General features: G+C 46.1%; 2 protein-coding genes across 4 annotated transcripts; both read left to right on the forward strand.

The window, feature by feature from the left end:
• Positions 1-250: 250 nt before the first annotated feature.
• Positions 251-33703, forward strand: LOC137384212 (E3 ubiquitin-protein ligase TRIM16-like). Of its 2 annotated transcripts, XM_068057889.1 has the most exons (6): positions 255-945; positions 14942-15037; positions 15125-15358; positions 19711-19876; positions 26505-26600; positions 31670-33703. In XM_068057889.1, the coding sequence occupies exons 1-6, from the start codon at positions 361-363 to the stop codon at positions 32200-32202; spliced, it is 1710 nt and encodes a 569-aa protein (XP_067913990.1). In that variant the 5' UTR covers positions 255-360; the 3' UTR covers positions 32203-33703. The 2 variants fall into 2 exon arrangements, with proteins under 2 accessions (XP_067913991.1, XP_067913990.1); XM_068057890.1 differs by lacking the exon at positions 26505-26600 and having other exon boundaries at positions 251-945.
• A 4884-nt stretch (positions 33704-38587) lies between these two features.
• LOC137384213 (E3 ubiquitin/ISG15 ligase TRIM25-like) lies at positions 38588-85020 on the forward strand. 2 transcript variants are annotated; one of them, XM_068057891.1, is made up of 7 exons: positions 38588-39287; positions 47558-47653; positions 51137-51370; positions 56966-57137; positions 66726-66815; positions 77772-77847; positions 82793-85020. In XM_068057891.1, exons 1-7 carry the CDS (start codon positions 38694-38696, stop codon positions 82812-82814), a joined length of 1284 nt encoding a protein of 427 aa, XP_067913992.1. In that variant the 5' UTR covers positions 38588-38693; the 3' UTR covers positions 82815-85020. The 2 variants fall into 2 exon arrangements, with proteins under 2 accessions (XP_067913992.1, XP_067913993.1); XM_068057892.1 differs by having other exon boundaries at positions 38589-39287; positions 77787-77847.
• The last annotated feature ends 59159 nt before the right edge of the window (positions 85021-144179 follow it).

The raw sequence follows: 144179 nt of genomic DNA on the forward strand, positions 1-144179 counted from the left end.
GTGCCCCTTTAAGCTGTTACTGTACAGCTAACAGACAAGCACAGATGTCATTCCAATAAAACCCTACAGGAATGTCGGTAGCTGGCTTGTTAAACTGGATGTTAAGTATGGGTGGAGTTCCTGATTATGTTGAAACAAAAACGTTTTTTAAAAAAAGGTTCAACGCAGAAAATAAAAGAGAAACTATTGCTATTGAGAAATATCTTGAGTTACTGAATCAATCCACTGTATTTGCTTTGAGATAGATCGTTGTGGATCATTAACGTAACTTCTAGGACTGATTCCAAGTTTCTCTTTCCGTTCTCTGCTTGCCCAGACTTGGTGAGGGTTGGGTTTATTTTCTCTCTCTTTCTCTGAGGAATGGCGGTGTCTAAAGTCTCCATCTCTGAAGCCAAGCTAGCCTGCGCCATCTGCCTAGACCTCCTGAAGTCTCCTGCCACTATCCCCTGTGGGCACAATTTTTGCATGGAGTGTATCAGGAGATGTTGGCACCAGGAGGGGAGTTCAGAGACATTCAAGTGCCCTCAGTGCCGGGAAACATTTAGCTCCAGGCCTTCACTCTCCAAGAACACCATCCTCTGTGAGATTGTGGAGGACTTCTCCAACTCTGACCCAACCTCTGCCTCGAAGGATGCTGCGGGTCCTCAGGACGTCCTCTGTGACTTCTGCGGTGACCAGAAGCTGGAAGCCGTCAAGTCATGCGTGGTCTGCATGGCATCGTACTGCGAGGTCCACCTGCAGCCCCATGGCAGCAACCCGGTCTTCAGGGATCACCAACTCATTGATCCGGTCAAGAATATCGAGAGGAGGAAGTGCCCAAACCATCGCAAACCTCTGGAGGTCTTCTGCCGGACCGATCAAATATGTGTCTGCTGCCTGTGTGCTATCAACGAACACAGGCAACATGAGACTGTGTCCTTGGAGGAGCAAGTGAGCGAATTGAAGGTACAAGCATTAAAAACATACTTTGTAAAACGTACTGTGTACAAGCATGTACAGCAGGGCAGGCACAGTCTCGAAAGAAAGAAGGCAGGTTAACCTTTTGTGACTATTAAGTTGAAATTGTCCTTTATAGTGTTAGTAATGAAAGTACTGCCCGTTCTTGTTGTGTGTGAAGGAGTTAAACTCTATCGGGAAAGGAATTTGATACAAATCTGTTCGTCATTAGAACCAAACTGGTTGGGTTATACCCAAAGGATCCCCAGCTGAGCTATTGCCTGCTTTTTTTCATTTGCTGACTGACCTGCTGTGTATTTCCAGTCCCTGCGGTTTTTGTTTCAGATTTTGGGCATGTGAGATTTTCCCTTTAAAAAGGCTCTTTGTTCTCAGTTTTTACTGATTGGCATCCATTTAAATCAATGTGTTTTCATGCGATCCCTGATCAGAGTCAAATCTGGAAACAGATTTCCAGGCTCCAGTATAGCCCAACTCCCTGGTTTAATTTTTGTCATTCTATTCTGCATTTGTCTCTGCTTCAATAAGCACTCAGAGACAGCTGCTTTGCTACTGATTTATATATAGAGTAACTGATACCCGGGAGTGAGTTACAGGATGGAATCTGATTGAGAAGTTCAGATGGTATACATATAAAATAATAGACACTGAAAAGTGAGTTACAGGCTATAATTTAATCGAGGGGTTTGGGCGCTTTATATATACAGTAACAGATACCCGGGAGTGAGCCACAGGCTGGAATCTAACCAACGGGTTAGGATGGTTTATATTTAGAGGAACGGATTCCTGGGAATGGGTTACAGGCTGGAAGCTGATCGAGGGGTTAAGGTGGTTTATATATAGAGTAACTGATACCCGGGAATGAGGTACAGGCTAGAATTTAATCGAGAAATTCGGGTGGTTTATATCTGGAATAACAGACACTCAGGAGTGAGTTACAGGCTGGAATTTAATGATGGGGTTCAGGCGTTTTATATATAGAATAATGGATATTTGTGAATGAGTTACAGGCTGGATTCTAATCGAGGGGTTTAGAACAAAGAAAAAGAACAGTACAGCACAGGAACAGGCCATTTGGCCCTCCAAGCCTGCGCCGATCTTGATGCCTGTCTGAACTAAAACCTTCTGCACTTCTGGGGTCCGTATCCCTCTATTCCCATCCTATTCACGTATTTGTCAAGATGCCTCTTAAACGTCGCTATCGTACCTGCTTCCACCACTTACCCCGGCAGCAAGTTCCAGGCACTCACCACCCTCTGTGTAAAGAACTTGCCTTGCACATCCCCTCTAAACTGTGCCCCTCGCACCTTAAACCTATGTCCCCTAGTAACTAACTCTTCCAACCTGGGAAAAAGCTTCTGACTATCCACTCTGTCCATGCCGCTCATAACTTTGTAAATCTCTATCATGTCGTCCCTCCACCTCCGTCGTTCCAGTGAAAACAATCCGAGTTTATCCAACCTCTCCTCATAGCTAATGCCCTCCAGACCAGGCAACATCCTGGTAAACCTCTTCTGTACCCTCTCCAAAGCCTCCACGTCCTTCTGGTAGTGTGGCGACCAGAATTGCACGCAATATTCTAAGTATGGCCTAACTAAAGTTCTGTACAGCTGCAGCATGACTTGCCAATTTTTATACTCTATGCCCTGACCGATGAAGGCAAGCATGCCGTGTGCCTTCTTGACTACCTTATCCACCTGCGTTGCCACTTTCAGTGACCTGTGGACCTGTACGCCCAGATCTCTCTGCCTGTCAATACTCCTAAGGGTTCTGCCATTTACTGTATACTTCCCACCTGTAATGGATATTCCAAAATGCATTACCTCACATTTGTCAGGATTAAACTCCATTTGCCATTTCTCCGCCCAAGTCTCCAACCGATCTATATCCTGCTGTATCCTCTGACAATCCTCATCACTATCCGCAACTCCACCAACCTTTGTGTTGTCCGCAAACTTACTAATCAGACCAGCTACATTTTCCTCCAAATCATTTATATATACTACAGACAGCAAAGGTCCCAGCACTGATCCCTGCGGAACATCACTAGTCACAGCCCTCCATTCAGAAAAGCACCCTTCCACTGTTACCCTCTGTCTTCTATGACGGAGCCAGTTCTGTATCCATCTTGCCAGCTCACCTCTGATCCCGTGTGACTTCACCTTTTGTACCAGTCTGCCATGAGGGACCTTGTCAAAGGCTTTACTGAAGTCCATATAGACAACATCCACTGCCCTTCCTTCATCAATCATCTTTGTCACTTCCTCGAAAAACTCAATCAGGGAGGTGAGACACGACCTCTCCTTCACAAAACCATGCTGCCTCTCGCTAATAAGTTCATTTGTTTCCAAATGGGAGTAAATCCTGTCCCGAAGAATCCTCTCTAATAATTTCCCTACCACTGACGTAAGGCTCACCGGCCTTTAATTTCCTGGATTATCCTTGCTACCCTTCTTAAACAAGGGTTTGGGTGGTTTATATAGAGAATAATGGATATCTGGAAGTGAGTTGCAGACTGGAATTTAATCAAGGGATTTGAGAATGGGTGATGCTTTATAGAATAACAGATACCTGGGAGTGGGTTACAGGCGAGAATCTAATCGAGCGGCTCTATGGATTTATATATTGGATCATAGATACCCAGGAATGAGTTATGGGCTGGAATCTAATCAAGCAGCTCGGTGGGTTTATATATAAAATAATGGATGCCCAGGAGTGAGTTACAGGCTGGAATCGATTTGAGGGACCCGGTGGGCTCATAGGTAGAGTAACAGATACCCGGGGGTGAGTTGCAGGCTGGAATCTAATCGAGGGGCTTGGTGGGCGTATTTATAGAATAACAGATAAGTCTGGTTGCAACGACCACACCTGTAGGTATTTCAGAATTGGTCAGTGATGATCAGAGAAATTGTGTTACTCTGAGAGTCTTCGCAGCTATTTTGGAATAGGTAACTAGGGGAAGATCAGTCAGGAAAAGAAATCAAAAATCAGATAGACAACAATCAGCATTCAGGCATGACAAAGTTCAGCCTAACACTTAAATAGGAGAACCTTTGCTCTCTAGCGAGCTGTACTTTACCTGCCAAGGTGTTCTGTTAAGGTATTGACACTGTCATTAACACAGTCCATATTGATGATTAACAAGTCATTTGCCCTTCAGAGGTTGGTTGCTGTAAATGTTGCAGAGTTTTGGTCATGTTTATACATGAATATATATTTTACCATATATCTGGCACACAGCACCATGTGACCATGCTGCCTGCTAATGGCCCCGCTTCGGGTGAGCAATAGGGCCCCTCCTGCCTGTTTGATCTATGGTGTTTGGAGGCAATCAGACATGAAAATATGTCAATAATGAAGGTGAATTCCAGTGATAATCAAAAACCACACAAACAAGTAAATGGCTGCAATGCAAGTCATTGTTATCCTTACACTTAACAACCTCACTTACAATTAATGTAACTCACCATCTACTGGATCCATTGTGGAGCTCTTTGTTGTAATGTTTATAGAAAACAATGGATACCTGAGAGTGAGTTACAGGCTGGAATCTAATCGAGGGGTTTGGTGATTTATGTATAGAATAACAGATATCCAGAAGTGAGTTACAGGCAAGAATTGTCTCATCGAGGTGTTTGGTGATTTATGTATAGAATCAGAGAATGGTTACAGCACCAAAAGGAAGCCATTCAGCCCATCATGTCTGTTCCAGTTCTCTGCAGTAGCAACTCACCTAGTCCCACTTCCCTGCCCTTTCGACATAGTCCTGCAAATGTTTTCTCTTCAGATAATTATCCAGTTCTCTTTTGAAGGCCTCGATTGAATCGGCCTCCACCGCACTCTCAGGCAGTGCATTCTAGAACCTGACCACTCGCTGCGTTTAAAAAAGTTTTTCCGCATGTCGCTGTCGCTTCTTTTGCCAATCACCTTAAGTCAGTGTCTTCTGGTGCTGGATCTTTCGGCCAATGGGAGCAGTTTCTCCCTATCTACTCTGTCCAGATCCCTCATGACTTTGAACACCTCTAACAAATCTCCTCTTAATCTTCTCTTCTCCAAGGAGAACAGCCCCAGCTTCTCCAATCTATCCACGTAACTGAAGTTCCTCATCCCTGGAACCATTCTTGTGAATCTTTTCTGCATCCTCTCTAATGCCTTAACATCCTTCCTAAAATGTGATGCCCAGAACTGGACGCAATACTCCAGTTGAGGCCAAACCAGTGTTTTATGCAGGTTTATAATAATTTCCTTGTTTTGGTACTCTATGCCCCTATCTACAAAGCCCAGGACCCATATTAACCTATTAACTACTTTCTCAACCTGACATGCAATCTTCAATGATTTGTGCACATATACCCCCAGGTCCCTCTGCTCCTGCATCTCCTTCAGAACTGTACCCTTTATTTTATATTGCCTCTCCTCATTCTTGAATGAATCACTTCACACTTTTCTGCATTAAATTTCATCTGCCACTTGTCTGCCCATTCCACCAGACTGTCTGTGTCCTCTTGTAGTCTATCACTATCCTCCGCACAGTTCACTATACTTCCAAGTTTTGTGCCATCTGCAAATTTTGAAATTGTGCCCTGTACACCCAAGTCTAGGTCATTAATAGATATCAAGAAAAGCAGGGGTCCCAACACAACAGCTGGGGAGCCCCACTCTATACCTTCCTCCAGTCCAACAAACAAGTGTTTACAACTACCGTCCATTTCCTGTCACTCAGCCAATTTCATATCCATGCTGCTACTGTCCTGTTTACTCAATGGGTTCTAACTTTGCTGACAAGTCTGTAATGTGGCACTTTATTAAATGCCTTTTGGAAGTCCATATACCCCACATCAACCACATTGCTCTCATCAACCCTCTCTTTTACCTCATCAAAAAACTCAAGCAAGTTAGTTAAACATGATTTGCCCTTAACAAATCCATGTTGGCTTTCCTTAATTAATCCACATTTGTCCAAGTGAGTATTAATTTTGTCCCGAATTATCATTTCCAAAAGCTTTCCCACCATTGAGGCCTGTACTGGTTGGCCTTGTCCTTACACACTTCTTAAACTAGGGTGTAACATTTGCAATTCTCCAGTCCTCTGGCACCACACCTGTATCTAAGGAGGATTGAAAGATTGTGGCCAGATCCTCTGCAATTTCCACCCTTACTTCCCTAAGTATCCTTGGATGTATCTCAACTAGTCCTGGTGACTTATTATCTTGAATTACAGTCAGCCTATCTAATATCGCCTCTTTGTCAATTTTTAGCCCATCCAGTATCTCAACTACCTCCTCTTTCACCATGACTTGGGCAGCATCTTCTTCCTTGATAAAGACAGATGCAAAGTACTCGTTTTGTACCTCAGCCATGCCCTCTGGCTCCATGCGTAAAACCCCTTTTAGGTCCCTAATTGGCCCCACTCCTTCTTTTACCACCTTTAACTATGTATATACCTATAGAAGACTTTTAGATTCCCTTTTATATTAGCTGCCAGTCTCTTCTCATACTCTCTCTTTGCTTCTCTTATTTGCTTTTTCACTTCCCCTCTGAACCTTCTATATTCAGCCTGGTTCTCAATTGTATTATCAACCTGACATCTGTCATATGCACCCTTTATCTGCTTCATTTTACTCTCGATCTCTTCTGTCATCCAGGGATTTCTGGATCTGTTTGCCTTACCTTTCCCCTCGTGGGAGTGTACCTCAACTGTACCCGAGCTATCTCCTCTTTAAAAGCAGCCCATTGTTCAGTTACAGTTTTGCCTACCAATCTTTGGTTCCAATTTACTTGAGCCAGATCCGTTCTCACTCCATTGAGGTTGGCTCTCCCCCAGTTAATTATCTTTAGTCTGGATTGCTCCTCGTCCTTTTCCATTGCTAACCTAAACCTTTAAGTACCCCATTATAACTACTCTATAATTCTTGCACCTCTCTGTAATTCCCTTGCAAATTTGTTACTCTATATCCTTCCCAATAGCTGTTGGCCTATAGAATACAACCAGCAATATAATGGTACCTATATCGTTTCTTAGCTCTAACCAAATAGATTCTGTCCTTGACCTCTCTTGGACATCCTCTCTCTCCAGCACTGTGATGTTCCCCTTAATCAATGCAGCTACCCCTCCTCCCTTCCTTCCTTCCCTATCTTTCCTGGACACCTTGCATCCAGGAATATTCAGTACCTAGTCCTGGCCTTTTTTGAGCCAGGTCTCCATTATCACCATGACATCATATTTCCATGTGGCTATCTGTACCTACAGCTCACCAACCTTATTTGCCACACTCCACGCATTCACATATATGCACATTAAACCTAATTTAGACCTTATTGCATTCCCTCTTATGCTGATCCCACCTAATGCTTTACTATTTTCTACTCTAGTTCTATCTGTCTCTCCCAATTCTCTGTGCACCTTGGTTTTCCTCTCTTAATTTACCTCATGGTTCCCACACCCCTGCCAAAGTAGTTTAAATCCTCCCAGTGGCACTAGCAAATTGCCCCGCATGGACATTGGTCCCAGTTCTGTTCAGGTGCAGCCTGTTCGGCTTGTACAGGTCCCATCTCCCCCAGAACTGATCCCAATGTCCCAGCCCTTCCTCCTGCGCCATTTCTCTAACCACACATTCATCTGCTCTATCGTCCTATTTCTATACTCAGGTGCGCGTGGTACTAGGAGTAATCCAGAGATTACTACTTTTGAGGTACTTCTTGCTGGTTTCTTTCCTAGTTCCCTAAACTCTGTCTGCAGGACCTCATCCCACTTTCTACCTATGTCATCAGTACCGATATAGACCACAACCTTTGGCTGCTCACCCTCCCCCCTCAGAGTGCTCTGCAGCTGCTCCATAACATCCTTGCCTCTGGCACCAGAGAGGCACATACCATCCTGGATTCACATCTGTAGCCACAGAAAAGCCTGTATATTCCCCTAACTATTGAATCCCCTATCACTATTGCTTTTCCAATCTTCCTCCTGCCCTCATGTACAGCTGAAGCAGCCATGGTGCTGTGGTCTAGGCTCTGGCTGCACTCCCCAGAGGAGCAATTATTCTCACCAGTATTCAGAACAGAATACTGCTTGGCGAGTGAGATGAACTCAGGGGACTCCTACACTACCTGCCTAGCCCTTCTTGACTGCCTGGCTGTCATGCATTCCCTCTCTGCCTGCATACGCTTAAGGTGCGGGGTGACCACATCTATAAACATACTATATACGAAGCTCTCAGCCTTGCAGATGCACTGCAATGACACCTGCTGCTGTTCAAATTCCGAAACCCGGAGCTCAAGCAGCTGACGACACTTCCTGCACATATGGCTGTCCAGGACATGGGAAGTGTCCTGGAGTTCCCACATGGATCAGGATGTGCACTGCACTGGTCTGAGCTGCCCGGCCATGCCTCAATTTATTAACGTGCTGCTCCCGGTCTGCTTCACGCTGTTCCGAGCCTGTTTCATGTGCTCCTGGCCTGCTTCATACTGTTCCAGGATGTTTCATAGTGATCTCGATCTGCTTTACAATGCTCCCAGTTTGCTTCACACTGCTCCAATCCTGGTCTGCTTCACAGTGATCCTGACCTGATTAAGCTGTATACAATAACAAATACTCGGGAGTGACTTACAGTCTGGAATCTACTCAAGGGGTTTGGTGATTATATCATAGAGTCATTTATGGCACAGAAGGAGACCATTCAGTCCATCAAATTCCATGCTGGTTCTCCGCGGAACAATCCAGTCAATCTCCCCCACCCACGCTATCCCCGTAGACTTGCGAGTTTATTTCTTTTAAGTGCCCATCCAATTTCCTTTTGAAGTTATTGATTGTTTCCACTTCCACCACCCTCATGGGCAATGAGTTCCAGCTCATTACCACTCGTGGTTTATATATAGACTAACATATACCTGAGGGTGAAGAGCTCCCTCAGTGAGTGGAGAGGGGTGTTGGGGAGATGCAGATTTTCCATCAGTGAGTGCATTGGGGTGTTAGAGAGATGCAGGCCACAGAGCTCCCCTCAAAAAAATACTAAACTGGTAACAGTAATAAGTGTCAGCTTAGTTGAAACACAAAATCATTATAGTGCAGAAGGAGGCCATTCAGCCCATCATGTCTGCACTGGCTCTCCGAATGAGCAATTCCCTCAATTCCATTCCCCTGCCTTCTCCCCATAACCCTGCACATTTGTCCTTTTCATATAACTGTTTAATTCCCTTTTGAATGCTTCAATTGAACCTGCCTCTGCCATGTTCTCAGGCAGCGCATTCCAGACCTTAACCACTTGCTGCGTGAAAAAGTATTCCTCATGTTGTGCCCTCTCGCTCTCGATCCTTTCATGAGTGGGAACAGTTTCTCTCCATCTACTCTGTCCAGACCCCTCATGATTTTGAATACCTTTATCAAATCACCTCTCAGCCTTCTCTTCTCCAAGGAAAACATTCCTAATGTCTCCAATCTATCTTCATAATTGAAATTCCTCATCGCTGGAACCATTCTCGTGAATCTTTTCTGGACTCTCTCCAATGCCCTCACGTCTTCCTAAAGTGCGGTGCTCAGAACTGGACGCAATACTCCAGCTGAGGCCGAACTAGTGTCTTATACAAGTTCAACATAACTTCCTTGTTTTTGTACTCTAGGCCCCTATTAATAAAGCCCAGGATACTGTATGCTTTATTAACCGCTCTCTCAACCTGTCCTGCCACCTTCAATGACTTATGCACATATACACCTTGGTCCCTCTGCTCCTGCACCCCCTTTAGAATTGTACCCTTTATTCTGTATTGTCTCTCCATGTTCTTCCTACCAAAATGAATCACTTCACATTTCTCAATGTTGTCTTATCTCTGAGATCGAAATTGTGGCTTCAAGCCACACTGCAGCACTTTTACACATAATCTAGGCTAACACTGGTACTGAGGGAGTGCTGCACTGTCAGACGTTGGGAATCATTAGACAGCGATAAAGGATCGGGGATACTTTGATGCGTATAGTTAAACTGAAGTCTACTAAATTCTTTACATAATTTGTAACTGGAGTTGGGGGGTGGAGTCGTGACATGGGAGGGGGGCACAGATTCAGATCAGAAGATGGAGATGAATAGATAGTTTAGTTATTACTCTGCTACGTAGAGGGTTCTGAACGTGTGTAACAAACTGCCCAGGGAGACAGTGAGTTCAGCAGTCTCAGCAAATTAAAGAGTGAGGTGGATAGATTTTTGACCAAAGAAGAAGCTAAAGGGTGTTTGGGGTAGTGGTAACTGATTATGACATCAAAAAATGCTCAACATGTCTGACTGCCATTCTCTGGTCGGCTATTTGAAAACTGGCATTAACCTGCCTATTGTAGGTGACTTAATGGTCCTACTCAAATAGTGAATAGAAAAAAAATCATGTAAATTGGCCACAGTAATCTATTGGTTACAGTTTGAGAAACAAAGGACTTGCATGTTCAGTGTGTTCAGGAGAATTTTCTACATCAGTATGTTCCCAACCCATTAAGGAAGAAGGCATTGCTGGATCTGGTTCTGGGGAATGAAGTCTGTCAAGTAGATCAAGGGGCAGTAGGAGAACATTTAGGGTACAGAGATCACAGTATCATAAGGTTTAGGTTAGCTATGGAAAAGGACAAGGAGCAATCCAGAGCAAAAATAATAACTGGGATAGGGCCAATTTCAATGTAGTGAGATCTGGCCCACATAACTTGGAATCAAAGATTGGAAGGCAAAACTGTAATGGAACAATGGGCTGCCTTTCAAGAGGAGATAGTTCAGGTACAGTTGAGAGATGAAGCAGAAAAAGGGTCCATATGACAAATGTCAGGTTGATAATACAATTGAGAATCAGGCTAAATATAGGAAGTTCAGTGGGGAAGTGAAAAAAGAAATAAGAGAGGCAATGAGAGAGCATAAGAAGAGACTGGCAGCTAACATAAAAGGGAATCTAGAAGTCTTCTATAGGCTTATAAATAGTAAAAGAGTAGTAAGTGGAGGGGTAGGGCCAATTAGGGACCTAAAAGGGGATTTACACATGCAGGCAGGGAGAAGGCTAAGGTACTAAATGAATACTTTACATCTGTCTTTACCGCGGAAGAAGATGCTGCCCAAGTCATAGTGCAAGAGGAGGTAGTTGAGACACTGCATGGGCTAAAAATTGATAAAAGTGGAGCTATTAAAAAGGATGGCAGTACGTAAAATGGATAAGTCATCAGGACCAGATGTACAGGCCGGTCAGTTTAACTTTGGTGGTGGAAACGATTTTTAGAATTGATCATCCGGGACAAAATTAACAATCACTTGGACAAATGTGGATTAATTAAGGAAATCCAGCACAGATTTGTTAAGGGCAAATCATGTTTAACTAACTTGATTGAGTTTTTTGATGAGGTAACAATGTGTTGTTGAGGGTAATGTGGTTGATGTGGTGTATATTGACTTCCAAAAGACATTTGATAAAGTGCCACATAACAGGCTTGTCAGCAAAGTTAAAGCCCATGGAATAAAAGGGACAGTAGCAGCATGGATATGAAGTTGGCTGAGTGACAGGAAGCAGAGTAGTGGTGAACGGTTGTTTCTTAGACTGGAGTAAGGTATATAGTGTGGTTCCCCAGGGGTCGGTATTAGGGTTGATTATATACCATTAATGACATAGACTTGGGTGTACAGGGCACAATTTCAAAATTTCTGGATGATCCAAAACTTGGAAGTATTGTGGACTGTGAAGAAGATAGTGGTAGACTTCAAGAAGACTTGGACAGACTGGTGAAAAGGGTAGACATGTGGCAGATGAAAATTAATGCAGAAAACTGTGAAGTGATTCATTCTGGTAGGAAGAACGAGGAGAGGCAATAAAAAATAAAGGGCACAATTCGAAAGTGGGGGCAGGAGCAGAGGGACCTGGGGGTATATGTGCACAAATCATTAAAGGTGGCAGGGCAGGTTGAGAAAGCAGTTAATAAGGCATACAGGATCCTGGGCTTTACAAGGAAGTTATGATGAACCATAATAAAACACTGGTCCGGCCTCAACAGGAGTCTTGTGCCCAATTCTGGGCACCACACTTTAGGACGTGAAGGCATTAGAAAGGGCACAGAAAAGATTTACAAAAATGGTTCCAGGGATGTTACGTGGATAGATTGGAGAAGCTGGGGCTGTTCTCCTTGGACAAGAGAAGGTTGAGAGGAGATTTCATAATTCCAAACTCATGAGGGGACTAGACAGAGTAGATAGAGAGAAACTGTATCCATTGGCGGGAGGATCGAGAATCATAGGAAAAAGATTTAAGGTCAATGTCAAAAGAACAAAAGGTAACATGAGGAAAAACAGTTTATGTAGCGAGTGGTTAGGATCTGGAATGCACTGCCTGAGAGTGTGGTGGAGGCAGATTCAAACATGGCTTTTAAAAGAGAATTGGATAGTTATCCAAAGAGGAAAAACTTGCAGAGGTTTGTGGCAAAGGTGGGCGAGTGGGATTAGCTGAGTTGTTGTTACAGAGAGCCAGCAGGGACACAACAGGGTGAATGGCCTCCTTCTGTGCTGTAACGATTGTACGATTCTATGATTATATTCTATGATTTATATCATGCCTTTCACGACCATGGGACGTGAGGATGAGAACTTTAAAATGAAGGCATTGTCGGACCAGGAGGCAATATAGATCAGCGAGCACAGGAGTGATGGTTAATGGGACTTGGTGAGTGTTAGGGTACGAGCAGCAGAGGGTGGAAGATGGAAGGCCAACCAGAAGAACATTGGAAATAGTCGAGGCTGAAAGTAACAAAGGCATGGAAGAGAATTTTAACAACAGATGAGCTCAACAAACTTGAGCCTTTAATAACAGCTAACAGTGAATTAATTAAAACATTCCTGTATCATGTTTCCAGTCTGTCAGATTTCAAGAACAGGAGTTCCAGTGGAAACAATAGGCATGTCAGACAACCAAATGATATTAAATGAGACCAAGGCTTATGCTGCATCATCTTCTGAAGCAACTGTAGCGTTTGGATTTGTCAGCTTATGGGTTTCAGTCTGTATTTAAATGAAGGGATTGAGTAGAATGGGCCTATCCCATCTCAGAAGAATGAGAGATGGTCTCATTGAAACGTACAAAACTCTTCGAGGGCTTGACAGGGTAGAAGCTGTTTTTGCCGCCTGGAGAGTTTAGAACTGGTAGTCAGTCTCAAGATAAGGGGTCAGCCATTTCAGACTGAGGTGAGAAATTTCTTCACTCAGAGAGTTCTGAATCTTTGGAATTCTCTACTTCAGTGGCTGTGGATGCTTTGTCGATCAATATATTCAAGACTGAGAGGGATAGATCTTTGGGCATGAAGGGAATCGCGGTGTATGGGGATGAGGTAGGAAAGATGAGCTGATGTGGAAGTTCAGCCATGATTTTATTGAATGGTGGAGCAGGCTTGAGGGGCCGAATGGCCAACTCCTGCTCCTATTTCTTACGTTCTTATGCAGATTTGGATACAATGCACAACGGACTATAGATGTGAAAAAGAAATGGAAACAATTCTACAGCTGCTGACATATTACCTGAATGAAAAACATTAACACAGATGCAGAGATCCAGCGTTTGCTATAAGGGAGACAGACATTCGAATCTTGTACATGCACTTTATATCAACAACAACAACTTACATTGATATAGTGCCTTAAACATAGTCACGGGGCACTTTCAAACAAAAATTTGACACCAAGCCACTGAAGGAGTTGGTTAAAAGCTTGGACAAACAGGTAGGTTTTAATGAGTGACTGACAGGAGCAGAGAGAGATGAAGCGGCAGAGAGGTTTAGAGAGGGAATTCCAGAGTTTAGGGTCTTGGCAACTGAAGGCATGGCCACCAATGGTGGAACAATGGAAATAAGAGATGTGTAAACGCGAGAATCACTGCAGCTGCCTTCTTTAGAGAGCTTTTAAATCACCGAAGTGTTGGAATTGTTACTGGCCCAAACTCTTGTGGGCAACTTGTTCTGTTGCTTGACCCTTTGGTCCAGTGGCTCAACACAACAACAACTTACATTTGCATAGTGCCTTTACCATGGAAAACCATCCTGAGGCACTTCACAGTGGTCATAACGGAGGGGTAAAGGAACGGGAGAAGAGGCCAGAGCCAGAGAAAGAGAGAGTTTTGAGGGGATTGTAGGCTAGAGATAGTTACAGACAGGGGGCTAGCGAGGGGCAAGGCTATGAAGTGATCTAAAGACCAGGTTGAGACTTTTAAATTGGAGGTGTTTGTGAAGTAGGTCCAGTGTAGGTCAGCGAACAGAGGGGTGATGGGTGAATGGGACTTGGTGCGAGTTAGGACACAAGCAACAGAGCTTTAGATGAGCTGAAGTTTACACAGGGTGCAAGGTGGGAGACCAGCCAGGAGAGCATTTAAATAGTCATGTCTGGAGGTCAAAGGCATAGATGAAGGTTTCGGCAGCAAATGGGCTGAGGCAGTGGCAGAGACAGGTGATTTTATTGAGGCAGTCTGAAGGTGGAAAAGGAGGTGGTTACTTATTTAAGGTTTGGGGAAACTCACATTTTCTTTCAGCATTTTGATTGGTTTTGTGGTCGTCATATTGCTTTTTGGGTATATTTTAATTATTGGTGTATTTGTTAAATTGAGAGATAGAAGCAAGATATTTCATGTTGGCGATTGCACAATCTTGTATCAAATCCCTTTCTGGAAGAGTGTCCACACCCCCATACCCTAAAATTGGCCTCAGCATTGTCAGTACAACTTGTCCCAGCTCGTAATCCAGTGCCATGGTACACCTCAGAACCCAGGGAGAGCAGCACATGGTATTTAGACTTTAGGACAGGCCCAGATGATGCACAGTGATGTCTTCTAGCCTGGTGTGTTGTTGTCTTCCTATGCAAAGAAAGACTGAGGGAAGTAAGGAGTTCCATGATATTGAGGCCAGGGGAACAGATATGAGTAAGAGATGATACGATGAATATCCGTCCATTACACATTAGGATCACTGACGGAATTGTTGAATGCTGTGATTTTTCAGAAAGAACTCCAGGAGCGACAGGCTGAAGTGGACAAACAGATGCAGGAGACAACAGGCGAAATTGGAAAGTTGCAGCGAAACATTGACTCCATTAAGGTACGAGGCGCCATCACGCTTAAGCTGGATGGTGGCAGAGCTGTGATTAACACGCAGAGTCATGTATTTGTGGGGTTTTTTTTTTAGGGCACAGTGCTGCAGGTAAAACACCATGCCAGGAACAAGTGTGCTGAGCTGGTGAAAACCGTCGAGAGGGCGCAGAAGGGGGTGTTGCGATTTCTGGAAGGTGAGGAGGAAGCTGTGGTGAGCCCGGCGGAGGACTCCATGAGGCAACTGCAGCAGAACCTTGTTGGACTGCAGGACAGCAAGCTGCAGCTGGAGGCTGCCCTGAAGAGTGATGACAGCCTGCTCGTATTACAGGTAAAGGCCCCTTGGCCAGGTGAAGCGGGCAGCGTGGCGCCAAGTGTCTGCCATCACTGAGCTTATATGTGATACCAGTCCCCCAACAAGTGGTTGACTTTTAACTGCCTAGGAAGGCACTCTGTTTGATTCAAACAGAAGTCAGCTCATCACCACCACCACCTTCTCAAACCTTGCCCAGATCCTGAACATGAATTAAAATAAGGCGTGTCCAACACCGAGGTATTGAGAAATCCACATAGGTAGAATTTCTGGTTGCCCAATGTGACGTGCACACTTTCTTTCCAAAGGTACACACCCAACATACTAAGTCCAGATAGTACAGGAGGGGGTTGATTAAGCCAAGGCTCTGATAATGCTTGGCTGATTGAGGAAGGCAGTGCTTTTACACTGACTCAGGGTGGGGCAGAAATATGGGACGTATAGCAATGATGACGGTGGCAACATGACGGGTGACGCTGGGTTGCGAGAAGGTGGTACCAGAACAGGGCAACAGGTTGGCAAAATTGTTGGAGCTGAAAGACATTCATGGGGCAGGGTGGAGGGAGCTTTCCTCTGCTTCTGATTATACTGAACCTGAGCTGAAAGCTTGATTCCGCAATGTGACGGCCTGTTAACTCTGTGTCTAAGTGGTGCTACATCTGACCTAGACAACCATAGAGCGATAGGCGTCTGCAGTCCATTCACCCCATCGTGCCTGTGCTAGCTGTTTGCTAGATCATTCCAAAACTAATACTACTGCCCCTCTCTCACTCCCCATAGCCCTGTATCGTCCTCTGCTTCAATTATTTATCCAATTTGCTCTCAAAGATACCTGTGACAAATCATTCCATGCTCCAGCAACCCAGGGTGTAAAGAAATTTCTCCTAACCTCTATACTTTCCCTCAGAGCAATTTTAACTTCTTGTGCCTTGTCACTGACTCCCTAACTAGAATATATAGTCTTTCCCCACTTAACCTTTCAAAATGCTTCATACTTTAAAAAATCTTTTAAATCTTCTCAGCCTTTTTTACTTCAGTGGAAATGGTCTCAGTATCTCAAGTCTCATAACTCTAGTTTCCCCATTCCCACAAAATCAGTGATGCCATTGATTCTCTAGCCAGTGGAAAAGCCCCTGGAAAGGATGGCATTACCCCTGAAATAATCAAGAGTGCCAAGCCTGGTATACTCTCAGCACTCCATGAACTGCTTTGCCTGTGCTGGGATGAGGGAGCAGTACCACAGGACATGCGCGATGCCAATATCATCGCCCTCGATAAGAACAAGGGTGACCGCGGTGTCTGCAACAACTACCATGGAATCTCCCTGCTCAGCATAGTGGGGAAAGTCTTCGTTCGAGTCGTTTTAAACAGACTCCAGAAGCTGGCTGAGTGTGTCTACCCTGAGGCACAATGCGGCTTTCGAGCAGAGATCCACCATTGACATGCTGTCCTCCCTTTGCCAGCTACAGGAGAAATGCCGCGAACAACAGATGCCCCTCTACATTGCTTTCATAGATCTCACCAGAGCCTTTGACCTCGTCAGCAGACATGGTCTCTTCGGACTATGAGAAAAGATCGGATGTCCACCAAAGCTACTAAATATCATCATCTCATTCCATGACCATATGAAAGGCACAATTCAGCATAGTGGCGCCTCATCAGACCCCTTTCCTATCCTGAGTGGTGTGAAACAGGGCTGTTTTCTCGCACCTACACTGTTTGGGATCTTCTTCTCCCTGCTGCTCTCACATGCGTTCAAGTCTTCAGAAGAAGGAATTTTCCTCCACACAAGATCAGGGGGCAGGTTGTTCAACCTTGCCCGTCTTAGAGCGAAGACCAAAGTACGGAGAGTCCTCATCAGGGAACTCCTCTTTGTTGACGATGCTGCATTAACATCTCACACTGAAGAGTGTCTGCAGAGTCTCATCGACAGGTTTGCGGCTGCCTGCAACGAATTTGGCCTAACCATCAGCCTCAAGAAATCGAACATCATGGGACAGGACGTCAGAAATGCTCCATCCATCAAAATCGGTGACCACGCTCTGGAAGTGGTTCAAGAGTTCACCTACCTAGGCTCAACTATCACCAGTAACCTGTCTCTCGATGCAGAAATCAACAAGCGCATGGGAAAGGCTTCCACTGCTATGTCCAGACTGGCCAAGAGAGTGTGGGAAAATGGCGCACTGACACAGAACACAAAAGTCCGAGTGTATCAAGCCTGCGTCCTCAGTACCTTGCTCTACGGCAGCGAGGCCAGGACAACGTATGTCAGCCAAGAGCGATGTCTCAATTCATTCCATCTTCGCTACCTCCGGAGAATCCTTGGCATCAGGTGGCAGGACCGTATCTCCAACACAGAAGTCCTCGAGACGGCCAACATCCCCAGCATATACACCCTACTGAGCCAGCGGCACTTGAGATGGCTTGGCCATGTGAGCCGCATGGAAGATGGCAGGATCCCCAAGGACACATTGTACAGCGAGCTCGTCACTGGTATCAGACCCACCGGCCGTCCATGTCTCTGCTTTAAAGACGTCTGCAAACGCGACATGAAGTCCTGTGACATTGATCACAAGTCGTGGGAGTCAGTTGCTAGTGATCGCCAGAGCTGGTGGACAGCCATAAAGGCGGGGCTAAAGAGTAGCGAGTCGAAGAGACTTAGCAGTTGGCAGGAAAAAAGACAGAAGTGCAAGGAGAGAGCCAACGGTGTAACAGCCCCAACAAACAATTTTATCTGCAGCGCCTGTGAAAGAGTCTGTCACTCTAGAATTGGCCTTTATAGCCACTCCAGGCGCTGCTCCATAAACCACTGACCACCTCCAGGCGCTTACCCATTATCTCTCGAGACAAGGAGGCCAAAGAAAGAAGAAAGGTATCAACTTGGAGAATCTATGGTTGAGCTTTCTAAAATAGGGAACCCAAAACTGCAAACTGTACTCTAACTGTGGCCTAATTAGTATTTTGTACAATTGGCTTATCATTCCATCTTTACTTTGATACTCTGTGCCCATATTTATAACACCCAAAATGCTGTTAGCCTTCCTGTGGCTTCATTTTCCTGCACTCAAACATGCATAGATTTAAACTCCCTGGATCTCCCTTCAACATCTTTTCATTGGATGTGCACCCTCACTCCTTGTTTTTCCTCACAAAATGTACAAACTTACACTCTTCCACACTAAACTGCATCTGTCACCTGTCTGCTCATTCCACTAACCTGTCCATGACATCCTGAAATCTTTTACAGCCCTGTTTTTGTTTTGCCAGTTTTTGCTTTCATGTTTCCAGCAATCTTTGAGATTGCGCTGCCTGTGCCCAAGTCCACGTCATCCCTTTATACAGAGAAAAATAAAATACCTGGTCCTGAACATGACAAGCAATCTCACACAGTTTAAGAGTTTCTGCACTAATTGGAATAAACTTTATAAAGTGAGATATCTCAGCCTCATTGATCTCCAGGGAGAAACACAGGCCCAGGCTCAAGCCCCCATCCAAACCTAGACTCAGGCCCAGCTCCGCAAACTCCCCATCCCTCCCTGCTCCCTGCAAAGCTCTACATAATGCGGGGGCTATGTAAACAGGACTGGAGATCCAGCAAAACAGGTTCTGACTTTTGCACCTGGGAATGGCTGCTCCCTTGGGGCAAAGGTCAAGAAAGCCAATCCTAAGTTTAAAAAAAAAATCAGTTAGGGTTTCCTTCTCCTTAAATTAAATTTGACTGCACAAAGCTATGCCAGCAGTATTCGGCATTGGTTAATGTGGGTAGTGATTGAGCTGTGTTTTGTGGAGGCTATTTTCTATTGGAATGGAAGCTGTTAACATGATGGTTTTGAGTAGATTTTCAAAGTTGCTGCCTCGGCAGTAACTCGAATGACAATCAGGTGGATTTTACAATGAACAGGTGACCCATTCCGTCAGGTCATTGCTCAGGCAACGAAGGTGAAGATTACTCCATTGACTCTCCCTCTCTCTCTCTCCCACTATATAAGTTTACTAATTGGCTGCTATAGATTACCAACATTAACTTTGGCACCATCTGAAGAAAAGCATTGTCCTGGCCAACATTTCTCTTTCAGCCAACTTCACCAATAAACACATTAACTGGCCATTAATCTCAGCTGGCTGTGGGATCTTGCTTTGAGGAAAATGGCTGCCGTGTTTGCCTACCCAACAGACGCTGCACTTCAACTGTAATTCATTGTATGTGAAGAGCCTTGGGGCAGATAACACACTATTAAAATGCAAATTCTTACTTATCTTTCAATTAACTTGCTTTCTATGTGTAGATTTGCACATGTTAATATAAATTACAGGTATGTTGGGGATTTTTACCTCATAGTTCCTTGACTGTAATTCCTTTAATATTCCAGGAACATCGGAGGTTAAACAAACCTGTGGAGGCTCTGCCTTTCCCGCATTGCAAGGTTGATGTCAAATTTTCTGCCGTGGAAAGCACCATGACTGAACTGTCCAAGCATATCACAGAGCAACTGCACAGCTGCTTCGATCCACATCTGGTGGCAGAAGTGTCCAAAGGTCAGTAGCTTCATCTCACTGCCAGAGAGTGGTAGTGAGCCTACTAGTGTTGGGAGAGGGTGGGTTTCGTTCCCCTTCTACACCCCACACCTTCACCCCACCAAACTTGGTACCTGCCGGGTAGGGGCAATGGGAGAGATGGAAGTCAGTGATTGGGAGCGGAGTGGAGGGGAGGGGATAGGGAAATAGGCCGAGGATCTCCTGCCTGAGTGATTTTTCACACCTCACAGTGGCCAATGTTGGCACTGTCAGTGGTCTGGGACCAGGCTGCTCGGTTATGGGAGTCATCTTGCTTTGCTAAAATATCAGGTATGTTTAAAATTGGTCATCTTTTTAATAAGCTCATCACACAGTCTTCATCTTCCTCCTCTGACCCTCACATTCCCTCCCTTTCCATAGAGATAGGGTGTGGGGGGTGATTCTTGCCAAGATTCATAAGAGCAAGCTGCTCATGCAGCCAATGTCCTGGACACCAGTTATCCCCAACATTACTTGTACAGATGATCTGGTCAATTATTTCATTCCTATTCATGGGCCCTTGCTGTGCGCATATTGACTCCCCTAATTCCCTATATTACAACAGTGACGACTCTTCAAAATGTAATTCAATGCATAAGAAGCAGTTCAAGACGTCGGAAGGTTGTGAAAGGCGCTATAGAAATGCAGGCCCTTTCCTTTCCTTTGCATTCTTAATACATGATCCCAGAGAATGGGTGACGGAAGGATATTCCATTGTGGATGGCTTCACAACCAAACCCTGTCCATACAGGCATATGTTTGATAGAAACACCGAGTGGCAGAGTGGGATTGCACGCCGTCCCTTCACATCCGGGACTTGTGCTCCAACCCAAGCCCAGCTGATGGGTTTGAAAGGCCCCTCACTCTCTGCTAGTTGTGAGATTTCTTAGTGAAATGAGTTCATGGCTGTCTCAGTACAGTTTTCAGTGGACATTAAACTGCGGCTAGCTTGGCATTCTTGCTCTGAGAAGTCAGTAGAAGCCTTTGCCGGGCAATGGGAGATTTCACACTGGCGTATTATAGGATATGGGGCTCAGTTTGGATGTTCAGCGCATCTGTTGGGGTTTTACTCTGTTGAAAGAAAACGGCAAGCACTGAAAACCTGAACTAAAGCCAAAACATGTCTTTTAATCTTATTGTGTTAAACTTCATGAGACAGAATACAAGGATTAATGTAATAGAACAGCGACTTTAATTTATTTATTGATACAGCACTGAAACAGGCCCTTTGGCCCACCGAGTCTGTGCTGACCAACAACCACCCATTTATACTAATCCTACATTAACCCCATATTCCCTACCACATTCCCATCATTCTCCTACCACCTACCTACATTAGGGGCAATTTACAATGGCCAATTTACCTATCAACCTGCAAGTCTTTGGCTGTGGGAGGAAACCGGAGCACTTGGCGGAAACCGGGTGAACTTCACAGGGAGAACTTGCAAACTCCGCACAGGCAGTACCCAGAACTGAACCCGGGTCCCTGGAGCTGTGAGACTGCGGTGCTAACCACTGCGTCACTGTACCGCCCAAAATTAATGCGATGGGAGAGTAGTCTGAATTGGGTTATGAGATTTCTGACCTCATCTCACCCATTGAGCTCACTATGCCAGCCAGAAGCCATTCCCACTCCAAGCAGTAACTGCATCCACAGTCCTAGAACTGCTTCTCCTGCTCTTTGTTACTGCCTGAACCATATTCCTGGTAACTTCCTTACCTGCATCAGGTAATACCCTGCAGGAACAGTGATTGGCTCTTATCTCAGACCTTCCCCAAAGTATTAACAATGAGTAATTTACACTCAGCATGTGACCTCTACGGTGAGCTTCCCACCAGATTTCCAGCATTTTCTTCGCCTGCATCTAACCCAGTTTTTATAAGAGGGAGCTTGACCCTGTATCTAACCCCCTTTTTTTTGTAAGTGGCCTTTACACCCCAGGCCCCTTTTATATTTGTCAAGGGCCCCTTCATTCCTCATGCCCCCTTTATATGTATTTTAAATCAATAACTTTAATGAAAACAGATAAATAAAACAAACTGAAATTAAAATATCACTCTCAGCGTCCATGATGCACTCCAGCCCCTCAGAGGGAGCCCTGCGTAGAGAGACCTCCACCAGGGTTTCCCCTTGCCGCCAGATGGCAACACAGGCTGCCACAGCTTGTCCAGGTGGCAGACGAGGGCAGGGAAGTAGAGAGTGTGCAGGAGTGGCCCGTACAGGAAATCTTGCCGCGCGGTGTGGAAAGGCATGGAGGGCATTTCCGAGAGGTGGCTCAGATTGTGTGAGACTGGCTCCCGAGGAGAATTTTGGGGCTTGGGTCCGATGAGCAGTTCTGTTGTAATATAGGACATTCCAGAACGCGCTGAGAAACTTCACGGTCAACCCATCCAGCCCCTCGAGAGCCGGTGGAGGGTGCCAGTCAACACCAGCAACGTGAGTGGAGCCTCCAATCCTTTGGCGCACTCCTGGCTGACCTTCAGCAGGCATCCCACAAAATTCTGCAAGCGTCCTCGTTGGATCCAGAGAGAACAACATGCTGGAATTGGTACAGAACAAGAGGCCCATTCCCTCTGGATCCGTGATGAATGAACCATCGTCGGCCAGCAGCTCGACGAACTGCTTACGGACCCCCTGCCATTTTTCCAGCGAGTAGAAGAAGGGTGAGGCGCGGTCCAAATCGGAATCCTACAAGCTGCAGGTCCCTCAGTGCGCCATTCTTCTCTTTGTACGCCTGCCACAGGGCCGGGTCCGCGACGGCATGACCGAGGCGGGACTCCAAGTCGAGCACCTCCCTCTCTAGGCACCCGATCTCGGCTTCCTGCCTTTTGATCTCCCCCTTCGCGTACTCCTGACAGAAGACACGGATGTGAGTCTTGCTCACATCCCACCATAGCCTCAAGGAGGGGAAGCCCCCCCACTTCTTACTCCAGTCAACCCAGAATCGACGGAACATGTCTTGGAATCGCTCGTCCTCCAGCAGCCGGTTGTTTAAGTGCCAGTATGTGGACCCCACCCACGTGCGGAGCGCAGTGAGCATGGATGTCGCTGAGACGCGGGAGACGTACGCCTGTGAAATGTAGAGGCAGTCGATTCGGGACCATCCTCCTCCAGACCTCCACGTGAAGGCGCTGGAGTCAGGATGGAGATTCCACCAGACGTCCACCAAGTCGAGGGAGCTGATCAGGTTCTCCACCAACGCTTGGCCGCGCTGAGGACCATAGCGAGCCCTCACCTCGAGGGTACAGTTAAAATTCCACCCCCACCCCCCCACCCCGAGGATGATGCACTCACCGCTATCGATAGAGTCAAGAGAGTGGAGACTGCTTTAAAGAAACGTGCTTGCAACGCGCCGGGCCTGGGCACGTACACGTTCACAAAGTGGAGCGGCATGCTACCCAGGTGAACGGCGAGGTGGAGCAAGTGGCCCTGCACAAACTCCCTGACCCTCTCTGGCTGAAAGGTTGGGGCCAACAAGGTACCCACCCCACTAGAAATAGGGGTGAGGTGACTCATGTCGACCCCACCCTGCCACTCCAGGAGCCAGGTGGTTTCGTCTCCCGGAACGGTGTGGGTTTTCTCCAGAAAGCTCAATGCATATCTCCCTTCCCTGAGGACTGAGAGATTGTGAAATCTGCGGAGAGACCCTGTGCTGCTGTTGATGTTGAGGCCAGATATGGCTATCTTCATGTCAAAAGTGTTTTGATCCCGTCACCATCACCTCACTGTGAGGAGGGAGCAGAAGTGCAACCCAGAGAGGAACGCATTGAACTGGCGTCTCACGACCAATTTCGCGCCCGCACCCTTACCCCCTTCTTGAGGCACGGACGGACTGGATGATCAGCACCAGATTCGACCACTGGCCAAGGGCCATCTGAAATTTATTGCAGCAATCCCTGCAGGCAGCAAGGAAGTTCCGGAGTTCTGCAATGGGGATGAGAGGAGACTTGGTAGGAGGCACTAGGGAGTCCACCGCCTCACTGGCGATGGATTCAATATCGTCCTCCGTGCCTCACACCGAATCCCTATCCTCCTTCGGGTACTCACTGCCAGCAGCCGACATGCCCATCACACACTGTGGGGTGGACATCATGGCCGCGCCAGCTGGTCCCGCCTCCATCACGATCTCACCCCCAGGATCAATGACGGAGGAGTCCTCTCTGGGTTCCTCTGGGGAACATGAGCTTATAGGTGCCAACGGTTCAGGACCTCCCTCCACCTCCGACCCTGGGCTAGTGAGTAGCTCAGGGGAGATGGTTGAACCCAACTCTGGAAATGCAGCCGGAGCTGGAACTGGAGTTGGAGAGAGGAGGCCATCTCCTGCCCTTCTAGCGCCCACAGGCAAATCGACCTCTGAGTCGGGTACATCCCGGGTGGCAGTAACAGGTGTTTGGGAGGGTTGACCCTCACAGGTCTCACCCCCACCCAGGACACCCGACCCAGTGGCAGATGGAGTGTCTTTTCCCGGTGGGTCCACAGGCTCCCTCACCTCAGGCAGGCCCCCCCCTTCAGGAATTACCATATTTACAGGGACATCTCTCGCCACTCCATCCCGAGGGATAGACGGTTCCCTCCCAGGGCTCGAAACCCTGATCCTGCTGGTGATGGGGGGAGCCTAAGGGCCCGCGGCAGGAGATGGATCCTGTAATTCAGGGTCTTCTTCAGAGGAGGGGTGCCTCCTCCTCTTGTTCCAGGGAGGATGCTGAGACTCAAAGACCTCCATCGCTGTAGCGGTTTCCGTCTCAACCCCCACACACCTGATGTCTCGGGCCCAAGCTCAGCCACGGGGCAGGTAGGCTCCCCGGGATCAGGCTCTGGGGTGAGCTCAGGCCTAGGTTGTTCCTAGGGAACGCACCTTTGTTTTACGTCGTACCTTCCTTCCTTTCGGACGGGCCCTCCCCGCCACTCCCCCTCCCCACACACCAATGCCGTGAAAACCACAACCTCTGGAACCGACTGAGCGGTGTTTGTTGCAGGTGTAGGGGGAGTAGGGGAAGGTGCAGTGGCGCCACCCTGGGCTGCCAAGATGGAGTTGCAGGCATGGCACCGTGCCCCGTCCGAGGTCCAGAATTCACAGTCGGCCGCCCTCTGGAACCCGACATCAAAGTGGCCCTCAGACCTCCTCCCGCGCTAGCTGCATAAATAACTGGCGGCGGAAGGAGTAGACATGTCGGAGGCTGCTTTCCCAAAGACCGAGCGGGACTAGGGTGAACCCTGACCTCACCTTCCCCAGATGGTGCAGGTGGGGCGGGGGGGGTGGGGGGGAAGGAGCTCATCGGGAAAAAAGGGCTGAACGTTTGATGGAATCACACGCTGTGTGGTAGTCCCCACTGGCAGGAAAGCCCCACCCACGGTGAGCCCCTTGCTCAGGGCCAGGGACACCGCCCGCTCAGTCTTCAGGAAAAACACAGCCTTCCCGTACATCTTCAAGGCTGCGACAACGGCCGAGGGGCCGACAACCTCAACCATTGCCTTTACACAAGCCTCAATAGACTTTGTTTGGTGGCCGTAACTCTTCGCCCCATGCTTTGCTGTTAGGATTTTGAATGGTGACGGGGCCACAGGAGTGGCTGCAGCAGCTACTAGAGAATAGGAAGGTCCCGCTGCCAGAGAGGATTGTGAAGCCATGGGGCAGAAGAGTCACACCCACCATTTGTTGAATAAAATAGAGTTGAAGAAAAATAATAATTTGTCCCACAAATACTTTGGTGGGGGTTATGGAAAGGGGACAAAGGCTGAAGGAGAGGAAGGCCAGGAGGAATCAGTCTCTTTGCAGATGTTAAAATAAAAACAGTCTTTCTGCTGGTCTTCCAGTTGGGGGCTGGGGGAGATGTCTTTACTTGGGACAGCTGGGGAAGGAACTCCCCATTCAATGGTGTTAAACACAGGAGCTCCCTGTTGAACAAAGCAGCCCCCCACCACTCCCAAGGTCTTCTAGTCTCTTCCTTCTCTCCCACCCCCCAACAATCAATCAAGTAAGGAATTTAAACCCCAAACTCACAAAGGAGCTTACAATTCTTATGGCCTCCTGTTTTCTTTCTTTGTAAACAGGATAGATGGAAAAAACCTTCCTTTCAGTCTCACTCTTTCTCCTTGCAGCAGTTACACGGACTCCAGCCTCAGCACACAACCCTCAGTCAGCTGAACCTTGCTGTCCACTCAGCAACTCCAATCAAGCAACAGCCAACCCAGTGCTGTACCTGCCCTCTAACCCAGAGAGTTGTGGAGGCTAGATCACTGAAAGTATTTAAAGAGGAGGTAGATAGGTTTTTGAAATATCGGGGAGTTGAGGGCTACGAGGAGCTGGCACGAAAGAGGAGTTGAGGCCTGGGGCAGATCAACCATGATCTTATTGAATGGCGAGGCAGGTTTGAGGGGCCGAATGGCCTACTCCTGCTCCTATTTCTTATGTTCTAATGTTCTTATGCCCTGGGAGAGTTTGATGGGACAGTGTAGAGAGAGCTTTACTCTGTATCTAACCCCGTGCTGTACCTACCGAGGGACAGTGCTCCATTCCCCAGTATCAACTTCAATTAACCCCCCAAAAATATAAAAGAGCAGACAGGCACAAGTGAATGTGTTTTGAATTGATTTCTGTCCTGTCCACAGAGACTGAGGGATCGATCTCCTCCAGCCCACCAGTTATATGCCCCGTGGAAAAAAAGCTAGACCTCAGCAGCAAGAAGAAAGCAGATTATTTACATTGTACGTATTCCTCTCTGATCCCTCCACATCTGAGTAAGTGTTGTATGTTGGGAAATAATCACACTGGAATTCAACCACACACAGCAGGAATGTCCCTGCTTTGATCATAAGTCTGTGCAGAGTTAGCTGGTCTCAGTTACTGTACCATCTAGGGCGCTCCAGTTTGCCTCAGTGTCTTTGGGCTTGCCAGTGGAGCAGGGGCTTACACTCCTGAGTGCTGTCCAGTATCTCCCCTCTGCTGGAAGGGACTCAGTGTGGTGCTAGGGAAATTAATGGGGTTAAAGGCTGACAAATCCCCAGGGCCTGATAATCTACATCCCAGAGTACTAAAGGAAGTGGCCCTGGAAATAGTGGATGCATTGGTGATCATCTTCCAAAATCCTATCGACTCTGGAGCAGTTCCTACAGATTCCCCACTATTTAAAAAAGGAAGGAGAGAAAAAACAGGGAATTACAGATCAGTGAGCCTTACATCAGTAGTGGGGAAAATGCTAGAGTCTATTATAAAGGATGTGATAGCAGAACACCTGGGAAGCATAAACGGGATTGGACAAAGTCAGCATGGGTTTACAAAAGAGAAATCATACTTAACAAATCTACTGGAGTTTTTTGAGGATGTAACTAATAGAATAGATAAGGGAGAACCAATGGATGTGGTGTATTTGGATTTTCAGAAGGCTTTTGATAAGGTCCCACATAAGAGGTTACTGTGCAAAATGAAAGCACATGGGATTGGGGGTAATATACAGGCATGGATTGAGAATTGGTTGACACACAGGAAACAGAGAGTAGGAAAAAACAGGTCTTCTTCCGGGTGGTAGGCAGTGACTAGTGGGGTACCGCAGGGATCAGTGCTGGGCCCCAGCTATTCCCAAATACATTAATGACTTCGGTGAGGGAACTAAATGTAACATTTCCAGGTTTGCAGATGACACAAAGCTAGGGGGGAAGGTGAGCTGTGAGGGGGATGCAAAGAGGCTCCAATGTGATTTGGACAAGTTGGGTGAGCGGGCAAATGCATGGCAGTTGCAGTATAACATGGATAAATGTGAGGTTATCCACTTTGGTTGTATAAACAGTAAGGCAGATTATTACCTGAATGGTGATAGATTGGGAAAGGGGGAGGTGCAATGAGACCTGGGTGTCCTTGTACACCAGTCGCTAAAAGCAAGCATTCAGGCGCAGCAAGCAGTTAGGAAGACAAATGGTATGTTGGCCTTCATTGCAAGAGGATTTGAGTACAGGAGCAAGGATGCCTTACTGCAGTTATACAGGGCCTTAGTGAGACCACATCTGGAGTATTGCGTGCAATTTTGGTCTCCTTATCTGAGGAAGAATATTCTTGCCATGGAGGGAGTGCAAAGAAGGTTTTTAAGCTGATTCCTGGGATGGCAGGATTGACCTATGAGGAGAGATTGGGTCGACTATGCCTATATTCAGTAGAGTTCTGAAGAATGAGAAAGCATCTCATAGAAACCTATAAAATTCTAACAGGACTAGACAGGCTAGATACAGGGAGGATGTTTCCGATGGCTGGGAAGCCCAGAACCAGGGGTCACAGTCTCAGGATACGGGGTATGCCATTTAGAACCGAGATGAGAAGAAATTTCTTCACTCAGAGGGTGGTGAACCTGTGGAATTCTCTGCCACAGAAGGCTGTGGAGGCCAAGTCATTAAATATATTCAAGAAGGAGATAGATATAGTTCTTAATGCCAAAGGGATCAAGGGATATGGGAAGTAAGCGGGAACAGGGTACTGAATTAGATGATCAGCCATGATCTTTTTTGAATGGCGGAGCAGACCCGAAGGGCCGAATGGCCTACTCCTGCTCCTATTTTCTATGCTTCTATGTACCTCCCTCCCTGCTGGAAGGAACATAGTGTCTCCCTCTACTGGAAGGGACACAGTGTCTCCTCTCTGCTGGAAGAAAAGTGTCACCCCTGCTGGAAGGGGCTCAGTGTCTCCCTCTGCTGGAAGAAAAGTGTCACCCATGCTGGAAGGGGCTCAGTGTCACCCCTGCTGGAAGGGGCTCAGTGTCTCCTCTCTGCTGGAAGAAAAGTGTTACCCCTGCTGGAAGGGTCTGAGTGTCTTTCTCTGCTGGAAGGGTCTCACTGTCTCCTCTCTACCGGAAGAAAAGTGTCACCCCTGCTGGAAGGGACTCAGTGTCTTTCTCTGCTGGAAGGGTCTCACTGTCTCCTCTCTACCGGAAGAAAAGTGTCACCCCTGCTGGAAGGGACTCAGTGTCTTTCTCTGCTGGAAGAAAAGTGTCACCCCTGCTGGAAGGGGCTCAGTGTCTCCTCTCTGCTGGAATAAACAGTGTCTCCCCCTGCTGGAAGGAACTCAGTGTCTCCTCTCTGCTGGAATAAACAGTGTCTCCCCCTGCTGGAAGGGACTCAGTGTCTCCTCTCTGCTGGAAAGAACAGTGTCACCCCTGCTGGAAGGGACTCAGTGTCTTTCTCTGCTGGAAGGGACTCAGTGTCTTTCTCTGCTGGAAGGGGCTCAGTGTCTCCTCCCTGCTGGAAGGAACAGTGTCACCCCTGCTGGAAGGGACTCAGTGTCTTTCTCTGCTGGAAGGGACTCAGTGTCATTCTCTGCTGGAAGGGGCTCAGTGTCTCCTCCCTGCTGGAAGGAACAGTGTCACCCCTGCTGGAAGGGACTCAGTGTCTTTCTCTGCTGGATTGGACTCAGTGTCTCCTCTCTGCTGGAAGAAAAGTGTCACCCCTGCTGGAAGGGGCTCAGTGTCTCCCTCTGCTGGAAGGGACTCAGTGTCTCCTCTCTGCTGGAAGAAAAGTGTTACCCCTGCTGGAAGGGACTCAGTGTCTTTCTCTGCTGGAAGGGACTCAGTGTCTCCTCTCTGCAGGAAGAAAAGTGTCACCCTGCTGGAAGGGGCTCAGTGTCTCCTCTCTGCTGGAATAAACAGTGTCTCCTCCCTGCTGGAAGGGACTCAGTGTCTCCTCTCTGCTGGAATAAACAGTGTCTCCCCCTGCTGGAAGGGACTCAGTGTCTCCTCTCTGCTGGAAAGAACAGTGTCACCCCTGCTGGAAGGGACTCAGTGTCTTTCTCTGCTGGAAGGGACTCAGTGTCTTTCTCTGCTGGAAGGGGCTCAGTGTCTCCTCCCTGCTGGAAGGAACAGTGTCACCCCTGCTGGAAGGGACTCAGTGTCTTTCTCTGCTGGAAGGGACTCAGTGTCTCCTGCTGGAAAGAACAGTGTCACCCCTGCTGGAAGGGACTCAGTGTCTTTCTCTGCTGGAAGGGACTCAGTGTCTTTCTCTGCTGGAAGGGGCTCAGTGTCTCCTGCTGGAAAGAACAGTGTCACCCCTGCTGGAAGGGACTCAGTGTCTTTCTCTGCTGGAAGGGACTCAGTGTCTTTCTCTGCTGGAAGGGGCTCAGTGTCTCCTCCCTGCTGGAAGAAAAGTGTCACCCCTGCTGGAAGGGGCTCAGTGTCTCCTCTCTGCTGGAAGAAAAGTGTCACCCCTGCTGGAAGGGACTCAGTGTCTTTCTCTGCTGGAAGGGACTCAGTGTCTCCTCCCTGCTGGAAGGGACTCAGTGTCTCCCTCTGCTGGGAGGGACTCAGTGTCTTTCTCTGCCGGAAGGGACTCAGTGTCTCCTCCCTGCTGGAAGGGACTCAGTGTCTCCCCCTGGGGTTGTGGTCTCTGTCACTCAGGGCTGTGATACAGGCTGCACTGTGCTGTACCCGCAGTGCTCCCCCCCTCCCCCCCACCTACTGCAGAGACGGCAATCACTGTTTGAAAAAGGTGTAACTTTTTAAGGGGTTTCAGTCAGGTGTAACTGTGTTTTCCACAGCAATGGGATTAATAACATTTGATGAACAACTTCAATTTTATAATGTGGAGTGCTGTTAAATGATTGAATAGATGTTTTAAACTAAATTTATAAAAATAATTTAAAATTTTTTTTCAGAATATTTTAGTTTCTACCTTCACCCCATGTACGTCTCCCAATCTTTGATTTGCTCTAATTTTTTAAAGTGATTTTATTTTATTTCTTTTAGTTTCCTGTTCATCTGTCTGTGAAAATCCTTTAATGTGATTGGCTGCTTGGACAGCCCGATGACATCACTGCTGCTCCATGCTGGGAATTCCCCAGTAAAGAATGCTACAATCAGTTGCAGTTAACACTGCACGGTGATCGGGGTAAAACCCATGCCAGAGAGACACTAGATCTCTCAGCGAGGTTTACTTCCTGGTCAGCGGTCACGTCCTTGCTCTGCCACCAACCGCAAAATCCCTTTGTCTCCTGATCTCAAAGGGAACCCCAATCTCACCATCATCACTAAAGCCGTCTCCAATCCAAATTTCTCCTTCACACTAAGGAATCCTTTACACCTCAATAATTCTGTAAAAACCTAAGCCGATCCGACACTTGAATCCTCCACTATCTGATGGTGCTCATCTCGGCCCCTTCTCATACTCCGAGACACATTCCTCTGATAGACAATCTTTCTGTCACCTCCACTCCCACTTCCGTCTGTTGCCTGTCTTTCCCTGTTTTATTGATGCTGTCATGGTCCCTGCTCCTCTGAGCTTCCTTCTTTTGATCCTCCTAAAGTTTTCCCACTCTAAGAAAAAAAAAAGTCTTGCATTTCTCTCGTGCCTTTCAGAGCAGCAGAATGTCCCAAAGCACTTTACAGCCAATGAAATAACTTTTAAAGTGCAGCCACTGTTGTAAAGTAAGGAAATGAAACCCAACTCGCTATTCCACACTGGAAAGTTATGCTGATGAGGTGAGATGATTTCGGGTGGCAGGAGACTTGTGTGGGGCATAAACCCTGGCACAGACCAGTTGGGCCAAATGGCCTGTTTCTGCGCTAACTCAGGCCTTCAAATCTGGAGCTCCTTTCCTCCCTCAGTCTTCCCTTCCACTGACAATCCCTGGAAGGAGTGCAGCCTGAGAGCTGTAAAGTTAAGGTGTGTCTCAAAGGTAAGGGAAGGAAAATCGGGCGGCTGCATTGTGGAAGGTCAAATCGCTCGCTCGGAATCCATCCGTAACTCAGAAGGAACTGTCCTTTATGAGGAATGCTGCATTCATTATTTTCTTTTGTCTCCAGATGCCCTCCGGCTGACATTTAACCCCAACACGGTGCACAAGCACCTCCTCCTGTCGGACAGCAACCGCACGGTGACAGATGTCGACCCCGAATGTGTGCCTTACCCTGAACACCCCGAGAGGTTCAGCAACTTCCCCCAAGTGTTGTGCACCGAGAGCTTATCGGAGGGCTGCTGCTATTGGGAGGTGGAAATGAGTGGACATTGGGCCGGAATCGGGATCACCTACAGGGGAATCAAAAGGAAAGGATCCAATATGTGCAGCTTGATCGGGAGGAACAATCTCTCCTGGTGCCTGCTGTACAGCAACAGCAAGTGCTCGGCCTTTCACAATAAACAGGAGGTCACCGTACAGTCTGGGAGGCACCAACGGATTGGGATCTATCTTGACTACCCTGAGGGGACGCTGGACTTTTATGGCATTGGTAGCACAATGAGTCTAATCTACAGATTCAAGACAGTGTTCACAGAGCCTGTATATCCTGCCTTTTGGGTATTTCTGGGAACATCACTCAGTATCTGCCAGCTGAGTTAGGAGAGGCTGTTCAACTTGGATAATTTCTATTTCCACATGTCTTTTAGGCTGCATTTTTAGAGATGGGTAAACAAAGCTGTTGTCCATCGTTATTGTGTATGGGGATATCACCGCAGAGCATGATGAGAATGCGGAACTCACTACCACACTGGCTAGTCGAGGTGAATGAAATAGATGCATTTAAGGGGAATATAAACAGAAAATGCTGGAAATACTCAGCAGGTCAGGCAGCATCCGTGGAGAGAGAAACAGAGTTAACGTTTCAGGTCAATGACCTTTTATTAGAACAGTTCTTGCTTCAAGATTTATTTGATTTCCGGCATCTGCAGTATTTTGCTTCTGCCTTTAAGGGGAAACTAGATAAACACATGAGGGAGAAAGGAATACAAGGATATGTTAATGGGGTTAGCTGAAGTAAAGTCGGAGGATGGTTGGGTGGAGCATAAACGCTGGCATAGACCAGTTGGGCCGAATGGCCTGTGCTATAAATTCTATGTAATTCTATCTAATCACTTCCAGGTCCCTCTCCAATTTGGAGAAATGTCCCCTTTCCTTCATGACCGCTGTGTCAAAATCCTGGAACTCCCAACATAACAGCATTGCTGGGACAGTCAGGGACCTGACAGCAGATTATCCACCCACCTGCCACCTTGACCTTGGTCAGAAATGTGGCCAGCAGAGGGGGAGGGGTTGAGGGAAGGGAGGTGGGGGTGGGGGAGGGCGAATCTGAGAGGAAACATAGATAAATACAACATGCACTTTGCCAACATGTCAAGAGAACAAATATTCATCTCAGGGAAGAATTTCTTGTGTCCTAATGTGTCGTGATATCCCTTGTCATTGAACTCCGTCACCGGCACCCAGTAGCTACAACGTGTGAAGGTCTGCAGGATGTGCTGGAGCAAGTCACCTAGCTCACTTTGACAGCACCTACCGGCATCATCAAATCTACCATCCAGAGCAGTAAGTCACGGGAAGACCATCATCCTGACAGGGGACACCTATCATCATTCCTCGCACTGCAGAATTTTGGCCCCATGATGTCACTGGATCAGTATCTGGGATTTCACTATCATGGGAGCACCTTCACCACACAGACAGTAGTGAATCAAGGAGAAGGCTCACCCACATCTTCACAGGGGAGCCAGGACTAGGTAAGGGATGCTAAGAATTACAGAGTTGAGGACATCTTGAACAGATATTGATGTCGCTACTCAATGACCCAAGTCATTCTCCCCTTTGTTATCATTTCACAGCATTTTCAAACTTGAACTTTTAGCTGGATTTATTTTCTAAAGATTTCTTCCAGTTTTATTTAACTTTAGGTATATTTATACCTGTGATATTTCAGTCATTAAACAGCTCTTAAGGAATTACATTCTATATTTAACTGGTTTGATTTAAGCTGCACTTTGATCTAAACTGTTACAAAAATAAGACGTGTTTTTGCAATAAGGTATTAATAATAAAGAAACTGAGACAACTGAACACAGCAACCTCCGATACTGTATCATTATTGTCAAGTGTTCTTTGTGTTGTCTTATGCAACACAATGAGGTGCGTGGATTCCAGCACCTTGAAGATCTCTATAAGGTTTACTAACAGCTAAACTACTATGTACAGTACAGAGCAAACTACATACAGAATCTTTCCCTAGGGTGTTACAGTTGCAGAGTGACTATGGTTTTTAGCCACATGTCTACATCCTGGCACTTAGCTCATTAGCATTTTGAGTTCTTGAAAGGACATCTTGCTTAAAGTGATCATACAACATCCCCTTTTGTTTCCAAAGATAAGTCTCGTATGCTACAAGTAAAAACACATAAAATTGGATAATATCAAAATTAGTTATAGGGGATAGGGATTATAAAATCTACAAGTAGAGAAGCTTAAAAGTCCATATATCAGTTCTGTGGTTTGACAACTCTTCTAGATCTGGTTATAGTATAATCTTCTGGGGATGTGGATTTCACCCTTGGCTGTTTTTGGTTTGCAGGCATGTTGTCAATATGTTGGTTATTGTCCTGTTGTTCCATCACACCCTCATCGTCGGAGTGTGTTCTTTCGAGTCCGCTGTGTGCAATTGGAGTATTGCACGCTTCTCTTAATTGGCTTCAGTTCCTCCTCAACACTGCTCCGTTAGATGTTGTAACCTGGTAGGACCTGGGCTCACTGCATACTTTGGATACCTCTGCGGGTAACCATGTTCTCAATGTTGGGTGTATGACCCATACGAGCGTACGAATTAGGAGCACAAGTAGGCCATTCGGCCCGTCGAGCCTGCTCCTCCATTCAATAAGATCATGGCTGATCTCACTTTCTCGAATTCCACACTCCCATCTACCCCTGATAACCTTTGATTCCCTTGCCTAACAAGAATCTATCTACCTCCACCTTAAAAATATTCAATGACCCCGCCTCCACCACCTTCTGAGGCAGAGAATTCCAAAGTCGCATAACCCTCCGAGAGAAAAAAATTCTCCTCATCTCCATCCTTAAAGGGTGTCCACTAATTTTAAAACAGTGCCCCCTAGATCTGGACTCACCCACAAGAGGAAACATCCTTTCCACATCCACCTTGTCAAGACCGTTCAGGATCTTATGTACTTCAATCAAGTCTTTCCTCACTCTTCTAAACTCCAGCGAAAACAAGCCCAGTCTGTCCAACCTTTCCTCATAAGACAACCCACTCATTTCAGGTATCAATCTAGTAAACCCCCTCTGAACTGCCTCCAACGCATTCACATCCTTCCTTAAATAAGGAGACCTTTTGTCCTATATGTAGCCGAGGTAATTCCGCCCCTGCATGTCAGTCATGCACCATCTTCATTCTCCCATGTTTTTCGAACAGTGTCTCCTGTATCTCGGAGAATTTGGACAGAGAATAGCTTGGCAGAGTCGCTCGCACTTGTCTGCCAAACATGATCTCTGCTGGTGACGGTAAGACCATATCCATCGGTGTAACTCTGAGGTGGAGCACGGCAACATGAAAATCATGTTTCGTTGTCCTAAACTTCAGGATAAGTGGTTTGACTGTGCGAACCATTTGCTCAGTGAGACCATTAGAGTCACTTAATTCTGGGTGTTACTAAACTGGAAACTGAAGATTACAAGTGTTTTTAATCTGCACAGTCTCTTCCATTCCAATTAAACTCTGACTGACCCAGAGGCTTGGTTTACTTAACAGCATTTAGGATTCGTGCCTTGGATTTTCCATCTCTTCACTCCCAGCCCTTGATTTTTCCATCTCTTTATTTTAATGGTGGAAACTCGTGAGCTGGGCACATGGAAGCGGAACATTCCGGGCCTGTGACCTTAAAAGGAGATACAGCCATTCCAGCAGCTGTAATATCATTAATTAATTAATATGATACTTCTGTCCTTATTAAACACTGCACGGTTTTTAAAAGTTTATTCTTGGGATTAATTATCCCCAGTTATCCTGAGAAAGTGATGGGACCACTTCAAAGGACATTTGAGATTCTACCATGGAACTGTGGAACTAGGGACGTGTGCAGGTCAGACCGAGTGAGGACAACAGGTTTCCTTCCGAAAGTGACATGAATGAACCAGTTGGATTTTCATGACAACTTCACAGTCACTTTTACTGACACCAGCATTTTAGTTCTGGATCTTTTCAAAAGCACGTTTACGTTCTCAAACTGCTGTGCTGGGATTTGAACTCACGTTCTTGAGATTATGGGCTAAATTTTACCGACCCCCCCCCCCCCCCCCACCCCGATATCAGGGGTTGTGGCCAGGGCGGGGGCTGGAAAATGCCTTTGGGAGAGGCCTGCCACGCTCCCTGACACCGGGAAGGCCTCGCCCCATATTACTGGCTGCAGGACCGCCATTTTAATATGTTAATTAATGTTAATGAACGCATTAATCATTTACCTGGTCCCGCCCGTCGTCCCGCGCTGATATTGTGGTCGGTGGCTGGCACTCCTGCACCATCCGATCTCCGACCAGTGATGTGAGGCGGAATACTGATGGGGAGGGGGGAGCGGGCAAGTTCCTCAGTGCGGGGGGAGGGTGGAGCAGGTCAAACTCATTTCATTGGTCTAGCGGGTTGTGGGAAAGGGTAAAGATTAAAGTTTGTGAAATTTGTGGGGTGGGGGGGGGGGGGGGGGAAGGTAAGTATTTTCGGGGGAGGTTGACAGCAAGGAATGAATTGTTTAGTCACGGGGGCTGTGGGAGAGGGGCTTGAAACTTTTATTAATGTTGTTATTTTAAATTTATAATGCTTATAACTTTAAAAATTCAGATTCAATAGAAGGGCTTGAAGGCCTTTAAAAATGGCACCGGCGCCTGCGCAGTGGACGCTGTTGCCGGGGACGGACCGCTGCGTGTCATCGGGTGCGGGGGTGGGGTGGGGTCTCGGCCATGTAAATGAGCCCCCATGTTTAATATTGTGGCAGCTCCATGGAGCAAATCCTGCCTGTGCGTCCCGCCATCTTTGAAGCTCAGGTAAAGTTCAGCCCTATTAGTCCAGTAACAAAACAACACCAGCAACAACTTGCATTTATATAGTGCCACTAACATAGTAAAACATCGCAAAGCGATTCACGGGAGCATAATCACACAAAAAGTGACACAGAGCCAAATAAGAAGATATTAGTATAAACTTGGTCAAAGTGATAGGTTTTAAGGAGCATCTTAAAGGAGGAGAGTGAGATGGGGAGGTTTAAGGAGAGAATTCCAGAGTTTAGACCCTAGACAATTAGATAGTAGGGGATGCACAAGAGGCCTAGGGTTGTACAGCTATAACTACAAGAGTTTGAAATGCATTCCAACTTTTTGCACGACACCTGTAATACCCAATTCCCACTGCAGATGGCACTGCCCACCACAAATTCTGCTTCATGTACAACACTGAGGCGTGACCACAGCATCGCCAAGTGGGTATTATATGAAGCTACAGCCACACTCAGAATTTGGGTTTTAAAGAATTTTGGGTTTCAAACCACTTCCTTCAGTCTCCTGTCATCTTGACCCCAAATCAGGCAGCGATTCACTGCAGCAAAAACGTGCACAATCGTTGGACTTTAGTTCATCCAAAACTCTACTGCCCGTATCCTAACTCACTGAGTCCCATTAACTCATCACTCCTGTGCTCGCTGACCTACATTGGCTCTCAGTCTGGCAATGCCAAAAAAAAATTAAAAGTTCTCATCCTTGTTTTCAAATCTGTCCGTGGCCTTGCCCTTCCCTATCTCTGTAATCTCCTCCAGCCCCACAACCCTCCGAGATACCTGCGCTTCTCTAATTCTGGCCTCGTGAGCATCCCCCATTTTAATCGCTCTACCATTAGTGACTGTGTCTTCAGCTGCCTGGGCCCTAAGCTCTAGAATTCCCTCCCTGCACCTTTCCACCTCTCCACCTCATTTACCGTCTTTAACGTCTACATCTTGTCTGAATATCTCTAACATTAGTAAAAACAGATTATCTAGTCATTATAACAGTGCTAATTGTAAATTAGCTGCCATATTTTCATACATTACAACATACATTTTCATTCATTGCCTGTAAAGCGCTTTGAGATGTCCTCGAGTCATGAAAGGTGCTATATAAATGCAAGTCTTTTCTTTCTCTCTTTCTTCCCTTTTTGCAATCTGGGAAGTTTCCCAGTCATCTGCAGCCTGAGTGTGCCTCCCCTTTAAGAGATTCGTCAGAGAAATCCATTTCCTGCCCTTCCCTAAACAGGCATGCAGCCAATAAAAAGCATGTGTAGTGAGAGCTGCACGCCTGTATCATTAGAATGAGGTCCCAGTATGAATTTCACATGGTGTCTATGTAACCAGGGGTGTTTCGTAAGCCTCGTCCTCTGCACCCCCATTAGTGGCGTTAGCGAATTTTCTAGGCAGTTTTCAGGTCCATTGTGTATCTGAGCATAATATCATCATCATCCAGATTTACATTTAGAGTCATAGAGAGATACAGCACTGAAACAGGCCCTTCGGCCCAGCGAATCTGTACTGACCATCAACCACCCATTTATACTAATCTTACATTAATCCCATATTCGCTACCACATCCCCACAATTTTCCTACCATCTACCTACACTAGGGGCAATTTACAACGGCCAATTTACCTATCAACCTGCAAGGCTTTGGCTGTGGGAGGAAATTGGAGCACCCGGTAGAAACCCACGCAGTCACAGGGAGAACTTGCAAACTCCACACAGGCAGTGCCCAGAATCGAACCCGGGTCGCTGGAGCTGTGAGGCTGCAGTGCTAACCACTGCGCCGCCCACTTTCCTTAACAGCTCTTCTGGACATCTGCTGGGACTCGAATGAATTTTTATCGGCATTTTAATGGTTGTTTAATGTTGCATGGCATAACGAAATGGGTTGCGCTGAAAAGTGAATTTCTGTTAATTCATTTGCCCTCCCACTTTGCTAACATTGAATAAGAATCCATGAACCGATAAATAAATACTCTCTGAGCTGTCAGGCTGCTGCTGCACGGGGTGAACTGGCAGCTCGACATGGCATCGACATTGTCAAACGGGCGGATCTCCAGGGAGAAGCTGATCTGTGCCATCTGTCTGGAGGTGTTCAACAACCCGGCAACAATTCCGTGCGGACATAATTTCTGCCTGGAATGCATCGGTAGATTCTGGGACCAGCAGTTTAATGTCGGGGCCTACAGCTGCCCTCAGTGCAGGGAGAGTTTCATCCCCAGGCCCACGCTCCACAGAAACACCATCGTTTGTGACATAGTGGAAGATTTTCTCAAGCCAGGCACTAAGATTGACAACACCCGGCCCCTGGCAGGTCCAGGGGACGTCTCCTGCGATTTCTGCACCAGTGGCCAGCTGAAAGCAGAAAGGTCCTGCCTGGTATGCCTGGCTTCCTACTGTGAAGAGCACCTGAAGCCTCACCGGGACAGTGCGGCATTCCAGGATCATTCCCTGACTGACCCTGTCCCCGATATTAAGGAGCGCAAGTGTAAGTTGCACAGGAAACACCTGGAGCTATTCTGCAGGACGGACAAGACTTTCATCTGCTGCGTATGTACGACTAATGAGCATCGTAAGCACGAGGTGGTCACACTGGACGAAGAGGTACAAAGCAGAAAGGTAAAGGCTAATAAATTGTCAAAGTCGCAGAAAAGTATTGATCAGCTATTCCAACATTCAGAGTAACACACCGACAGTGTCACATTCAGAGTAACACTGGGCCAGTGTCACATTCAGAGTAACACTGGGCCAGTGTCACATTCAGAGTAACACACCGATAGTGTCACATTCAGAGTAACACAGGAATAGGGTCACACTCGTAGTAACAGACGGATAGTGTCACATTCAGAGTAACACTGGGACAGTGTCACATTCAGAGTAACACTGGGACAGTGTCACATTAAGAGTAACACAGGAACAGTGTCACATTCAGAGTAACACATCGATAGTGTCACATTCAGAGTAACACAGGGACAGTGTCACATTCAGAGTAACACAGGAATAGGGTCACACTCGTAGTAACAGACGGATAGTGTCACATTCAGAGTAACAATGGGACATTGGCACATTCAGAGTAACACACCGATAGTGTCACATTCAGAGTAACACTGGGACAGTGTCACATTCAGAGTAACACTGGGACAGTGTCACATTAAGAGTAACACAGGGACAGTGTCACATTCAGAGTAACACTGGGACATTGGCACATTCAGAGTAACACTGGGACAGTGTCACATTAAGAGTAACACAGGAACAGTGTCACATTCAGAGTAACACACCGATAGTGTCACATTCAGAGTAACACAGGGACAGTGTCACATTCAGAGTAACACACCGATAGTGTCACATTCAGAGTAACACAGGGACAGTGTCACATTCAGAGTAACACACCGATAGTGTCACATTCAGAGTAACACAGGGACAGTGTCACATTCAGAGTAACACTGGGACAGTGTCACATTAAGAGTAACACAGGGACAGTGTCACATTCAGAGTAACACTGGGACATTGGCACATTCAGAGTAACACTGGAACAGTGTCACATTAAGAGTAACACAGGAACAGTGTCACATTCAGAGTAACACACCGACAGAGTCATATTCAGAGTAACACAGGGACAGTGTCAATCCAGAGTAACACAGGAATAGGGTCACACTCGTAGTAACAGACGGATAGTGTCACATTCAAAGTAACACTGGGAAAGTGTTACATTCAGAGTAACACAGGGACATTGGCACATTCAGTGTAACACACCGATAGTGTCACATTCAGAGTGACACTGGAAAAGTGTTACATTCCGAGTAACACAGGACAGTGTCACATTCAGTGTAACACACCAATAGTGTCACATTCAGAGTTACACACCGATAGTGTCACATTCAGTGTAACACACCAATAGTGTCACATTCTGAGTAACACAGGGACAGTGTCAATCCAGAGTAACACAGGAATAGGGTCACACTCGTAGTAACAGACGGATAGTGTCACATTCAGAGTAACACTGGGAAAGTGTTGCATTCAGAGTAACACAGGGACATTGGCACATTCAATGTAACACACCGATAGTGTCACATTCAGAGTAACACTGGGAAAGTGTTACATTCCGAGTAACACAGGACAGTGTCACATTCAGTGTAACAAACCAATAGTGTCACATTCAGAGTAACACTGGGACAGTGTCACATTCAGAGTAACACAGGGACATTGGCACATTCAATGTAACACACCAATAGTGTCACATTCAGAGTAACACTGGGACAGTGTCACATTCAGAGTAACACACCAATTGTGTCACATTCAGATTAACACAGGAATAGTGTCACATTCAGAGTAACACAGGGACAGTGTCACATTCAGAGTAACACAGGAATAGGGTCACACTCGTAGTAACAGACGGATAGTGTCACATTCAGAGTAACACTGGGACAGTGTCACATTAAGAGTAACACAGGAACAGTGTCACATTCAGAGTAACACACCGATAGTGTCACATTCAGAGTAACACAGGGACAGTGTCACATTCAGAGTAACACAGGAATAGGGTCACACTCGTAGTAACAGACGGATAGTGTCACATTCAGAGTAACACTGGGAAAGTGTTACATTCAGAGTAACACAGGGACATTGGCACATTCAGTGTAACACACCGATAGTGTCACATTCAGAGTGACACAGGACTAGTGTCACATTGAGAGTAACACAGGACTATTGTCACATTCAGAGTAACACATGCACAGGGTAATATTCAGTGAAACACACCGATAGTGTCACATTCAGAGTGACACATGGATAGTGTCACATTCAGAGTAACACAGGACTAGTGTCACATTCAGAGTGACACAGGGATAGTGTCACATTCAGAGTAACACACCGATAGTGTCACATTCAGAGTAACACAGCGATATTGTCACATTCAGAGTAACACAGGGACAGTGTCATACTCAGAGTAAAACACGGATATTGTCAAATTCAGAGTAACACACCGATAGTGTTACATTCCGAGTAACACAGGACAGTGTCACATTCAGTGTACCACACCAATAGTGTCACATTCAGAGTAACACTGGGACAGTGTCACATTCAGAGTAACACACCAATTGTGTCACATTCAGAGTAACACAGCGATATTGTCACATTCAGAATAACAAAGGGGCAGTGTCACATTCAATGTAACACAGGACTAGTGTCACATTCAGAGTTACACAGGGACAGTGTCACATTCAGAGTAACACAGGGACAGTGTCATACTCAGAGTAAAACATGGATATTGACAAATTTAGAGTAACACAGCGATATTTGTCACATTCAGAGTAACAAAGGGGCAGTGTCACATTCAGTGTAACACAGGACTAGTGTCACATTCAGAGTTACACAGGGATAGTGTCACATTCAGAGTAACACACTGAAAGTGTTACATTCGGAGTAACACAGGGACATTGGCACATTCAGAGTGACACAGGACTAGTGTCACATTCAGAGTGACACAGGACTAGTGTCACATTCAGAGTGACACAGGGATAGTGTCACATTCAGAGTGACACAGGACTAGTGTCACATTCAGAGTGACACAGGGATAGTGTCACATTCGGAGTGACACAGGACTAGTGTCACATTCAGAGTGACACAGGGATAGTGTCACATTCAGAGTGACACAGGACTAGTGTCACATTCAGAGTAACACAGGAACAGTGTAATATTCAGAGTAACACACCGATACTGTCACGTTCAGAGTAACACACTGATAGTTTCACATTCAATGTAACACATCAATCGTGTCACATTCAGAGTAACACAGGGATAGAGTCACATTCAGAGTAACACACCGATTGTGTCACATTCAATGTAGCACATCAATAGTGTCACATTCAGAGTTACACAGGGAGAGTGTCACATTCAGAGTAACACAGGGATAGTGTCACATTCAGAGTGACACAGGACTAGTGTCACATTCAGAGTGACACAGGGATAGTGTCACATTCAGAGTAACACAGGGATAGTGTCACATTCAGAGTAACACAGGAACAGTGTAATATTCAGTGTAACACACCGATAGTGTCACATTCAGAGTAACACCGGAACAGTGTAATATTCAGAGTAACACAGGGATAGTGTCACATTCAGAGTGACACAGGACGAGTGTCACATTCAGAGTGACACAGGGATAGAGTCACATTCAGAGTAACACAGGGATAGTGTCACATTCAGAGTAATACAGGAACAGTGTAATATTCAGAGTAACACACCGATACTGTCACGTTCAGAGTAACACACTGATAGTTTCACATTCAATGTAACACATCAATAGTGTCACATTCAGAGTGACACAGGGATAGTGTCACATTCAGAGTAACACAGGGATAGTGTAATATTCAGAGTAACACAGGACTAGTGTCACATTCAGAGTGACACAGGGGTAGTGTCACATTCAGAGTAACACAGGGATAGTGTCACATTCAGAGTAACACAGGAACAGTGTAATATTCAGAGTAACACACTGATAGTTTCACATTCAATGTAACACATCAATAGTGTCACATTCAGAGTGACACAGGGATAGTGTCACATTCAGAGTAACACAGGGATAGTGTAATATTCAGAGTAACACAGGGATAGTGTCACATTCAGAGTAACACAGGAACAGTGTAATATTCAGAGTAACACAGGGATAGTGTCACATTCAGAGTAACACAGGAACAGTGTAATATTCAGAGTAACACACCGATAGTTTCACATTCAATGTAACACATCAATAGTGTCACATTCAGAGTAACACAGGGATAGAGTCACATTCAGAGTAACACAGGGATAGTGTAATATTCAGAGTAACACAGGGATAGTGTCACATTCAGAGTGACACAGGGATAGTGTCACATTCAGAGTAACACAGGGATAGTGTAATATTCAGAGTAACACAGGGATAGTGTCACATTCAGAGTAACACAGGAACAGTGTAATATTCAGAGTAACACAGGGATAGTGTCACATTCAGAGTAACACAGGAACAGTGTAATATTCAGAGTAACACACCAATAGTTTCACATTCAATGTAACACATCAATAGTGTCACATTCAGAGTAACACAGGGATAGAGTCACATTCAGAGTAACACAGGGATAGAGTCATATTCAGAGTAACACAGGGATAGTGTCACATTCAGAGTAACACAGGAACAGTGTAATATTCAGAGTAACACACCGATAGTTTCACATTCAATGTAACACATCAATAGTGTCACATTCAGAGTGACACAGGGATAGTGTCACATTCAGAGTGACACAGGGATAGTGTCACATTCAGAGTAACACAGGGATAGTGTAATATTCAGAGTAACACAGGGATAGTGTCACATTCAGAGTAACACAGGAACAGTGCAATATTCAGAGTAACACACCGATAGTTTCACATTCAATGTAACACATCAATAGTGTCACATTCAGAGTGACACAGGGATAGTGTCACATTCAGAGTAACACAGGGATAGAGTCACATTCAGAGTAATACAGGGATAGAGTCATATTCAGAGTAACACAGGGATAGTGTCACATTCAGAGTAACACAGGAACAGTGTAACATTCAGAGTAACACACCGATAGTTTCACATTCAATGTAACACATCAATAGTGTCACATTCAGAGTAACACAGGGATAGAGTCACATTCAGAGTAATACAGGGATAGAGTCATATTCAGAGTAACACAGGGATAGTGTCACATTCAGAGTAACACAGGAACAGTGTAATATTCAGAGTAACACACCGATAGTTTCACATTCAATGTAACACATCAATAGTGTCACATTCAGAGTGACACAGGGATAGTGTCACATTCAGAGTAACACAGGGATAGAGTCATATTCAGAGTAACACAGGGATAGTGTCACATTCAGAGTAACACAGGAACAGTGTAATATTCAGAGTAACACACCGATAGTTTCACATTCAATGTAACACATCAATAGTGTCACATTCAGAGTGACACAGGGATAGTGTCACATTCAGAGTAACACAGGGATAGTGTCACATTCAGAGTGACACAGGGATAGTGTCACATTCAGAGTGACACAGGGATAGTGTCACATTCAGAGTAACACAGGGATAGTGTAATATTCAGAGTAACACAGGGATAGTGTCACATTCAGAGTAACACAGGAACAGTGTAATATTCAGAGTAACACAGGGATAGTGTCACATTCAGAGTAACACAGGAACAGTGTAATATTCAGAGTAACACACCGATAGTTTCACATTCAATGTAACACATCAATAGTGTCACATTCAGAGTGACACAGGGATAGTGTCACATTCAGAGTAACACAGGGATAGAGTCACATTCAGAGTAATACAGGGATAGAGTCATATTCAGAGTAACACAGGGATAGTGTCACATTCAGAGTAACACAGGAACAGTGTAATATTCAGAGTAACACACCGATAGTTTCACATTCAATGTAACACATCAATAGTGTCACATTCAGAGTAACACAGGGATAGAGTCATATTCAGAGTAACACAGGGATAGTGTCACATTCAGAGTAACACAGGAACAGTGTAATATTCAGAGTAACACACCGATAGTTTCACATTCAATGTAACACATCAATAGTGTCACATTCAGAGTGACACAGGGATAGTGTCACATTCAGAGTAACACAGGGATAGTGTCACATTCAGAGTGACACAGGGATAGTGTCACATTCAGAGTAACACAGGGATAGTGTCACATTCAGAGTAACACAGGAACAGTGTAATATTCAGAGTAACACAGGGATAGTGTCACATTCAGAGTAACACAGGAACAGTGTAATATTCAGAGTAACACACCGATAGTTTCACATTCAATGTAACACATCAATAGTGTCACATTCAGAGTGACACAGGGATAGTGTCACATTCAGAGTAACACAGGAATAGTGTAATATTCAGAGTAACACAGGGATAGTGTCACATTCAGAGTAACACAGGAACAGTGTAATATTCAGAGTAACACACCAATAGTTTCACATTCAATGTAACACATCAATAGTGTCACATTCAGAGTGACACAGGGATAGTGTCACATTCAGAGTAACACAGGGATAGTGTAATATTCAGAGTAACACACCGATAGTTTCACATTCAATGTAACACATCAATAGTGTCACATTCAGAGTGACACAGGGATAGAGTCACATTCAGAGTAACACAGGGATAGAGTCACATTCAGAGTGACACAGGGATAGTGTAATATTCAGAGTAACACAGGGATAGTGTCACATTCAGAGTAACACAGGAACAGTGTAATATTCAGAGTAACACACCGATAGTTTCACATTCAATGTAACACATCAATAGTGTCACATTCAGAGTGACACAGGGATAGTGTCACATTCAGAGTAACACAGGAACAGTGTAATATTCGGAGTAACACACCGATAGTTTCACATTCAATGTAACACATCAATAGTGTCACATTCAGAGTGACACAGGGATAGTGTCACATTCAGAGTAACACAGGGATAGAGTCACATTCAGAGTGACGCAGGACTAGTGTCACATTCAGAGTGACACAGGGATAGTGTCACATTCAGAGTAACACAGGGATAGTGTCACATTCAGAGTAACACAGGATCTTTGTAATATTCAGAGTAACACACCGATACTGTCACGTTCAGAGTAACACACTGATAGTTTCACATTCAATGGAACACATCAATAGTGTCACATTCGGAGTGACACAGGGATAGTGTAATATTCAGAGTAACACAGGACTAGTGTCACATTCAGAGTAACACATCAATAGTGTCACATTCAGAGTTACACAGGGAGAGTGTCACATTCAGAGTTACACAGGGACAGTGTCACATTCAGAGTGACACAGGGATAGTGTCACATTGAGAGTAACACAGGACACAGGAATAGTCTCACATTGAGAATAACACACCGATAATGTCACATTCAGACTTACACAGGGATGGTGTCACATTCAGAGTAACACAGGGATGGTGTCACATTCAGAGTAACACAGGAACAGTGTAATATTCAGTGTAACACACCGATACTGTCAAGTTCAGAGTTAAACATATGTCATGTCCCTTGGTCTTTCTACCATCAGGTAATGAAAAAACTTTTCTTTGTCTACCTTTTGTTAACTTGTCATAATCCTGTACACCTCTATCAAATCTCCCCTCAATCTCTTTTGCTCCAACCTAACCTTGTAGCTAAAATCCCTGGAACCATTGTGGTAAATCTCCTCTGCACCCTCGCAAGGACCCTCACGTCCTTCCTAAAGTGTGGTGACCAGAACTGGACACAGTACTCCAGTTGGGGCTGAACCAGAGCTTTATAAATGATCAGTATAACACCCCTGCTTTTGTACTCAGTGCCTCTATTTATGAAGCCCAAGATCCCTAATGCTTTACTATCCATTCTCTCAATTTATTTATTTAGAGATACAGCACTGAAACAGACCCTTCGGCCCACCGATCTGTACCGACCAACAACCACCCATTTATACGAATCCTACATTAATCCCATATTCCCTACCACATCCCCACCTGTCCCTCAATTCTCCTACCACCTACCTACACTAGGGGCAATTTACAATGGCCAATTTACCTATCAACCTGCAAGTCTTTGGCTGTGGGAGGAAACCGGAGCACCCGACAGAAACCCACGCAGTCACAGGGAGAACTTGCAAACTCCGCACAGGCAGTACCTAGAACTGAACCTGGGTCCCTGGAGCTGTGAGGCTGCGGTGCTAACCACTGCGCCACTGTGCCGCCCAATATGTCCTGCCACTTTCAAAGATTGATGCCGACCTGCCCTCTGCTCCCTACTCTGAGTATCAGTGAAACTCGAGATTTACCTTCCATTACATGTTGTTGTTCAAGGCATTTGGTTACTCTTTTCCCAGAAAGAACTTTATCTAACGGATTATGAAATGGAGAAGCAGCTACAGGGGTCTCTGCTGGAGATTGGAACCCTTCAGGAGAACATTGACTCAATCATGGTGAGTGGGTTATCAGCCTCCTCGGCATTGAGACCTTCAGGAATTTTAGTCATCATATTTCCAAGTACTAATCCAAGCTCTAAGTTCATCTTCCTTACCTGTTATATTTCTCGCATTGAAACAAATGCACTTCAGACCACCAGTCCCGCTGTGCTCAGCAACATCTCTCTGCCTGCTCTTCCTCTTAGTCTTACTGGCCTTATTTACTAGTTCCCCCTCATTTATTTCACCTGCTGTTCTACTGCTCTGGTTCCCACCCTCCTGCCACACTAGTTTAAACCTTCCCGAGTGACGCTAGCAAACCTCGCAGCCAGGATATTTGTGCCCCTCCAGTTTAGATGCAACCCGTCCTTCTTGTACAGGTCCCATCTGTCCCTGAAGAGATCCCAATGGTCCTGATATCTGAAACCCTCCCTTCTACACCAGCTGCTCAGCCACGTGTTTAGCTGCACTATCTTCCTATTTCTAGTCTCACTGGCACATGGCACAGGGAGTAATCCCGAGATTACAACTCTAGAGGTCCTGTCTTTTAACTTTCTACCTAACTCCCTAAACTGCCCCTGCAGGACCTCGTCACTCTTCCTGCCTATGTCATTGGTACCAATGTGTACCACAACCTCTGGCTGCTCACCCTCCCCCTTCAGAATGCCTCCTGTCCGTTCAGAGACATCCTTGACACTGGCACCAGGGAGGCAACATGCCATCCTGGAGTCTCTTTCATGTCCACAGAAGCGCCTATCTGTGCCCCTGACTATAGAGTCCCCTATAACTATTGCTCTTCTGCGCTTTGTCCCTCCCTGCTGAACAACAGTGCCAGCCGTGGTGCCACTGCTCTGGCTGCTGCTGTTTTCCCCTTATAGGCCATCCCCCCCAATAGTATCCAAACCGGTATACTTGATAGAGAGGGGGATAGCCACAGGGGATTCCTGCACTGACTGCCTGCCCCTTCTAGCGGTCACCCATCTATCTGCCTGCACCTTGGGTGTAACCACTTCTCTCAAACTCCTGTCTATGAAGCTTACCGCCACCTGCATGCTCCTAAGTGCATCCAGTTGCCGCTCCAACCGATCCATGCAGTCTGTGAGGAGCTGCAACTGGGTACACTTCCTGCAGATTTAGTCGTCCGGAAGCGTCTCCCACATCTCACATTCCTGGGTGCGTGTTGCTGGGAGCGTGTTCCTGGGACTGTGTTCCTGGGTGTGTGTTCCTGGGAGTGTTTTCCTGGGAGCATGTTCCTGGGACTGTGTTCCTGGGTGTGTGTTCCTGGGAGTGTTTTCCTGGGAGCATGTTCCTGGGTGTATGTTCCTAGGCCTGTATTCTGGGAGTGTATTCCTGGGACTGTGTTCTTGGAAGCATGATCCTGGGAGTGTGTTCCTGGGGCTGTGTTCCTTGAGCTGTGCTCCTGGAGCTGTGTTCCTGGGTGTGTATTCCTGGGAGAGTGTTCCTGGGTGTGTGTTCCTGGGTGCATGTTCCTCGCATTGTGTTCCTGAGTGAGTGTTCCTGGGGCTGTGTTCCTGGGGCTGTGTTCTTGGGTGTGTGCTCCTAGGCAAGTGTCCCTGGGGCTCTGTTCCTGGGGTTGTGTTTCTGGGTGTGTGCTCCTGGGTGCGTGTTCCCGGGAGCGTGTTCCCGGGAGCGTGTTCCTGGAAGCATGTACCTGGGAGCATGTTCCTGGGAGTGTGTTCCTGGAGCTGTGTTCCCGGGGCTATGTTCTTGGGTGTGTGCTCCTGGGAGAGTGTTCCTGGGGCTCTGTTCCTGTGAGTGTGCTACTGGGAGAGTGTTCCTGGGGTTATGTTCCTGGGGCTGTGCTGCTCGGAGTGTATTCCTGCGGCTGTGTTCCTGGGTGTGTGCTCCTGGGAGAGTGTTCCTGGGGCTGTGATCCTGGGTGCATTTCCAAGGAGTGTATTCCGGGGACTGTGTTCCTGGGTGCCTGTTCCTGGGGCTGTTCCTGGGTGTGTGCTCCTGGGAGAGTGTTCCTGGGGCTGTGTTCCTGGGTGTGAGCTCCTGGGAGAGTATTCCTGGGGCTGTGTTCCTGGGTGCCTGTTCCTGGGTGCGTGCTCCTGGGTGCGTGCTCATGGGAGAGTGGTACTGGGGCTGTGTTCCTGATTGCATGTTCCTGGGAGAGTGTTCCTGGGGCTGTGTTCCTGGGACTGTGTTCCTGGGTGTGTGCTCCTGGGCGAGTGTTCCTGGGGCTGTATTCCTGTGAGTGTGCTACTGGGTGAGTGTTCCTGGGGCGATGTTCCTGGGGCTGTGTTGCCCGGAGTGTATTCTTGGGACTGTGTTCCTGGGTGCCTATTCCTGGGGCTGTGATCCTGGGTGTGTGCTCCTGGGAGAGTGTTCCTGGGGCTGTGATCCTGGGTACATGCCCCTGGGAGTGTATTCCTGGTTGCATGTTCTTGTGGCTGTGCTCCTGGGTGCGTGTTCCTGGGAGAGTGTTCCTGGGGCTGTGTTCCTGGGACTGTGTTCCTGGGTGCATGTTCCAAGGACTGTATTCCTGGGAGCATGTTCCTGTGGCTATGCACCTGGGTGCGTGTTCCTGGGAGAGTGTTCCTGGGGCTGTGTTCCTGGGACTGTGTTCCTGGGTGTGTGCTCCTGGGTGTGTGTTCCTGGGGCTGTGTTCTTGGGTGCATGTTCCTCAGAGTGTATTCCTGGGACTGTGTTCCTGGGTGCCTGTTCCTAGGGCTGTGTTCCTGGGAGAGTGTTCCTGGGGCTGTGATCCTGGGTGCATGCTCATGGGAGTGTATTCCTGGGGCTGTGTTCCTGGGTGCGTGTTCCAGGGGCGATGTTCCTGGGAGAGTGTTCCTGGGGCTGTGTTACTTGGTGTGTGCTCCTGGGACAGTGTTTTTGGGGCTATGTTCCTGGGGCTGTGTTCCTGGATGTGTGCTCCTGGGAGTGTATTCCTGGGAGTGTGTTCCTGGGTGCGTGTTCCTGGGGCTGTGTTCCTGGGGCTGTGTTCCTTGGACTGTGTACCTGGGGCTGTGCTCCTGGGTGCATGTTCCTGAGACTGTGTTCCCAGGAGTGTATTCCCAGGAGTGTGTTCCCGGGAGCGTGTTCCTGGGGCTGTGTTCCTGGGGCTGTGCTCCTGGGTGTGTGCTCCTCAGATTGTGCTCCTGGGACTGTGCTCTGGGCTGTGTTTCTGGGGCTGTGTTCCTGGGAGCGTTGTTGGAACAATGATAACTACCAAGGTTCAGTTTTGGCTGGGATGAAAGAATTGGGATTCTGGGTGGCACTGAGTGCTGGGTGGCACTGGGTGCTGAGTGTGGGTGGCACTTGGACTGGATGCTTAGTGGTTCTGGGTGGCACCAGGAGTTGGGAGACGGTGGCACCAGGAATGAGTGCAGGGTGGCACCAGGAGTTTGGAGTGGATGGCAGTGGGAATGGGGACTGGGTGCTCAGAGCAGGTGTTGGGCGGCACTGGGAGTGGGTGCTGGGTGGCACCGGACAAGTCAGGGGGATAGTTTAAAACTCTTTCTGATCTCATCTCAGAGAACGTCTCAGAAGGTGGAATTGGAAATTGCTGACAAGTTTTCTGCAATGACTGAAGCCATTGAGGAGGCCCTGAAAGTGGTGATTGGGTTAATTGAGAGGGAGCAGCAAGCGGTACTGAACCAGGCCAGCAGCATCAGATCCCAACTGGAGCAGAAATGCACCGAGCTCAGAGAGAAGAAACTCCAGTTGGAAATCCTAGCCAATAAGAGTGATCATTTCAAATTTGTGCAGGTAAAATCATTATTGACCATTACTTCATTGTACAACACAACAATTTTTAATTGAGCTCATGAGTGGGAGCTTCTAACACATTTTGAAAAGTCTTTTTATTGAATTTAACAATGTAACCTGTTTTTTTGGAATATGATGTAACACATCTTACATGACAGTACAGATATTTAGTGAGAATTGATGGTTTAGTAATATAACACAGTAACTCTCATAGAGGCTGCCTAAGGCACTGGATATAATTCAAGAAGCTAGGAGAGTTGGATTGGATACGTTGGGTTACAGAGGCCCAGAGTGTCATGACTGACTGGGTCCGGGAGGGTTGGTGTGCCGGGTAGAGTCAGTGAGTGCTGGAGATTAGGATTGGTCAGTTTGGGAAGGCCTAAAGAGTAGCCTTTGTAGAGTTTACTCATGGCTGCTGTTGCTGTCACCCATATTACCAGCAATTAAATAACACCCATTATAGGCTGTGAGATGCCTCGATATATCTGATGTTACGGTCAATTGAGGAGGGGTGAAGGGCTTCCCTCTTTTCCCTCTCCTTGTTTGACCACAACAGGTTTAATTCTTTCTTAAAGTCGATGTACTGGCCAATTCAGTAGGTGTTTGATTATTTACTTGCTATGATCATAACAAGAACCAATCGGACAGGTTTTCTTGAGTTTAACAAAGAAAGAGGTTAACTTTATTATACCTAAACTGAACTAGTGAAAATAATAAACTATGTGCCAACTTTCACACACACTAGAGGGTTACACAAATAAGGTAGAGTGGGGAAAGGTAGGTTGGTTCAGTTGGAGTCCATAGAAAAAAAAGGATATACAGTCTGCTGAGTTTGGTGATCCGGCTGGCTTCTAGCTGAATTCAGTGGTCCTGAGGCTTTTAAAGAGGTAGATGACTGGTTTGGTGAGTCTCTTGGAAACAGCGATGCAGATGATTTCCTCCAACGGGGTTTCTGATTGTAACCAGAGTATGCAAAGATGGTCAGTCAACAGGCAGGATTTGAAAGCTTTCAAGCTGGAATAGAGAGAGAAAGAGAGAGAGAGACCCCCCCCGCCCCACTTGGATCGGCACGTGTCAGAGTCCAGAAGCTTCTCCTGTTTCTGCTGCAGAAAAACACAAGTTTAAAACCACAGATGGGGAGGGGCTTGTCACATGACAGTCACTCAGTCATTCAAACATAGTAGTTAGCAGTATTTCTCTTTTGCTAATAAGAACAGGTAGTTCTCTTAAACTTCCTTGGTCTTGGTTTTTGCTGGGGAATGAGCAGACATTTGTCTCCACTTCACAAGCCTTGCAATGTAGGATACGTGATTTTGAGGCTGGCTGTTGGGCGACTATCTGCATGCCAAACTGCATAAGCAGCATGCGATAGACAGAGCTAAGCGATCGCATAAACAACGGATCAGATCTAAGCTCTGCAGTCCTGCCACATCCAGCTGTGAATGGTGGGGGACAATTAAACAACTAACTGGAGGAGGTGGCTCCACAAATATCCCCATCCTCAATGATGGGGGAGCCCAGCACATCAGTGCGAAAGATAAGGCTGAAGCATTTGCAACAGTCTTCAGCCAGAAGTGCCGAGTTGACGATCCATCTCGGCTTCCTCCTGAAGTCCCCAGCATCACAGATGCCAGACTTCAGCCAATTCGATTCGCTCTGCGTGATATCAAGAAACGACTGAAGGCACTGGATACTGCAAAGGCTATGGGTCCTGACAATATTCCGGCAATAGTACTGAATACTTGTGCTCCAGAACTTGCTGCGCCCCTAGCCAAGCTGTTCCAGTACAGCTACAACACTGGCATCTACCCCGCAATGTGGAAAATTGCCCAGGTATGTCCTGTACACAAAAAGCAGGACAAGTCCAACCCGGCCAATTACCGCCCCATCAGCCTACTCTCAATCATCAGTAAAGTGATGGAAGGTGTCATCAACAATGCCATCAAGCGGCACTTGCTTAGCAATAACCTGCTCAGTGATGCTCAGTTTGGGTTCCGCCAGGGCCACTCAGCTCCTGACCTCATTACAGCCTTGGTTCAAACATGGACAAAAGAGCTGAACTCAAGAGGTGAGGTGAGAGTGCCTGCCCTTGACATCAAGGCAGCATTTGACTGAGTATGGCACCAAGGTGCCCTAGCAAAACTGAGGTCAATGGGAATCAGGGGGAAAACCCTCCGCTGGCTGGAGTCATACCTAGCGCAAAGGAAGATGGTTGTGGTTGTTGGAGGTCAATCATCTCAGCTCCAGGACATCACTGCAGGAGTTTCACAGGGTAATGTCCTAGGTCCAACTATCTTCAGCTGCTTCATCAATGACCTTCCTTCAATCATAAGGTCAGAAGTGGGGATGTTCGCTGATGATTGCACGATGTTCAGCACCATTCGTGACTCCTCAGATACTGAAGCAGTCCGTGTAGAAATGCAGCAAGACCTGGACAATATCCAGGCTTGGGCTGATAAGTGGCAAGTAACATTCGCGCCACACAAGTGCCAGGCAATGACCATCTCCAACAAGAGAGAATCTAACCATCTCCCCTTGACATTTAACGGCATTATCATCGCTGAATCCCCCACTGTCAACAACCTAGGGGCTACCATTGACCAGAAACTGAACTGGAGTAACCATATAAATACCGTTGCTACAAGAGCAGGTCAGAGGCTAGGAATCCTGAGGCGATTAACTCACCTCCTGACTCCCCAAAAAAGCCTGTCCACCATCTACAAGGCACAAGTCAGGAGTGTGATGGAATACTCTCCACTTGCCTGAATGGGTGCAGCTCCAACGACACTCAAGAAGCTCGACACCATCCAGGACAAAGCAGCCCACTTGATTGGCACCCCATCTACAAACATTCACTCCCTCCATCACCGACGCACAGCGGCAGCAGTGTGTATCATCTACAAGATGCACTGCAGCAAAGCACCAAGGCTCGTTAGACAGCACCTTCCAAACCCGCAACCTCTACCAACTAGATGGACAAGGACAGCAAATGCATGAGAACACCAGCACCTGCAGGTTCCCCTCCAAGTCACACAGCATCCTGACTTGGAACTATATCGCCGTTCCTTCACTGTCGCTGGGTCAAAATCCTGGAACTCCCTTCCTAACAGCACTGTGGGTATACCTACCCCACATGGACTGCAGCGGTTCAAGAAGGCAGCTCACCATCACCTTCTCAAGGGCAATTAGGAATGGGCAATAAATGCTGGCCGGCCAGTGACGCCCACATCCCATGAATGAATAAAAGAAAAGAGTGGGCCTTTAGCAGCGGGCTGCAGTAGGGGAGCAGAGAGCAGGGAGGGAGGGATCAGAAAGGCCTGGATTGGAAGAAGATTGGAGGCCAGTAGAGGAGATCAGTGTTGTCAGGGAGGAGGATTGGAAGGGTTGCGGTGGGTGATATCTGCTCACAGTGGGTGGGTGGGTATGTGAGGCAAGTAAATGGAAAGGCACATACCATCTGCGTCCAGCAGTCATCACCTCCCTTTGGCAGTCCATTTTCCTGAGGCCTGGGAAACCTGGTCAGCCAGGCTTAAATTTGAAATGATGGTAAATTCTCAGATACCCAGCCTCATTATAATATTGAAATAACCAACCGCTTCCCTCAGCAGGTTAGTTGCTCCCCCCCTTGATATCACTTCTCTTGGAAGCAGAAGCAGGGTGGGGGTGGGGCCGATCGGACTGGGTTCAGGTTTCAGGCTTTTAATATTTTTATATCCCACTTAATCCAAACCCACCCGTGGTTAAGTTTCCCTCCCAGGGGTCCAAACAGATCTTCCTTCCTTGGAATTGGAAAACTTTAAGACACCCAGGCCGAGAAATGTGGTGCGTGTTCAGTGGATTTTACCAGCTGTCCAGGGACAGCCGGGAGGCAGGGTGGGGGTGAGGGTGTGGGGTGGGGGGGGTGTAAAATGGAGTGGGAAGGCAGGGTTGGAGTGCCCATCGTCCTCCCACTGCCATTCCCTTTTACCAGCGGCAGGGGAGGTGGCAGACGACCCTCTTGCCCAGAGCTCAACTGAGCCACTTCAGTGGCTCTCACCGCCACTGCTGGCATTTTACCAGCAGTGGGTGGGCCCTTCACCACATGGGGACACTGCCTGGTGAACCCCTGGCGGCCTCTTTGTGGGCTCCCGGGGGGAGGGGAGGGGGTGCCCTCCTCTTGGGTACTCTGTGGCCCATGGAGGCCCACCCCCGCGGCGGCCAGCGGTATGTCCTCTCAGCTGGATGCAGTTCCGGCAGTGGCCACCGCTCCTGGTGGTGCTGCTGAGCTGCTGGCCCACGCCTGAAACTGTCAGTGGGCCCCATTGCTGATGATAATTGGCGGGTTAACACATGTTCCAGATCCTTCTGTCAAGGTTGTTTCTGATTCACCACATCTAAACGAGATGCGACACCAAGGCTAAGTTGTATTTGCCTGACCGTGGAGCTGGGAGGAGCAGGCATGTTCCTCCTGTCTCTTCCTCAGGACCGTGGGCCACTGTCTGTCACCACTCACCAACCCCCGCCCTCCCCGGTCCTGGATGCGCCCTGAGGCCCCCGGCCCCAGGCCCCAGTGTTGCTCAGCATCACTCTGCTCCCTTAGCTTTGAACAGGAGCTGCCTCGGAGCCGTGACTGATGAGCACAGCTTGCCGATGCTGTGGTGTGTGCAGTGTACACCGCACTGAGATCAAGCACTGCTTCCAGTGTGATCCGATTTCTCCAGGCCTCGCTGCCAGCATCAAGCACCCCCCCCACCCCCCGCAAGTGTAACACCACCAGCTGTAAAGCCCTCCACACTACGCTTCAATCTCGGAAGAGCCACTGCCACTGCCGTTGTAGCCGGTATGATATTTCCAGTTCCCTCTCCAGCCACCTTTTTATTGCCCCTGGGATCGGGACCCGGCTTTATGCCACTTACTCTCAGTTTTGTGCTGCTGGGCCTTATCTACTGAGAACTTTGCTGAGACTGCTCAGGGTCATTTATTATGAGACGCTTAGAGACAACAGACAACCGGGTGAGGGGGGGGATGGGCCTTCAAACCTACCATATCTGACCCCAGCTGCAGGAGCTTTAGAGGTAATGTGTTAACCCACTGCAACGCCCAGCGCCAGTGCTGAAATGTTTTAGGGACTGTCATTCGTTCAGTAAGTGTCACTTCAGTGTCAGCTGTGGCTCAGTGGCAGCACTCTCACCTCTGAGTCAGAAGGCTGTGGATTCAACCTTCCACTCCAGAGACGTGAACCCATACATCAGGCTGTGTAGCACTGAGGGAGTGCTGCGCTGTCGGAGGGGCAGCACTGAGGGAGTGCTGCGCTGTCGGAGGGGCCATCATTTGGATGCGCCAATAAACCAAAGCCTCATTTGCCTTCTCAGGTGGATGTAAAAGATTCCATGGCACTATTTCTAGTCAACCACCATCACTAAAGCAGATTATCAAGTCATTGCTGTTTGTGGGAGCTTGCTATGCACAAATTGGCACCGTGTTTCCTACATTACAGTAGCGACTACATTTCAAAAGTACTTCACTGGCTCTAAAGTGCGTTGGGGTCTTCAAGCTTGTGTAAGGTGCTATATAAATGCAAGTTCTTTTTTCTTATGGTTCTGTGTTTCCTCTCAGGAGTCCCTTTGTTTCAGCACCTCCTCTGAGGTCCATGATGTCCCACAGTTAAAGTCCGATTTACATTCCAAGCTCGCCCGTGCCAGTGAAGCTGCGACTGAACTTTCCACCCAGGTGAAGGAGTGCCTGCATCGAGCCATGAAACGCAAACTGAAGAGCACAGAGACAAGAGGTCAGTTAATTCCAGAATGGGTCAGGTTGGAAGTACTGGCTCGAGGGGCTGAATGGCCACCCCCTGTTCCTATACTCCAAGTTCTTGAGACATTGACATGGGCTTTGCATTCAGGAGGTCAGAAGGCAGGTGCAGGGGAGGGAACAATGACAGACAAGAAAAGATCGGCTGCTCTGTCCACCCTGTCCCACACAATATTCCCCAGCCGAGACATTGTAATCTCCTGAGAGAGGAGGAACTCCAGATAAAAACCCCGGCCTATTTGAGGAAAAATCAATCTGGGAAATTTCTCCCCGACCCCACCTAGGAGATGGAAGCTAGCCCAGGAGATTAATCTGGGCCTAATAATTTGATGCAGTATCTGCCTCTTTAATGAGGGGATCTCCACCCCAGTCAGAAACAGATCCAGCTCTTGTCTGAAAGTGTTTTTCCTGATGTCAGTTCTAAATGATTCCCTCACCAGTTGTGCCGATGCCTCCTTGCTGTAGTATGCCAACGTGCTGTGATCTACAGAGCTCTGGATTAATCTTATCCATCCCATTTAATATCTTGTATACTTCTGTAAACTCTCATCTTTGCCACCTCCCTTTCAAGGATAACAAGTCCCAGTTACTTCAGCCTTTCCTCATAAATCAATCCTTCAACACCAAGAATCACCATCTTGGCTCATCTTTCCCTTTCCTCAGTCACATCGGGCTCCTTGGAGATATTTAAATGATAGAGAAATTTCCCCTCCCCCTTCACTCTCTCTCTATCTCAAGTAACAGTGGGGGAGGGGGTTTGAAACGCAAACAAGATGGACAAACAGAACTCGCTTGCATTTATATAGTACCTGTCACAACCTCAGAATGTCCCAAAGTGCTCCATAGCCTATCAAGTACTTCTAAAGTGTGGACCTAAAAATATGATGATACTGAGTCCGTTTTACAGACATAAAAGGGTTGGTAAAGTGTCCAATATGGCAGGTGACGGGCATACGCACATTGAGAGGGAAGTCTGCCACCTTCCAACATTGGTATTGGCATGAAAGGAGGCACCCAGGACATGCACCTAAAACAGGCGTTAGTTGGATTGCCAATTCCGATTGGTTACATTTCCGGGGGGTATCGTCACATGGCCTCCTGTCTCCAATAGGCCCACTCCCACAATTCACTGCTGGCTACCTCACATGACCAGCCTCCTGGCGCCATGCTGTCCCGTGGCCAATTGGCGAACAGCATGTTACTCATTTGGACAAATCTTGGCTTGTCAGTTATACAGCCTCTTTTACCTGTGATTACAGTCATATAATTAATAAACAGAAGTGTCTAAAGAGAATTAAAACCAAACCTCAATTTTTTACTGCCCTTATAATCTTTCTCCTGGGTTTGCCCACAGCAGTGTCATGGAGATTAGTTTTGAATTCTTGGATACTCCAGGCAAACCTGGAGGGTTGGCAAAACGAGGTGTTAGAGACTCTTTGCCTATGTCGGCCTCTTTGGATATTGGAATAGCGAGTAGAATTTCAAAATTTGCCGATGACACCAAACTTGGAGGTGAGGCAAACAATGAGGATGATATGAACAGCCTGCAACAGGACATCGATAGGCTAGCAGAATGGGCAGACAGGTGGCAGATGGAATTTAATAGTGACAAGTGTCAGGTGATGCATTTTGGCTGAAGGAATAGGGAGAGATGATATATACTTAATGGCACAGTTCTAAAGAGTGTGCAGGTAAAGAAGGACCTGGGGGTCCATGTGCTGAGATCTTTGAAGGTGGCAGGACATGTTGAGAGTGGTTAGTGAAGCATATGGGATCTTGGGCTTCATAATAGAGGCATTGAGTGCAAAAGCAGGGAAGTTATGCTGAATCTTTATGAAGCTCTGGTTAGGCCCCAACTGGAGTATTGTGTCCAATTCTGGTCACCACGTTTTAGGAAGGATGTGAGGAATCTTGAGAAGCTGCAGAGGAGATTTACCAGAATGGTTCCAGGGATGAGGGATTTTTGTTGCAAGGTTAGGTTGGGAAAGCTGGGGTTCTTCTTCTTAGAACAAAGGAGACGGAGGAGAGATTTAATAAAGGTTTATAAGATTATGACAGGCTGAGGTAAGTTGGTAAAGGAAAAACTGTTACTATTAACTGATGGTACAAGGATTAGGGGACACAGATTGAAGATTTTGGGCAAGAGGTGTGGGGGAATATGAGAAAGAACATGTTTATGCAGCAGGTGGTAATGACCTGGAACTCACTGCCCACAAGGGTGGTGGAAGCGAAGACAATCAACAATTTCAAAAGGAAATTGGATGGTCACTGAGGAAAATAAACTTGCAGGGCTACAGGGATTGAGTGGGAGAGTGGGACTGTCTGGATAGCTACGTTGAGAGCCGGCATGGACTCAACGGGCTGAATGGCCTCCTTCTATTCCATAAATGACTCTATTGCTCTATGTAAAGAGGGACCTAAAGCCTGTTTGATGCCTCCTTTCCTAAATTGGATAACCCTGAACAGAGTTGACACCAGGCCAGATGCAGTCATGGAAAGGTGGTCTCTTCTTCTTCTTCTTCTTTGGCCTCCTTGTCTCGAGCGACAATGGGTAAGCGCCTGGAGGTGGTCAGTGGTTTGTGAAGCAGCGCCTGGAGTGGCTATAAAGGCCAATTCTAGAGTGACAGACTCTTCCACAGGTGCTGCAAATAAAATTGGTTGTCAGGGCTGTTACACAGTTGGCTCTCCCCTTGCGCTTCTGTCTTTTTTCCTGCCAACTGCTAAGTCTCTTCGACTCGCCACACTTCAGCCCCGCCTTTATGGTTGCCCGCCCTTGTTCGGCGGAGAGTTTGATCTGTTGACTTTTTTTTATTAAAATAAAACCACCCAGTTTGCTGGCGATTGCTGGCAACTGACTCCCATGACTTGAGATCAGTGTCACAGGACTTCATGTTGCGTTTGCAGACATCTTTAAAGCGGAGACATGGACGGCCGGTGGGTCTGATACCAGTGACGAGCTCGCTGTACAATGTGTCCTTGGGGATCCTGCCATCTTCCATGCGGCTCACATGGCCAAGCCATCTCAAGTGCCGCTGGCTCAGTAGGGTGTATATGCTGGGGATGTTGGCCGTCTCGAGGACTTCTGTGTTGGAGATACGGTCCTGCCACCTGATGCCAAGGATTCTCCGGAGGTAGCGAAGATGGAATGAATTGAGACATCGCTCTTGGCTGACATACGTTGTCCTGGCCTCGCTGCCGTAGAGCAAGGTACTGAGGACGCAGGCTTGATACACTCGGACTTTTGTGTTCTGTGTCAGTGCGCCATTTTCCCACACTCTCTTGGCCAGTCTGGACATAGCAGTGGAAGCCTTTCCCATGCGCTTGTTGATTTCTGCATCGAGAGACAGGTTACTGGTGATAGTTGAGCCCAGGTAGGTGAACTCTTGAACCACTTCCAGAGCGTGGTCGCCGATATTGATGGATGGAGCATTTCTGACGTCCTGTCCCATGATGTTCGTTTTCTTGAGGCTGATGGTTAGGCCAAATTCATTGCAGGCAGCCGCAAACCTGTCGATGAGTTTCTGCAGACACTTCAGTGTGAGATATTAATGCAGCATCATCAGCAAAGAGGAGTTCCCTGATGAGGACTTTCCGTACTTTGGTCTTCACTCTTAGACGGGCAAGGTTGAACAACCTGCCACCTCATCTTGTGTGGAGGAAAGTTCCTTCTTCTGAAGACTTGAACGCCTGTGAGAGCAGCAGGGAGAAGAAGATCCCAAACAGTGTAGGTGCGCGAACACAGCCCTGTTTCACGCCACTCAGGATAGGAAAGGGGTCTGATGAGGCGCTGCTATGCTGAATTGTGCCTTTCATATTGTCATGGAATGAGGTGATGATACTTAGTAGCTTTGGTGGACATCCGATCTTTTCTAGTAGTCTGAAGAGACCACGTCTGCTGACGAAGTCAAAGGCTTTGGTGAGATCAATGAAAGCAACGTAGAGGGGCATCTGTTGTTCACAGCATTTCTCCTGTAGCTGGCGAAGGGAGAATAGCATAATGTTGGATCTCTCTACACTGTGCCTCAGGATAGACACGCTCAGCCAGCTTCTGGAGCCTGTTTAAAGCAACTCGAGCGAAGACTTTCCCCACTATGCTGAGCAGGGAGATTCCAGGGTAGTTGTTGCAGTCACCGCGGTCACCCTTGTTCTAATAAAGGGTGATGATATTGGCATCGCGCATGTCCTGTGGTACTGCTCCCTTGTCCCAACACAGGCAAAGCAGTTCGTAGAATGCTGAAAGTATAGCAGGCTTGGCACTCTGGATGATTTCAGTGGTAATGCCGTCCTTCCCAGGGGCTTTTCCGCTGGCTAGAGAATCAATGGCATCGCTGAGTTCTGATTTTGTTGGCTGTTCGTCCAGCTCATCCATGACTGGCAGAGACTGGGCTGCATTGAGGGCGGTCTCAGTGACAACATTTTCCCTGGAGTACAGTTCTAGGTAGTGCTCCACCCACTGGTCCATTTGCTTGCATTGGTCAGTGATTGTGTCCCCTGATTTAGATTTGTGGGGGGCGATCTTCTTGATGGTTGGCCCAAAAGCGCTCTTCATGCCATCATACATTCCTCTGATGTTTCCGGTGTCAGAGGCCAGCTGAATACTACTGAATAGGTGTTGCCAATAGTCATTTGCGCAGCACCTGGCTGTTCTTTGTGCAGCGCTTCTGGCTGCTTTAGGTGCTACAGATGTTAACTTGCTGGGGGCTTTCTTGTAGTTCAGTAGTGCGATGCACTTAGCGGCTATGACAGGTTCCAGCTCTTCAAAGTGGGATTGAAACCAGTCTGCATTCCTCTTTACACGTTTGCCATAGGTGGTCATTGCTGAGTCATAGATGGCGTCTCTGATGTGGGCCTACTTGGTCTGCATCCCCTGTAGGAGTGTTTTGAAGGGCTTTTTCAAGTGAATTTAGAAACTTATGTATCAGCTGTGGATGAGAAATTCTGCTAGTGTTGATGCGCGGGCGGCCCTTCTGCTTGTAGTGATGCAGCTTCTTTGGTTTGAGTCTAACCTTGCTGCATAGCAGGGAGTGGTCGGTGTCGCAGTCCGCACTGTGGAAACTGCGTGTGATTTGAACGCTGTTTTGAAGAGGCTCGCCTTGTGACGATGAGGTCCAGCTGGTGCCAACGACGTGATCTTGGGTACCTCCAAGAAACCTGGTGACAAGGTTTAGTATGAAAGAACGAGTTGATGATGCAGAGGTTATGATAGGTACACAACTCAAGCAGTCTCTGCCCATTCTCATTCATCCTTCCAATGCCATAGCACCCAAGGCAGGAGGGCCATGAGTCACAGTCGGCCCCTATCCTGGCATTAAAGTCCCCCAGCAGGAACAGGTGTTCGGTATTGGGGATGCTACTAATGATATTATGGAGTTCCTTGTAGAACTGGTCTTTATCTTCAGGTGGGGAGCAGAGTGTTGGAGCATAGATGCTGAGTAGGTGTACTGGACCAGAGGCGGTGAACAGTCGGATGGACAGTATGCGTTCTGAGCCATTTGAGTGTGGCTCTATCATGCTGAGCAAAGAGTTTCTGATGGCGAAGCCCACTCCATGCTGTCTTGGTTCTTCAGGATCCCTGCCCTGCCAGAAGAAGGTGTAGTCTTGCTCTCTTCGAGTTCCGCTCACAGGTAGGCGTGTCTCCTGAAGTGCTGCAATGTCCACATTGAGTCTACAGAGCTCGTTGTTAATGATGGCGGTCTTCCGAGAATCGCTGATTTGTGTAAGGTCTTCCGACAGGCCAGGACACATAGTTCTGACGTTCCAGCTTGCAAAGCGAAGGGCTGGTACCTTCTTTTCTTTTTTTGTCGTGCTGTTTGGTGCAGTGTATCAGTCCAATTGTCGGGCAATGACCCTGATCTCCAAGCACCCATTGAAGCAGGTGGACTGTGGCGGGACAGAACCTTACTGACCGGAGGCTGCCCAGTTTGAGGCGGGTGGTAGCTGTCCAGTGAGATGCGATGACCTCTCCCACCGACAAAGGCAACCCGTGGCGCCCAATCTCTACGCCAATTGATCATCAGGTGCAGGTGATTTACCAATCTTCTGTCTCATTAACTTCTCCAGTACTACTTTTTTACTAATTTTCTGTTAGGGTTTACTCCCTTAGCCTTGGCCTCTCCCAAGATGCCCACAAGGCCGTGGGGTCGTTAGGACCCCTGCTCAGGGATAGGTGGATGCCGGTGGGAGGAGGTGGGGGGAAGGGGGTGCTTGGGGGGAGGGGTGCGGTGGGAAGGGGGTGCGAGAGGGGACTGTAGCGGGGTAGGGGAGGGGGTGTGAGGGGAAGGGTGAGGAAGGGGGTGCGAGGGGGGTGAGCTGGGGGGGAGGGGGTGGAGGAAGGGGGTGGTCTGTGTGTGGTCTAACCAGCTCTCCAAAAGGGTTGATGCAGCCACCACCAGAAAGATAAGTTTTGTAAAAGTTTCTGACCTGAAGCTGAGTCAGGAGTTGCAGGGTTTTTTAAAATTTGTTCATGGGATGTGGGTGTCACTGGCTAGGCCAGCATTTATTGCCCGTCCCTAATTGCCCTTGCGAAGGTGGTGGTGAGTTGTCTTCTTGAACCGCTGCAGTCCATGTGAGGTAGGAAGGGAGTTCCAGGATTTTGACCCAGCGACAGTAAAGGAACGGCGATATAGTTCCAAGTCAGGATGGTGTGTGGTTTGGAGGGGAACTTGCAGGTGGTGGTATTTCCATGCATCTGTTGCCCTTGTCCTTCTAGGTGGTAGAGGTCGCAGGTTTGGAAGGTGCTGTCTAAGGAGCCTTGGTGCGTTGCTGCAGTGCATCTTGTAGATGGTACACACTGCTGCCACTGTGCATCAGTGGTGGAGGGAGTAAATATTTGTGGATGGGGTGCCAATCAAGTGGGCTGCTTGTCCTGGATGGTGTTGAGTTTCTTGAGTGTTGTTGAAGCTGCACCCATCCAGGCAAGTGGAGAGTATTCCATCACACTCCTGACTTGTGCCTTGTAGATCGTGGACAGGCTTTGAGGAGTCAGGAGGTGAGTTACTTGCTGCAGGATTCCTAGCCTCTGACCTGCTCTTGTAGCCACGGTATTTATGTGGCTGGTCCAGTTCAGTTTCTGATCAATGGTAATCCCCAGGATGTTGATAGTGGGTGATTCAGCGATTGTAATGCCATTGAATGCCAAGGGATGATGGTTAGATTCTCTCTTGTTGGAGATGGTCATTGCCTGGCACTTGTGTGATGCGAATGTTACTTGTCACTTATCAGCCCAAGCCTCGATATTGTCCAGGTCTTGCTGCAATTCTACACGGATTGCTTCAGAATCTGAGGAGCCGCAAGTGGTGTTGAACATTGTGCAATCATCAGCGAACATCCCCACTTCTGACCTTTATGATTGTAGGAAGGTAATTGATGAAGCAGCTGAAGTTGGTTGGGCCTAGGACACTACACTGAGGAACTCCTGCAGTGATGTCCTGGAGCTGAGATGATTGACCTCCAATAACCACAAACAACTTCCTTTGCGCTAGGTATGACTCCAACTGGTGGAGAGTTTTACCCCGATTCCCATTGACTCCAGTTTTGCTCGGGCTCCTTGATGCCATACTTGGTCAAATGCTGCCTTGATGTCAAGGGCAGTCACTCTCGCCTCACCTTTTGAGTTCAGCTCTTTTGTCCATGTTTGGATCAAGGCTGTAATGAGGTCAGGAGCTGAGTGGCCCTGGCGGAACCCAAACTGAGCATCACTGAGCAGGTTATTGCTAAGCAAGTGCTGCTTGATAGCACTGTCGACGTCGCCTTCTATCACTTTACTAATGATTGAGAGTAGACTGATGGGGCGGTAATTGGCCGGGTTGGACTTGTCCTGCTTTTTGTGTACAGGACATACCTGTGCAAATTTCCACATTGCCGGGTAGATGCCAGTTTTGTAGCTGTACTGAAACAGCTTGGCTAGGGGCATGGAAAATTCTGGAGCACAGGTTTTCAGTACTATTGCCAGAATGTTGTCAGGACCCATAGCCTTTGCAGTATCCTGTGCCTTCAGTCATTTCCTGATATCACGCGGAGTGAATCGAATTGGCTGAAGACTGGCATGAAGCTGGGGACTTCAGGAGGAGGCCGAGATGGATCATCAACTTGGCACCTAGCTGAAGGTTGTTACAAATGCTTCAGCCTTATCTTTCGCACTGATGTGTTGGGCTCCCCAATCATTGAGGATTTGTGGAGCCACCTCCTCCAGTTAGTTGTTTACTTGTCCACCACCATTTACGACTGGATGTGGCAGGACTGCAGAGCTTAGATCTGACCCATTGACTATATGGGATCACTTAGCTCTGTCTATTGCATACTGCTTACACTGTTTGGCATGCAAGTAGTCATGTGTTGTAGCTTCACCAGGTTGACAGCTCATTTTGAGGTATGCCTGGTGCTGCTCCTGGCTTGCTCCCCCAGCTTGATGGTAATGGTGGAGTGGGGGATATGCCAGGCCCTGAGGTTACAGATTGTGGTTGAGCACAATTCTGCTGCTGCTGATGGCCCACAGCGCCTCTTGGATGCCCAGTTTTGCATTGCTAGATCTGTTTGAAATCTATCCCATTTAGCACGGTGGTAGTGCCACACATCACGATGGAGGGTATCCTCAATGTGAAGACAGGACTTTGGCTCCACAAGGACTGTGCAGTGGTGACTCCTGCCAATACTGTTATGGACAGATGCATCTGTGGCAGGCAGATTGGTGAGGATGAGGTGAAGTATATTTTGCCGCCTTGTTGATTCCCTCACCACCTGCCGCAGACCCAGTCTAGCAGCTATGTCCTTTAGGATCGTCAGCTCGGTCAGTAGTGGTGCTACCGAGCCACTCTTGGCGATGGACAGTGAAGTCCCCCACCCATTCTGCACTCTTACCACCCTCAGTGCTTCCTCCAAGTGCTGTTCAACATGGAGTACTGACTCATCATCTGAGGGGAGACGGTAGGTAGTAATCAGCAGGAGGTTTCCTTGCCCATGTTTGACCTGATGCCATGAGACGTCATGGGGTCTAGTCGATGTTGAGGACTCCCAGGGCAACTCCCGACTGTATACCACTGTGCCGCCACCTTTGGTGGTTCTGTCCTGCTGGTGGGACAGGACATAAACTGGGATGGTTATGGTGGTGTCTGGGAATGGAATGCTCCTCCCAACCCCCACATTAAAACCACTGGCCATAGCCAGCCACTATTAGCACCCAACTGCCAGTCCCCAAACCCCACCAAACGCCCACCCTCCCTCTCCCAATCACGCTTCTCCTGAGACCTACCTGAGGCTACTGCCAGGGACATAGAAGCGCCATGGAATCTTTTACCTCCACCTCAGAGCAAACAGGGCTTTGGTTTAACAACGCACCCTAAATACAGCCTCTTCAACAGAGCTACACTCCCTCAGTACTGCACTGGGATTGCCAGCCTAGTTAATGGGCTCAAGTTTCTGGAGTGAGGCTTCGACCCATGACCTCTGACTCAGAGGCAGGAGAGAGAGAGAGAGCTGCCAATAAGCCATGGTGACACTATAAGGTACTGAATAAGAATCCACAATACACAAATAAACTCCATTCTTTCATCTCTTTTGTTGTATGCAGGGAATGAGAAAGCGGCTCGATCATCAGATGTGTCTCCACGCACCTCTCTGCTTCCTCCAGAACCCAAGATTCGGAAGGAGCTTTTACACTGTGAGTAGCTTTTACAAGTTTGGTTGAATTAACCTTGCGCCTTGTACACATCCTTACTCCTTTAGGACTGTCAGCTGATAATCTAGATCTAGCAGATGGCAATCACTCTGAAATCTTTTCCTTTTGAGGGCCAAGCATTCAGGTTATTGATCAGCTGCCGAATGCAGCCTCCCAAGCTAATTGAAAGTTGCCGGGTTTCCCACATGATTGTCAGTGGAAAGAAAAAAAACTTGCATTTCTGTAGCACCTTTCACAACGTCAGGATGTTCCAAAATGCTTTGCAGCCAGTGAAGTACTTTTGTGAAATGTAGTCACTGCTGTCATGAAGGAAAACATGACGTCCAGTATGCGCACAGCAAGCTCCCACAAACAATGAGATCAGTGGCCCGATAGTCTGTTGTAGTGGTGTTGGTTATGTGACCGGAACACCAGGAGAACTTCCCTTCTTGCCTCAAGGGGATCTTCTATGGCCACCTGAGCGGGCTGGCAAGGCAGCACTCCTTCAGTACCACACTGAAGCTTACTGGGACTTGAACCCACAGTGTTGCTGACTCAGGAGTGAATATGCTACCCACTAATCCTGGCTGGCAGTTCGTGAAGAGCTGCAGTCATTGGAGACTTGGCCATGGAACAGGGTTTTCAAGTCATTCACAAACGCTGCACGTGACTGGGGGAAGCAGCGGGTGGAGGAGATCTTTGGGATGGACAAACAATCTGTGAACCAGGAAAGATGGGAGGGCACGGAGTGTTTATTTGTGTATGTATAGAAGAATGAATTTCAGTGAAAGGAAAAATGTTTCTTTGTTGAGTAAGAAATTGAGTGAGACACAGAGAAGGATAGAGAGATGCAAGCAGACAGACAGAAAGCATTGCAGCTCACAGGGGTGAAATTGGACTCAGGAACGCAAGTTTTTTGGGTGGTACGAGGCCCCTTGAGATTCCAAAATGGCATCAGTGATTTTGTGCATTTCTGATGCAAAGTGTGCCAGATGCTATTCTATGCATTTTGGGTTCTTTTCCATACATAGGAACAGGAGTAGGCCTGCCTCAAGCCTGCTCTGCCATTCAACTAGATCATGGCTGATCTTCTACCTCAGCCCCATTTCCCTGCAATCTCCCTATATCCATTGATATCTTTAATATCTAGAAATCTATTGATCTCAGTCTTGAACATACTCAATGGCTGAGCTTCACAGCCCTCGGGTAGAGAATTCCAAAGATTCACCAGCCTCTGAGTGAAGAATTTCCTCCTCATCTCAGTCCTAAATGGCCTACCTCTTATTCTGAGACGGTGTCCCCTAGTTTTAGACTCCCCAGCCAGGGGAAACATCCTTCCTGCATCTACCCTGTTGAGCCCTGTAAGAATTTTGTAATTTTCAGTGAGATCACCTCTCATTTTGCTAAACTTTAGCGATTGCAGGCCTGGTGTCCTCAATCTCTCATAGGACAATCCCACGATCCCAGGGATCAATCTGGTGAACCTTCGTTGCATTCCCTCTATGGCAAGTATATCCTTCCTTAGATAAGGAAACCAAAACTGTACAGAATACTCCAGGTGCGGCCTCGCCAAGGCTCTTTACAATTGCAGCAAGACATATTTACTCCTGTACTTAACTCCTCTTGCTATAAAGGCCAACATATCATTTGCCTTTCTAATGGCTTACTGCACCTGCATGTTCGCTTGCAGTGACTTACGAACAAGGGCACCCAGGTCCCTTTGGACATTAACACGTTCCAATCGCTCACCCATTTAAGAAATATTCTGGATTTCTGTTTTTCCTACCAAAGTGGATAACTTCACATTTTTCCACATTATATTCCATCTGCTATGTTCTTGCCCACTCACTTAGCCTGTCCAAATCCCCTTGAAGCCTCTGTGCAAGCTCCTCACAACTCACATTCCCATGTATTTTTGTGTCATAAGCAAACTTAGAAATCATTTATATAGATTGTGAATAGCTGGGGCCCAAGCACTGATCCTTGCGGTACCCCGCTAGACACAGCCTGTCAACCTGAGAATGACCCATTTATTCCTATTCTCTGTTTTCTGTACGTGAACCAATTCTCAATCCAAGCCAGTATATTGCCCCCAATCCCATGTGCTCTAATTTTGTTTACTAACTTCCTGTGTGAGACCTTATCAAAAGCCTTCTGAAAATCTAAATATACCACATCCACCAGTTCCCCCTTATCTATTCTGCTAGTTACTTCCTCAAAAAACTCCAACAGGTTTATCAAACATGATTTCCCTTTCATAAATCCATGTTGACTCTGACCAATCCTACCATTATTTTCTAAGTGTCCAGTTATCACATCCTTTATAATAGATCCTAGCATTTTCCCTACTACTGATGTCAGGCCAACAGGTCTGTAGTTTCCCATTTTCTCTCTCCTTCCCTCCTTTCTTAAATAGGAGGGTTGTATTTGCTACCTTCCAATCTGCGGGAATTTTGGAAGATGACCACCAATGCATTCACTATCTCTACGGCGACCTCTTTCAACACTCTGGGATGTAGATCATCAGGTCCAGGTGATTTATCAATTTTCTGTCTCATTAACTTCTCCAGTACTACTTTTTTACTAATACTAATTTCTTTCAGTTCTCCATTCTCAATTGTCCCTTGGTTCTCGAGTATTTCTGGGAGGTTTTTTGTATCTTCCTCTGTGAAGATAGACACAAAGTATTTGTTTAGTTTTTGCGCCATTTCTTTATTCCCCATTATAAATTCTCCTGTCTCTGCCTGTAATGGGCCTACATTTGTCTTTGCTAATCTTTTCCCTTTTACGTACCCATAGAACCTTTTATTGTCTGCTTTTATGTTTCTCTTTACTTTCATATTCTATTTTCCCTTTCTTTATCAGTTTTTTGGTCCTCCTTTGCTGAATTCTAAAATTCTCCCAATCCTCAGGCTTACTACTTTTCTTGGCAACTATATAGCCTCATCCTTTGACCTAATGCAATCTTTAACTTGTTGACCACAGTTGGATCACTTTTTCTGTTAGGTTTCTATGTGTCAAAGGAATGTATATTGTAAACCATGTATTAATATTTTAAATGCTAGCTATTGCCTGTCTACCATCATACCTTTTAATGGTAGTTTTGCAATCTCCTGCAACCAACTTTCCCCTCATACCTTCATAGATTCCTTTGTTTCAGACCCTAGTTTCGGATTGAACTACATCACTTTCAAACTTAATGTAAAATTCTATCATATTATTGTCCCTCTTCCCTAAAGGCTTGAGATTATTAATTAGCGTTTTCTCATTGCACAATACTAGATCTAAAATAGCCTGTTCTGTTGTTGGTTCCTCAACATACTGTTCTAGAAAACCATCTTGTATATATTCCAGGAATTCGTCCTCCATAGCATTACTGCTTCTTCGGTTTATCCAGTCTATATGTAGATTGAAGTCCCCCATGTTTACTGTATTGCCATTGTTACATGTACCTCTTATTTCCTGATTTATACTATGCCCTACGTTACCACTACTGTCTGGTGACCTATAAACAACTCCCACCAATATTTGCTGCCCCTTGCTGTTTCTTTCCTCCACCTGTTTCTACATCTTGAACCTCTGATCTAAGATCTTCTCTCACTAATGTACTGATCTCATGCTTTATTAACTGCAATACCCCACCTCTTTTTCCTTTTTGCCTATCCTTCCTAAATGTCGAGTACCCTGCAGTCATATCTCCATAATGGCAATCAGACCATACCTGTTTACTTCCATTTGTGCCGTCAATTCATCTACCTTGTTGCAAATTCGGAATGCATTCAGATAGAGTGCCTTTAATTTTGCCTTTTTAACATTTTTCCATATTTTGACCCTATTTGATGCTGCTGGCCTTTGTTTCCGCTGCCTTCCAATTTCACTTATGACTTTTATTCCTACCATTACCAGATTTGTTTCTCTCTTATCTGAAATCCCTCTCAGGTTCCCATCCCCCTGACAAGCTAATTTAAACCCTCCCCAACAGCACTAGCAAATTTCCCTGCGAGGATATTGGTCCCGGTCCTGCTAAAGTTTAACCCCTCCTTCTTGTACAGGTCCCACCTGCCCCAGAACCAGTCCCAGTGACTCAGAAATCTAAAGCCCTCCCTCCTGCGCCATCTCTCCAGCCACACGTTCATTTTCTCTATCCTCATATTCCTGTGCTCAACAATTTGTGCACCTATACTCCCAGGTCTCTCTGCTCTTGCACCTGCTATAGAATTGTATCCTATATTTTATATTGTCTCTCCTCGTTCCTCCTACCAAAATGTATCACTTCACACTTCTGTGCATTAAATTTCATCTACCACTTGTCCACCCATTCCACTGCCCTGTTTAACAAATTTTGAAATTGTGCCCTGTACACCCGAGTCTAGGTCATTAATATAGATGAAGAAAAGTGGTGGTCCTAGTACCGATCCCTGGAGAACCCCATTATATACCTCACTCCAATCTGAAAAACAACCGTTCACCACTACTCTCAATTTCCTGTCACACAGTCAACTTCGTATCCAGGCTGCCATTTTCATTTTTATTCCATGGACTTCAACCTTGCTGGCAAGCCTATTATGTGGCAGTTTATCAACACCTTTTGGAAGTCCATGTACACCATATCAACCATCTCTATTACCTCATCAAAAAACCAAATGTTAGTTAAACATGATTTGCTCTTAACAAATCCGTACTGGCTTTCTTTAATTAATCCACATTTGTCCAAGTGATTGTTAATTTTGTCCTGAATTATCATTTCTAAAAGTTTTCCCACAATCGAAGTTAAACTGACATGACTGTAGTTGCTGGGTTTCTCCTTACACCCTTTGTTGAACAGGAGTGTAATTTTTGCAATTCTCCAGTCCTCTGGCACCACCCCTGCATCTAAGAAGGATTGGAAGATTATGGCCATTACCTTTGCAATTTCCATCCTTACTTCCCTCAGTATCCTCGGATGCATCTGATCCAGTTTGGTGACTTAGCAACATCTCTTTATCAATTTTTAGTCCATCCAGTATCTCAACTATGTCCTCTTTCACTACAACTTTGGGAGTATCTTCTTCACTGATAAAATAGATGCAAAGTGTCATTTAGTACCTCAGCCATGCCCCCTGCCTCCATGTGCAAATCCTCTTTATGGTCTCTAACTGGCCCTACTCTTCCTTTTACTACCTTTTTAAGCCTATAGAAGACTTTTGGATTCCCATTTATGTTAGCTGCCAGTCTCTTCTCATACCCTCTCTTTGCTGCTCTTACTCCTTTTTTCACTTCCTGTCTGAATTCTCTATTTTCAGCCTGGTTCTCACTTGTATTATCAGCCTGACACCTGTCATAATAAAAACAGAAAGCGCTGGAAATACTCAGCAGCTCTGGCATCATCTGTGGAGAGAGAAACAGAGTTAATATTTCAGGTCTGTAACCTTTCATTAGGACATCTGTCATATGCCTCCTTGTTTCTGCTTTAGATTAGATTAGAGATACAGCACTGAAACAGGCCCTACGGCCCACCGAGTCTGTGCCGAACATCAACCACCCATTTATACTAATCCTACACTAATCCCATATTCCCAACAAACATCCCCACCTGTCCCTATATTTCCCTACCACCTACCTATACTGGTGACAATTTATAATGGCCAATTTACCTATCAACCTGCAAGTCTTTTGGCTTGTGGGAGGAAACCGGAGCACCCGGAGAAAACCCACGCAGACACAGGGAGAACTTGCAAACTCCACACAGGCAGCACCCAGAAGCGAACCCGGGTCCCTGGAGCTGTGAGGCTGCGGTGCTAACCACTGCACCACTGTGCACTCTCTAACTCTTCTGTCATCCAGGGAGCTCTGGCTTTGTTTTTCCTACCTTTACCCCTTGTGGGAATGTACCTTGACTGTACCTGAACCATCTCCTCTTTAAAAGCAGCCCATTGTTCTGGTACAGTTTTGCCTGCCAATCTTTGATACTAACTTAATTGGGTCAGATCCATTCTCACCTCATTGAAATTGGCCCTCTGAATTACTCCTGTTATACTCCTGGCATTGATCTCCACAGCTATCAGCTGCTGCTGACTTCTCATCATTTGTCTGGAGGGTCTCCTGTCCCCCTCTGAGGATACAGAGCATACATCCCCAACCAAGATATCCAGAGTAACATCTGAAAAGCTGGGAACCTGCTCTCTCCCATGGTCAGCCATTGATCTTTCTTTCCCAGGTCACATTCACTTGCAGAATGACTCCGAGCACTTGCTGCATTCACAGTGCACCTCCCCTTTAAAAGATGCAGACTATCTTTAGGAAGTACAAGTTACGAATGATATCGGGCCCCCTGCTGATCCATGCAGTCAATCACCAGCACGAGGAGCACTGGCTGCATGGAGATATCATTGTAATTAGCAGGTAGCATGATGTTTGCATGTTGCCTGCATTCCATTCAGTGGACATTGCGATTCCCTTGCCTGTTTTTGAAGGCTAACCAATTTATAGTCCCTAGTGTCCCTGACTTGAACATTGGGTGCACGAGGTCCTGGTGGTCGAACCTACAGAGAGCTAACAGTCTGTCTATGTAATAGCATGACTGCAAGTTGTGGCTTGGTGGATAACACACTGGCCTCTGAGTTAGTAGGTTGTGGGTTCAAGTCCTGCTGTAGAGACTGGTGTACATAATCTACACTGACATTCCAGGCAGTACTTTAAAAAAAAAGTATGTAAGGAAGAACAAGGGAGTTCTGCCCAATCTTTATCTGTCAACCAGCATCAATAAAACAGATTATCTGACAATTGTCACATTGCTGTTTGTGGAACCTTTCTATGTGCAAACAGGCCGCCACATTTCCTACATTACAACAATGACTGCATTTCAAACATAAATATGCTTATTTGGCTGTGAAGTGCTTTGGGATGTCATGAAAGGTGTTGTATAAATACAAATTCTTTCCTTCTTTAATTGGCCTAGGTTTTATCTATTCTTTGCCTCTCCCAGGAGATGACATAACGCTTGCGTGGGGTGGAGAGTGTTTGTATTGTAATACACAAGGCATGGCAGCAGTGTATCAGACAGGCTGGAAGGGCCAGTGGGCCTTTTCCTATGCATCATTGTTTGTATGTCTTTGGAGTCTTGCCTCTGATTTGGGGGTCATGCGTTCAAGCCTCATTTTGGGATTAGAGCACATTATCTGTACTGTCAGAGGTGCCATCCCTTAATTGAACTATTAAACTGCGACCTGCCTGCTCGCTCAGGGAAATGCTAAAACATCCTGTGTCACTATTAGAGGAAGACCAGGGAGTTCTCCTGGTTTCCCGGTCAACATTTGTCCTTCAGTCACCATCCAAAAAAATATTGTCTGGTCATGAACAGCATTGCAGTTTGTGCCATCTTGTTGTGTACAAAATGGCTGTCACATTTATGTACATAACAAAAGTGACTGCACATTCACAAAAATAATTAATTTTGTGATGTGGTCTGGGACGTTTCTTAGAGCTGTTATAAGGTTCAATGTCAACAAAAGTCTTCCTTTCGCCCAGTCCAAATGTCAATTAATTATTTTCTTGAGAAAGTTGATTGTTACAGTCACTGTTTGGGACTTTGGCAGTAGCCATGTCTCAGGTTAAAGAACTGGGGGATCTTATCACTAAAAAAGAAAAAAAATATTGCTCTGACGAGGGAAAGTGACCTCCATGTGTAGCTCACCCCTTTTGCCGAATATCAAGTTCTGATCAATATGGATTCCATTGTACAATGCCGAGATCCAGTTGCTGAACCAGGAGAAGTGCACTACTGTTCAGAAGTGCATTTCTTTTAATCTAATGGCACATTCACAGGCGCACCATTTTATTATAAACTTCACCTTTTTTCACCAGAGTTGTTCACTCCTCCCCTACTTCCACACCTAGCCCTTTTTGCAGCAATGTAACCACTGATTTATAGTGAGCAATGCCATGGGAGATCTGTAAATACTATATTAAATATCTTGAATCTGCACGCTCCTCCCCTAATATATTTTTTCCCAAAAATTTTTGTGTCCACATTTATAATGGGAATTCTTTTAAGTAAAACTTGTCAGGCTGTAATTACACGGTGAACCAATCAAATTGCACTTTTTGAAAAATTTTCATCTGTCTCACGTTTTCTAAGGAACTGAAATTTGTAATGTCCAAAGTAAGATTTTAAACACAATAAATTAATGGGTTTAATTGTCATTTATGTCCTTACTTGGAAATCTCAGCCTCTCCCAAAAGCTTAGACATTCTCTGATAATTTTGCCCAAATTACTAACCTCTTAGCCAAAGGTAGATCCTCCAGCCTGACCATGTGCACAATTTCCTAGAATCCTAGTCAGCTTCTAGCAATTGTTGTTTGGCTGGTTTGTTTAGATTATTTGAAGAATAGCTAGAAGGCAAATTTCAAAAGTTGCGATCAGAGTACATTTATACAACCTAAATGATAAATTTGAGTTGGTTTTCAACTAAACTTTAAACAAATGTTATTCATTTCTTATTTCAGAAAATGTATCAAGCTGATAAAGAGAAAGGGGTAGACAGACAGAAACAGTTTCTTTCCTCATCTTAACTTGCATTCATTTTTGTTTCCAGCTGAGTTTCATTTTGAAAACCTCTTAGGTAACCAAAAATGTTCTTATCACCTGTGTTCTGTTGTTAGTTAGAAAATTTAAACATTGTTATTAGTTCCAGCTCAGAGATAGACACATGTTCAGGAGTCAATCACAAAACACTGAATTCAACACTTGTGGATATCTCTCAGAAGCTTATTATGCCAGTGCTGTCAGACCCAGGAACAGCTCCCCACCCCAGTGCTATCAGTGCTACACTTTTCTTTCTCCAGAGAGACCCATCAAATAAGCTGTGAGCCAAACATTACATTTTTCACCCTAGTTCTGCTTAAGCCCATTACCTCGTCACCTTGGGATTGCCAAAGTCTAGAACCATCCCTTCCAGTGATACCAAAGCCCAGAATTTCTCACCAGTGTAGTTCAAATCTACATACCTGCTCTCCAGTACCAATAAATATCAGAGCTCAGAAATGTGGCATCATTTGTAGCATGGAATTAGCATAATCTGGGCAGAAGGCGGAGGAACTTGTGGCTGAGCTCATTTCCACTGACCTTTCACCCCTTTCGAAATTCTGACAGTGGGTTTAATTCTTCTGCTCACCCTCCTCCATGGTTTAGAGTGGAGTAGCCAATCTGTGCATAGTAAGCTCTCACAAACAGCACTGAGTTAAATAACCAGACAATATGTTTTAGGCAGTGTTGGTTGAGGAATGAATATTTGTTAGGACACCAGGTTTGAACTCCCCTGTTATTATTGGGATTTCTTTTATACCCACTTGAGAGGGCAGACAGAGCAGTGGTTTAACATCTTGTCCATAAGGTGGCACCTCTGACAGTGCAGCACTCCCTCAGTTCTGCACTGGGAATATCAACTGAGATTTTGTGTTCAGGTCTCTGGAATGGGATTCAAACCCACAACCTTCTAACTCAGAGGCTAGCGTGTTTCCACTGAGCTACATGTAAAAGCCACTTCCTTATACAAATAATGGATCGAGTTGTAGCATGTGCTTGCCAAAGCACCTGTAAAAGCCTCACAATATTCTGCAGTAAAAAAACAGATATGATTTATTCACAGTCCATTCAAATGACTGGCCCCAGTATGATCTCCTACATACATAAACGGCCTCGCTATTGTAAAACAGTGTTATCATCTGGAACATAATAAATCTTCCAGCAATATGTTAAAACATTTGGAGCTGAAATCCAAGATCCGCACCCATTAATGCCGTCCCACATGGACCACACTGAAATCTCTGGAGTCAGCGGGAGGGGATTTTATGAGCATGGACATTTTCTCAGCATCCACCTACCCATGGCGAATAGAACCTTTTGCTTTCCACTGTCTCTTGGATGGGGGTGGGGTTTGCCAAAGTTACCTCTCCTCCCCGCCTCCCAATCCCAGGCATAATCTCTGCAGCCTGTGTAAAGGGGTAAACCTTTAAGTAAAAAATGCCAAACTTTGAAGGGCTCACCCTTCTGGAGGCCGCAACTGACTTCCACCCTTATGCCGGGTCCTAACAGAAATAAAGGAGCAGCATCTCCCAGTACAGGGAGCCCCTGCCCCTAGTTACAGCTCTTTTCTGCTGCCATTTGCCTTGTGAAGTAGTTCCTCTTTACACAGCGATAGAAAACTCTGGCGGGAATTTTACATCAGCCCCAGGAACGGGCTGGGAGGTTGGGGAGGGGTCGCCGTGCCCATCGCCTATCTGCCTCTGCTTGTATTTTACCACCAGCAGGGGTAACGGTAGGTGGCCAGACCACTTAAGGGCCTCTTCTCACCACGGTTGGTATTTTACTAGCAGCAAACAGGCACGGCCACCTTGGAAGGCCACCCATTAAAACTTGGCGACCTCCTTACAGGCTGTGGGCGGATTCGTCCTAATCAAGCACCCTGTGCCCCATGGAGGGCCCCCCCCAGTGGCACGGGTCACCCCCACCGGAAGACCCCCCCCCAATTGCCCTTGCGATCGACCAACCCACCCCCTCCCCAACACCGGGACCTGGCTGATTTGCCCTGGTGAGGCCTGACCTGCTGGTTCAGTCTGTGACTGCTGCAGTCCCAGAAGTGGCAATTAATTGCCTGAGTCACACAAAATAGCTCCATGGCTTCCAGAGCCAGCGGAGGCGGTCTCACTCCAGCTTTTCAGCCGGTGGGAAGGGCCACCACCTCCTCATTAAATCCTGGCCTCTGTTGCTGTCTAGGGGAGTTCCACCAGTCTCCATCAGTTACAGCAAGGGGAACCACCCTCCCCCCACAGAATCTGTGCCGTGTGCCTAGCACCCGCTTGCTGTTCTCACACGTACTTCCTGTGTCATGATTTAGTCATGGGTGTGACATCTAGGTATTACTTTTAGCTGTTAGGCCAATTATATTTACAATTATTCTGCCATCATACTTACCTTTCAGTCCTCTCACCACTAGATGGGGCTGCTGCTCCTCCAAGGCCCGTTTCGCAGGTCTGTTCCTCTAGGCGGCATTGCAGGTAAGTTTACAATTTATATTTATTTCTAACTTCATATTCCCTGCAGGTTAAGATTTTTTAATTTTTAAAATGCAATATAATGATTCTATTTTTAATTAACATACCTGTTGATTGCACAGGCATTGGGCCCATTATTTCTCCAGTTACTTTCTCTTTCTGGATGTATGGCTGTCATGTTCCCATCTGCTTAGGTTCCTGGGTACTGGCGATTACTGCCTCACCTGCTCTTGGGCCAACCTGTCCCAGTTGCCATGTTTTTTTCTTCAATGGTTTCCACTAAGGGGATGAGACAGAGAGTAGGGACTAATAGTTTTGAGGGAGGGCTATAGCGAAGGAAGCTTTTGGCCTGAGTGGCAGGGAATAGAATATGGAGGGAGGGATAAAGAAGAGGGAGACAATTGGGGACAGGGAGGAAGGGAGATACAGAAGTCAGGGATGGTGTTAAAGTGAATGGGTAGGGAAGGCAATGGAAGTTATAGGATGGTGAGAAGGGGAGGGGGAATCAAGAGGAATGGAGTGTAGGAGAGAATGGAAAGGAAGCAGCCAACAGGTATATTGCTCCCACACCCGAAGCAGAAAAAGTGGGCCAGCGGTCTTCAGCTTCTTGCCTTGGCAATGCCATGCCACGCCATGTCATGTCATATGTCATGTGACACCACCCAACACCTCACACCAAGAAAGAAGGAAAAAAACAAGAAAAAGAGTACGGAGCAGAAAAGAGGAAAAAGGGAGATTGAAGCAGAAGAGATGGCAGGCAGAGACAGAAGCAGCAACATGAAGATGACAGAGAGAGGCCAATGGCACTGACATCCTGTGTACAGAAACAGGACTGATCCACAGCTATATTAATGACAGTGCTGGGATCTATTGTGACAGTTGCACAAAAAATTCAAGTTGCCTCACATCTTCTAAGAAACAGCTGAAAATTATCTCAGTCTTTGACTACATCTCTTTACAGAATTCTTTCCTAATCTTTTTATTGCAGGCCTCTTCCTCTCCCACTCCCTTTGTATTAATTTAACCCCTGTCTTACCAGGAGCAATAGGATAAACAATGTGCTGGCATATATCTGTGACAAATTGAAGTGGTGCGCACTTCTTTTACAGGAAGAATTCATATCCTGTCATTCTTTTCCTATAACATGTTTTCTGTACATTTTGGTTCTATTTTGGCCTTTTGTTTTTGCATTTTACCTCTGGTTCATTTCCCCATCAAATTTATAAATTTATGCTAAATCAATTTATAATATATTCAAATTTCTTGCAGTTGACTGGATAGCACATCATTTCATTCCAGCTCAGGCAAATTTCTTCCAGCTAGTTGGGTGACCTACAAACTTATTCCACAGAAATTGTAGAGGTTTACGATGCAGACAGCGGCCATTCAGCCCCTCGTGCTTTTTCCAGCTCTTTGCTAGCATGACCCTTTGGGATGAACTCATACACTAATGTATTTAAAGGGTTAAAGGCTAATCAAGTAATCCAATCAATGGTTTCTTAAGTCTGTTACTTTTTCTCAGTAACTGAAATTCTTTATATCAATACAAGGCTTTAAAACAAAATAAAAACATCAGAATGTTACTTGGCTCACAATGACATGATTAAAATTGTAAAATCTGCATTTGATTACCTTCATCAATATTTTTTTTACTTGATGGCCTCAGATTCATTGAAGAGCCTGAGCTTCAAGTTGACATTTTGATTAGTGATGGTGGGGCTGATTAGGAACCATAAAGGAGATCTTCTTGTGAAGGCAGAGGGTATGGCTGAGGTACTAAATGCATTTATCTTCACTAAAGAAGAGGATGCTGCCACTGTCACGATAAAGGTTAAGGTAGCAGAGAAATTAGACAGGATACAAACAAAGAGGAGGCACTTAAAAGGTTGGCAGTGCTCAAAGTAGAAAAGTCACCCAGTCTGGATGGGTTGCACCCTAGGTTGCTGAGGGAAGTAAGGGTGGAAATTGCAGCGGCTCTAGTCACAATCTTCCAACCCTCCTTAGATATGCTCATCGGGCCAGAGGATTGGAGGGTTACAAATGCTACAGAAATGTTCAGAAAAGGGGAGTGGGATAAACCAGTAATTGCAGACCAGTCAGTCTAATGTCGATGGTGGAAAACTATTAAAGGCCATGATCCTGGACAATATTAATTATTACTCACTTGGAATGACATGTGTTGATAAATGAAAGCCAGAAGGATTTGTTAAGGGTAAATTATGCTCGACTAGCTTGAGTTCTTTTATGAAGTAATGGAGGGAGTTGAGGAGGATAGTGTAGTTGATGTGTGTTTGATAAAGAATCACACAATAAGCTTGTTAGCAGAATTGAAGTGGCTGTATGGATACAAGGTTAGCTGAGGAACAGAAAGCAGAGAGTAGTTGTGAAATGTTGTCTTTCAGAAGTATACAGTGGTGTTCCCCAAGGGTCAGTATTAGGACCACTTGTCTTTTTGATATATATTAATGACCTGGGCTTGTGTATACAGGGTATAATTTTCAAGTTTGCAGATGACACAAAAGTCTGTCATGTAGTAAACAGTGAGGAGAATATTAAAAGGCTTCAGGAGAACATAAACAGACTAGTGAAATGGGCAGACACTTAACAAATGATGTGTGAAGTGATGCATTTTGGCAGAAAAAATGAAGAGAGACAATATAACCGAACTGGTACAATTTTGCAGGGGTGGCTGCAGGAACTGTGAGAGCTGTGGGTTTATATACACAAACCTTTGAAGTGGCAGTACAAGTTGAATAGAAAAGCAAAAAAGTTAGGCTAAACCATTATAAATCACTGGTTTGGCCTGTGCTGGAATATTGTGTTCTGATCTGGGCACCACACTTTAGAAAGGATGGCAAAGCCTTAGGGCTAGATTTTCTCTGGGGTGGGAAACAGAGGTTGGGACTGTTTCTGGGGCTGAACCCATCCCCGGATGGGGGAAACAGTCACTCATTGGGATTTTCATTGGGACACCCCCTTAAATGGCCTGGAGACAGGTTCTCTGTCCAATTAAGGACAGTTGTGGGCTCTTGAAGCTGGAGGGCCAATCAGAGGCCTTTCAGCTTGAGAGGAGCAGCAGGCTGTAATGGAAGGTAAGTAAAAGAGAGGAGGCTTCAACCCTCTCTCCAATGGTTTTAAATCTTTAATTAAAAAATACATTCAGCAGCCAGGGCACCACTGTGGGGGTTGGTTGGTTGGGGGGAGGGAAGTGTGGTGGTGGAGCCCCTCCACAGGGTGGCCTGTGGTTGCTCCTGCACCCAGATAGGGTGGGAAGGCCTCTAGGACTGCCCACCTCCAGGCACCTAACCTGTTCCCCACCAGTGTGGGAACCTGGAGACTGACTGGAAAATCCCAGTTGGCCTCCTTTGATTGGCTTCAATTAGGCTCTTAATGAGCCTGATTGATTGCCTGCCATGTGCGGGTGGGTGGCCCTGCCCACCTTGATCCCACTTCTCCAAAAATGGCCCAGGGGCAGGATGGAGCTGAGGAACTGGCATGCCAGCCAGAAGGACTAATTTTCTGCCCTGCCCGCCTCCGAATCTGGCCCCAACGGAGGCCAAATATTCAGCCCTTAGACTGGGTGCGGAGGAGGTTTACTATGATGGTATTAGACATGAGGGACTTCAGTTATGTGGGGAGACTCAAGTAGCTGGGATTGTTCTCTTTGGAGCAGAGAAGGATAAGGTGAGATTTATTAGAGGTGTTCAAAACTCTGAGGGGTTTTGATAGAGTAAATAAGGAGAAATTGTTTCCACTGGAAGGAGGGTGGGTAACCAGAGGATACAGATTTAAGCTAATTGGCAAAAGAACCACAGGGGAGCTGAGGAGAATTTTTTAACGCAGTGAGTTATTATGATCTGGAATACGACGCCTGAAAGGGCGGTGGAAGCAGATACAATAATAACTTTCGAAAGGGAATTGGATAAATACTTGCAAAGGAAAAATATGCAGGACAATTGGGAAAAAATGGGGAGAGTGGGAGTAATTGGATAGCTCATTCAAAGAACAGACAAAGGCACAATGGGCCTCACGGCCTTTTTCTGTGCTGTAGGATTTGATCATTTGATTCGACAATTTGAGTTCTTTTTATTCAAATGAATTGAAGTTTGAAAGGCTTCTCTGATAAACACAATGATTACCATCACTGTTAGAAAATGTAAATATTCTAATTAGTGACAGCTAAACTGGAGATTGAGAGAGTGACAGAGATGGGTTTCCGTTCTATTCATTCTTTAACACGGTTTGGTGACTCAATTGCACATACAGTCAGCAAATACAATATTAGCATGAACTGCACTTAAAAAAAAACCTTCCGACTGACTGACTGGAGTGGCTGTTTCTGAGCCCATCTCGAGGTCAACTACTGTAATGACTGGAATGGCATTGTACCATCATTAATACACAGTGAAATATCTGTTCCTCACTAACACAGGGCATCTGGTCATTAGCACATTGCTGCTTGTGGGATCTTGCTGATTACAACTTGGCTCTCATGATTCCTACTAGTGATTACATTTCAAACGTGGTGGCTTTAAGGCCATCCTGAGGCAGTCAATTTGTGCACAGCAAGCTCCCACAAACAGCAATGTGATATTGATCAGATTATTGTGATGTTAGTTGAAGGATAAGTTTGACTATAACTCAGGGAGAGCATGCCTGCTTTCCGAAGCAAAGTGCCTTGGGATTGTCGACGTCCACCTGAGAGGGCAGACAGAGCCTCGGTTTAACATCTCATTTGAAAGATGGCACCTCTGACAGCGCAGCACTCCCTCAGGGTGTCAGCTATACTATGTGCTGTTGTATCTGGAGTGGGATTTCAACTATAACCAGCAAGTGTGCTATCCACTGAGCCACAGCTGACACCTAGATGTAACGTATGTTAATTTATTATGTTAATGTTCATTTATTTTTACAATAAGAAAAAAGCCATCGTCTTTCTGTCTCATAGATGCCATGAAGCTGACTTTTGATCTGTATACAACAAATGATTACCTTCACTTGTCCAGTCGGGCTCAGAGAGTAAGAGCACAACTATCCAAAGTCATGGCACGAACCAAAGCACCTGAAAAGATTTAACGATTGCTGGCGAAACATGTGTTTATAGAGCTTGCACCAGGGGAAATGTTATGGGGAGGTTCAGCTTATTGAGGGCCTATGGGATGTCTGGCTCAACATGGGAGTTACATACAACAGGGTGAACTGGAAAGGCTGTTACTTGGGGAGGAATGGATTGGAAGCGGGGGATGTGTCCTCGTGTTAGGAAATCACTCCCCTGTCCCGTCCCGTCCCAATGTCCAAGTGAATGGATTGGCTTGCATGCCTTACACTGTGTCCACCTGGTACTATTAGGTAGAGGCTAATTTACCTGGCCAGGCATACAATCGGATTAGAATTTACCTGGATTATGCGTCTGGCACCTTGTCATTTTACAGAGTGGCAGGCATTATGAAGCTGCTATAAGGGTTCCAAGCTGCCTTTAAAGAGCCGCTGTACCCTGTTTTGCATTGGGTCATGCTTTTTGTATTAGCCAGGTGAAGTAACCAGCGGTAGGCTGTTTTTTTTTTTCTCAGCTGTGTTATTTTTATGTGTATATGTGTATGTTCTGAAGGCATCCGGGTCAACCCTTCCAAATGGCCATTCTTGCTATGTGTGCTGGGACAGTGGGTGTCATTCACCTATTCCACCATAGTTGGCCTGATAACAGCCCTCATCTGATAACACACATTCACTTAGCAGAGGTCACTGGACAGCTGTGAGGAACAGGTACCCTGTCTATCAACCACAGACACGGTCTAGATGGTTGATAGACCCTCACACAATGGGTCTTGCATCCAATCAAGATCATTGTACTTGAGGCCTCTGTGGTAATAGTTTGAGCTGGATGTTCTGCAGCAAGTGACTTGCCTCTTGATTCCCCAAAGCTTGTCCACCATCCACAAGGCATGAGTCAGGAGTGCGATGGAACTCTCTCCACTTGCCTGGATGGGTGCAGCTCCAACACTCAAGAAGCTCGACACCATCCAGGACAAAGCAGCCCGTTTGACGTTCACTCCCTCTACCTCTGGCACACAGTGGCAGTAGTGTGTCCCGTCTACAAGATGCACTGCAGCAACTCACCAAGGCTCCATTAGCAGCACCTTCCAAACCCACAATCTCTACCACCTAGAAGAACAAGGGCAGTAGGTGCATGGGAACACCCATCACTTGCAAATTCCTCTCCAAGTCACACACCATCCTAACTTGGAAATATATCGCTGTTCCTTCATCATTGCTGTGTAAAACTCCTAGCACCTCTACCTAGCAGCACTGTGGGAGCATCTACACCGTATGGGCTGCAGTGGCTCCAAAAGAAGGCCCACCACCACCTTCTCAAGGGCAACTAAGATGGGCAATAAATGCCAGCTTTGCCAGTGATGCTCACATGCCGAGAATGACTCAAAGCCAGCTATTCCGGTGAGGCCTGATCCAGTGCAGCAGTCGGTTTCTTGCTTTGCACACATCTCCAGATGCGTTATTCTATTAATCAAAGGCGCGTTTGTGATGTGGCCCACATAAACACATACACACACACACCTCGCCGCACCATGTGGGAGCGTTCCAACATCTCAAGTCATTCCATCACCAGGATCAATGTGGCAATTTTCCACAGTGGCCTGGTCATTCTGGTGATAGTTATCGGGAGAACTTCCTGGGATAGTCCATCCATCCTGGCATGTGATGGGGAGATGGGGGAGGGGTGCAGTGCATGTGATTGCTCGATTCCCAATCCTGGTGGACAAGGCCTCAAGCCCAGACAGTGCATTTGACAGATGTTCCCTAATGCTGTCGAGTACTGGAAGTGTCATTTCTGCCATCATTAATGCCTTGAATGCTGTCTTGCTGCACATTTTATTCGCTTTCTGCTTTTCTATTGCATATATCACATATTTTAACACTTGCTTCCAGCTCCCTTAACAGTTGTTAGTTGGATGTCTGGAGTGGGGGTCTCACTAGACCTTCCTGTTTTATTAAATACATATGAAAGCATTAATTAAAAAAACCTCTCTCCTTCTACACTCCAGTTATATAGGAAACATGTTATCAATGGGTAATGATTATATAAAACAAACTGTTACTGTTTCACTACAATTGAATATGATTTGGATCAATAAAGGTCATGTATACACGATCACTTTATGTGTGATGTGGTCTTGAAATTATTCTGGATGACTGGTCCTTACATCGCTCCAAATACTGGCCCTGATTTTAACTCCAGGCGGGTTTTGTGCTGCTGAGTGGGGGTACGCTCAGCTGGTGCAACAGAAAACAGGTCCAGGCTATTTTAACTCCCAGGGATTGTTTACATATCACCAGTAAACTTTCTGTCTGGAACAAGAACCATTAGGGATGGGCAATAAATGCTGGCCCTACCAGCGACCCCCACATCCCATGAACAAACCTGGCCTGAGTTAAATAAAAATAGAAAGTACTGGAAATACTCAGCAGGTCTGGCAACATCTATGGAGAGAGAAACAGAGGTAATGTTTCAGGTCTGTGACATTTCATCAAAGTAAATCAGAACAGAAAGGCCATTGACCTGAAACGTTAACTCTGTTTTTCTCTCCAGAGATTCTGCCTGACCTACTGAGTATTTCTGGCATTTTCTGTTTTTATTTCAGATTTCCAGCATCTGTAGTATTTTGATGATAAACCATGTTCTTCAGATGACTGAGAAATGGTGAGACTCAAAAGGAGGTGGAAGGTGCACAATTAGAATGGAGATGAGGGTGGGTCAGGTTACCTCATCTCACAATGTGTCAGAGACAACAGCAACAAGATGATGGTGGGACAACAGTGACCAGAACATTCTATTAGCGAACCTCTCATTGAGACCTTGGCTCACAATCCAAGTCAAGTGGTCCGCTGGCCTCTACATCACCTCTGCCTCTCAGCATCAGAAAGGCTGGAGCAGAGTAGGAATGAATATTTAAAGGTTGTTTAATTCCTGTGTCACATTCAGAAGTTGTGTCTTCTGATGCTCAAAGCATCAGTTCATCATAAAAGCTCTGTCATTTCACTAAAACCAGTGACAAGGAAACCACAATGTGAATCAACGTGTTCTGAGTATGAACGTTCAGTTTATAACACACGCAGCGAGTGGGAAAGGTTCTGGGAAACAAAGCTTATTCATTTCTGTGCTAAATTCAGAACAGACTGAATGGCAATTGTTTGCGGACTTAGGAACAGGGGTAAGACATTCAGCCTCTCCAACCTGTTCCACCATTCAATTCGATCATGGCCGATCTGTATCTTAACCCCATTTACTCACATTAGCTCCATATCCCTTAATACCCTTAATGAACAAAAATATATCAATCTCAGTCTTGAAAGCTCCAACTGACCCCCAACATTCACTGCCTTTTGTGGGAAAGAGCTCCAGATTTCGACTAACTTTTGTGTGAATAAGTTGTTTCCTGATTCCCTCCCCTGAATGGCCTGGCTCTCATTTTTAGTTTTGATTCCCTCTTTCTTGATTTCCCCACCAGAGGAGATAGTTTCTCTCCATCTACCCTAACAAAACCTTTTTTTAACATTTTAATCTCCATCTTCCAAACTCAAGGGAATACAAGCCCAGTTTGTGCTACTTTTCTTAGTTTGTTTCATCTTTTTAAAGGGTGATAGATGCCTCAGAAATGATTTAAATACATGAACAACAGCAAAGGACAACATGACTCACAGTTCAAACCCACACTTTTCCAACACCTTCCAATTTTGACATCTAAAGCAAGATGTTTTGTCTACGCGCTCCATCAGAGTGAAGGGATGCAATGTATCAAACTGCTTTAGCAAGGGGAAACCGTTCTGCGTTTGAAGTTAAACTTGTGATTCAACCTGATGGACACTAAAAGTAGATCAGTCTAGTCCAGCCACTGTAAATCTTACCAACTCATTACAGCACTTAATAGTAGACAACAGAAATGAAGTGTGATTGCTGCAAATGTGAAATAAATAAAATGCAAGAAATGAGCTGCATAGTCAGCATCTGAAAAAAAGACTTGCATGTATTTTTTTTTTAGATTAGAGATACAGCACTGAAACAGGCCCTTCGGCCCACCGAGTCTGTGCCGACCATCAACAGCACCTTTCACAATCTCTGACCATCGCAAAGCACTTTACAGCTAATGAAGTACTTTTGAAGTGTAGTCACTGTTGTAGGAACCACAGCTACCAATTTGTGCAAAGCAAGCTCCCACAAACAGCAATAAGATAATGACCAGATAATCTGCTTTCATAATGTTGGTTGAGGGATAAATATCGGCCTGGACATCAGGGAGAATGCCCCAACTCTTTTTCAAAATACCGCCATGATACCTTTTACATCCCCTGAGAGCTCATCTGAAAGATGGCAACTCTTGACAGCGCAGCACTCCCTCAGTACAATATTAGGAGCATTGGCCTAGGTTTTGTGATCAAGTTTCTGAAGTGGGACTCAAGCCCACAACCTTCTGGCTAGTTGGGAACAGCAGCAAGAGCAGACAGACCTGTGAGGGAACTGGTGCCAGTGGAGCATGTCAATATAGCCGTCCCCTTTAAGGGACAAGATCCCACCCCAAGAGCTGCTGGACAATCAGAGGGCTGGCAGCTCAGCAGTGCCAGCAAAGCCACAGGGAGCGACGGCCACTGCAGGAGGCCTGGAGCAGCGAAGATGGAGGAGGTCCTGGGACCAAAGGAAATAGAGTCGCGGTCGTTGAGGCCAGTCAGGCAGGCCCAGACAAGGGGGTGGAGAGGGGGTGGTTGATGAAGGCAGTGGGTGTCTTGCCATGGTGGTGGCCATTGTTGCAGGTGGGGCGCCCTCCATGGGCCATGGATTGCTCCTAGAAGAGGGACCACCCCGACCCCCAGGCCCGCTAGGAGACCGCCAGGTCTCAGCTCGCAGTGTTTCCATGTTGCAGCGGGCCCTTCCAATGTTGGCTAAATGCCAGCAGAGGTGGGAAGCAGCCTCTAAGTGGCTCTTAATGGACCATTTAAGTGGCTAATTGGCCTCCCAGTGGAATTCCTGTCTGCCACGATGCCTCCCGTGGATAAAATGACATGGGGCAAGACAACATCGGACATGCTGCCGATACCACCACACACAATTTTGTCTTCCCCCCACCCCTGCCGCGCCCCGAGCTCGTCTCCAAGATCCAGATAAAATCCAGCCTCTAGAATCAGTTTGGGTGGAGATAAGAAATAGCGAGGGAAAGAAGTCACTGGTGGGAGTAGTCTATAGGACCCCTAACAGTTGCTACACTGTAGGACAGAGTATAAACCAAGAAATAATGGGGGTTTGTAAGAAACATACTGCAATAATCGTGGCCGATTTTAATCTTCATATAGGTTGGGCAAATCAAATTGGCAAAGGTAGCTTTGAGGACGAGTTCGTAGAGTGTATTCAGGACAATTTCTTAGAAGAATACATTGTGGAACCAAGCGGTGAACAGGCTATTTTAGATCTGGTGATGTGTAATGAGACAGGATTAATTAATGATCTCAAAGTAAAGGATCCCCTGGGGAAGAGTGATCATAACATGATAAACTTTCACTTTCAGTTTGAAAGTGAGAAACTTGGGCCTGAAACTAGTATCTTAAACTTAAATACTGTTAATTATAAGGGTATGAAGAGAGTGTTGGCTAGTGCAGTGGGAAATAGATTAAAAGGGAAGCTGGTAGCTAAGCATTGGGAGACATTGAAGGAGATATTTCATAATTCTGAACAAGATATATTCCATTGAGAAAGAAAGACTCTATGAGAAAGATGCACTATCCACAGCTAACTAAGCAAGTGAAGGATGATATCAAATTGAAAGATAGGGACACAATGTTGCGAAGATTAATTGCAGGCCAGAAGATTGGGAACATTTTAGAAACGAGCAAAGGGTGACTTTAAAAAATAGACTGAGAAAATTGATTATGAGAGTAAACCGAAATATAAAAATAGACAGTAAGAGCTTCTACATTATATAAAAAGGAAGAGAGTAACTAAAGTAATGTTGGTCCCTTAGAGGATGAGAATGGGGAATTAATAATGGGAAACACGAAAATGGCAGACTTTGGACAAGTATTTAGTATCTGTCTTCATGGTAGAAGACATTAAAAGCACCCCTAGAATAGTAGAAAATCAATAGGCAAAAGGGAGGGAGGAATTTAAAACAATCACTATCACTAGAGAAAAAGTACTAGGCAAACTAATGGTACGAAAGGTTGACAAGTCCCCTGGACCTGATGGCCTGCATCCTAGCATCTTAAAAGAAGTGACTGCAGAGATTGTGGATGCATTGGTTGTAATTTTGCAAAATTCCCTAGATTCTGGAAAAGTTCCAGCGGGTTGGAAAACTGCAAATATAATGCCCCTATCAAGAAAAGAGGGAGACAGAAAGCAGGAAACTACAGGCCACTTTAACATCTGTCATTGGGAAAATGCTGGAATCCATTATTAAGGAAGTAGTAGCAGGACATTTAGAAAATCATAATAAAATCAGACAGCGTCAACATGGTTTTATGAAAGGGAAATCATGTTTGACAAATTTATTAGAGTTCTTTGAGGATGTAACAAACAGGGTGGATAAAGGGGGACCAGTAGATGTAACGTATTTGGATTTCCAAAAGGCATTTGATAAGTTGCCACATAGAAGATTACTGCAAAAGATAAGAGCTCCTGGGGTTGGGAGTAATATATTAGCACGAATAAAGGATTGGCTAACTAACTGAAAACAGAGTTGGGATAAATGGGTCATTTTCAGGTTGGCAAACTGCAACTAGTGGGGGTGCCACAGGGATCAGTGCAGGAGCCTCAATTATTTAAAATCTATATGAAGACTTGGATGAAGGGACCGAGGGCTGAATTTTATAAGCCCTCTGGTGTCGGAGATTGTGGCGGGGGGGCTTGGAAGATTCTTGCCGGAGAGGCCTGCTATGATCCACAACGCCGAGAAGGCCCCGCCGCATGTTACTGGCGGTGGCGAGGCCTCGATGCGGTTTCATTCCAATATGTTAATGAAGGTTAATGCATGCAAATAAACATAACTGGTCCCGACGGCCACCCCACGCCAATATTCCGGCCGTTAGCCGTAACTCCCGTGCCTTCGGCTGTCCGCATGGACATCTGAGGCGTGACACTGGGTGGGGAGGGGGGAGCAGTGAAATTCTCAGGGTGGGGTGGGGGGGGGGGGGGAAGCAGTGAAAACTGATTCAATTGGCTGAGGGGATGGTGGGAAGGGGTTGAAGGGTAAAGTTACAAATTTCAGGGGGCAAAGTTGATGATTAGGAAGAAAAGGTTTTCCGGTGTGTATATCACATGAGATGGCCATTGGGGTGGGGGTTGGGGGGGAGGTGGGAGAGGGCCTCAATCTGTTAATAAAATTTTCAATTTTACTTTGGCCACACTGTGATTTTAAAGCCCTTTAAAAATGGCGCCCACGAGGTGGCGCCGGACACCGTTGCGGGGACGGAGCAGCCACTCCCTTTACGTCATTGGGGGTGGCTGCTCCTTCCTCTCCATTTAAATGACCTCCTGCGCGAAATATCACAGGGTCTCAACAACGGCGAATCCACACGAGCGGACAACCTACATCAGACTACGCCGCGGCCATTTGCAGCACACTCATAAAATTCGGCCCCTAGTGTATTGTAGCCAAATTTACTAACTACAAAGATAGTTGGCAAAGTAAGTTGTAAGAAGAACACCAAGAGTCTGCAAAGGGATATAGATAGCTGAACTGAGTGGGCAAAAATTTGGCAGGTGGAGTATAATGTGGGAAGATGTGAGGTTATTTACTTCGGTAGGAAGAAAAGAAAAGCAAAATATTATTTAAATGGAGAGAGACTACAGAATGCTACAGTGCAGAGGCATCTGAGTTTCCTCGTATATGAAACACAAAAAGTTACTATGCAGGTACAGCAAGTAATTCGGAAGGAAAATGTGTCGGGAGTGCAATTTTAAGCATCCAAATGCTATTTTAACTACCCACAATTGGGTGGTGTTAACATTGGGCCTAGTTTTTCTGCATGATATTAAAACATTTTCTTTGATTTTTTTCTTTGGAAAGTTGATGCCCTCGTTCAGAAGTTAGGGCATTGGGATCCCTGGGGATCTGTCATCATATACAGGTGACGTCACCGTCCCCAAAATAAAGAGGAGAAACTCTGAGATACCCTATTGTTAAAAACATATATATGTAGGATTAGGGTTTGGTATAGTGTCATATGAATAAGATTTTTTCTTTCTTTTCACTTATAAATAGCTTGTAGACTTGTAGTGTGGCTAGAAATAATAAAATGGTCAATTTGCTCAGCCCCAGAATTCTTTGTTGTATGGATAACATTTAGCAAGTAAAGGCTCTGTCAGCAAGGGAAGGCCTTTTGTGAGCAAGGAATGCTGAATTAGGGGTCAGCGGTCTCTTAGATAAGAGGGTAGCCTATAACAAATAGTTAGGAAACTGAAAAACAACTCTTATCACACCATAATTAATCAAGATTACAAGAACGGCTGTGCGTGACTAGAGCTCTATAAAGATTTTCCTTCACAATTCTTAGAGAGAGACAAGGATGAAAGAATCAATGATGATTACATCTGTACCCTGAGCAAAAATGGCTAATACCATTTATATCTCTGTATGACTATTGCTTAAGACATTGAATGTGTCAAGACTTGGTCAAGCTCAGTAAAGATTATTTGCAACCGCGTAACGGTGTCAAGTCTAAGAACCTTACAAGACCAAAGGAAGTGGTCAAGGGTACAGATGCACTAATTCACAAAGGGATACCTAATGAGTTTAATAAGCTGTACCTAGATATTAGATTGTTGGTGGAAGGTGTAAAGTTATATGTGGGCCCACTCTGTCGGGCAAAGGTACTGTAACAAACCTGCAATCCACAAAATACTTTGGAACCCAAACAGCAGGGTATAATAGTAAACACATCTCTCAAATAGAGAGGAGGCAAGGAACAGTCAACAATCCTGCAACAATCCTGGACTGGAGCACTCAGCAACTTGAAGCATTCAGGTAGGCTGCTCATGGACCATGATGATAATGATGATCTTGTGTCTCAAATGATTCAACAGCACAAGGCCCAGCAGACACCCTGGGGCAAAGACATTGCCTTCACTGAATGCAGAGACTCTGAGGTGCACCTTAAAATAGGATAGAAAAAAAATAGAGATGGAAATCCATCCTGCCCCACCTACATTGGTCCAAGCCACAGACTGAAACAGTGTGAGGTTCTCAACCAAAGATGTTCACAGTAAAACACTAAGATCACCATCATCACCAGATTCCCCACCAAATGGCATACCATCCTGCCTTGGATATACATCACTCAGAGAGTCTAGGGTGCCTGAAGGAGCAGCAGCCTTGATGAGGGGGAGGATCAAGAGCAGGAAAGCCACCCAGATTCTCTGCTGCACCCTTGGAGGCATTACTGGACGAAATTAGGGAAACAATGGATTGTCTGCTCAGCAGTGAGGACAGGAAGCCCTGCATGTGAGCAGGACAAGCTGTGGATGGTGCAAAGCAATGTCTGATTGGATGGATAATATCCATGAGAGGGCAGATTATTTGTGGTCTGTGAAAGGGAGGAGGCTGACAGGTTGACTGATCTTCTCTCAAACCCTACAGTTTAGACTTTCAAAGCTGAAGTGAAACCTGCAGGCTGAGGGAAGTGGAATTCTCTCCATTGATCTCATGCAGTAACATTTTAATTCCGCTTGAGATCGAACTCAATACACGGATAAAAAGCACAAGAGTAAAGTGCAGTCCCTAGTATTGGACTGCAGGTGGTAGCAGAACCTCACAATGCACAGCCATTTAGCCAGGACAGGGCCTCCTGGGATTGAAGAGCATTACATTCCTTGTCCTACAAATTTAACATAAGAGCAGAACTTTTTCACAGCAGGTCACTGTGTTGTATTCTGTCTTTTGTCCTCACTAAACTTTGAAGGTTTGTTACTTCCCTTGTGGTTTATAAAAATGCTGACTGCCCATCTCATTGCCTGTCTTGGTGAGGGCACTGACTTGTGATGTGTCACGGTTCCTAGCGTGTTTACTCCGGCCTGAGCCCAGACAGTGTTAGCAAGAGATTCTACTCTACAGGGAATCACAGTGAGTTCACTCTGTCCTTATTGTCTCCTTGCACACAGGCATATTCCAGCATGGGCCCATGAGTGGTCATCAGGAGTTGCTTCCCCATGGCTGACTTTTCCCCTCCCTAATCAAGGTGCATTGAGGCAAATTGTAGTCACCCGACTGAAATAATCTAACGCAGTGTAGCCCGGCGACTGGACAGTGGGTTTTCTGCATTTTATGCCTCAGCATCATGTATGATCATTCAAACTTGGACAGAAAATGGCCAACATCTGGGGCAGCAGCAGGTGCAATACAGATATGTTACAGCCTCATGTACCATTGACTTGTGTCACCCCCAAAAGCCCCTCCACAAGGGCTGGCAGGCACCGCCTCTTCTGGCTGTGTGGGTCGCTACAGCGGCCTGAGTACCTGCCAGGTGCCCTCCTACTGACTCTGCAAACTTCAGCTGGGGAAGAACACTGGTGGGCACAATAGTCTGGAGGGCACCTGCAGTAACAATATGCTGGAGGACACCCATTGTTGCAATGTGCTAGAGAGCATCTGTGGGTGTAATGTGCTGGAGGGCACCCATTGTCGCTGTGACAGCCACGTGGTGCGATGTGGGTGGCTCCCACTGTTCAACTCCCCACCTGACCGCAGCAAGTGTTTTATTATTAGGGTTTAAACCCTTGGTGTTTTATTTTTCAAATAAACAGACAGCGACAGGTTTTCTTGTAGGTTTAAAAGGACAGAAAGCCATTGTTTATTGATCAATACACCTTATCCCGAAATTGTTGCAACTGCATCCATTTGCTCGTATGCACATACACACACTCACACACACAATAGACAGATAGAGGGGGAAAAACGGGAGGGATTTTTTTCTTGTGCGGGGAGCGGGAGGAAGGCCATGATAAACCTGCTCAATTTTCTTGGAAATCAAGTTCTCGATGGGTGCAGGCCTGAGATGATTGTAGATGTCTCTCTTGATTGAAAGTTCAGTTGAAGAGGATGGGTCGCCTCTAGGTCACTGCTGTCTAGTGCGGATGTAGGATTCCACAACAGGGCACGTGCCTCCTGGCTTGCTGGAAAACAAGCTACTGGATGTTGCTTCTCTCTGGCTCTCTCTCTTTGTAGGCTGTATTTTTTAAAGGTAAAGCTATGTAACTTCTCACCTCTTGGTTGGAGACATTCTGATCTCTTCCCCATGGTGATCGCACAATGGCCCAGGATGTGGCTACTTTGCACCTTCTTTTTTTCAGAAGAAGACATTCAATTCTGGAATGTTTTTTATGATGGGTGCAGTTGACACCTCTTAGCTTGGAAGATTTGTCCTTTGTCTTTGTCAGACAGTTTGAATACACCTTTTTCTTTGGTGGCCATTTTGGACCATTGTTCATTTTTTAAGGTTCATTTTTAAAAGACAAAGTCAGTTTTTCATAACTTTTCAGAGCTGGTCCATAATTTGTATCATTGTAACAGCGCAATGCACTAAAATATGCTCATGGTCAATGGTGGCCCCCAGAATGTTGTGGTTAAAGGACTTGGTGATAATGATGCCACTGAAGGTCAGGGGCTTGCTCTTCTTCGAGATTGTCATTACCTGTCATTTATGTGTCACGATTGGCACCTTCCAATTAATTGTCAGTCGAAGCCTCATTGGGGTCCTGCTGTAGACTGGCATAGGCTGCTTTCTTATTGGAGGAATTGTGAGTGGGACTGAACATTGTGGAATCACAAGTGAGCACTCCCACACCTGACCTTATAACAGAGGGAAGAGCACTGAAGAAGAGCTGACGATAGTTCACACGACTGAGGAACACTGCAGCAATGTCCTGGGGCTGAGATAATTGGCTTCCAACACCCACAGCTATCTTCCTTTGCCATAGTTATGACCCTAGCCACTGGGTGGGCTCCACTATTGACCTCAGAGTTGCTCAGGCTCCTTAGTGTCGCAGTCTATCGAAATCTGCCTTGTTGTTGAGGGCAGTCACTTTCACCTCTCCTCTCCTACTCAGCTCTTGTGTCCATGTCAATTTCCAGGTCTGCAATGAGTTCTGGAATCGAGATGTTTCTGGCAGAACCTGAACTGAGCATCGGAGCTGGTTTTGGTTGGCGTCACGCTTGATGACTCCTTCCATTACTTTACTGTTGATTGGTAAGAGGCTGATAGGGCAGTAATTGGCCAAGTCTGATTTACCCTGCTAATTTGTGGATAAGAGATAGCTGGGTTAACAGAATGGAAAGAAAGAATGTACATTTATGTAGTGCCTTTTACAACCTCAGGACATGCTAAAGGGCTTTACAGTCAGTGAACTACTTTTGAAATACAGCCACAGTTGTAATGTAGGAGCCACAGCAGGCAAATTGTGCACAGCGAGATCCCACAAACCGATGTTGTGGTCTAAATCATGGACCAGTAATCAGACTAAATGTGGTTTGAAGTCAAACTCAGAGTCAAAGAAAATTGAACACGGGAGAGATGAATGCAGAGTTGGCTGCTGATGTAAACTGCATTTGATAGCTTTAAGTGTGCCAGACATGATCATAAAAAGATACCTGTTGTTTATGTTGTTGCTGTGGAGCCATCTCAGGCCCCTCCATGCTTCCTTTTACTATTTAATCTGTTATTGAACCACTCTGACCTCTGCTGCTTGCGGATGTCCTTGTTACTGAGAGCTGACGTGTTTTCTAAATTACTTCTGGGAGGCTGATGTGTGGAACGCGCACTCTGAATACTGATCAAGCTCTGACAATACAAACACTCACATTGCAACCTGCTGTTGGCAGAGATTAAATCAGTCATAATCTGGTTACTCTATAATGCAATCTGGAGACGGCAGACAAAACATTTTATTAAATCTGGATTAAGGTACTGTCTTCTAATGAAGTGTGTCTGACAGGAGGAGACTCTTGACCAGGACCTTTATTATATATCAGATAGCAACAAAGCCGAGGGGCTGGGCGGAGTTTTAACGGATGGATTTGAATCAGGCATGAAGCGAACATGTAAAAAAAATCTCAAACCCGACCACAACCCATCTTGAACCTGCCTACTTCCACTTTTAATAGAGATGGAGCAGGGATCGGGCGACTCCCCCCCACCCAATCCCAGAAGGTGGATTGCTCATTTAAATATTTTATTGAGACTATGCGTCTTGGATTTTTTCTCTGTTCTGGTGATAACCCTGGTCAGCTGGGTTTCTCGGGCCCTCAGGAAACCCAGAAGGTAAAGGGACATGAGGAATGCTGCATGGAAGAAGTAATTGCCTTTCCAGCACTGCTTACGGACCAGGAGGAGCAACAGTGCTCCCACCCCCCCACCCCATGATCTCTCTGGCACCGCCTCTACATCACGATCCGCTGATCTCACCCCCCCCATTGATGTTCCCCGATCTCTCCATTCCCCCCCTCCCAATGGATGTTCCCCCAATCTCTTTGCCCTCTTGCATTGATGTTTCCCCGAATGTCACCAACCTTCCCATCACTGTCCCCCTGATCCTTCTGCGCCCCCCCCCCCACATTGATGTCCCTCCCCGGATCTCTCTGCCCCCCTCCCCCCCTCCATCGCTGTCCCCCAATCTCTCTGGCTGCTCTCCATCTATGTCCACCTAATCTCTCCACCCCTCCCCATCAATGTCCCTCTCCCCAATCTCTCCGCGCCCTCTCCATCCATGTCCCCCTGATCTCTTTGCCCCTCTAAACCAATGTCACCCTCCCCAAATCTCTCCTCTTCCCCCCAATTTATGTCCTCCCGATCTCTCTGGCATCCCCCCATCGATGACCCCCTAACCTTCAATTTCTCCAGCCTTCCCTTCCAGTTGATGACGCTCTTCAAACTCTCTAGCTCTCACACTGATGTTCCCCTGACACCACCCCCCCCACCCCCACCCGCCCGATCTCTCCCACCCTCCTCTCTGTTCTTGGCTGTGGCCCTGTGTCCATCAATCTGGCTGGCAGCAGCCAGGAAACAATTTTCAAAAATGATGAGCAGGTCCTGCCATTACCTTAAGCACCTTTGCTTTCCCTGAATCACTTCTGCTCTCCTTAAATATCTTTCTTCCACTAATTAATGTTGTTGATATGGAGCTTGCTTGTCTAGAGGTTAGCTTAGGCCAGCTTTCCTGCAGCAAGTGGGCACAGTTAGTGATCCCTGCTTCAAAGGACAAGGGCTTCCAGCATTCCCACATGATATGCATGGGTACTCCCAACTTCGCTTACCCCTGCCAACTTCGTGAGGTCATGAAACCGTTTCTGGTGACCCACTGATATTCATTTGTGAGATTTCCACACAGAACTCTCAAAAGCCAGACCGTTCAATCCAAAACAAGGTAGATGGGAATCTTACATCAGACATCGGGTTGCCAACCCTCCAAGACCGGCCTGGAATCAAAACTTCATCTCCAGTACACTGCAGTGAGCAAATCCTGGGGAAAATAATTGTATGTTGTTTTCATTTTCTCTGAGAGCTTTCATTTAGTAATTGTAAAAATATTGGAGATGAGAAAATTGTGCGTCTGACTGAATCATCCAATTGGCAAGCATGGACGTGTTGGCTGACCGGTGATGGGAGTTTGGGGGCAGGGTGATTGGAAGAAGATCATGTGATGAAACCTCCAGTAATAGATTCAAACAGTGTTGGCAACCCGAATCAGTTGGGGTCATTAGCATTCCAGTGTTGTGCCTAGGGCCTGCCCCCGTGTACAGGGTTGCAGCTTGTTGTCCGTATCTAAGTAGTTCACCCCCTATTTATGTCCTCAGACAAAATACTGGCTCCTTCAACAGAAGCGGGTGCAAATCTAAACCCAAAGAAAAGAATCACGGCCTCTATCAGTGCTATTCTCTGACACACTGGTGGGTTTTGATTGTGGAAGATTGCTTATTACCAAGTGCCCTAAGAAACAGTCAGGCCACAGGCTGTCACACACAACGTGAAGTCAAACACAACAGGTACTTGCATCGACCGGACTCCTGGGGGGGAATGTTTGATGAACAAGCTCCGTGTGGAACAGTAACAGCAACGATCCAGTCATATCACACACCCTGCTGAGCACAATAGAGAGACAGGAATCATCCTGACTGATGTGCACACAGGCACACATAAACTGCACTGCCAGTTATGCGGGGAAAGGGTCATGTAATTCCATAGCACCTTGCACCAGCTGTGTACTGTCTCTAACATGGAGGTTAACACTGCAATATTTAGTCACAGCATTCTGTCTATCTACCTGTCTGTTTTTCTATCTATCAACAACTTCAGAACAACATGCATTTATATAGCACCTTTAATGTAGTAATATGTCCCTCAGTGCTTCACAGGAGCATTATAAAACTAAGTTTGACACTGAGCCACATAAAGAGATATTAGGGCAATTCATCAAAAGCTTGGTCAGAGCGGTTTAGGGAGAGAATTCCTGAGCTTCGGGTCCAGGCAGCTGAAGGCACAGCTGCCAATGGTGCAGTGATAAAAATTAGGGGGTCCGTGCATCCATTTATATTACAAAGCTCCTCCTATAATTTTCACCGAGGTTCTTCAAACCTCCTGCCATGAATTTGGGCAGAAATGTTGGAGAGTCATTGAAGTTGTTTCTCTGGAGATTCATCTGATCAAGGAGAAGATGGAGAGAAAATGGGGGGGGAAGGTCAGAGAGATGATTGGGGAGAAATTGGCGAGTCCCGTTGGAAACTTTACCCCGATATGTCTGTGCATGTTTCCTGTCAACTTTCGACATTATAAAATCCTTTGTTCACCTTTATAATGAAAACCGTTATATTGACTTGTCACACTGCAATTGTTCCTGTTGAGAATGGAGTGCTGCGCCACCACTGGTGGGAAAATATTATTGCACTGTGACATTTTTGTACAGGCAGTTTCAGTTATAAATGCAGGCATGGGAAATAATAATGGGGTAAAATGTTGTCAGTGTAGTGGTCAATGGTTTGATTAATCTGTGTTTTATTGTATTAGTCTGTCCACTGATCAGTGTTCACTGTGCTTGATTGCTTAAGCCTAGAATTGATGAAACTGAAACTAGAGGCTGGAATGTTCTCGTAAAGACGAGAGTGTTCTGAAAGACATTGTACTGAAATCTTGCAAGTGCTGAGATATTTTAAAGTACTGTAAATAAACCTGTTGTTGATGTAGAGCCAGTGTAATATCTGCATTGCTCTGAGATAAATCAGATATATAAAACACAGTACTCAGGAAGGCATTTTTTAAAATTCATTCATGGGATGTGGGTGTCGCTGGCTAGGCCAGCATTTATTGCCCATCCCTAATTGCTCTTGAGAAGGTGGTGGTGAGCTGCCTTCTTGAACTGCTACAGTCCATGTGGGGTAGGTACACCCACAGTGTTTGTTAAAGATAGAGTACTTTGAGGCAGTTCTGAGAGATGTGGTGAAGTTCTTTGTAAATGCAAAAGCCTTTGGGGGTCAGTTAGCTTAGTTTGCTAAAGCATAATGCAAAAAGACCCCAACAGCATGGGTTCAATCCCTATACTGGCTGTGATAGATCATGGAGGTATTGATCGTCAAACTAGGGTGTCAACTGACATGGTGGACAGAAGACACCTAGACGAGATACTTCATATAAACACTTTTACTGATACCTAAATCACTTATTAAGCTACTCATTATTTCACTTGTTAAACTACTTGTTATAATAAATCACAAGACTCACGGCTTAGACTTAAATACTACCCGTTGTGAGGCGAGGTGATCAGTCTCCCTCCCGATGGGTTCTAAATCACAGGACACAGGGTTCTCTTCCATGATGGTTGATCCTGCAGGTCTTCTTCTTCGGAGGTTCCTAGCTTCCCCTTTTTATCTAGTTGCTCTCAGCATCGAGAATGTTCTTAGTCACCCATGACTTGGAGTCAGTGCTAGTTGTAAAACGAAACAAAATACATCTGCTGGCCTTGTTCTTCTTATCTATCCTTGTCTAGCAACCTTCGCAACTGCTCACAGTCTCATTCGGAGCACATCTTATCACACACTGCCTATTCAGCAGGTTGGGTCCGTTAAACTGCAACTGCAGCTGTTTCACAGTCCTTGTCCTTGTGTAAGGATGGCTATTTTTCCCTTCATGCTTTGCAGATGCTTAGCTGTTAGCCATCCGGCTACAGAGGCTTGTCCCAGGCTTGCAGAGTGATGACCCCCAAACTGTACAAAATCACAGAATTGTTACAGTACAAAAGGAGGCCATTCAGCCCATTGTGTCTGCACCAGCTCTCTGAAAGAGCAATCCACTTAGTGCCACTCCCCTGCCTTCTTCCCATAACCCTGCACATTCTTCTTTCTTACATAACAGTCCATTTCCCTTTTGAATGCTTCAATTGAACCTGCCTCCACCACACTCTCAGGCAGCGCATTCCAGAACTTAACCACTCTCTGCATGAAAATGTTTTACCTCCTGTCACTTTTTCTTCTCTTACCAATTACTTTAAATCTGTGCCCTTGTGTTCTTGATCCTTTCATGAGTGGGAACAGTTTCTCCCTATCTACTCTGTCCAGACTCCTCATGATTTTGAATAGCTCTATCAAATCACCTCTCAGTCTTCTCTTATCCAAGGAAAACAGTCACAACTTCTCCAATGTATCTTCATAACTGAGGTTCCTCGTCCCTGCAACCGTTCTCGTGAACCTTTTCTGTACTCTCTCCAATGCCCTCACATCTTTTCTCAAGTGCGGCGCCCAGAACTGGACACAATACTCCAGCTGAGGCTGAACTAGTGTCTTATACAAGTTTAACATAACTTCCTTGCTCTTGTACTCTATGCCCTATCAATAAAGCCCAGGATACTGTATTATAAAGCACTCTCTCAACCTGTCCTGCCACTTTCAATGACTTATGCACATATACACCCAGGTCCCTCTGATCCTGCACCTCCTTTAGAATTGTACCCTTTATTTTATATTGTCTCTCCATGTTCTTCCTATCAAAATGAATCGCTTCACATTTTGTTTTACATTACCAACTGTCTTTCTCTAATGGTGAGAGATGCCTATGGTCCTTTGGGACTATGGCTAAAACAACAAAAGCCTTTATGTTTTACACTGGACAGGGTATTGATGCTGATTGTAGGGAACTCTGTGCAGCAATGCTGCTGTTTACATAGGCTGCTCAGTGCAGCCTGGAATACACTGCCTAAAAGGGCAGTGAAGGCAGATTCAATAGTAACTTTCAAAATGGAATTTTATAAATACTTGAAAAGGAAAAGAAAATTGCCAGTATACGGGGACAGAGCGAGGTTGGAGTGGGAGGGGTTGGTGGAGTGGGACAAATTGGATAACTCCGTCAAAGAGCTGGAACAGGCACAATGTGCCGAATGGCCTCCTTCTGTTCTGTCTGATTGTACAAAACTCTGAGCGATGTCATTCACCATGTGTCTCTGCCCCTTCTGTTAGTGAGGGTGCAATGCTAGAAGTCTGTAATCTTCATTGTGGCACCTGCTCCAATGTTTATGATGAACACAAGGGCCGGGATTTTACCAGCCCATTGGAAACAGGCTGGGAGGCGGGAGGAGTGATGAAATGGCAGCAGAAGGTATTGGGAGGGAAGCCTGCCACCATGGGATATTTCCGAAGGCGGGACAGGCAGCGGCTTGCCCTCTCGCCGATCGGAGGCGGGTGGCAAATTAATCTAATTAATTGGCCTATTAATGGCCATTTTACCACAATGCCGGGATTTTACTAGCATCAGAACGATCCCTTGCTGAATGGAGAGACCACCAGGAATATCAAAGTGGTCTCCCAATGACATCCTGGGGGTGGCCTTCCTTCCCGGAGGTTCCATGTCCCATGGAGGTTGCCACTGCAGCTCCGAAACTCCAGCAAGGGTTCACCCCTCTGATTGTCGGGGTCTGCCTGCCTGGCCCTGGCGCATTAAAAAAATGTCTCCCCGGCCCTTTAAGGTCACCTCTCGTCCTCCCTGCAGCTTCAGCAGTGGCCACCTCCATCGGTGACGCTGCTGAAGCTGCCGAGCTGCCAGATCAGAGACACAGGCTGCCATCCTTAATGGGTCAACAGTCCTGGTGGCAGCCTCTTAATTGGCTGCTGATGGTAAATTCCCCTCCACGATCCTGCCGTTCGACCTTGCGAGCTCGGGACTTGCATTTGGTCCCAGCATTTGGATCCATGGCGTGCCGGTAAAATTCCAGTCAAGATTTCAGTCTTTTGACAGGCATTGTTCATCATCTGGAGCCCCTGTGCAGTCTCTTTAGAAGCTAGTAATTGAAGGAAAGTCTCTATCATTTAAATTATATTGATGTGAAGTACAAAGCATGACATTAACTCACGTTTACCCACTCACAGCGATGACCATTATGACAGGGAATAGAACATTACATCCGAGAAAACTTCACACTGCACAGGAGCAAAGTGCTGATATTAATCAGGTCATCCTGTGCAAAACATGCTGCCAAATCAGATAGTCATAGAATCATAGAAATTTACAGCACAGGAGGGGGCCAGTCACACCTACCGACAAAGAGGCATTCAGCCTAATCCCACTTTCTGGATCTTGGTCCATAGCCTTGTAGGTTACGGCACTTCAAGTGCATATCCAAGTACTTTTTAAATGTTACGAGGCTCTACCACCCTTTCAAGCAATGCGTTCCACCCTTTGGGTGAAAACATTTCCCCTCGAATCCCCTGTAAACCTTCTACTTCTTACCCTAAATCTATACCCCCTGGTTTTGGACCCATCAACCATAGGGCCTTTCTATCCATTCTGTCTAGACCCCTCATAATTTAATACACTTCAATTAGGTCTCCCCTCAGCCTCCTCTGTTCTAAAGAAAACAACCCTAACCTATCCAATTTTTCCTCATAACTAAAATTCTCCATTCCAGGCAACATCCTTATAAATCTCCTCTGTACCCCCTCTCGTGGGATCACATTTTTACTGCAGTGCGGTGACCAGAACTGCATACAGTACTCCAACTGTGGCCTAACTAGTGTTTCATACAGTTCCAGCATAACCTCACTGCTTTTATATTTTGTGCCTCAGCTAATCCCATATGCCTTCTTGACCACTTTATCTACCTGTTCAGGGATCTGTGGACATGCACTCCAAGGTCCCTCTGTTCCTCTACACTTCTCAGTATCCTACCATTTATTGTGTATTCCTTTGCCTTGTTAGCCTTCCCCAAATGCATTACCTCACACTTCTCCAGATTAAACTCCATTTGCCACTGTTACACCCACCTGACTATTCCATTGATATCTTCCTGCAGTCTACAGCTTTCTTCTTCATTATCAACCACATGGCCAATTTTTGTATTGTCTGCAAATTTCTTAATCATACCCTCTACCATTCAAGTCCAAAAAGTCCAATGTATTGATATATACCACAAAAAGTAAGGGACCTAGTACTGAGGCCTGCTGAACCTCACTAGAAACAGCCTTCCAGTCACAAAAACACCCTTTGACCATTCAATCATGTTCATCAGATATGACCTTCCCTTGACAAATCCATGCTGTCATTATTTTGTCCATATCTTTCTGAATGAAGATTTATCCTGTCGCTCAGAAATTTTTCCAATAATATTTCCACCACTGACATTAGGCTGACTGGCCTGTAATTACTCGGTCTATCCCTTTCTCCCTTTTTAAACAATGGTACAATGTTAGCTGTCCTCCAGTCCTCTGGCACCACATCTGTAGCCAGAGAGGATTGGAAAATGATAGCCAGAGCCTCTGTTATTTCTTCTCTATCTTCATTTAACTGCCTAGGATACATTTCGTCTGGGCCTGTGGGTTTATCCACTTTCAAAGATGTTAAACTCCTTAATGCTTCTTCTCTCATGATGTTAATTTAATCCAATTCACACTCTTCCTCGCTGATTGCAATGTCTGTATCACCCCTTTCTTTTGTGAAAACAGATGCAATATATTCATTAAGAACAATACCAATGTCCCCAGCCTCCACACACAGGTTACCCTTATGGTCTCTAATAAACCCTACTCTTTCTTTAGTTATCCTCTTACTATTTTTCTATCTATAAAAAAAACCTTTGGGTTTTCCTTGATTTTACTTGTCATAAGCTTCCCTTTTTTTTCTTTATCTTCTCCTTTAAGCCCCTTGACTTCCAGGGAGCTCTTGATTTGTTCGTCCCACCCTTTTTCTTTAAGGGAACATACTTGCTCTGGACCCTCACTATCTCTTCCTTGAATGCCTCCCACTGACCTGCCACTGATTTACCTTCAAGTAGCTGTTTCTAGTCCACTTTAGCTAAAATCACATCTCAGCTTAGTAAAATCAGCTTTTCCCCAATTGAGCACTTTTATTCCTAGTCTATTTTTGTCCTTTTCCATAACTATCCTAAATCTAACTGAATTATGGTCAAATCCACCAAATGCTCCCCAACTGATACCCCTTTCTCCTGCCCAGCTTCATAAGAAAATAAGAACATAAGAAATAGGAGCAGGAATAGGCAATTTGGCCCCTCGAGCTGCTCTGCCATTCAATAAGATGATGGTTGATCTGATCGTGGCCTCAACTCCACTTTCCTTGTTACCCCCCATAACCCTTTACTCCCTTGTAGATCAAAAATCTGTCTAGCTCAGCCTTGAAAATATTCAATGACTCAGTCTCCTCTGCTCTCTGGGGAGAGAATTTCAAAGATTAACAACCGTCTAAGAGAAGAAATTCCTTCTCATTTTTATCTAAAGTAGCAAAATGTCTTAAATTTTTGCCTTGTTCTGAAACTGTGACCCCCAGTTCTAGATTCCCTCATGAGGGGAAACATCCTCTCAGCATTTACCCTGTCAAGCCTCCTTAGAATCCTATATGTTTCAATAAGATCACCTCTCATTCTTATAAACTCCTTTGAGTATAGGCCCAACCTGCTCAACTTTTCCTCATAAGACAACCCCTTCACCCCAAGAATCAACCTAGTGAACTTCCTCTGAACTGCCTCCAATGCAAGTATATCCCTCCTTAAATAAGGAGACCAAAACTGCACTCAGTGTGATCTCACCAACACCCTGTACAGTTGTAGCAAGACTTCTCTGCTTTTATACTGCATCCCCCTTGCAATAAAGGCAAACATTCCATTTGCCTTCCTAATTACTTGCTGTACCTGCACGGTAACTTTTTGTGATTCATATACGAGGACACCCAGATCCCTCTGTACTGTAGCATTCTGTAGTCTCAATCCATTTAAATAATATTTTGATTTTCTATTCTTCTTACCAAAGGATAACCTCACACTTTCCCACATTATACTCCATCTGCCAAATTTTTTGCCCATTCACTCACTTCACCGCTCTATATCCCTTTGCAGACTCTCTGTGTCCTCCTCACAACTTGCTTTCTTTGTATCGTCAGCAAATTTGGCCACAATACACTATCCCTTCATCAAAGTCATTAATATAGATTGTAAATAGTTGAGACCCCAGCACTGTGGCATCCCACTAGTTACAGTTTGCCAACCTGAAAATGATCTTCTGTTTCCTGTTCGTTAGCCAATCCTCTATCCATGCTAAAACTTAATTCTCTAAAACTAGAACTGCCCCCTCTCTTGTTGGCCTTGTTACGTACTGGCTAAAATGTTTCTCCTGAATGTATTTTAAGAATTATGCTCTCTGTGCCTTTCACACTAATTCTATCCCAGTTAATATTAGGATAGTTGAAATCCCCCACTATTACTGCCCTTTTTTTTGCAATTCTCAGAGATTTGCCTACATTTTTGCTCTTCTATCTCCCTCTGACAGGGCATTTGAAACCATCTTCCCATCGAACATGTGGAATGTTCTTTATTTTTGCCATGAATTAATGAATGAGTATGGGGTATTTTTGGAGGATGTCGCTCCCAATTATATTTTGTCAAATTTGCCTCAATGTGTCTTCTAGTAGTTGGAAGGTTCCTTCACACTGTATGAACTGTTTTCCAAACTGAGAAGGTTGTCTACAAACTGAAAGGGCTTGTGCGCTTTGTATAGCATGGTCATCACTGCTCTTCAGATTGAACTGATATATCAGAAGAATCCTGTTCTCCTCACACTGAGATACTGAGGTTGGTTAGCAAAATTAAAGCACATGGGATAGGAGGTAATATAATGGCATGGATTAAGGTTTGTTTAACCGGCAGAAAACGGAGAGTAGGAATAAATGGGTCATTCTCACATTGTCAGGCTGTGACTAGTGGGGTACTGCAGGGATCAGTGCTTGAGCCCTAGCTGTTCACAATATACATCAATGATTTGGATGTGGGGACCAAATGAAGTATTTCCACGTTTGCAGATGACACAAAACTAGGTGGGAATGTGTGTTGTGAGGAAAATGCAAAATGGCTTCAAGGAGATTTGGAAAGACTTAGTGCATGGGCAAGAACATGGCAGATGGAATATAATGTGGAAAAATGTGAGGTTATCCACATTGGTAGGAGGAATAGATGTGTAGAGTATTTCTTAAATGGTAAGCCATTAGAAAGTGTAGATTTTCAAAGGGACCTGGGTGTCCTTGTCAATAAGTCACTGAAAGCTAACATGCAGGTGCAGCAAGCAACTAAAAAGGCTAATGGTATGTTAGCCTTTATCGCAAGAGGATTTGAGTAAAGGAGTTGTGAAGTCTTGCTTCAATTGTATAGAACCTTGGTTAGACTGCACTTGGAGTACTGTGTGCAGTATTGGTGCCCTTACCTTAGGAAGGATATTATTGCCATAGAGGGAGTGCAACAAAGGTTCACCAGATTTGTTCCCGGGATGGCGGGATTGTCCTATGAAGAGAGATTGTGGAGACTGGGCCTGTAATCTCTATAGTTTTGAAGAATGAGAGGTAATATCATTGAAACCTACAAAATACTTAAAGGGATAGACAGGGTAGATGCAGGTAAGATGTTTCCCCTGGTTGGGGAGTCTAGAACCAGGGGACACAATTTCAAAATAAGGGGGAAGCCACTTAGGACAGAGATGAGGAGAAATTTCTTTGCTCAGAGGGTTGTGAATCTTTGGAATTCTCTACCCCAGAGGGCTGTGGAATCTCAGTCATTGAGTATGTTTAAAGCAGAGATGGACAGATTTCTAAATACAAATGACATAAGGGGATATGGGGATAGCGTAGGGAAAAAGGCATTGAATTGGATGATCAGCCATGATTGCATTGAATGGTGGAGCAGGCTCAATGGGCTGAATGGCCTACTCCTGTTCCTATGTTTCTATGTTCCTATGTTCAGATTGAAGAATCCTGTACTCCTCACACTGAGATATTTTCAGATTGCTCTGCTCTCGTGAGTACAGATGCAAAATACTCATTTAGTACCTCAGCCATTCCCTCTACCTCCACAAGATGATCTCGTTGTTGGTCTAAACTAGTCTCATACTCTCTCTTTGCCCATTTTATTTCCTTCTTTAGATCTCCTCTGTGCTTCCTATATTCAGTTTGGTTCTCTACTGTATTATTAACTCCACATTCGTCATAAGGCTCCTTTTTCAGTCTTATTTTAACATCTATGTCTTTAGTTATTCAGGGGGCTCAAGCTATTCCCTCTCATGGGAATGCATCTACTCTGTTCCTGAACCACCTCCTCTTTGAAGGCTTCCCATTGTTCAATTGCAGTTTTGCCCACCAATTTTTGATTCCATTCCCCCAGGCCAGATCCATGTCAACTCACTGTAATTAGCCCTCCTCCAGCTAACATATGAACATACGAATTAGGAGCAGCAGTCGGCTACTAGGCCCCTCGAGCCTACTCCACCATTCAATTTCATGGCTGAACTGATTTCTCCACATTTCCACCTACCCCCAGTACCTTTCACCTCCTTGCTTATCAAGAATCTATCTAAAAATATTCAAAACTCTGCTTCCACCGCCTTTTGAGGAAGAGAATTCCAAAGACTCACGACCCTCTGAGAGAAAAAATTTCTCCTCATCTCTGTTTTAAATGAGGGTTATTTGTCTTTTCCAGTGTTCTTCACACCTTGGGCTGAATTTAGTCATGCCAGAGGGGCTCCCGGCGCTGTGCTGAAAAGGCAATGAGAATCCCGCTTTGGCCATTTGGAGACTCCCTGGCATGATTCTACAGTGCCTGGGCAATTAACAGCCCGGCGCCGGGATCCCAATTCTCTAAAGACGGGGATGCCACCTCCAAGAGTTGCCCGTCAATCAGAGGGCTGACAGCTCATTGGTATCAACAGTACCACCGGGAGCAGTGGCCACTGCCAGTATAAAAGAGGCCATAGAACCAGGCCCAGTGCTGGAGACCTGGACCCAAGGTATGTGAGGCCTATGGAGGAGGCCCCCCCCCCCCCACCCCAAGCCTGTAGAGAGATCTCATTTTACTGGGCACCATCCCCGTGTGGCAAGGGCTTACGCCCTAACGCTAGCATAATTCAAGCGGCGGCAGGAAGAGGGCCTTAAGTGGCGGATAATAGGCCTCTTATGGGCCTCAATTGTCCTCTGCGTGGCAAGGCATCTTCGGCCTATCCCGCCCCGACTAAATTCCAGTGCGACGGGAAGGCCTCCGTGGCCCTGCCTCCTGCCACAATTCTATGGGTCCTCCTGCCTCCTAATCCGTCTCCAAGGGGTCTATTAAATTCAGCCCCTTGACTCTCCTCTCTAATGTTACACCCTGGTGCCCATCCCACTGCCACATTAGTTTAAAACCTCTCCCACAGCACCTTCCTGCAAGGACATTGGTGCCAGCTCTGTTGAGGTGCAACCCGTCCATCTTAAACAGGTCCCTCTTGTCCCAGAACTGGTCCAATACCCCTGGAATCTGAAACCCTCTCTTCTGCACCATTTTTCCAGCCACACATTAACCTGTCTGATTCTATTATTCTGATACTCACACTCTGGTAATCCCGAGATTACTAACTTTGAGGCCCTGCTCTTTAATTTCCTCCTGAGTTCCTGAAAATCTGTCTGCAGGACTTCATCCCTTTTTCTTCTTATGTTACTGCTTCCCACATGGACTATAACTTCTGGCTGTTCTCTTCCCCCACCCACCAAAATGTTCTGCAGCTTCTCAGTGATGTCCTTTATCCTGGCACCAGGGAGGCAATGCACCATGCGGGACTCATGTCGGCAGTTGCAGAAACACCTGTCTATCCCCCGACTATCAAATTACCTATAACAACTGCATTTCTACACTTTGCTGTGCCCATCAGTGCAGTCATTTGCCCCACAGTGCCATGGGTATGCTCTAGACTGCACTCCTCCGAGGTCCTGAGTGGTAGAGAATAGAGTTATAGATTCATTATGGCACACGAGGAGGCCATTTGGCCCATCAAGTCCATGCCGGCTCTCTGTAGGGCAATCCAGTCAGTCCCATTTCCCACTCTATCCCCGTACGCCTGCAAGTTTATTTCCTTCAAGTGCCCATCCAATTTCCTTCTGAAATCATTGGTCATCTCCGCTTCCATCACCCTCATAGGCAGTGGGTTCCAGGTCATTACCACTTGCTACGTTCTACCTCACATCTCTCCTACATCTCTTGCCCAAAACCTGAAATCTGTGTCTCCTGGTCTTTGCACCAGCCATTAATGGGAATGGCTTTTCCTTGACCTCCGTATCTAAACCTGTCATAATCTTGTACACCTCTGTCAACTCTCCCCTCAATCTCCTTAGCTCCAAAGAAAACAACCCCAGCTTCTCCTACCTAACCTTGTAGCTGAAAGACCTCATCCCCGAACCATTCTGGTAAATCTTCTCTGCACCCTCTCAAAGACCCTCACATCCTTCCTAAAGTGTGGTGATCAGAACGGGACGCAATACTATAATTGTGGCCTAACCAGAGCTTTATACAGGTTCAGCATAACTTCCCTGCTTTTGCACTCAGTGGCTGGAATTTTACGCCCCCCAAACAAGCAGGCTGGTGCAGGGGGTGGGGCGCAAAATTGAGTGGGTGGTGGGGGCGGCAGTGGCAAGAAACAGCCTGCCCGCCCCAGGCCAATCAAGGCCCTTAAGTGGCCACTTAATGCCACTTAAGGGCTTCTTCCTGCCGCAGCAGGTATTTTACCCTTGGTGGCCAGACAGCAGAAGACTCAAAAAGTCCCGCCTGATGAAACTATGCGGCCTTTTTGCGGGCTATGTCCAGTTCCACCGGCCGGACAGACCCAGCAGAGGTGGTGGCACAGTGGTATACAGTCGGGAGGGAGTTGCCCTGGGAGTCCTCAACATCGATTCCGGACCCCATGAAGTCTCATGGCGTCAGGTCAAATATAGGCAAGGAAATCTCCTGCTGATTACCACCCACTGCCCTCCCTCAGCTGATAAATCAGTGCTTCTCTATGTTGAACAACATTTGGAAGAATCACTGAGGGTGGCAAGGACACAGAATGTACTCTGGGTGGGGGACTTCAATTTCCATCACCAAGAGTGGCATCACTACTGATCGAGTTCTGAAGGACATATCTGCCAGACTGGCTCTGCGGAAGCAGTTGAGGGAACCAACAAGAGGGAAAAATCTACTTGACCTCGTCCTCATCAATCTACCTGTCGCAGATGCATTTAACCACGACAAGATTAGCAAGAGTGACAATCTCACAGTACCTGTGAAGATGAAGTCCCACCTTCACACTGAAGATACCCACCATCGTGTTGTGTGGCACTACCACTGTGCGAAATGGGGATAGATTTTGAACAGATCTAGTAACTCAAAACTGGGTATCCGCGAGGTGCTGTGAGCCATCAGCAGCAGCAGAATTGTATTCAACCACAATCTTTGTGGCACAGTGGCGCAGTGGTTAGCACTGCAGCCTCACAGCTCCAGCGACCCAGGTTCGGTTCTGGGTACTGCCTGTGCAGAATTTGCAAGTTCTCCCTGTGACCGTGTGGGTTTCCGCCGGGTGCTCCAGTTTCCTCCCACAGCCAAAGACTTGCAGGTTGATAGGTAAATTGGCCATTGTAAATTGCCCCTAATGTAGGTAGGTAGGTGGAAGGAGAATGGGTGGTGATGTGGTAGGGAATATGGGATTAATGTAGGATTAGTATAAATGGGTGGTTGATGGTCAGCACAGACTTGGTGGGCTGAAGGGCCTGTTTCAGTGCTGCATGACTCTATGTAACTTCATGGTCTGGCATATCCCCCACTTTGCCATTACCATCAAGCCAGGGGACCAACCCTGATTCAATGAAAAGTCCAGGAGGGCATGCCAGTAGTATGCGCTAGACAGAGCTAAGCGGCCCCACAACCAACCAGTCAAATCTATGTTCTGCAGTCCTGCCACATCCAGTCTTGAATGCTGGTGGACAATGAAACAGTTAATAGGAGGAGGAGGAGGCTCCACAAGTATCCCCATCCACAACAATGGGGAGCCCATCACATCAGTGCTAAAGACAGAGTTGAAGTACTTGCAACAATCTTCAGCCAGAAGTGCTGAGTGGATGATGCATCTCGGCCTCCTCCTGAGGACCCCAGCATCACAAATGCCTGTCATCAGCCAATTCGATTCACTGCATGTGATAGAACAAAGAAAATTACAGCACAGGAACAGGTCCTTCGGCCCTCCAAGCCTGCGCCGATCCAGATCCTCTATCTAAACATGTCGCCTATTTTCTAAGGGTCTGTATCTCTTTGCTTCCTGCCCATTCATGTATCTGTCTAGATACATCTTAAAAGACGCTATCGTGCCCGCGTCTACCACCTCCGCTGGCAACGCGTTCCAGGCACCCACCACCCTCTGCGTAAAGAACTTTCCACGCATATCCCCCCTAAACTTTTCCCCTCTCACTTTGAACTCGTGACCCTAGTAATTGAATCCCCCACTCTGGTAAAAAGCTTCTTGCTATCCACCCTGTCTATACCTCTCATGATTTTGCACACCTCAGTCAGGTCCCCCCTCAACCTCCGTCTTTCTAATGAAAATAATCCTAATCTACTCAACCTCTCTTCATAGCTAGCGCCCTGCATACCAGGCAACATCCTGGTGAACCTCCTCTGCACCCTCTCCAAAGCATCTACATCCTTTTGGTAATATGACGACCAGAACTGCACGCAGTATTCCAAATGTGGTCGAATCAAAGTCTTATACAACTGTAACATGACCTGCCAACCCTTGTACTCAATAACCCGTCCAATGAAGGAAAGCATGCCGTATGCCTTCTTGACCACTCTATTGACCTGCGTTGCCACCTTCAGGGAACAATGGACCTGAACACCCAAATCTCTCTGGACATCAATTTTCCCCAGGACTTTTCCATTTACTGTATAGTTCACTCTTGAATTGGATCTTCCAAAATGCATCACCTCGCATTTGCCCTGATTGAACTCCATCTGCCATTTCTCTGCCCAACTCTCCAATCTATCTATATTCTGCTGTATTCTCTGACAGTCCCCTTCACTATCTGCTACTCCACCAATCTTAGTGTCGTCTGCAAACTTGCTAATCAGACCACCTATACTTTCCTCCAAATCATTTATGTATATCACAAACAACAGTGGTCCCAGCACGGATCCTTGTGGAACACCACTGGTCACACGTCTCCATTTTGAGAAACTCCCTTCCACTGCTACTCTCTGTCTCCTGTTGCCCAGCCAGTTCTTTATCCATCTAGCTAGTACACCCTGGACCCCATGCGACTTCACTTTCTCCATCAGCCTACCATGGGGAACCTTATCAAACGCCTTACTGAAGTCCATGTATATGACATCTACAGCCCTTCCCTCATCAATCAACTTTGTCACTTCCTCAAAGAATTCTATTAAGTTGGTAAGACATGACCTTCCCTGCACAAAACCATGTTGCCTATCACTGATAAGCCCATTTTCTTCCAAATGTGAATAGATCCTATCCCTCAGTATCTTCTCCAGCAGCTTCCCTACCACTGACGTCAGGCTCACCGGTCTATAATTACCTGGATTATCCCTGCTACCCTTCTTAAACAAGGGGACAACATTAGCAATTCTCCAGTCCTCCGGGACCTCACCCGTGTTTAAGGTTGCTGCAAAGATATCTGTTAAGGCCCCAGCTATTTCCTCTCTCGCTTCCCTCAGTAACCTGGGATAGATCCCATCCGGACCTGGGGACTTGTCCACCTTAATGCCTTTTAGAATACCCAACACTTCCTCCCTCCTTATGCCGACTTGACCGAGAGTAATCAAACATCTGTCCCTAACCTCAACATCCGTCATGTCCCTCTCCTCGGTGAATACCGATGCAAAGTACTCGTTTAGAATCTCACCCATTTTCTTTGACTCCACGCATAACTTTCCTCCTTTATCCTTGAGTGGGCCAATCCTTTCTCTAGTTACCCTCTTGCTCCTTATATATGAATAAAAGGCTTTGGGATTTTCCTTAACCCTGTTTGCTAAAGATATTTCATGACCCCTTTTAGCCCTCTTAATTCCTCGTTTCAGATTGGTCCTACATTCCCGATATTCTTTCAAAGCTTCGTCTTTCTTCAGCCGCCTAGACCTTATGTATGCTTCCTTTTTCCTCTTAGCTAGTCTCACAATTTCACCTGTCATCCATGGTTCCCTAATCTTGCCATTTCTATCCCTCATTTTCACAGGAACATGTCTCTCCTGCACGCTAATCAACCTCTCTTTAAAAGCCTCCCACATATCAAATGTGGATTTACCTTCAAACAGCTGCTCCCAATCTACATTCCCCAGCTCCTGCCGAATTTTGGTATAGTTGGCCTTCCCCCAATTTAGCACTCTTCCTTTAGGACCACTCTCATCTTTGTCCATGAGTATTCTAAAACTTACGGAATTGTGATCCCTACTGAAACTTCAACCACCTGGCCGGGCTCATTCCCCAACACCAGGTCCAGTATGGCCCCTTCCCGAGTTGGACAATTTACATACTGCTCTAGAAAACCCTCCTGGATGCTCCTTACAAATTCTGCTCCATCTAGACCTCTAACACTAAGTGAATCCCAGTCAATGTTGGGAAAATTAAAATCTCCTATCACCACCACCCTGTTGCTCCTACATCTTTCCATAATCTGTTTACATATTTGTACCTCTATATCAAGAAATGGCTGAAGGCACAGGATACAGCAAATGCTATGGGCCCTGACAACATTCCAGCAATAATATGTAGACTTGTGCCCCAGAAATGGCCTCACCCCTAGCCAAGCTCTTCCAGTACAGCTACAACACTGGCATCTACCCAAGAATGTGGGAAATTAACCAGATATGTCCTGTACACAAAAAAGCAGGAAAAATCTAACCCAGCCAATTACCGGCCCATCAGTCCACTCTGGATCATCAGTAAAGTGATGTTTAAAAACTTTATTAGTTGCCCTCCCCCCCCCCCACCAAAAAAATGACATTCCGATCCTGTCCTTCCCCCCCGACAAATTTTATTAACTCTGATCTTTACTCCTTCCCACCACTCCCTAGACTAATCGGAAAGGTTTCACCCCACTCTCCACCCCCCCAACCCCCCAATCTGAATACTTAACTCTTCACCCCTTCCCACCAGTGTTCTGTCTCGGATCTCTGAATGGGGGCTCCGGCAACCGGCCAGAATATCGGAGTGGGATGGCCATCGCGACGAGGTAAATATGAATTCCTTTATTTAAATAAATTAAAATATTTTAATTAGGTTCCCGTCACTGAGCAATGAGGGGGCCGCCATGAGGCCTTGCCACAGTGGTAATATGGGGCGGGGCCTTCCTGGCATCGAGGTCCGTGGCGGGCCTCTCCTGGAGGTATTTTCGGGGCCCCCGCCACTCCCCCCCGATGTTGGGGAACTGGTAAAATCCAGCCCTTCATCTGCCACCTTGTTGCCCACTCACTTACCTGTCTATATCTCTTTGCATCCTCTATGAGTCCTCCTTACAGCTTGCATTCTCACCTACCTTTGTATCATCAGCAAATGTAGATACATTACTCTCTGTCTCTTTGTCTAAGTCATTAATATAGATTGTAAATCGCTGAGGCACCAGCACAGATCCTTTCGGCATTCCACTAGTCATAGCCTGCCAACTTGAAAATTCCTTATACATGCCTACTCTTTGCTTCCTGTCTGTTCACCAATCCTCTAGCCATGCTAATATATTACCCCCAACTACCCTCATCTTGCCCATTAACCTTTTGTATGGCATCTTATCAAATGCTTTTTGGAAATTCAGGTATACTACAGCTACTGGTTCCCCTTTATCTACCCTGCCAGTTACATCCTCAAAAAACTCTAATAGAATTGTTTTCCTTTCATAAAACCATGTTGACTTTGTCTGATCATACTATGATTTTTCTAAGTGCATTGTTAAGACTTCCTTGATAATAGATTCCTGACAACAGATGTCATGCTAACTGGCCTATTGTTTCCTGTTTTCTCTTTCCCACCTTTCTTGAATAGAGGCGTTACATTTGCTAACTTCCCATTTGCTGGGACCATTTCAGAATCCAGGGAATTTTGGAAAATCATAGCCAGCGCATCCACTATCTGTGCAGCTATCTCTTTTAGAACCCTAGGATGTAGGCCACCAGGTCCTGGGGATTTGTCGGATTTTAGTCCCTTAAGTTTTTCCAATATTTTTTCTCTACTGATATTAATTCAATTAGATTAGTCAAATCCATGCTGGCTCTCCCTAATTAAATCAATACTCTCCAAGTGTCTGGTAATTTTAACCTTACTTACCACAGATGTTAAACTGACCAGCCTGTAGTTGCTAGGACTGTCCTTACACCCGTTCTTAAATAAGCGTGTCACATATGCCACTCTCCAATCCTCTGGCACCTTCCCCGTATTTAGGAAAGATTGGAAGATTATGGCAATCCCTTCCACTATCTCCACTTGTGCTTTCTTTAGCAACCTGGGTTGCAAGTCATCTGGACCAGGCGATTTATCCACTCTAAGAATAGCCACCCTTTCCAAGTACATCCTGCCTCTCAATTTTTACCCCATGTATTAGGTCTATCATCTACTGTTATTTTGTCAGCATCCTCTTCCTTAGTAAACGCTGATACAAAGTACTCATTAGTATTCCAGCCTTGCCCTGTGCCTCTAAGCATATATTGCCCTTTTTGTCCCTAATAGGACCCACTCCACACCTTACTACCCGCTTACTATTTACATGCCGTGAGAAGTATTTTGTGTTCCCTTTTATGTTAACTGACATTCTATTCTCACATTCTCTCTTTGCCAATCTTATTTTCCTCTTCACTTCCCTTCAACTTATTGCTTGAAGAACTTACCTGACATGCATCATACAACCTCTTTTTTTGTTTCATTCATATTCTTTATCTCCCTCATCATCCAAGGAGCCATGGTTTTGGTTCCCCGACCTTTTGGCCCTGTTTGAGTGTACCTAGCCTGCGCCTGAAACATCTTTTCCTGAAAGATAACCCATTGTTCCATTACAATTTTTCCTGTCAGCCTTTGATTCCATTTTACCCTGGCTAGATCCCCTTTTATCCCATTAAAGTTAGTCCTCTTTCAATTTAAAGGTTCCACTTTAGATTGTTCCTTGCTGTTCTCCATTATTAGTCTAATCTTTATGATACCGTGAACACTCTTACCCAAGTGCTCCCCCACAGACACTTGGTCCACTTGGCCCACCTCATTCCCCAGCACCAGATCCAGCAATGCCTCCTTTCTAGTTGGACCGAGAACATACTGATTAAGGAAGTTCTCCTGAACACATTTCAAAAATTATTCCTTTTCCTTACTCTTTACTCTAATATTATCCCAATAAATATTTGGGTAATTAAAGTCCCCAGTATCACCACTCTATAGATCTTACACATGTCTGTGATTTCCCTGCAGATTTGCTCCTCTATCTCTCTTTCTCACTATTTGGGAGCCTATAGAAAACCCCCCAGTATTGTGATCATATCTTTCTTGCTTCTCAACTCTAACCAAATGGATTCTGTCCTTGCCCCCTCAAAGAGATCCTCTCTTTCCAACAAAACAATGTCTTCCCTAATCAGTACTGCCACCACCTCCCTTTTCTCCTTCCCTATCTTGTCTGAACACTTACTATCATTGAATATTAAATGCACAGTCCTCACTATTTTAAGCCACGTTTCAGTTATTGCCACTATATCATATTCCCACATAGCTATTTGTGCTTGTATGTCACCACACTTTATGCATTTACATACATGCATTGTAAACCTGTCTTTCTATTCCTCGTAGTCTGCTCCTATCTAATATGGAACTAATCCTTTCTCCAGTACTACCCAACACTCTCACTTTACACACCTTATTCCTCTTTTCTACTTTTATATGGTGGTACCCATCCCCTTGCCAATTTAGGTTATACCCTCCCCAACCACACTAGTGAACCTCCCCATGAGAACATTGGTCCCAGTCCTGTTGAGGTGCAACCCATCTCTTTTGAATAGATGCCTCCTGACCCTGAACTGGCTCCAATAATCTGAAGCCTTCCCTCCTGCACCATGCCTCAAGCCACAAATTGATCCTCTCTAACTTCCTATTTCTACTCTCACGAGAATGCGGTAATGGGAGTAATCCAGAGATTGCTTCCTTCAAGGTCTCACTTTTTAACATTCCTCCCTAGCTCCTCAATGGACCTCAATACCTTGTCACAAAAGCGTGCAATGCCAAATGATGATTTTTTACTCCACCGGCTGGAAACCTGACTTAAATTTTTAAAAAAGGGAGAAGGGACAGATAAAAGGTGACAGCCAGCAGCTAAAATGGCCACGGCAATTTGCATCAAAATGCCCTACATTCCAATGCTTTAAGATGAGACATAGTGTCTGCTCAGTCCTCAGCCAGAACAATGACCCGGGAATTTTGACGGAATTGCCTTTCATGTCCCCAATAACAAGACAATAAAGGCAATCACTTGGGACTTTAAGCTGGTTGAGAGGAGGGAATTCCTAGACATAAACTGATTAAGTTGTAAGACGAAATACACACTGGGTGACAGTGATGTGACAGGCCCGACCATCTGTGTGGTTAAGCTGTTTTTTCTCTCTGAAGACCAGACAAGCAACTAGACACTAACCAGAGAAGAGCCGAGTGGGTCCCTGTCTCTCTCTTTCTCTCTCTCTTTCTCTCGCACCAGTCCACCTTGCAAGTTTCGAACCCTGCCTGCTGGCCGTACCCATCTAGTCCTTTCATTGCTGCAGACAGAGACCCCATGAAGGAAAGCATCTGCATTGCTGTTTTTCAGGAGAACCACCAAATCTGCTGTCCACATCTGCAAGCCTGAAGCCTGAGGACTACCGAGGTCATCTGGAAGACAACCGAGTCACCAACCTCTATAGACTGTATAACCCCTTTTTATTGTTCCAACGCTATCCTTCCTCACTCTGTAACGTATGTGTGTGTGTGTGTGTATGAACCTCAAGTGTGTGCGTGTGTGTGTATGTTTGTGTGAAAGTTAGAGCATAGTTTATGATTTTACCTCGATCAGTTTAAGTGCAAGAAAGCTAACCTCCTTCTTTGTTAAACTCAAGAAAATCTGTCCAATTGGTTCTTCTATGACCACAGCACATAAATAGTTAAACACTCACTGAATTGTCAAGTACATCTATATTTAAAAAAGAAATAAACTCTGTTGTGAGCAAATACGGCAAACCCTTTGACCCTTCCTCACCTGATCATAAGAAAAATTTGGGGGTTCTTGTCCAGGATCAAAACCCAAAGACAAATGAGAAATTGGAAGCGGGAAACTAAATTGATCCCTAGCAAAAATTTAAAAAATTGAATGCAGGTTTTTTTTTGTGGTTTTCAGTGCTAGAGTATTAAAATGTCCACACTCAAGGCCAGTACCTTCCTACAACAGAGCGAAGTAACTTGGGACCGTTTAAAAGCCTTATCTGTTGAAGAGTTAAGGAACATAGTTTAGAGATAACTATCAGTCCACAAGCTAGGAAACCCGAATTCATAAAACTTGTGACCAAACATTTTGAGATTGCACCTAACGAACCAGAGACAGGCTTAGGATCTGAAATAGATAGAGTAACATAAGCCAAGATAAAGCAAGAATTCCAAGAAAAAGAAAGGGAGAGAGAATTCCAGGAATGGAGGGAGGAGAGACAGTTTCAGGAAAAGGAAAAAGAAAGAGCTTTCTAGGAGAAGGAGGATAGAGAGTTAAAGCAGCTTGAACTAATGAGGGGAAGACCCAATGTCCCCAGTGAAGGCACCACTAGTGAGGGAACTACCCCTAGCTCAGGATTGAGTGCTGAGCTGTTAAAGTTCTCCCAGTTGATACCAAAGTTCAATGAGGGGGATATGGAAGCATTTTTCATCTCTTTTGAAAAGCTTGCCAAACAGTTGAAGTAGCCAGCAGAGGGCTGGACTCTGCTACTGCATAGCAAATTAACAGGAAAAGCCCATGAGGCTTATTTACTGTTGTCTGATGAGAGTTCATCAAACTATGAGATGAGCAAAAATGTTATCCTGAGCACATATGAGCTGGTACTAGAGGCATAACACCAAAAATTCCAAACTCTCTGAAAGCAGCCTGAACAAACTTACATCAAATTTGAAAGGGTTAAGCAACTCCCTTTTGACTGATGGATATGGGTGCTTAAGATAGATCCCACCTATAAAAACCTTAGAGAAAACCTTAGATCCTTCTCGAAGAGTTCAAAAACTCGGTTCCCCTTTCCATAAAACCCATGTGGAGGAACAAAAGGTTCCAAGAGCCAGACAGGCAGCAACCCTGGCTGATGATTATATGCTTGTCCATGAGCCCTTGCCCCAAGGGAAACCCTTCCCTAGTCACCATCAAAAACCTGAAAAGGAGAGAAGGTGGGATGGTGATAGGAGCCTGAACAGCCATGGGCGAGAAGAGAAAGCTGGAAACTCAAGGGGCCCTCCTCAGGCTAGAAAGGATGGTGCTGAGCACAGGAGTGATGCCCAAAAGCCTGTGAGTTTCCATTGTAACAAAGCAAGTCATCTTCAAGCTGACTGCTAGAAGTTACGGGGAAAGCCTATAGGATTAACCAGGGCACACCAGACTTGTGCAGGAGAAAGGACCCTGATGGAAAGCACAGCAGACCAGGCTGCGACTTTAACTGTAGCAGTAAAACACAGTAAACTTACAGCTGAGAGTGTGGGAAAACTTAACAAAATACCTGAGAGTTACCAGGATTTTGTGTCCAAAGGAAAAGGGACCTCATACCCTTTGAGTGAGGCCAGTATGCCCATAGTCATACTTAGGAATACAGGGGCTACCCTGGCAGAGTCAACATGGATTTATGAAGGGGAAATCATGTTTGACAAACTTGTTAGAGTTTTTGAGGGTGTTACTAGTAGAGTGGATAAGGGGGAACCAGGGGATGTGGTGTATTTGGACTTTCAGAAGGCTTTTGATAAGGAGGTTACTAAGCAAAATTAAAGCGCATGGGATTGGGGGTAATATAGAAGCAGGAATGGAGGATTGGGCAACAGGCAGAAAACGAAGAGTAGGAATAACTGGGTCATTCTCAGGTTGGCAGGCTGTGACTAGCGGGGTACAAAAAGGATCAGTGCTTGGGCCCCAGCTGTTCACAATCTATATCAATGATTTGAATGTGGGGACCAGTTGTAATATTTCCAAGTTTGCGGATGACAGAAAACTTGGTGGGAATGTGAGTTGTGAGGAGGATGCAAAGAGGTTTCAAGGGGATTTAGACAGGCTGAGTGAGTGGGAAAAACATGGCAGATGGAATATAATGTGGATAAGAGTAAGGTTATCCACTTTGGTAGGAGGAACGGAGGTGCAGAGTATTTCTTAAATGGTGAGAGATAGGAAAGTGGTGATATCCAAAGGGACCTAGGTGTCCTAGTTCGTAAGTCAATGGAAGCTAGCATGCAGGTGCAGCAAGCAAATAGGAAGGTAAACTGTATGTTAGCCTTCATCACAAGAGGATTTGAGTACAGGAGCAACGAAGTCTTGCTTCAATTGTATAGAGCGTTGGTGAGGCTGTACCTGGAATATTGTGTGCAGTTCTGGTCCCCTTGCCGAAGGAAGGATATACTTCCCATAGAAGGAGTGCAACGGAGGTTCACCAGACTGATCCCTGGGATAGTGGGATTGTCCTATGAGGAGAGATTGAGGAGACTGGGCCTGTATTCTCTGGAGTTTCGAAGAATGAGAGGTGATCTCATAGAAACTTACAAAATTCTTGAAGGGATAGACAGGGTAGATGCAGAAAGGATTTTTCCCCTGGCTGTGGAGTCTGGAACCAGGGGACAAAATCTCAGAATAAAAGGCAAGCCATTCAGGACTGAGATGAGGAGGAACTTCTTCACTCAGATGGTGGTGAATCTTTGGAATTCTCTGCTCCAGAGGGTGGTGGAAGCTCAGTCACTGAGTAAGGTCAAGACAGAGAGCGATAGATTTCTAGTTGCTAATGACATCAAAGGATGTGGGCATAGTGCTGGAATATGGCGTTTAGGTAGATGATCAGCCATGATCTAGAATAACGGAGCAGGCTCGAAGGGCTGAACGGCCTACTCCTGCTCCTATGTTCCTATGTTCCTAAGTGTTCAGCAGGTCTTCCTTGGTCCGAGGCTCAGCAAGCTGACCCAGTGTTAAAAAAGTTAGCACAGACTGTCCACCAAACTGAAGCTGAAGCCGAGGGAGTCCCAGAGTGCTACTATTTAAAGGATGAGTTGCTGATGAGGAAGTGGAGACCTCCTCCCAGACCACCGGATGAAGAGTGGAGAGTGGTTCACCAGATAGTGATGCTACCGCCGTACCACAGGGAAATATTGAGAATAGCCCACGAACTTCGAATGGCTGGACATGTCGGTATCAGAAAAACCCAAGCCCACATCAGACAGTATTTTCACTGGCCACACCTCCTCAAGGTTGTGGTGGTGTTCTATAAAACTTGCCATACGTGCCAGGTTGTGGGGAAGACCCAACCTGCAATAAAATCTGCACTCCTAATTCTCATACCGGCAGAGTGCAGGTGGATTGTGTGGGGCCCCTGCCAAAACAAAATGGGGCTACCAGCATCTTCTTACCATTATGGATGTGGCTACCTGATTTCCAGAGGCCATCCCCTTAAGAACTATCTCTGCCAAGGTAGTGGTAGAGGGGCTAACCCAGTTCTTCACCTGATATGGGCTGCTTGTTGGAGCAGGGCACAAATTTCATGTCTCGTATTTTTCAAAAGGTCATGGGTAATCTGGGCATAACCCAGCTAAAGTCCTCAGCCTACCACCCACAGTCACAAGGGGCTTTGGAATTGTACCACCAGACCCTAAAGAGAATGATCAAGGCATACTGCTATAAGTACCCGCATGACTGGGACAAAGGGCTGGGATTTCTGCTGTTTGCAACAGGGACGCATCCAATGAGTTCACTGGCTTTAGTCCCATTGAATTAGTTTATGGACATGAGGTGAGAGGTCCTTCTAAACTAATCAAGGAGAGGTTTTCAGGACACAGGGACAAATCTTCCCTGTTAGACTACATCTCCATGTTCCGTGAGTGGCTCATGAGAGCCTGTGCGGTGGCTCAGGAACACCTAAAAACCTCCCACACAGCTATAAAAAGGCAGGCAGATAAACATGCCAAGGCCAGAACATTTCGGCCCGGAGACCATATGTTAGTGCTACTACCAATACAGGGTGAACTACTGAAAGCCCAATTAAATGGCCCCTACAGAGTAGTAAAGAGAATTGGCAGGGTGAACTATATAATTGACACCCCAGAATAATAGGAAAAAGCAAAGGCTGTGCCACATCAATATGTTAAAGCGGTATCACAACCGGGAAGGGGACAAACAAGCACAGGTCTATTAGGCAGTCAGGAGGGAGGAGGATGAAAGAGGCAGTAAGGACGAGTTAGAGGGAGGCCTGGAGGATTCTCAAAATGAACGCCCTACCGTCCAATTAGCTGACACCGAAATGTTAGGGAAGTTAGACCCCGTACTCTCCTATTTAAATGCAGAACAGAGAGGAGACCTAACAAGACTGCTCACAGCGTTTAAAGGGATCTGCAGGGAGAAACCAGGTTGCACAACCCTAACCCTACACGATGCTGATGTAGGAGAGACCCCTCCCATAAAACAAAATCCCTATCACCTAGGTCCCAGGAAACTGACCCAGGTTTGGGAAGAAATCTAGTATATGTTGGAGCTCAAGCTGATTGAGCCCAGTCAGAGCAGCGGGAGTTTCCCAGATGTGCTGTTGCCAAAGCCCAATGTTTCAATAAGGCTCTGCATTGATTAAAGGTAGCTCAATGCAGTGACCAGAGCTGACTCCTACCCAATTCCCCGCCTAAAAGACTGTATTGATAGAGTAGGAAACGCCACCTACATAACAAAGATGGCCTTGCTAAAAGGATACTGGCAGGTTCCCTTAACCACCTGAGCTAAAGAGATCTCAGCTTTTGCCACCCCAGATGGCTTATTCCAGTGCTGTCCTTTGGATTGAGGAATGCCCCAGCTACTTTCGAAAGGCTGATGAACCAGGTAGTGGCTGTCCTACCCAACTGCGTAGTGTACCTGGATGATCTGTTAGTGTACAGTGAGACCTGGGGATGGGCCACCAAGCCCTCTTCCAAAGATTACAGTCAGCTAACCTAATGATAAATTCTGCAAAGAGTGAGTTTGCTAAAGCTAAAGTAAACTATCTAGGGCATCTTGTGGGTCAAGGGTGAGTTCTGCCCAGTAGAAGTGTGGAAAGGAAACCCGACCAAACCTGAATGCCGGACCCGGAAGTCCATCCCGACCCGGCTCGAACCCGACACATGTTGTCGGGACCCATTGGGGTCGGGTTGGGTAGCAGGCCTTTACCCATGTACTGATGTAAAGGCCTGCTACCCGAATCGACCCTGACAGGATCCGACGATATGTGTCGGGTTCGGGCTGGGTCATGTCGGCCTTCCGGGTCCAGCATTCGGACTGGGGTTGGGTTTCCTTTGCACACCTTTACTGCCCAGAGCAGCGAAGATACTGGCGCTGATGGATTTTACCGTCCCCATGACCAGATGGGAAATAATGTGATTTTTGAGATGTGTGGGTTTTACCGCAAGTTTGTCCCAAATTTCAGCACTATAGTTGCCCCACTGATAGACCTATTACAGAAAAGAGCAAAGGTAGCGTGGTCAGAGAGGTGCGAAACAGCTTTCGAGAGGCTGAACGCCATCTTAACAAACAAACCAGTGGTGGAGGCTCCAAACTTCAATGAACCATTTAAAGTGGCAGTTGATACTAGTGACCTAGGGATCAGTGCTGTCCTGCTCCAAGATGATGAGTCAGGCATTCAGAGACCTATTGGCTATTTCTTCAAAAGCATTAAACAGACATTAAAAGAGATACTCTACTATGGAAAGGAAACTCTGAGACTGTTAGTAGCTCTCAAGCATTTGAAGTATATGTCCAAAATGGATATAGGGAGACCATAGTCTATACCAACCACAATCCTTTAACATTTTTAGAGAAATTCAAAACCCAGAATGCAAGGCTATTTCAATTGAGCCTGTGTTTGCAGCCATCCCACCTAAAGATTACCCGCATTGCAGAAAAAACAATGCGATAGCTGATGCTTTATCCAGAGGAGAACTCAACACAGAATCATCCCAGATGAAAACTAAACCAGAGCATAGCTATGGCAGTGTGAGATTGAGAAGTAAGTGTTTGAGGATGAATGTGGTCGCATTTCATTATGAGTGGTGCGGAGGTGACATGAAAGCGTGTTATGCCAAATGATGATTTAAAAAAATTCTACTCTACATTCCAATGCACTGAGATGGAGACATAGTGTCTGCTCAGTCCCCAGCCAAAACAATGACCTGGGAATTTTGACTGAACTACCTGTAAGAAACCATTAAAGGCAGTCACTTGGGACATTAAACTGGTGGAGATGAACCACTCAAAGGCAGTCACTTGAATAATGGACCCTGTCTGAGAGAAGGGAACTCCTAGACATGAACTGATCAAGTTGTAAGAGGAAATACACACTGGGTGACAGTCATGTGACAGGCCCCACCATCTGTGTGGTTAAGCTGGTTTTGCTCACTGCAGATCAGGCAAGCAACTGGACACGAACCAAAGAAGACTCAAGTGGCAAAGTGGTGCAGTGGTTAGCACCGCAGCCTCACAGCTCCAGCGACCCAGGTTCGATTGTGGGTACTGCCTGTGCGGAGTTTGCAAGTTCTCCCTGTGACCGAGTGGGTTTTTGCCGGGTGCTCCAGTTTCCTCCCACAGCCAAAGACTTGCAGGTTGATAGGTAAATTGTCCATTGCAAATTGCCCCGAGTATAAGTAGGTGGTAGGGGAATTGAGGGAAGGTGGGGATCTGGTAGGAATATGGGATTAATGTAGGATTAGTATAAATGGGTGGTTGATGGTTGGCATAGACTCGGTGGGCCGAAGGGCCTGTTTCAGTGCTGTATCTCTAAATAAATAAAAAAGTGGGGTCTCCATCTCTCTCTCTCTCTCTCCAGTTCACCTTGCAAGTTTTGAACCCGGCCTGCTGGCCATACCCATCTAGGCCTATCATTGCTGCAGACAGAGACCCTGTGAAGGAAAACATCTGCATCACTGCTTTTCAAGAGAACTACTGCATCTGCTGTCCACATCTGGAGAGCGGAAGCCTCAGGACCACTGAGTTCATCCGGAAAACAACTGGATCACCAACCTCCACAGACTGTATAACCCTTTGTTATTGCTCCAGATTCTAATCCAACCAAGCTATCCTGCCCCACTCTGTAACCTATTTGTGTGTGTGTGTGTGTGTGTGAAAGTTGGAACGTCGTTTATTATTTTACTTAGATCGATTTAAGTACAATAAAGCTAACCTCTTTCTTTGTTAAACTCCGGGGCTGAATTGTATCAGCGTGCCGTGCTCTGCGATGGTGCGCTGTGAAGGCGGTGGCCTTCTGACATGGAATGGATTTAAATGGAGAGGGCGGAGCGTCCACTCCCTATGACATAGAGGGGGCAGCCACCGTGTCCCCGGCAACGGCCTGTGGCGGCACCGCGCAGGTGTCGGTGCCATTTTTAAAGGGCTTCAAGCCTTTCAGTGACATTTAAATTTTTAAAGGTCCCGGTCTCCGGGAAATAAAAATAAAATTTTAATACAACTTTAAATCCCGCCTCCCACCCCCCCCAATCACTAATCTATATATAAATTGCCCTCTCCCTGCAGACAAAACTTTTATTTATATTCTGAACTTTCCCCCCTGAAATCTGTTCCCTTTGACCCTCAATCCCTTCCCACCAGCCCTGCAACCAATATCAATAGTTTCCCCTGCTCCCCACCACCCCCTCGCCCTGATAATTTTATTGCTCCCCCATTCCACCAGTGTCTATCCTCGGAACTCCAATGGAGTACCGAAGGCGTGCGAGTTGCAGCCAATTGGCCGTAAAATCGGTGTGGGATGGCCGCCGTTGGCAGTTATGCTAATTTGAATTTTAATTATTCTCATTTTAATATTATAATGAAGACTCCACCACCAGGTGGTGGGGGTGGCCGCACCAAGGCCTCGCCGCCGCCGCTCATAACCAGTGGGCACTGCTCGGCATCCTGGGTCGTGGCGGGCCGCTCCTGCTAGCATTTTACGGGCCTCTCCGCCGTGACCCATGGCGACGAGGGGCTGGTTAAATTCAGCCCAAGAAAACCAGCCCGGTTGGTTCTTCTATGATCACAGCATGTAAATAGTTAAACACTCACTGAATTGGCAAGTACATCCACTTTAAAAAAAGAAATAAACCCTGTTGTGGTCAAGCAAGGAGAGAGACTAGAGGGGGGCCCTTTGACCCCTCCTCACCTCATCGTAAAAAACTACTCTCTGTCATTGGTACCGACATGCACCACCACTTCTGGCTCGCTCCCTTCCCCCTTCAGAATATTCTGCACCCTTTTTGATTCTTTCATGGGATGTGGGCGTCACTGGCAAGGCCAGTATTTGTTGCCCATCCCTAATTGCCCTTGACAACTAAGTGGCTTGCTAGGCCATTTCAGAGGGCAGTTAAGAGTCAACCACATTGCTGTGGGTCTGGAGTCACATGTAGGCCAGACCAGCTAAGGATGGCAGATTTCCTTCCCTGAAGGACATTAGAGAAGCAGATAGGTTTTTATGACAATCAAGGATAGCTTCATGGCACCATTACTGAGACTAGCTTTCAATGCCAGATTTTTAAAAATGAATTAATTGTATTTCTAAATTAATTGAATTGAAATTACACCAGCTGCCATGGTGGGATTTGAACCTGTGTCCCTAGGGCTTTAGCCTGGGCTTTTGGATTACTAGCTCAGTGACATTTCCACTACACCACCATCTCCCTGATATTCTATATCCCGGCACCAGGGAGGAAACAAACTATGCGGACTCATGAGGACTGTTACAGAAATGCCTTTCTGTCCCCCAGCTATGGAATCTCCTATAATGACTGCATTTCTACACTTTGCTGTTTCCTCCTGTGCTGTTCCTTGCCCATTAGTGGCATGGACTGAACTGCACTCCTTCACAATGTCGTCACTTCCAGGAGTCTCCAATGCTGAGTGCCTGTTTGACAGCGGCACACACGCTGAAGACTCCTGCACATCCTGCCTATGCTTTTCTGGATGGCCACCCATCTACTATCAACCATCAACTCTCACTGCTTGTAGGGTAGCCACCTCCTGGAATGTATGATGCAGGAAACTCTCCTGCTCCCTGATGCTCAGCAGTGATTCCAGCTGCCCCTCAAGCTCGGAAACTCTGAGCTCAAGCAGCTGGAGACACTTCTTACACACGTGGTTTTCCAAGACACATGAAGTGCCCTGAAGTTCCCACATGGTGCAAGAATTGCAAGCAGCAGGTCTCAGCTGCCCAGCCATGATCTAAGTAAATTTACCTCTATTCCATCTTTTACAATCCAGTTAGTTGTTCAAACTGCTAATTTTAATTAATGCCTCAAGATAGGTACTATGCTAAAGCTCTTATTAATTCACTTACTGTTATACTTACCCTGATTAAAATTATCAATATCCCAGATCCCAGTTTAAATGAATGCCCTGGTTTAGAGAGAAAAAGAGAAATATTCATCGACCAATCACCTATCTGCTTTCCTGTGATATCACACTGATTTTTTTCTTGATTGTGGTTGGTCACTCTGAAGCACCCCCCATGCCACACTCCTTTACCCTCCCCCTGATTTTTCTGTGCTCTCACTCTCGGGCCTGCTCTGCTACCGCTCTTTATCCTCCCCACTGGTCTCACTGTGCTTTCATTCTCAGGCCTGCTCTGCTGCCCCTCTTTTATCCACCCTGCCAGTCACACTATGCTCTACCTCTCGGGTCTATTTAGGATAGAAAACTAGTTTGAGAGTGTCACACACCAGAGAATTCCTGCACTGCATACTCCTTCCTACCCTTTTGGTGGCTATACATTTACCTTTCTCCTGAACTCTCCATAGCTGCAGGGTGAGCACCTCCTGGAACATGTACACCAGGAAATTCTCAGCCTCTCATATGCTCTGAGCTTGAGTTTGTGCAACTGCATTTCTTGTACTTGTGATTATCCAGGACACATGAAGCATCCTGAAGTTCCCAGATGCTATAGGAATTGTAGGCAATGAATCTCAGCTTTCCCATCATTTTGCTTCAAAGTCTACCTGCTTACGTTATATGTTTTTGTTTAGTATCCCCTTACTCCTACTTATTATTTAAGTATTTATGTATATCAGATTTTTATTTAATGTAATTTGGATCTCTTTAATGTTGGCATTTTCTTAGCAAATTTTAATTTTATCCCTTTAGATCTAATTAATTACTCTGATTTTTCAAATATCTTTACTGTTGCCCCTTAGTTTAAAGCACTTAGCACCTCCTTCCCCCTCTGCACCCAATTCCCACTCTCACCAAATTCCTGTAGCCTCTCCATTTAGCAGGTACTCCCAGCTCTACGTACATAGCCTTGGTTCTCTTCAAGTGCTTTTTGAATGTTCCTATGGAATCTGTTTCCACCAGTCTTTCAGGTACTACATTTCTGATCCTAACAACCGTCTCCTCATCTCTCCCTAGTTCTTCTGCCAATTATTTTAAATTTATGACCTCTGTTTCTCCCGCATTATTCTCAAAACCCCTCATAATTTTGAACTCCTCTATCAAATCTCCTCTTAACTTTCTCTGCTCCAAGGAGAACAACCTTAGCTTCCCCAATCTCTCCACATAAGGAAGTCCCTCATCCCAAATATCATCCTGATAAACCTCCTTTGTACCCTTTCCAGAACCGCAACATTCTTCCTAAAGTGTGGCACCCAAAATTGGACACAAAACCTCAGCTTGGGCCTAACTAGTGATTTATAAAAGTTTAGCATAACTTCTTTGCTTTTGTGCTCTACACCTTTATTTACAAAGCCGTGTATCCTTCTTTACACCTCTTTCGTGTAAGTTCACAATCAGCATTGAATACATAAGTTAAAAGCCTGCTCATGTGACTCTGTCTTGCTCTTAACATTTCTAGAAGTTTTGATCACATGTGGAACTTGATAACCTTTGGGTTAGATGAATATAGGAAACTTTAGGATAAGAAAACAATCACTGGACCTAGAATGTTGTTATTTGCTTCTTTTACTGCAGAGAAGCATTGGGTCTTGCTCTCATTAACAGATTCACATAAAAGGTGTGGCTCCTGTTCATTCAAAGATTATAAACGTTTTCCTGTACAGACTTGTTGCAATGACATATTTTATTTCTATTTGAGAAAAATGGACAGGAAATTCCTCATAACTTCTTCCGTTCTCTGGGCGTCACTTCACCGGAAGGACAGGAGAAACTCCGACTCAGCCCAGGACTGGATGGGGATGGGGGTTGGGGGTGGGGCAATGGGCCTTCAAATTGAAATATTAGTCTCAGGGCCCAGGGAATGCTTTCCTCCAATGTCAATCACACTGCTGTCTGGAGGTTGTTTGCTTGTATAAGCTGGTCTCAGATAATTATAGATAGTCTAATCCACTAAACTCAGCCATGAGGAACCAATGCAGTGCTCCTGAGCTAGTCTATAGGGATGTATGTGCAGGAGGTCGTTGCAATATCAATTGTGTCAGCTATGACTCAACGGGTAGCCCCTTTGCCTCTGAGGCAACAAGTTGTGGGTGCAAGATCCACTTCAGAGACTTGTGCAGGAATTTTATGTTGGGCGGCAAGCCCCACCCATCAGCCAAAAAGTCGGGGATGAGCCCGCCTCCACCGGGCCTGAGAGCCACGTCAGGATTTTACGTGCCCCAGGCCCTTAAGTGGCCTAAAGCGGGACTTCCGCCCTTCTGAGGCAGGAAGTCCCGCCTCCAAGAGCTACCAGCCAATCAGCGGGCCAGCAGCTGTCAATCCCAGCAGCGCCAACAGGAGCAGTGGCCACTGCTGGGACTGCACCCAGCTTCAGCAGCAAGAGGGACGGTGGCCCGGAAACACGGTAAGTTTCTGGGGCCTCACTGGGGACAATCAGTTGGGCCACAGCGAAGCAAGGGGGTCAGTTGGGCGGGGGAGTGTAGTGCAGTGGGGGCAGTTGGGCTGTGGGGGGGGCGGCCCTCCGTGGGGTACAAGGTATCCGATCAGGAGGGGCACCCCTCAGCCCGCAAGGAGGCTGCCAGATTTTACTGGGCAGCCTCCTGGGGGGGCCTAAGCCTCCCGCCGGCCACTGGTAAGTTACCAGCGGTGGTGGGAGGATGCCCTTATGTGACAGTTAATTGGTCACTTAAGGACCTTAATTGGCCTGGGGCAGGCGGGTTATTTATCTCCACCACCGGCCCCTGTAAAATTGCAGTGGGGGTGGGAAGGTGTCGGGAGTGGCTCCCACTGCCTCCCACTCAATTCTATGACCTCCCCCACCACCAGCCTGCGGCAGCTGGTGGGGGGTGGGGGGGTGGCGTAAAATCCGTCCTTGGGCGCAGTATCCAGGCTGATGATCCTCTGCAGTACTGAGGGAGTGCTGCACTGTTGGTGATGCTGTCCTTTGAATGAGTTGTTAAATCAAGGCTCTGTCTCCCCTATCAGGTGGATGTAAAGGATCCCACACCACTGTTCAAAGAAGAGCAGGTTTATTCTCCCTGGTGTCCTGACCTATGTTTATCTCTCAACTAAAATAAATTATCTGCTTATTATCACATTGCTGCTTGTAGGAACTTGCTGTCCACTAAGTTGGCTGCTGCATTTCCTATAGTATTACAGTGACTGCGGTTCAAAAGCACTTCATTGGCTGTAAAGCGCTTTGGGATGTTGTGAGTTCGTGAAAGGCACTATATAATCTAAGTCTTTTTATTATAATATCATAGGATGGTTACAGCACAGAAGGAGGCCATTCAGCCCATCATGTCCATGCTGCCTCTCTGCAAGAGCAACTCACTGAGTTTTTCCTCATGTTGCCTCTGGTTCTTTTACCAATTACCTTAAATCAGTGTCCTCAGGATCTCGATGCTTCTGCCAATGGGAACAGTTTCTCCCTATCCACTTTGTCTGGACCTGTCATGATTTTGAACGTCTCTAACAAATCTCATCTTCATCTTCTCTTCTCCAAGGAGAGCAGCCCCAGCTTCTCCAATCTATCCACGTAACTGAAGTTCCTCATCCCTGGAACCATTCTTGTGATTCTTTTCTGTATCCTCTCTAATGCCTTCACATTCTTCCCAAAGTGTGGTGCGCACAATTGGACAAAATACTCCAGTTGAGGTCAAGCCAATGTTTTATAAAGGTTCATCATAATTTCCTTGCTTTTGTACTCTATGCCTCAATTTGTAAAGCCCAGGACCTCATACACCTTATGAACTGCTCTCTCAACCGGCCCTGCCACCTTCAACATTTTGTGTACATATACCCCCAGGTATGACATCTGGTGACTTTGGTGTTCAAATCTTTGTTGATTTGATCCCTGAACAATCTAGCCCCTAATACTCGTGGGATCACAACCAGACCTGGAGGGATTTCATGATCTGTGTGTCTGCTTCCTGTCTGCTTAAATTGTAAAACCCATCTGCTTGCACACAGAAAAAAAGAAAGACTTGCATTTATATAGCACTTTTCATGACCAACAGATGTCTCAAAACACTTTACAGCCAATGAAAAACTTTTGAAGTGTTGTTTTTGTTTCAATGTAGGAAATATGGCAACCAATTTGTGCACAGCAAGCTCCAACAAACAGCAGTGTGATCACCAGATAATCTATTTTTGCGATGTTGATTGAGGAATAAAAATTGGTCTGGACACAGGGGATAAATCCCCTGCTCTTCTTCGAAGTAGTACTGAGGGATCTTTTTGTAATGAGGAGCTGCCACCATGCAATGTGTTCTTTTTATGTCGTCTAATGCAACATAAATGAGATGCATGGTGTCCAGCTTGTTGAAGTTCTCAAATAGGTTTATTAGCAGCTAACACATATATACAATACAGGGCTATCCATTTACAAAACTTTACTCTGGGTGTTACAGTAGAAGAGTGAGGAGTGTGCTCCCTTGAGTCCGCTTTGCGAAATTTGAATACTGCACACCTCCCTCAGTTGGCTTCAGTTCCTTCTCAACACTGCTCTGCTAGATGTTGTAACCTCGTAGAACCTAGGCTCACCACACATTCTGGACACCTCTGCAGGCAACCGTGTTTTCAATGTGGGATGTATGACCTTGACCTTTTGTCCTACTTGTAGCTGAGGTAGTTCCGCCCCTGCATGCATCATCTTCATTCTCCCGTTTTTCGAGCAGTGTCTCCTGCATCTTGGAGAATTTGGACAGATAATAGCTTGACAGAGTCGTCCGCACTTGTCTACCAAACATGATCTCTGCTGGTGACGGTAAGACCATATCCATAGGTGTAGCTCTGATGTGGAGCATGGAAACACAAAAATCTTGTTTCGTTGTCCTACACTTCAGGATAAGTGATTTGACTGTGTGAACCATTCGCTCGGCAAGTCCATTAGATCTAAGGTAATGTGGTGAGGATGTCACATGGTTTGCACCCCATTTGGCACACATATCCCTGAACAGTTTGCCCGTATACTCTGGCCCATTGTCAGAAATGATTTCTTCAGGTGCACCGAATAGACTGAATGTAGCACTCAATGTGTCTGTGACGACTGAGCTTGAAGTGTCTGACAACTGGAAATTTGGAGAAATAATCAGTGACTAAGATAAAGGGCTGCATTTTAAGAGTCCGCTGCCGAAGTAGGTGGTGGATGTAAAAAAAATGCGCCACACCCCACACGGGTACTGCATCACGGAGCCACCGCGATGTCAAACTCAGTGGCTCATTTGCATGGCCACGGCGCCCGCCCCCGCAATGACATGGGGGGTGGGGGGTGGGGGCGAGCCGTCGCAGGCAATGACATCCGGTGCCAATGCGCAGCTGCCGGCACCATTTTTAAAGGTCTTACAGCCCTTAATGGAGATTTAAAAATTAAAGGTCCAGTTCAGTTGAATTGCCAAAAAGCAGAAATAAATTACCATTAAATTCATTTTCTCACCCCCACAATGGCATCTCAAAACATCCGTGCCCTTTTCCACCCCGGAATTCGTTTATTAAGACTTTGACCTTCCCCCTCCCCAAACTTCGGCACCTTTGCTCTTCGTCCCTTCCCATCGCCACCCCTGACCAATGTGCAGCGATGCTACCCTGCTACCCCACTCCCGCACAGGTGTCGTGCCACGTTTCCCCAAATGGGGATTCGAAGGCACGGCATTGTCGGCCTGCCAAATGACGATAAGTGTGGCGATTAAGGAGGTGACGGAACCCTCATTAAATCAGGTATGTAAATGAGTTTACATATTGAAAAGAGGGTCCCGTCGCTAAGCAGCGGGGCAGCCGCCACGAGGCCTCGCCACTGAGATTGGCATGGGCCCTGCTACCGTCAGGGCTGGTGACGGGCATCCGCCGCACCGATCTTCTTTACCCTCCCACCAACGTTCCCAATTGCGGAGAGGCTTTAAAATGCAGCCCACCGTTTTCTCCATTAACGGAGTATAGGTCAGTGGTGATTTTGGTCCAAGGGACTGACAGAATCTCGTGAGGGTGTATAACAGGGGTGTCCAATCTTTTCAGGCGGAGGAATGCATCACGATTTTTGCTCAGCCTGGTGGGGGGGGGGGGGCGGGTAGGTGAGCAAATTTCGAAAGATAAAGGCATTAAAAAATTATCTTACTAATAAAAACAACAACAAATGTGCATTTTTGTGAAGCAGCTTTAACTGAGAAGACTAATTTATTGACTTACTTTCTCGTCACTATATTGAAAACTGATTTAGTGATATATGAGGCATTGTTTTTGCTTGCATAAGTAGTCAGTCTCCGCCCGCACACTTAATGTAGTGATGAAGAGTATTCTGGATAAATATCCATATGTCAGGAGTGATCTTGATCTCTCTCTCTGTCTCTGTCTTTCCCTCTCCATGTGTTCCCCCCTCTCTGTGTTGTTTCCCCATCCCCCGTCTCTCTGTCCCCCTCTCTCTCTGTCCGCCACTCTCTGCTCACTCTCTCTCTGGTCCCTACTCTTTCTCTCTCTCTGTTCCTCTCCCTCTCTGTTACCCTCTCTCTCTCTTTCTCCCTCTGTTTCACCTCTCTCTCTCTCTCTCTGTTCCATTCTCTCTCTCTGTGTTCCCCTCTCTCTCTGTTCCCCGTCTCTCTATTCCCCTCTCTCTCTCTGCTCCACTCTCTCTCTGTTCCCCTCTCTCCCTCTCTCTGTTCCCTCCCTCTTTCTCTCTATTCCCCCCTCTCTCTCTGTTCCCCTTTCTCTCTGTTCCCCCCTCTCTCTCTGTTACCCCTCTCTCTCTCTTCCCCTCTCTCTCAGTTCCTCTCTCTCTCTCAGTTCCCTCTCTCTTTGTTCCCTCTCTCTCACTGTTCCACCCGTCTCTCTCAGTTCCCTCCTCTCTCTCTGTTCCCCTGTCTCTCTATTCCACTTCTCTCTCTCTGCTCCGCTCTCTCTTTGTTCCCCTCTCTCTCTCTCTCTCTCTCTCTCTGTTCCCTTCCTCTGTCTCTCTATTCCCCCCCATCTCTGTTCCCCTCTCTCTCTGTACCCCTCTCTCTCTCTGTCACCCCCCCCTCTTTCTTTCCCTCTCTCACTCAGTTCCCTCTCTCTCTGTTTTCCCTTTCTCTCTCTCTGTTCCTCTCTCTCTCTCAGTTCCCCCCTCTCTCCCTGTTTTCCTTCTCTCTCTCTCTGTTCCCCCCTCTCTCTCAGTTCCCCTCTCTGTTTTCTCTCTCTCTCTCTCTGTTCCCCTCTCTGTTTTCTTTCTGTCTCTCTCTGTTTTCCCTCTCTCTCTCTCTGTTCCTCTCTCTCAGTTCCCCTCTCTGTTTTCCTTCTCTCTCTCTGTTCCCCCCTCGCTCTCAGTTCCCCTCACTGTTTTCTCGCTGTCTGTTCCCCTTTCTGTTTTACCTTTATTTCTCTCTCAGTTCCCCCCTCTCTCTGTTCCCCTCTCTCTCAGTTCCCCACCTCTCTCTCTCTGTTTTCCCTCTCTCTCTCTGTTCCCCTCTTTCTCTCTCAGTTCCACTCTCTGTTTTCTCTCTCTCTCTCTCTCTCTGTTCCCCTCTCTGTTTTCTCTCTGTCTCTCTCTGTTTTCCCTCTCTCTGTCTCTGTTCCTCTCTCTCAGTTCCCCTCTCTTTTTTCTCTCTCTCACTGTTCCTGTCTCTCTCTCTCTCCCTCAGTTCCCCTCACTGTTTTCTCTCTGTCTGTTCCCCTTTCTGTGTTTTCTCTCTCTCTCAGTTCCCCCCTCTCTCTCTCTGTTTTCCCTCTCTCTCTCTCTGTTCCCCTCTTACTCTCTCATTGCCCCTTTCTGTTTTCTCTCTCTCTCTCTCTCTCTGTTTTCCCATTCTCTCTCTCTCAGTTCCTCCCTCTCTCTCTGTTTCCCTCTCTCTCTCTGTTCCTGTCTCTCTTCCTCTCTCAGTTCCCCCTCTCTCTGCTCCACTCTCTCTCTGTTCCCCACTCTCTCTCTTTGTTCTTCTCTCTCTCTCTGTTCTCCTCTCTCTCTCTCAGTTCCCCTCTCTGTTTTCTCTCTCTCTCTGTTTTCCCTCTCTCTCTCTATTCCCTCTCTCTCAGTTCCCCCCTCTCTCTCTCTGTTTTCCCTCTCTCTCTCTGTTCCCCTCTCTCTCTCTCTCTGTTCCTCTCTCTCTCTCTCTCTGTTCCTCTCTCTCTTTCTCTCTCAGTTCCCCCCTCTCTCTATTCCCCTCTCTCTCTCAGTTCCTCTCTCTCTCTCTCTCTGTTCCCCTCTCTCTCTCTGTTCCTCTCTCTCTCTCAGTTCCCCCCTCTCTCTCTGTTTTCCCTCTCTCTCTCTGTTCCTCTCTCTCTCTCTCTGTTCCCCCCTCTCTCTATTCCCCTCTCTCTCTCTGTTCCTCTCTCTCTCTCAGTTCCCCCCTCTCTCTATTCCCCTCTCTCTCTCAGTTTCTCTCTCTCTCTCTCTCTCAGTTCCCCCCTCTCTCTGTTCCCCCTCTCTCTGTTCCCCCCCCTCTCTCTGTCTTTGACAGTTGCACTGAGTGGGGGCGCTCAGCACAGCAGTTTTGTCATTGGTCAGTTTGTTTAAAAGCATTGCGCTGAGTTTCACAGCCGACAGCTGCTGAAGCAGATACGCGCTTCCCAACATCGGACAGATTCAGGGTTTCCGGTTTGCTTTTTAAAAAAGTCGGAAAGCCCTGAATTTGTCAAAGTTGGGAAGCGCTTTCCTGTTCAGCAGCTGTCATCTGTGAAATTCAGCGCAATGTTTTTAAAAAGGCCGGTCTACAAGAAGACAATGGGAAATTCCCCATCTCCACTCACAGACCCTTGGCGAGGATGAGGAATGGTCGCGGGTACAGTTTACACCCGCGGGCCGGAAGGAGACCTTTGGCAGGCTGGATCCTGGCTTGCGTGTCGTATGTTGGACAACCCTGGTGTAGAGGTTCTTTGCGTTGTTGTGGCTGGTGGCTCTGGCATGCCTCACACATCCTCACTAACCTTTCGATGTCATTATTGATCCCAGCCAATAAACAGTGTTTTGTGCCTGTTGTCTTGTTTGCTCTATGCCCATATGGCCTTGGTGAAGTTGTGACAAGGTGTCCTGTCAGAGAGCTTTAGACATAATCACTTGTTTTCCCTTGAATGTGGCACCTCTCGAGATACCGAGTTCATCTCTATAAGGCCAAAAGCATCTGAGGGTTTCTGGAACCTCTTTCACCATGGCAGGCCAACCTTCTATGATAACTCTCCACAGAGCCTTCAGTTGTGGGTCATTGGCTGTTTTTGATTGTAGTTGGTCACATTTGTTCCTCCCAGAATGCACAAAAATCTATTTTGAGCAAATCTTCCACCTCAACGTCCATGCTGTCTACTTGTAGATACAGTGGAACCTCTTCATTCTTGCTTGAGTTTGGCAGTCTGCTTAAACTATCTGAGTTAACCATTCTGGTACCTGGTTTGTAGCAGACATCAAAATCATACCCCTGTACTTTCACTAAGAGCGCTGTAGTCGAGGTGGTGCGCTTGTCAATGGTTTACGCTAGATCATCTCTAGTGGTTTGTGATTGGTTTCCACAGTGAACTGCTCACCAAACAGGTAGGTGTGGAACGTTGTGATCCCAAACACCAGAGCAAGTGTTTCATGCTCTATGTTTGAGTAATTGGATTGTGCTGAGGGTAAACATTTGGATCTGAATGCAATTGGTTTGCCATCCTGCAGGATGCACACTCCTAGCCCTTTCTGTGAGGCATCAACTTCCAGGGCTGTCTTCTTCCTTGGATCGTAATACTGCAGGGTACAGTTTTCTGCTGCCAATGCTTGTTTGAGAGACTCAAACATATGCTGATGGACCTCCTGCCATACAAATGGTATGACTTTCTTGCTTGTTTATCTAGCTTCCAGCACTCTAGTCTGTCTTAAGACAGCTGTGCAATAGGCATTTCAATTGCTATTTTTCAGTGCTAGAGTTTGTTTATATAGCCGTTCAATAGGCAAGTCTTCACTCTTGAGTGGTTTTATGGGTTTTTTAAAACTGTGGCAGCTAAATGGAAGCTCTTCACATTGGAGTGGTTTAATTTTTTTTAAGCTTTTGCTGTGGGCTGCATGAATGAATGCTCTGCAATGATCAGGTTTTCCCATGCTTTTTCTAATGAACGCCTCTCGTAATGGCGCCGACCTCGATCCTCAATCAGCCTGGGAGAGGAATTGGGTCACCCCGATTTTTTCTCCCACTGAGCCTTTGAAAAGAATCAATTTTTTCAAGCATTTCAAAGCTTTTTTTAAAAAACATTATCCCTCGACCGTCGGCACAATGACTCATCCGATTGCCTTGCAGCCTGTCATTCTGAGCTCTGACTGCTGCAGCTTAAGGTAAGTTCTTTGTTTCTTCATTGTTTGAGCCAGTATTTTTTTTAACTTTCTTATTAGTAGCTGTAGAAAAGTCATTTTTACAGCTGTTTTACCTGTGGTCTTCAACTTAGACTTTGTTTTCTCACCACAGTTGCCACCATATAATGAGGAGCTGCCACCATGTAATGTACATACGAACATATGAACATATGAATTAGGAGCAGGAGTAGGACCTTTGAGCCTGCTCTGCCATTCAATAAGTTCATGGCGGAACTGATTACTCCACATTTCCACCTATCCCCAATAACCTTCCACCTCCTTGCTTATCAAAAATCTATCTACTTCTGCCATAAAAATATTCAAAGACTCAGCTTCTACCACCTTTTGAGGAAGAGAATTCCAAAGACTCACGACCCTCTGACAGAAAAAATTTCTCCTCACCTCTGTCTTAAATGGGCAATCCCTTATTTTTGAACAGTGACCAGTAAACAGTTCTAGATTCCCCCACAAGGGGAAACACCCTTTCCACATCCACCCTGTCAAGACCCCTCAGGATCTTATGTTTCGATCAAGTCGCCTCTTATTCTTCTAAATTCTAAATAATGTGTTCTTTTTATGTTGACTGATGCAACATAAATGAGATGCGTGGAGCCCAGGTTGTTGCATATCTCAAACAGGTTGATTAGCAGCTCACAAATATATTTAGTACAGAGCTAACTATTTACAGAATCTTACTCTGGGTGTTACAATAGCCGAGTGACTCAGGCTTGTAGTCACATGATTATGTCCTAGCTCATTGGCATACTAAGATCTGAAAGGTACATTACTCTTAAAGGCAATCATACAACACTTTAATGTCCAGCTGAGAGGGCAGATAGGGCCTCGGTTTAAAATCTCATCCAAAAGTCAGCATCCCTGACAGTGCAGCACTGAAGTGTCAATCTCAATTGTTGTGTCTTAGAGTGGGACTTGAACTCAGAACATTGTGTGGCAGAGACGAGAGTGTTAGTCACTGAGACTGATGTCTCACACATATAGGAACATGGGAAAGTTTACAGAACAGAAAAGACTACACAGTTCCTTGGGCCAGTTGCAATAACTAACAGCTGCTCAGATATCTATACAATCCTCCCTTTCATTTTTTCCCACTATCTACTTCCCTTGACAGTTCTCTCCCCCCATTAACCACTCTCTGTTCAAGGTAATTGGGGTTGCATTTCTCCCAATTACCTGGCATTACTTTATTTACATTGTTCTACACACCTTCTGTTGACATTATGGCACACATTCAACCCTGCTAAATCTAAATGGCCTACATACCTTCTCTCTTCCAATCTTGAATCATATTCAGTGGTGGATCTGGGGGGTAGAGGTGTGCTGATCCATGGAGCATTAGTATGGTGTGAGTGGTGGCTCAGTGTTAACATTCTCACATCTGAAGTCAGATGCTTATGTGTTCAAGTCCCACACTAGAAGCAAACTTTGTAAGGCGCTACATCTTGGGATCATTTACATTGACCTTGTTTTAACATCTCCTCTGAAAAATGGTTCCTGACATGTTAACCTAGATTATTAAAGTCTACTGAACAGGATTTGAACCCACAACCTTCAGACTTAGCATTCAAAGCTCTACCACTGAGCCAAGAGTGACACTAACACTGGAATGGACTTGGTGGTAATACCATATGGTTAAGGTATTGGAGGGTTCCAGGCCTTAATTTTCCCATACTCAACATGAGACCATGTCATTAAAGGGTGGGGGGGGGGGGGGGCGGGGAAAAACAGGAAAGAAATATTAGGAAATAAAGCGAATAATTCTTATGCATAATTAGCACTTCATAATCAGCAGCACCGAGCGACTTTCATACTGTATATTGCGTGCCTCAAATTTGTGTCATCACTAAGAGCGCCTATTTCCATCTCCAGGGTAAGAATAATTAACTGGGGGAAGGCCAACTTCAATGGGGTAAGAATGGAGCTGGGGCAAATAAATTGTCAAAAGCTGGCAGGGAAACTGGTAGATGAGCAATGGGTTACCTTCAAAGCAGAGATAGTTTGGGCACAGTCAAGGTATGTTCCCTTGAAGGTGAAAAGTAAAACGAACAAATCCAGAGAACAAGAGGGCACTGATTTAAAGTATTTGGTAAGAGAAGCAAAAGTGAGAGGAAAAACGTTTTCACTTAGCCAGTGGTTAAGGTCTGGAATACGCTGCCTGAGAACGTGGTGGAGGAAGGTTCAATTGAAGCATTCAAAAGGGAATTAGACAGTTATATGAAAAGGAAGAATGTGCAGTGTTATGGGGAGAAGGCAGGGGGAATGGAATTGATAGAATTGCTCTTTCAGAGAGCTGGTGCAGACATGATGGGCCAAATGGTCTCCTTCTGCACTGTAACGATTCTGTGATTCTTTAACATTATCTGACTTTGCCCCTGTCTCAGCTCGTCTGCTTCTGAAACTCTCATTCATGTCTTTGTTACCTCTAGACTTGACAATTCCAACACACTCTGGGCTAAAGCCTGGCTCGGGTATATAATTAAAACCCAACCCGGGCCCGACCCGAAAACAGCCAACCCGAACCCAACCCAGGCCCGAGTTCTTTAATTCTTTTTCATGCCCGACCCGATTCGAAAATAACAAACATATTATTGAAACAGAAAAAAAACCATAGATTAAAACAAAAACAATACAAAACAAAACGGTACAGTCCAGCCCGACCCGACAAGAGCCCGAATGCTGGACGCAGAATACAGACCCGGCCCGACCCGACCCGAAACCAACACATGTAGTCGAGTTTGGTCGGGTTTGGACCGGGTAGCCAGGCTTTACTCCTGGCTGGTCACCCACATTTTACGCTCTGTAAATTTGGAGTCATCCAAAACTCTGCTGCTCATGTCTTAACAAGTCCCATTCCACTATCACCCCTGTGCTCACTGACCTACATTGGCTCCCAGTCAAGCAACGTCTTGATTCTAAAAGGGCAGCACAGTGGCGCAGTGGTTAGCACTGCAGCCTCACAGCTGCAGGGACCTGGGTTCGATTCTGGGTACTGCCGTGTGGAGTTTGCAAGTTCTCCCTGTGTCTGCGTGGGTTTCCTCCCACAAGCCAAAAGACTTGCAGGTTGGTAGGTAAATTGGCCATTATAAATTGTCACTAGTATAGGTAGGTGGTAGGGAAATATAGGGACAGGTGGGGATGTTTGGTAGGAATATGGGATTAGTGTAGGATTAGTATAAATGGGTGGTTGATGGTCGGCACAGACTCGGTGGGCCGAAGGGCCTGTTTCAGTGCTGTATCTCTAATCTAATCTAAAATTCTTATTCTTGTTTTCAAATCCCTCCATGACCTCACCCCTCCACAGCCCTCTGAGATATCTGCGCTCCTCTAATTCTGGCCTCTTGTGCATCCCTGATTTTAATCGCTCCACCGTTGGTGGCCGTGCCTTCAGTTACCTAGGTTCCAAACTCTAGAATACTCTCCCGATCCCTCTCTGCCTCTCCACCTCACTTTCCTCCTTTAAGACACTCCTTAAAACCTACCCCTTTGGCTTGGCCATGTGAGCCGCATGGAAGATGGCAGGATCCCCAAAGACACATTGTACAGCGAGCTCGCCACTGGTATCAGACCCACCGGCCGTCCATGTCTCCGTTATAAAGACGTCTGCAAACGTGACATGAAATCGTGTGACATTGATCACAAGTCGTGGGAGTCAGTTGCCAGCATTCGCCAGAGCTGGCGGGCAGCCATAAAGACAGGGCTAAATTGTGGCGAGTCGAAGAGACTTAGTAGTTGGCAGTAAAAAAGACAGAGGCGCAAGGGGAGAGCCAACTGTGCAACAGCCCCAACAAACAAATTTCTCTGCAGCACCTGTGGAAGAGCCTGTCACTCCAGAATTGGCCTTTATAGCCACTCCAGGCGCTGCTTCACAAACCACTGACCACCTCCAGGCGCGTATCCATTGTCTCTCGAGATAAGGAGGCCCAAAGAATGACCAAGTTTTTGGTTGCCTGACCTAACATCTTCTTTTGTGGCTCGGTGTCATACTTTGTTTTATAATGCTCTTGTAAAGGGTCTTGGGACATTTTTTATGTTAAAGGCACTATATAAATATAAGTTGTTGTTGTTGTTTTCAGCTTGAGCTTCAGCTGAGGTAGACTTCACAAACAGTGAGGTCACCTCAGTTACCCTAGATTTCCTTTGACACTTCTTTTTAAACCATTTATTCCTGCAGCTCTCCTGAGCTGTGGATCTGTTGCAGATGGCGAGGAGCTGTTTTGCTTTGCAGTGCCTGATGAGAGCTCTCTCTGATCTCCTTCTCTGTATTTCAACAAAGCCTCTTCACCCCAGTGAGTGGCAAGCATTACTTGTTTTAGCTGCTGTCGGTTTTCATAAGATCAAATCATCAAGTAACTTTCATACTCATCTGTTGTGATGTGATGGGTTCTGACAGCCGGGACATCTGGAAGTCTATTTCTGGCCAGACAGTACAAGGTCTGTACACGTTCACATGCTCTTTCCATTTGAGTATAAAGTAAAGAAAGACTTGCATTTCTATAGCGCCTTTCATGGCCTCAAGACATCCGAAGGTGCTTTACAGCCAATGAAGTACTTTTGAGGTGTACTCACTGTTGTAGTGTAGGCAGCTAATTTGTGCACAGCAAGCTCCCACAAACACCAATGTGATAATGACCAGATAATCTGTTTTAGTGAATGATAAATATTACAGGAGAGAACTCACCTGCTGCTTTTTGAATCGTGCTACCAGATCTTTTACAACCACCTGAATGAGCTGACAGAGCCTCAGTTTAACATCTCCTCTGAAGGACGGCACCTCCGACAATCAGCACTTGGTCAGTGCTGCACTCGAGTGTCAGCCTAGATTTTGTGCTCAAGTCTCTGAAGTGGGGCTTAAACCCACAAGCTTCTGACTCAGAGGTAAAAGTGCTACCACTGAGCCATGTCTGTCATGGCACAACTCCTAGATGCTAATACTTGCCCGGCAGACTTTGGTCTCCCTCTTGCTCTGCATTCCTCCCCTCCCAGGCTAAACCAGGCAGAAAATTCATCAACACCTTCAAAAATGCCACTGATCGCAGCCCAACCCTGAGTGCCAGCTGACAATATATAGTTACACTGGAAGTGCAGCAGGACGTGGGTCTGTTCCAATATTCCACCACTTATACCGCAGGAAATTGTGTGAAAAATTGTACTGGTTTTCCGTAATTTGTTTTAGAGAAATAGTCTTAGACATTCAATGGTGCTATGCCGGTTTTTCAGGTGCATCATCGGCACCTAAGGATCTAAAATGGTGGGTGGCGTACGCACAATCATTAAGCACCAGAGGTACGCCAGCTGCCATATAGGTGAAAACAGAAAAAGAGAAGTCCAGGGCCTAAGACTGGAACAGGTGTTAAGCTTTTTGTATATGCAAACATGGGGCTTAACACATATTTGAGGGCTCTTTTGTAAAATTGGTCTGTCCTGAATGCAGCTGGTGCCAGGCAGTTTACATTCAGGGAGATCAGATTTACCTGTGGCCTAATCCTCAAGGGGACCAACAAAAAAGTAAGTTTGAAAAGGAAGTACTTACCTGAATGTGGAGCCAGAGGTACAGGTCCACATTAACTCAACCATAAGGTAATGACTTAATAAACTGATTTAAATACCCAATACGAACACATGATGGAAACAGTAAAAGATGCTAAGCTGCACAATGTCTTCAGCAACCCTGCAGACAGAGCGCAGCATAGATATACCTGGTCAAGACTGGACGGGTCTGCCCGTTCCAGGATTGACTTCCTGTTTGTGTCACCTGCTTTCACGGACAGATCCACTGATGTCAAGCCGGTGTTCTTCTTTGACCACTGTCACCTACAGGACGACCAACGGGTTGGCAGGGGGACATGGAAGCTGAACGTAAAACTGCTGACCCCAGAGAACATTGAGGAACTCAAAAGGAATTACAAAGCTTGGAGAACCGTGAAACCCCTCTTTGAGTTTCCAGTGCACTGGTGGGAAGTGATTAAGGTGTACATCAAGAGGTTCTTCATCCTCAAAGGTGTTCAGAGGGTAAGAGAGAGACAGAGGGAAATGTTCCTACTCCAGAAAAGAATGCAGAATCTGCTCCGGCTGCAGTCAATGGGGGTCGAGGTCAAGGAGGATCTCCAAGAGATGAAGAGCCAGCAGGCCTCACTCTTTGCCACGGAGG

Source organism: Heterodontus francisci, chromosome 26 (assembly GCF_036365525.1).
Source record: "Heterodontus francisci isolate sHetFra1 chromosome 26, sHetFra1.hap1, whole genome shotgun sequence".
In the NCBI taxonomy this organism is placed as follows: Eukaryota; Metazoa; Chordata; class Chondrichthyes; order Heterodontiformes; family Heterodontidae; genus Heterodontus; species Heterodontus francisci.

Bases quoted from the DNA above. Each gene is read 5' to 3' on its own strand.
- LOC137384212 (XM_068057889.1), top strand. From the start codon at position 361: ATGGCGGTGTCTAAAGTCTCCATCTCTGAAGCCAAGCTAGCCTGCGCC. The intron at 946-14,941 runs GTACAAGCATTA...GTGATTTTTCAG, and splicing joins AGCAAGTGAGCGAATTGAAG to AAAGAACTCCAGGAGCGACA. The intron at 26,601-31,669 runs GTACGTATTCCT...TTTTGTCTCCAG, and splicing joins GAAAGCAGATTATTTACATT to ATGCCCTCCGGCTGACATTT.
- LOC137384213 (XM_068057891.1), top strand. From the start codon at position 38,694: ATGGCATCGACATTGTCAAACGGGCGGATCTCCAGGGAGAAGCTGATC. The intron at 39,288-47,557 runs GTAAAGGCTAAT...CTCTTTTCCCAG, and splicing joins AAGAGGTACAAAGCAGAAAG to AAAGAACTTTATCTAACGGA. The intron at 47,654-51,136 runs GTGAGTGGGTTA...ATCTCATCTCAG, and splicing joins AGAACATTGACTCAATCATG to AGAACGTCTCAGAAGGTGGA.